The 130561-nt window shown below is 42.2% G+C and overlaps 9 protein-coding genes across 16 annotated transcripts; 3 read left to right on the top strand and 6 right to left on the bottom strand.

Moving 5' to 3' along the window:
• The first annotated feature begins 31270 nt into the window (after nucleotides 1-31270).
• On the top strand, nucleotides 31271-44025 carry supt20 (SPT20 homolog, SAGA complex component). 4 transcript variants are annotated; one of them, XM_030100473.1, is made up of 24 exons: nucleotides 31271-31393; nucleotides 31867-31944; nucleotides 32090-32125; nucleotides 32309-32434; nucleotides 32641-32767; nucleotides 32875-32978; nucleotides 33159-33275; nucleotides 33386-33439; nucleotides 33618-33757; nucleotides 33837-33993; nucleotides 34875-34931; nucleotides 35058-35135; nucleotides 36115-36284; nucleotides 36375-36407; nucleotides 36498-36609; nucleotides 36754-36832; nucleotides 37426-37581; nucleotides 38001-38313; nucleotides 38388-38503; nucleotides 38630-38685; nucleotides 40112-40222; nucleotides 41081-41171; nucleotides 41870-41958; nucleotides 43078-44025. In XM_030100473.1, exons 2-24 carry the CDS (start codon nucleotides 31942-31944, stop codon nucleotides 43222-43224), a joined length of 2472 nt encoding a protein of 823 aa, XP_029956333.1. In that variant the 5' UTR covers nucleotides 31271-31393; nucleotides 31867-31941; the 3' UTR covers nucleotides 43225-44025. The 4 variants fall into 4 exon arrangements, with proteins under 4 accessions (XP_029956333.1, XP_029956332.1, XP_029956331.1 ...); XM_030100472.1 differs by having other exon boundaries at nucleotides 36727-36832; nucleotides 38391-38503; XM_030100471.1 differs by having other exon boundaries at nucleotides 36727-36832.
• exosc8 (exosome component 8) lies at nucleotides 44013-46531 on the bottom strand. The gene is made up of 11 exons (XM_030100478.1): nucleotides 46478-46531; nucleotides 46227-46263; nucleotides 46085-46148; nucleotides 45529-45602; nucleotides 45393-45438; nucleotides 45022-45127; nucleotides 44881-44926; nucleotides 44716-44812; nucleotides 44510-44630; nucleotides 44321-44427; nucleotides 44013-44240 (listed from the first exon to the last, which is right to left on the bottom strand). The coding sequence occupies exons 1-11, from the start codon at nucleotides 46492-46494 to the stop codon at nucleotides 44122-44124; spliced, it is 834 nt and encodes a 277-aa protein (XP_029956338.1). The 5' UTR covers nucleotides 46495-46531; the 3' UTR covers nucleotides 44013-44121.
• Nucleotides 46532-47482: 951 nt separating this feature from the next.
• On the top strand, nucleotides 47483-53718 carry alg5 (ALG5 dolichyl-phosphate beta-glucosyltransferase). The gene is made up of 10 exons (XM_030100477.1): nucleotides 47483-47777; nucleotides 48605-48773; nucleotides 48972-49018; nucleotides 50035-50103; nucleotides 50224-50316; nucleotides 50426-50539; nucleotides 50628-50687; nucleotides 50783-50934; nucleotides 51760-51845; nucleotides 52065-53718. Exons 1-10 carry the CDS (start codon nucleotides 47715-47717, stop codon nucleotides 52178-52180), a joined length of 969 nt encoding a protein of 322 aa, XP_029956337.1. The 5' UTR covers nucleotides 47483-47714; the 3' UTR covers nucleotides 52181-53718.
• A 1261-nt stretch (nucleotides 53719-54979) lies between these two features.
• On the top strand, nucleotides 54980-61663 carry smad9 (SMAD family member 9). 2 transcript variants are annotated; one of them, XM_030100476.1, is made up of 9 exons: nucleotides 54980-55115; nucleotides 56822-57377; nucleotides 57983-58198; nucleotides 58384-58641; nucleotides 58726-58836; nucleotides 59313-59534; nucleotides 60083-60339; nucleotides 60580-60737; nucleotides 60791-61663. In XM_030100476.1, the coding sequence occupies exons 2-8, from the start codon at nucleotides 57182-57184 to the stop codon at nucleotides 60721-60723; spliced, it is 1404 nt and encodes a 467-aa protein (XP_029956336.1). In that variant the 5' UTR covers nucleotides 54980-55115; nucleotides 56822-57181; the 3' UTR covers nucleotides 60724-60737; nucleotides 60791-61663. The 2 variants fall into 2 exon arrangements, with proteins under 2 accessions (XP_029956336.1, XP_029956335.1); XM_030100475.1 differs by having other exon boundaries at nucleotides 54981-55115; nucleotides 60580-61663.
• A 74-nt stretch (nucleotides 61664-61737) lies between these two features.
• rfxap (regulatory factor X-associated protein) lies at nucleotides 61738-64481 on the bottom strand. Its single transcript, XM_030100479.1, has 3 exons — nucleotides 63890-64481; nucleotides 63182-63292; nucleotides 61738-62660 (listed from the first exon to the last, which is right to left on the bottom strand). The coding sequence occupies exons 1-3, from the start codon at nucleotides 64316-64318 to the stop codon at nucleotides 62556-62558; spliced, it is 645 nt and encodes a 214-aa protein (XP_029956339.1). The 5' UTR covers nucleotides 64319-64481; the 3' UTR covers nucleotides 61738-62555.
• A 3799-nt stretch (nucleotides 64482-68280) lies between these two features.
• On the bottom strand, nucleotides 68281-108546 carry dclk1a (doublecortin-like kinase 1a). Of its 4 annotated transcripts, XM_030100509.1 has the most exons (17): nucleotides 108459-108546; nucleotides 107467-107862; nucleotides 106093-106442; nucleotides 93002-93101; nucleotides 89996-90103; nucleotides 81619-81713; nucleotides 73728-73809; nucleotides 73049-73221; nucleotides 72836-72955; nucleotides 71163-71309; nucleotides 70863-70996; nucleotides 70691-70768; nucleotides 70453-70549; nucleotides 70267-70347; nucleotides 70073-70186; nucleotides 69824-69897; nucleotides 68281-68589 (listed from the first exon to the last, which is right to left on the bottom strand). In XM_030100509.1, the coding sequence occupies exons 2-17, from the start codon at nucleotides 107825-107827 to the stop codon at nucleotides 68532-68534; spliced, it is 2172 nt and encodes a 723-aa protein (XP_029956369.1). In that variant the 5' UTR covers nucleotides 107828-107862; nucleotides 108459-108546; the 3' UTR covers nucleotides 68281-68531. The 4 variants fall into 4 exon arrangements, with proteins under 4 accessions (XP_029956369.1, XP_029956370.1, XP_029956372.1 ...); XM_030100510.1 differs by lacking the exons at nucleotides 89996-90103; nucleotides 93002-93101; nucleotides 106093-106442; nucleotides 107467-107862; nucleotides 108459-108546 and adding an exon at nucleotides 83142-83305; XM_030100512.1 differs by lacking the exons at nucleotides 69824-69897; nucleotides 89996-90103; nucleotides 93002-93101; ... (1 more) ...; nucleotides 107467-107862; nucleotides 108459-108546 and adding an exon at nucleotides 83142-83308.
• Nucleotides 108547-112295: 3749 nt separating this feature from the next.
• ccdc169 (coiled-coil domain containing 169) lies at nucleotides 112296-117041 on the bottom strand. Its single transcript, XM_030101266.1, has 8 exons — nucleotides 116965-117041; nucleotides 116794-116876; nucleotides 116521-116631; nucleotides 115738-115778; nucleotides 114402-114500; nucleotides 113809-113862; nucleotides 113163-113239; nucleotides 112296-112573 (listed from the first exon to the last, which is right to left on the bottom strand). The coding sequence occupies exons 1-8, from the start codon at nucleotides 117039-117041 to the stop codon at nucleotides 112369-112371; spliced, it is 747 nt and encodes a 248-aa protein (XP_029957126.1). The 3' UTR covers nucleotides 112296-112368.
• Nucleotides 117042-117192: 151 nt separating this feature from the next.
• sparta (spartin a) lies at nucleotides 117193-122973 on the bottom strand. Its single transcript, XM_030100939.1, has 8 exons — nucleotides 122880-122973; nucleotides 121788-122568; nucleotides 120498-120692; nucleotides 119679-119835; nucleotides 119345-119539; nucleotides 119022-119183; nucleotides 118796-118886; nucleotides 117193-117901 (listed from the first exon to the last, which is right to left on the bottom strand). The coding sequence occupies exons 2-8, from the start codon at nucleotides 122565-122567 to the stop codon at nucleotides 117598-117600; spliced, it is 1884 nt and encodes a 627-aa protein (XP_029956799.1). The 5' UTR covers nucleotide 122568; nucleotides 122880-122973; the 3' UTR covers nucleotides 117193-117597.
• A 1252-nt stretch (nucleotides 122974-124225) lies between these two features.
• ccna1 (cyclin A1) lies at nucleotides 124226-126156 on the bottom strand. Its single transcript, XM_030101363.1, has 8 exons — nucleotides 125998-126156; nucleotides 125691-125877; nucleotides 125488-125600; nucleotides 125143-125366; nucleotides 124822-125026; nucleotides 124605-124718; nucleotides 124380-124513; nucleotides 124226-124277 (listed from the first exon to the last, which is right to left on the bottom strand). The coding sequence occupies exons 1-8, from the start codon at nucleotides 126154-126156 to the stop codon at nucleotides 124226-124228; spliced, it is 1188 nt and encodes a 395-aa protein (XP_029957223.1).
• Between the last annotated feature and the right edge of the window lie 4405 nt (nucleotides 126157-130561).

The following is a 130561-nucleotide window of genomic DNA, read 5'->3' as shown; positions in this document are numbered from 1 at the left end:
TTTGGGATTTGAGGCCAGTTGTATGGCACAAGGCCAATGCACTTGCGCCACACAAACCTGTGACCTCTTTCCTAATATAATTAGAGCAGCCTTTCAAACTGGGTAAGGAGTGAAAAATAGTGATGTCTGTTTTCTGCAGGTTTTTTTTTTTTAATTAACTTGAAAGTTTGTTTATCACCACTTTGGAATTCAAGGCAAAAATTGCAAATGGAATTTGACTGGAGAGAATTCAATTGAGGCGAGTGGTTTTGTATCACTTTTGAATCAAGTAAAGAAAGTGTTCTAAATTATCTCAGAAAAATGTAGTTTTTATCAAATATAAACACCTCTATGAATGTTTGCACAGTGTAATATATTACATCAATAACCAGAGTTGGGGTCCGTTACTCAAAAAAGTAAAGAGTTACCCGTTGCTAGTTACTTTTGAAAAAAGTTGTGCCTTACACTACTTGATTACTCCATGGAAATAGTAACGAATTTACACTACTCGTTACTGCATAGTGCTCCGCGGAGCTGTGCTCCCTTATATCCTTCCGCGGAGCACTGCGCATGCGCAGATCTGTGTGTATCAAAACGTTTTTTGTTTTTTTTTAACGGATTGAAAAGAAAACACGTCTTTTAAATGTTTTATAACCATTCGGATTTACTTCACGTGCTAATACGCCATCCCCTGGACCACTGGAAGGAGTATTTTGTCCATTTGCGTAGTCCGGCTCTGATTGACTTCCAGCTAAGCTTCGAGCTAAGCTACTACGATGCTAACAGCTGGGAACCAGCCGGACCAGAGACACAGGTATTTATGAGCTTGTCTAACTTTGTCAATGATGGAGAAAGGGCGTGGGTCCCTAATCTTCGGAGTATTCATTTAAAAGGGGCATTTACAGTAGGAGGGAGTGCAGTGTTGTCAGTGGGGCATAAATTTATATAAGGCAACCAATTTTACCTTGACGGTTCCATCAGCCCTGACCCGGAAGAGATAGCGAGCAGTTGCTCGTATGGCCACCGTTCCATCTACTGGTGGTAATTTAAAAAAAAAAAAACTCCGCTTAAATAATAATATTTTGGTTGCTCTATTTGCAGTCATTGTAAAAGTAACGATCGTAGCGTTTCATTTGTAACGCTAGTTTAACTAACAATCTAGAAGGAGTAGTGCCGTTACACTACTCGTTCCCATCAAAAGTAATTTAACTACTTGTAACGCTCGTTACTTGTCGTTACATACCCAACTCTGTCAATAACATATTAACATATTTTCAGTCCCTTTTTTTATTTGTGTATATTTCACTCAATAATTTCATCAGTAAATTCCTGCTGCTTTTCTTAAAATCTGAACAAATCAGAGATGGAACATTGACTACAAATTTGATTAATATGCTTCTAAACTCATTCAAAGAAAAACAAAGCCTGAAGAAAAATAAACTTTCGAGACTTAGCGATATGAAAACACTGCAACTTTTGTGTAGCCTTTGCTGGGTCCAGTTGCCTCTCTGCTTTAATAAAGCCTTGCCCAATGCTGCATGGGCATTTGCACTGTCACCGTGATCAGTCCTTATAGCCAAAAATAATCTTCAAAATCTTTCATCTACAGATGAAACAAAGTTCTGCTCATAAACAGTCATTAAAATCTAAAACCATAAAATGTGAACAATAAAACAATAAAACAATAAAATGCCATCAATAAGAACTGCAGCAAAGTCTCAAACTGGGTCAAAAGTCAAGGAATAAAAATGAGTTTTTACTTTAGATTGCTGTTAAACATGGACAGTAAAATAACTTGTCTCATGTGTAGTTCGTTCCATAACTTCAGATCAGCAACTGAAGAAGTCCATGTGGAATTTGGAATCTGCTAACTCCGCTCCTGGACACAACAAAAATTTTTTGAAGACTCCACAGCAAATCAGTTTCACAACAGCTCACTTCAAACAGGCTTTCCCCATGTAGGATTTAAAAAGCCCCTGCAAGTGAGCTGGACGAGTGTAGAAGCTTTTGACAGTTCCCTTCATCGCTGATGGACATAACACTGTCTCAAAAAGTTTTTAAATTCTCCACTACAGGAAGGATTTCAATCGGCAACGATGCATCCATCAATTTCTACTCTTCTATCAAACACACAGATCAGGTGACATGACAGTTGAGGCCAAATGAAGTTCAAATGAAGCATTAAAAATAACATTTTAACTGGAATCGTTATAATCGTTCATATGACTGTTCTTGATTTATGACATTTGTTTGCAGAAAGTATAAAAAAGGAACTCTTTGATTGGATATTGGACTACTTTACATCATTTAAGGTCTGATCACCTTCACCTGGAGGAAGCTATTGGTCAGAGCAGTTTTTTTGAACAACAAAGTTCAGAGCATTTAACTAAAATGTATGTATTTAAGTAATTACAAGCACTGTGTTTAATCAGGTTTCACACACTAAACATTAAAGTTGAAGTGAGGGATATTTGCAGCTTCCTTTTCTTCGACTCGCCTCAAATATTCCCTCAAACATGTCCTCCAAAGGTTTGGATTGAGGTGGCAACACGGCCACTTAGGGTCACAAATTCACATAAAAATGGACTATCCAGAGAAATCCCATGCATGTCTGAGGAGAACTTGCAAATCTTGCACAAAAAGGCAACTAAGTCTGCACTCAAATGAAGGTGAGGTGAGAGCACAACTCCCACAGTGTGGCTCAGGCACAACTTCAAAGGCTAAGTAGCATTTTTTTTTATATTCACGGACTCTTCTGCACAGAATCTTTAAACTTACAGTGGCTTTACAAACAGCCTCAAAATTTGGCCATTAAAAAATGCACTCAACATTCTTTCAGAGTCACTTTGCCCACACTGATGTTTAACTTACCTCATTTGAGCAATGATCAGACATTACAGGAAATGTGTCTTATTTTTCCAGGTGTTTCCCGCAGTTTGGTGGTTGAGTCTCTCAAACATTGATGCAGAAAAGCAAACACCATTATCTATTAGCAGGTCCTCAACCATCAAATAATTCCCATCAAATAACCTGGTAAAATGTATTAATGGCTCAATATAAATGGAATAAATCTCTTTAAAGCAACAGCCATGCAAGCACAAAGGGCCATTTGTCTTATGTAACAGTTTGATTGGGAATAAATGAAATTTGCCATTATAGTATCAGAAAAGCTATTTTTGTTCCCTTTTCTTTCTACAGTCTGCAGAAGCTATTTTCATTTTTCAGAAGGCCTCTGGAGTAATTACCATGTGGAAACTGAGGAATGACTCATGCATCACTGAGGGGGTCTCAACAGTGCTGCACGTAATGAATGTGAAAATCCAGAGACCATGCAGGCTCAGATTTTGAGAGCAGATGGACAAATGAATGAGACGTTTCTCACCTGCAGTTTTGTTTTTTCAGTTGCTCATTCTCCTTCTTTCACTTAACGTTTGTTTTCCCATCTACCGTCAGAGATTTTGAGTACAGCTCTGCTGTGACACAAAATTAGAATGAATTAAGTTGTATTAATCAGTAAAAGTAATGAATATATAATTTCTTGTGAAGGGACTGCAGAAGACAATTGACCTTTGTGAAAAATGTCTATCGATAAGTAAATGGACCATAGATATGGTAAACAAGATTCAAAAAGAAGAAGGCAGAGGTGTGCGCTCTTAATAAGGGGCCCCGGACTGGATACTCCCACAGCACCCCACACAAGGTACCACGAGGGACGCAGTTGAAAGCCTTCTCCAAATCCACAAAACACATGTGGACTGGTTAGTTTACTGGCGGTACCATTGCACGTCGCAGTATTCATCCATGCTTCATTCTTTGCTTAATGACTGTGTCCACCTGTCAAAAGAAAACATTTGGTACAGCAATTGGGCACCCCTCCCAGACGCCTCGGTCGCCTATGCCCAGGGCCAGCCCTGGCTGGCTGCCGAACGATGTTGCAGAGACGTGTCAACCAAGATAGTTCCTGCACATCTAGAGACTTAAGGTACTCAGAGTGTATCCCATCCACCCCCAGTGCCTTGCCACACCAAGGAGCTTACTAACCACCTCGGTGACTTCAGCTTGAGTGATGGATGAGTCCCTTTCTTTGTCGGTTGCTTTGGGTGTCCCATGAGCCAGCAAGCCTCAATAGGACTCCTTCTTCAGCTTGACGGCAGCCCTTACTTCCGGTGTCCACCACCAGAATTAGGGGTTTCCGTCACATCTGGCACCGGAAACCTTGCATCCACAGCTCTGAGCAGCTGCTTCAACAATGGCGGTGGAGAACACGGTCCTCTCTGACTCAATGCCCCCAGCCTCTCTTGGAATCTGAGAGCAGCTCTCCCGGAGGTGGGAGTTGAAAACCATGCTGACAGAGGGTTCCATCATGTTCCCAACAGGCCCTCGCAGCACATTTGGGCCTGCCAAGTCTGTTTGGTTTGGTTCCGATGGTGACCGGTCAACAACAATCACTCCCGTCCAAGTCGCACTGTCACTGCCCACTTGGGCATTGAAGTCCCCCCGTAGAACAATGGAGTCCCCAGCAAATCCATGAATTTGCACTATCCAGACTTTGATCGTCAGTGGGTTGTCAGTTTCAGAAATGCATAGAAGTTCCATAAAGTGGCCAATAAGGACACATCAGTTGAGTCAGGCAAGGAAACCTCAGTCGATGTCAAAAAGACCACATTCCTCTTTTCATTTTTCCGTTTTCTGCCAGGGATGGAGCCGGTATGCACTTGTCAATTGCCTTCCTCTCTATAGTGGCACTCATGTGTTTCTGTCTGTTTGCAATGGAGCTATTGAACTTTCTTTGGGGTGGAGGGGATGACGATGATCTCAGAGTGTTGTAGCAGGATCCTGCAGCTGACAGATGAAGACCTTTAAAACAAACACAGCTAAGCTACACCCTGATGAAGCTTCGCTCTCATGTACCAACCTGCTCCAGGAAGAAACACACTGCACAAAGAATCACATATTTTCCTTTAATGATGGATAGCTTCTCGCGAAAAATGAGCGAGTTGTGTTTACTGGGTGAACAAAAGCGCTTGTCAGAAGTAGAAACCAGATTTGATGGACTTCGGTTTGCTTACTCACACAAGATGCTTTATTACATGTGCTGAAGCCAATACATGTAAACAAGTGACCTTTAATTTTTTCGGACTTCCTCAAATCAAAGTAAATTAAAGGAGAGGTATGTTGTCAAAGACAAAACACAATACTGATGACAGGCCCGGTCTAAGCTCACTGCTTTTGATATAGGAAGTTTGTTTTCTCGTAGTTGCTCATTTTAATTAAACCTTTCGGATCAACTTCAAGTACATCTGAAGAGCCTGTTCTTTTGAGGGATAAGATGGGATCAGGCCAGCTCACCACAATAACAACACGGCATCCGTCAGTGCAGACATGAGCAAACTATTTATGCTCTGTCATTTTTATATTGCTGTGTTCAGCATAATATAAATATTGTCACTCTAATGTCAAATTCAAATGAGACATTTCTCCAGTTTATTGCATGTTTTGTGTTTTCCTTTCTCATGTGAACCCCTTTCAAAGTGACCATCTTAACATTTTGTGACTGGACATTTAATTTATTGCACAATGGGCACATTTTTTGAATATTATGGTTGGGTATGTTACACTTATGTTTTCACAGTTTTGACATTTGAAGCTCTTATGTCAGCTCTTGTTTTTATGAGGTGAGCAAGCAATGAAAGTCCACTGCCAAAAAACATTTTCCAATAGGAATGCTATGTTCCATATCAACCAGAAAGACAAACAAAGAGGAGACAGAGATCCTGTGAAAAGGATAAAGTTGATTTCTTTGTCGTTTGTTTATTTTAAAGATTTTAGATGTCTTGGCTTCCTGAAAGCATCCACGCCAACATTTAAAACTTGCCACAAGAATTCCTGCTTACTACAAAAAAAAAACTATAACAGAAAACTCTGATTTTTTTTTTGATAACAAGTACACTGAAATCCTGTAGCACAATTTAAAATATGGATAAGTGCAACAGAGGTCTCTGTGATTTGTATATGTTTTCAGAAAGCTAATAATTCGCGTTTTGCAATAATGAAACATTTTTTCATCATATTTTCATCAAATGTGCCTTTAGTAGAGAGGATAAATGAGACAACTCTAAGTTTGGAATTAGTTTTACAATTTCAGCTATAGTGCAGATATATCAAGCATGTCGGGCTCAAACTGCCTTGTCAGATTTGTTTCATTTTTAATGAAGATGAGTGTGAAAAAACATTTCTGGTACAATCCATTATCAGAGCTTTTGAACCAACATAAATCACATGAAACAATTTATGCAAACTCCACAGATTAATGCAGCCATCGGCATAATTTCTAGTCCAAGTGTGAAAACAACCAACACAGAAACAGTGTTGTGTTGTTTTTGGTTCCTAAGTCTTGTTTTTGGTTCCTCAATGTCTCAGGTGAACATTTTATTTGGCAAATGATGTCTGACGGTATACACTCAAAACCACATTAGTTCAAATGAAAAACACGCTCATCAAATCCTGGAGATTTTACCAGTGTTTACCAACGTCAGCCGCATCTTCATTTTCGCACTTCAGTCACTTAAATCATCTGAAAAAACATGAATGCATCACACTCTTAGAGTATAATTTCATTCTATTTCACCATCCTCATCCCAAAACATGATTCAGCACAACATTACAGTGATCCTTACACATGTGCACATGTGTAGGTACACATGTGAATGGAATGCTCTGTTTTTTCCATCCAAAGCACTCACCGTGCCTGGCAGCAGAGACGAGGTGGACGTCACTGTAACGCTGACAGCTTCCTGGACAGGATCGTCCAGCGCTCTCATGGAACTCATTAAATGAAATGATACTAACGCTATTAGGGCCAAATGATCTATTACTGCTTCTAGCCTATAATTGTCTTTTAAGTAAATTTCAAGACAGCAAATTCTTTAATTTAAACATCCACATAGAAATTCCCGGGTCCAGACAGCAATACAGTAAAATAATACTTTTTAATTATTATTATTTTTACAGTAATACAGTGACAAATGCAAAAAAAAAATTAATTTGTGAAGCAACAAAGACTTGAAGCTTTATCAAGCATAACTCACACCTCCATTTAAAAACAACACTGGACAGTCCATCAGGACTGTTCTTTCACTGCAGTCTTCAAGGACAACAGTGAAGACTTCTGGCCAGTGTTCACTGATTTACAAAGAACATACACAGGAAGAGGAAAGGCCATGCTCACTGTATGCCACCCCTCAAGGGAACTTCTTTTCCTCTCTTTGGTAAAAATTCACTTTGTGAAAACCCTTTACTGACCTAGCTGGATCCTTGTTTAGAAAATACTCAAAGCTGAATTTGAAGCTTTGCAGTGCTTCAGCCGTCGACTCTGATCAACCAATGAAGGGTGTAATATGTACACTGCTGAAAAGTAAATTGTGTGGGTTATAATTCTCTACCTCTGCTGAATGCCCGGTAATCAGCAGAGGTTGTTATTTTCTTGCACATCATTTGAAGATGACGACTTGAGAGAGCTATTCATATCTCTAACATCAACAACGTGGGTTTTGGAATTATGTTTGTGAGTTTCAAATGTGCAAAATAAAACTCCTGAATGCTTTTCCCATGATATGAGACACTGATCGGTCAAGAGTTCACTGAAGAGAGTGAGAGGTGACGCAGTCTCATTAAAATTTTAACCTGTTATCCATTTCCTCTGCTTTTGGTCAAACAATGACAGTTGATTTGCCCTAAAAGCACAACATGTAAGCATAGAGATTTATAGAGCTATAAACGTCTCGATACAAACCGAACAAGCATGGCAGTCATGAAAATGTATAGAACCAATGGACCCTGTACGGACAAAAAAAAAAAAAACAAGCATGTTGTCATGAGTTTACATTTCAAGCCGTGAAGCTCAGTTCTGTGAGCTTCATGAAAAGTCTGAGTGAGAAATGTTTTGAATGAGCGCGGCCTGTGTTTGGCCTTGAGGACCTCATGCAGAACACAGAATAGTTCAGTCACACCTTAAAAAAAAAAAAAAAAAAAAAAGACGCTGTAAGCTTGGAGTAACACTGGCGGAGCCTTACGTAAATATCTATAAACAGCGAGAAGGTCAAGGCCACAGCCTGATGTAAGATGTGGAGAAATCAATTCGTAGTGCCTAAAGTTGGATGAGTGGACAACCATATGTAAGTTCCATGTAACCCGATCCTAAAACGTATTGATTTAAATGTACTCTCATGATTTTTGTGGAGGTACTCTCATGAAATTCAGATGAACTGCTGAGTAGTTTAACAGAGTGTAAGAAGCACAAACTACGCCGCTCACCCACCTTGAAATCCCACTCAGGATCATTTTAGGCTGTAATTACATCCGCAGGCCCCGAAGGCCCAGACTCTGACCCGTTCCTCCCACCCCCAGTGTCGTCTGCTCTGGATCATGAACTGGACGCACGTCAAACACCTTTTAATGTTGCAAGTCGGAGCCAAGAAGCTGTCTCTTGTTCCAAAGGAGTCTCGGCTCCTTCCTCGGATTTTTGCAACGCCTCTGTAATCGCAGATGGCGTGTGCCACATGGGATATGCAAAAAGATATCATATGTATGGGCTCACGCTCAAATTATTTCTCAGACAGTTCATACAGCCTCCCACACTGTAGACGTACTGACTGACCAGACAGTGGCACAGCTTTAATCGTGGTTTGCATGCTTTTAGCTACACTCGGGTTACACAACTCAAACATTGTGCTTTTTCTGAACTGGGGAAAACAGCTGGATATGCTGGAGTCATCATTATTCGGTTACATGTAAACACAGAAAGAGCTCACAGAGTGGTGAGACAATCATTTCTCTTTCTATCTCGTCCTTCAAGTAAAATGAAAGGTATCTTAATAATAAACTGAATTACAGTCTGTCTTCTGGTGATTGACACGGTGTAATTCTTCCCTGACACGGACGGAAGAGGTGCCGTTATTATCTAAAGCACAGTAACTTCAGCATGTCTTACTCATCATGAAACAACTTACAACTTGCATCAACATGACAAATGCATCATTTGCAGAAAAGTATTCTGTCTTGTCAGTAAAGAAGGTTTTAGTTTAAAACAAATTGAGCCTCCAAGTCTAAATCTTCACTGTTAAACTTCTTCTCCACCAGAACATTTGTCAATAAGACCACCAATCTCCTCAAAGGAGCCACTTGATAGGAGATCTTTTATTAGGGTCCTATCAAACACCAGTTTGATAAGACTGACCTTATACACTAGACTAAATCAATAATACACTAGACTACACCCTTTGAGGTTTCTGTGGTCACTGAGGACAAATGTGCAGCCACTAAACTGAAAAAAGCATGAAATCCCCTGAGTTCACTGTTTATGGATTTTTTTTTTTTTTTTTTGTCCGCAAACCAAACAGTCATTGACATTCAAATAGGCATCATCGCGAGTGACACACACACACACACACGCACACACACATACACACACACACACACACAGATGCTGTTTTCATGTCTTCTAGTCATCACCATTACTCAATTTAACCTTTAGCTTAACTTTAAAACCTGTCTACACACAAAAAAAAAAGATTGATTTCTCTCCTGGGGAGTTGAATTTTTGCGCCCACGGCTCAGCATTCAATTTGCCTTCCATTCATCTTTTATTATTTTATTCTATTTACGGTAGAAAAGGAAGCAAATCCCAGCTGGTGACAGGAAGGCAAGTCACCACACACACACACACACACACACACACATTTCCTGGCATCACATTGACTTACATTAATTTCCTGCAGATTTACTCAACTTGCTGAACCTAGACTCTAATTTGAAGTTACACCTGAAAAAGAATATACATACTGTATTTATTTTTCTTTTGGACAAGGCTTCACTTCAATGATACACACACACACATACATGCACACACACATGCACGCACATACACAAATCACCACCTCCTCCACCCACAGCACACACACAATGGCGAACAACCCTCACACTGTTGTATCTTTTGTGACTTATGAGCCTCTCAGTTTTTCCAGCGTCCCATTTACTTGACAGTTCCGTTGAGTGGTTCTAAGTTAAGGAATTTAGAATTAATCCTTCTCGAACGCGGCAGCATTTGCATTAAAAGCAGGAGATTGACGGCTCTTGAGGTCTCACCTGAGGGCTCGTTTGACAAATGTTTGACACACAATGTACGTCTCAGCCTGGCACTTGGTCTGGAAAGTACAGGTAGCATACACTCATTCATAGCAGGTTCCTCGTGATCACACTTGATCTAGCAACAGAAACAAGTCTCAGTGTTGTTTTCCACTCATAGATCCTGCACGGAAAGTTGTGACTTCAAAAGCACGTAATTATCAGTGGTCACCCACAGTGCCTTGCTTTCATCCTCCGGCCAGAAATGCAATTATACTAGTAAGATCACTTTTCACCAGTCAAACATGCTTCAACTAAAAGAAAAATTAACAGCAATCCAGATTATTGTGTCACTGCCAGAGTTTTTAGCTTTTGCCTCTTGGATATTCACTTGTATATTTACCTTAACCATCACCTTATAATAGCAGATAAACGATGTGCTGGCTGGTTTTCGCTGTTAACACAGCACCGTCACCTTTTTCATCACCACCCCTCGTAGCTGTCAACCTTTCTGGCAGATATCCAGCATTCTGCACACCCCACCTCTGCTGCAGTGACAGACATGCTGTGTTTCCACAACTGTGCTTTGAGAAGCTCTGACAAATTTGGGCAAACGTATTTTTCCTGTGGAAGCAAATGGCTGTGATGCAGCGTGAATCAAAACACTGGGTGCAGACATCCTGTCGATCACATAACAGACGACCACTATGGGTGGAGTTTTTTTTTTTTTTTTTTTTGTTATTTGAATCGCTCACATTTTCCTACCGTTCTGTGTTTTACTGGCACAGAAAGTGAGAAATTAACTGTTTGATTCCTTCTTTGCAGTTTCATTCCAGCACAGCGAGCCTGATCTTATTTGAAGCACCACAGCACCACACTCAGACACATCCTGTACACAGCTTTTCATCAGCCGACAAATATCCACATGCAGTTTGTTTGGCACTTTCATCAAAAAGACACAGCTCAGTCAATACTGAATGTGAGTGCAGAAGATTTAAACAGAAGAAATGCTTAGTTGAAATTGAGAACATAAATAGAAATGTGCCTGACTTTGTATTTCCCTGTCAGTGATTCTTAAGCGGCCATTCACCTCAAAAGTGATGTTTAATAACTAGTTGTAGCGACTGTGTTCAAAGATCGACAGACTAGACCTTCATAGCACACTGAGATCATGATATGTCGTATGTGGCGCCTGTGAAGATATGAAACACCTGTGAAGATGAAAGGATTGCGTTGCTCACACCAAAATGCTGCACAAATTCATTTTAAGCCAGAAAAGTTCTACAGATGTATTCCCATTTGGAGATATAACACAAGAAGTGTTTCACTTCTCAAAACACGAGGAAAGATGTTTAGCTTTTCTGGTAGATTACACAAATTTTTAGCATTGGTCACAGATACAGATATTTGGTATTTAGCAGTTCTGTAAATATGTGTGTCAGATTGCCTGCATGACAGTGTTTTCGATAGTTGACATGCACTTTTGTCAGGCTGAGCATTTTGAACTTTGCATGACTGCTGTAATAGCTCTAAACTTGAAGTGTCGACATTGCACACTTTTATTTGCTTTTTCTTGAAAGCAGTCACACATATGCAGGCACACGCAAGCATGCGCTCACACACACAGTTCAGATGTGTTTGCATTGTAAGCTGTGCTTTTGGCCTCATGTCATCATCCAGATACAGTCTCAGTGATTCTCATTTATTTAAGAAGGGATGGATGGATGGATGGATACTGGTAAGAATACTGGTAACCTGTACAGACTAGTAGATAATTATTATTAAATACCAGATGTTCACAGGAATTGCTCCAAGCAATCATTTGTGCTACAACAACATATAACTGGTCCAATAAGTGTTATTCTGTCGTTCTCCCATTCCACTCCTTTTCATAAAAACTACACTTTTCGATGTTGGAACAGATCTCTATAAAAGTACTGCTCACTGTCGGCTTGGTAACAGCACCAAAGATTTTGTTTTTGTCAATAAAAAGTGAAGTTTTCGAATATGAAGATGATGCTTGAAAACTGATGGGCTGAGCTTATTAAATGAATCTTCTTGGTTGTCTTGAGGAAAATGTGTGTAGCATTAGAGTCTGTATGCATGAATCATTGCCTTTTCTTTGTGTAAATCATCTGTCGCACATGCAGCTTCTTCAAGGTGCAGTTTTTCCTTTATTATAAACTGCGAGGCTCCAACTCCATAAACTTTTTATTACAACAGAAACTCACCAATCACATCTGGCTTAAAGTCCTGACTTTATTTCACATGGATACTCTATTTTCCTCTAATAATACTCGTTATGGTCTGTTTTATTATAACGTTTGCTTCAGCTAGTTATAGTGTGTTTTTGAGCATTAAAGGGATTATTGTTCCCTATAGGTAGCTACTGCGCTTCCAAATATGTGTCCACGATCAATTCCAGATGTTCGTATACATATATTAAGTATGCTGTAACGTGGTTGCTGTGAAACTACCTTTTAGAATATAAAATTACAGCAACTTCATTAATTGTTTGAATCACAAGTATTTTGCTCCTGTCTAAAACTGTAACTGAATGAAGATCCACTCCAGGTGTACGAGAGCTTTAGATCGGATTTTTTAAGCACGTCTGAACCAGACTGGCTGTGATTTCTACGAAGTTTGCTTCAGTCACTTTTTAACAAGGTGAGAACCAAGAAAAATTCCCATTTCAGTAGATGAATGTGGAAAACACTTTCCAGAGCCAAACTCTGCACACAATACATTATTTTTCCTGTGAAATGAAACTCAGTCATTCTATTCCCATAAATTTAAAGCATTGTGTTTTTTTTAATAGGGAATCAGTTCATTCTGAATTCTCCTAATTTGGAAAAAGGATTTAAGTTTTCACATTTACCATCACTAGTATGCCAGATTATTTATTTTTCCAAACTTGCTGGAAATTTTTTTTAATATCCCAATAATCTACGACTCTCAGCCTGCAGCAAGCTGCCGTCTGCTTGAAGGTAAACTCTCGCTGAATATAGCTGTGAATGGTTATGTAAGGCGAGTTGTGGGGGGAATACCACACTGGGCCAGAAGAGACTGGCCCAGACCGGATCGGGTTGCTGGTCCTGCTTACCATCATTACTCAGTTATTCTGAACAATGAGTCAGAGAGTGAACCGTACGGCTGCATCTGGACGACTGCTCCTTACCCCGTTTTCACTATTGTTGGCCTGAATGATTTCTTTAATATTCAAAAGAGCATACAGATATTATACAGAGCTGTCACCACTTACCATGGTAGGAGCGTAGATGAGAAATGTGACAAATGCCTTTTAAATCAGATATCTTGCGGTTTGTCTGATTTGGTGAAATAATACTTGCTACATGACGCAAATGCTAGATGGTTTAGTTAGATGAAGATGAAGAGAAAGAAAGCGACAGGCATATGCAAAACAACACTGAAAGACAAAAAAATGGAAGAGTCCAGTTCAGGGTTACATCAGAGCTTTCATATGTTTGAGGAAGAAGCTGTTTTTCAGTCTTCCTGTCGTCTCCTCTTAACAATGACTCTGGCGCAGGGAGGTCGGCAAAAAGACAATGTTTAGACCTGATCTTAACCATGGCAAAGGGATGCCAGTGATCTGTTTTGTCGGTCTGCTCCTGGTCTTTCCTCTGCTCTCAAGTGGACGCGTTCTGTGGCGCAGGAATAGACACACATGAGAAAATTAATGAGATATAAATGACGATTTTTGGGTGAAAAAATTAAACAAGAAATCAATCAAAATGTGTAAAATTAAACAGGGATAATGAGTGTTTGTGGAAGAAGTTACTCGATCGGAACAAAAATAAGATTACTTTCTAATACAGCCTTGTGAAATGAGACAAGTTCTTTTCTTTATTATTATTTCTTCAGGGAGCCTGATCACTGAGGATATTGTGGTTTCTCTGATTATTGATCAATTTTGATATAACTGTGGACAGGATTCACTAAAAATTTCTTCATACTGTTGTCGGCGGGGAGGATTTTAAACAATGATACAGTGTTTTTATGAGACAGATTCCCAAACCTGCTGCTTGGCTCAGTGTTGACTAGTCATTCCAGGTGCTTCATGTATTCTTACAACCTGCTTTTTTTTCTTGATTTGTTTGTGAAGGTATGAAACCTTTTTTGAGATAAGACAGCCGCATTACGCGCTTATGGCTGAACTGTTGCTAACGATTAGCAGACTTTGGGACGAGTGCTTCTTCTCCTGTGCTGCTGTTCATTATCTGCATACAGGTTGAATGAAGCATTTGTGGTCGGTTGCACAGTCATTTTTTCCATCGTCAGGTGAAGTCCTGCTCAAAAGTGCTTTTTTCTTTCTTTCTTTTTTTCTTTCTTTTTTTGAGGAACGACTGACCGGCTTAGCAGTTGGAAGCAGATTCCACCCACAACCCTTCTTAATAACATTTCAAGGCATTACTGTTCACAAAGAGGGTCAACTAATGTGATTTGAACTCCAGCAGAATGTGTCTCGCACACCTCGCCCACATTGCAGCAGGCAGCTTTCGCTGAAAGAGGATACTGCTGAGCCGGTAAATCTACACGCCCTCCAGAGTCGATACACTGCAAATTACTACAGTCATGAGGAGTGAAATCATGAGCGTTAGACACTGGATCTTGAAGCCCAATGAGTGATGTTTAAGTCTTGAGCCTGAAATAAAGTTCTTTGTTTACTCATATCAACATTCTTAGCTCATATTTCATATATGTTGAGGAAAGAGGTAATTTTTCATGCATCATGTTACCCAGACTGAACCCGTGCTCTATGCTATCCCATGATGCAACTTATTGTTTTGTGCAAGATACAATCATTAGTGTGTAGTTCTGAGGTTGATGTCGGTGGTCTCAGGTTTATTATCATTCTCGGCAGTTTTCTCACCAGTCTCAGCTATTAAATTTATGGGGTTTTAGCAAACTGTTTTATGTGGAAACATCAAAAGTGTCTATAAATGAATAATAACAACTTGCAAACCAATTCCTAGGAGACAAACTACTATGTTTTAGTCTGAGAAATAAAGCGGCCCGCAGTTTACCATGAACGTTGTATTGTTGTTAATTTGTCTGCTGCTTTTAAAGCGTGTGAAAGTTCCACATGCTCTGCTCTTGCTGCAAATGTTAAATCAGTATAAGTCTGACCTGAAAGCATCTTTGTGAACAAAAAAAATTAAGGCAAACCAATGATTTTGTTGTTTTCCTCTATCATGCATGCTGTGTAATTCATCACTTTTCCAGCAAAAACTTATTTTTCTGTGCTGTCTGTCAACTTCAAGCATTTGCTAACCACATAATCACCTGAACCAGCACAAAGCAACACTATGTAATCTCTGTTTGAACTATTAAATCATACTAGTGATAAAACACTGAAGGCGACTATTTATGAACTCTCCGAGCAAACACTCAGGTGATGGAAATCCTTCCGTCCGTGACCAACAGTTGTTGCTGCTGATGTGTGACAACAGGCACCGAGGGATTTTTGCCCTCTGAGGTTATGGGACGGCTGAGGTGAAGTGTGTGTGAAGGGTTCAGGGTTTGTTGACTGTGCAAACACAGCTTCATTACAACACCATTGTTATGGTTTGATGTAGGGAGCGCTGCGCCACACACACACACACACACACACACACACAAACATATGAAACACAGAAACGTTTCTTCTGTTGAATATTGATGGTTGTACCACCTTGACTGCGTTACAGAGACATTCAGTTACTTTCTATGTGGATGAAAGTTTTCTACTTTCTTTCTGTGCCTCAGATTTTTTTTCCCTCCTTTTCTCTTGTAAAGATGCCATCACTGTTATGAAACTTATTCATACTAATATGTACCAGTTCCTTGAATATTCTGTGTGACATAAACTGAAGTCATCACGCTGGCTATAATCAAATCCAAGTGCAGCATCAGAGCAGAGCGATCGAGGCTTGTATCCCGGACTGAAATGTGAGCGCAGGTACCTGCAGGTTCAAACTTCATGCCTGAGCCAGTCCTGTCTTAAAACCCGGGGAACTGCGAAGTTGTGTTTGGCAGCGGTACGGCGGCGCGAGCTGAACGATAATCCAGTGTCACAGAGTTCAAAAAGACTCTCGGTGAGTGAAAGAAGTGAAATACGGAGACGGGAACCTGAAGATTTTGAATGGGGCTTTCCAGATTTGTGTTTTGTGACCTGTCAAATTCAGCTTGTATCTTTTTCGAACAGCACTCAATGTTACCATCATCATAATCGTAATCATAATCGTCTCCTCCAAAAGCGACATAAAAGCTATCTTAATGACTACGCTTTGCATCGAGCCGATTTCTTCTGCTGCAAACTGCAAAGCATTAAAAAACAGATGAGCGTAAATTACATGTCAAACTTAAACGAAGGTGTTGAGAACGGCGACCCGAAAAGCCCCGACCGAAGCGCACTGCAATCTGCCTAAGTGACACCAGATTTCTGGAGACAATAAACAAAGGAAAGGACACAGCAAAGCCTTCCTCTGCCACGATGTGACGTTTCTGTGCTTCTCGCAAGAATGATTCATCGCATAAAATTTGGCCGATCGCTGCGGCTCTTGACTTTGCAAGATCCGAGTCATCCATTTATACAACAAGGACTTATTCAGTCCAGCAGTTTGGCTTTGTAAAATCTAATTGTGACAGACGTTGCTCACGCTGCCAACTGTCTTTAAAGGAAGATCGGGAGTTTCTCCAACAAACAAGACAGATTCCTCCTTTGGGGGAATTAGCAGAGAACCGCAAGATTTAATTTATAGGATCAATAGAGCCAACGCATCCTGCTTTTCAATCCCAATTAGATTTGGGGAGTGGGTTCTTCTTTTTTATACACTGGCCTTTTGTATACCATCCGTCTCCCAGTGGACCTGGTCTCAATGGTTTCAACATAGCCGGTTATATAAGAAGAAGGAGGATCTTGAAGACTGCTGTGTTAAAAAACCAACTCGAGAGCAGAGTAAGCCAAATGGGACTCTCTCAAGGCCCTGAATACTATTACTCACAAGCTTTATAGAATTAAATAGAAAGAAGAGATCTGTTAGTCCGTGCTCTGGTTCGTATTGACTCATTTCATGCAAATCTTGCTTTTATGAGTTGCTAAAGTTTAACATATTGTGTGGCCAGTTCAACTTCTTTGCCAGCTTCAGCCAGAATTCGTCCTGTCAGCATTTTTACATTTCCTTCGTCGTGAGAGTGTAAAGAGCTGATTGACTTTATTATGTAAAATTCAGATTCAGTTCAGTTTTCACAACTCAGAAGGATACTTTTAACTTTTAAGTAATCTTTCTTTTTTACCTTTAAGTATTTAACATGACTTAACAGTTATTACTACAAATATAATTCTAACATTCGGATGACAACACTCTTCTTCTTCATTGTCTTCTTTTTTTATATTGGCGCAAATAGATGGTTGGATGGTAAACAGGCCTTTAATACTTAATTGATTTCATCCATTCCAGCACATGTTCAGTGTCTTGTTTGAAGGCACTTTCATACACGGACAAAACACAGGAGGAAATGGGAAGAGCGCCCGCTCAGAACGCTGGAAACAAGCTCCATGGCCATCTGGACTGAAGAACATAATCATATTTTCACCAATAGATTTTCTTTTCTCTATTTTCTTTCCTGCTTCATTCAACCAGCAGCTGGACGCTCCAGTCATTAACCGTCTTTGATGAAGCTTTTATAAATTGAAGAGATATACTGCTAATACTTAAAAATGTTGTAGTATTTCAAGTGTTCTGAAGGATACGTTTGTTTTTTTATCTCAAGAGAGCATCAGTGCTTGACAAAGTGCATGTTGAGAAAGCAGACTGGAGGCCATTCAAATGTGAATCTTATCAGACTGTGTTCAGCCGCTGGCTGCAGCCAAATGAAGTTGTTTTCCAGGAGATCAGTCAGTAAGCTGTTTCCATTCTCCAGTTACTGGGTTTGTTTCTCTCAAGTGATTACAGGTAATTCACTGTTTACTCCAACAGAATCCCTACGTTACCAAATAATAAAAGTTTTTTTTTTTCCTTTTTCCATTTATCTTCCAGGCAATCAATGACTTTGGCAGCATGATGAACTTGTGAACTAATGTGTTAATATGTGTGGTTTGTTTGGAACTGAATGAGCATGTTTGAACAGGCCGCCTGGATGCACTCATGCATGAGTGTCATCTCATCATTTTAACACTTTCCTCCGGGGCGCTCTTTACTCTGGCGATTAAAGGAGCTGGGAAGTAACACAACACCAAAGCCGAGCTGATCCAAATCCTACAATGATATTTGGCCTTCAGGTCCCTCAACCATGGAAGAACAGAGCAGCACGAAAGCAATCAAAGGAATTCTGAAAAAAAAATATGAATCAAACAAGAAAGTAATGGTCTTTAAATTATTATATTTACATATAGGAGGATACAATCTTACATTTCAAAGCTGAAAATGATAACCGTGATGGAGTCTGTGTGGCCTAAACCTTATTTATTCCTTATCACAAAACTATAAATCATCTATCAGTGTTGTGGTCAAAACATAAAAGTTAGAACCAGTGATAAAACTTCACAGAGCAGAGAGTTATTAGGTCTGGGTGTGAGAATCAGCTGGCTTTCCAGCGACCTCAGGCAGCTGCGTCTCAGTCTCCTAACAAGACCTGACCCACATGTCTTCTGCAGACAGACAGAGGAAGCCCTCAGACCTCCACCTCCGCCTCCACCAAGACCTCTCCTTACATAACCTCAGACCTTGAACTGGTTTTCAAGCACTTGGCCAAAAAAACCTCAGCTAGCAGTGATAGATGGAGTTTCATTGGTTTGGTGTTTTCTCCAACGTTACCTCTGTGTTGCCTGACTGATACTAAAACTTCAGACTGTTACAGTGAACTTACACAACCCTCATAAAGCAAGAGTCGAGCCATTAGGTGTGTGTGGTTTTTTTTCCCCCGTTTAGCCAGATGGTTACTGCCACAGTTTGATTAATATGCAACCCCTTTTTCCTCTGCAATATGTTAAAATATTTATGTTTGATTGATGATTTCGTGCCATTCTTTGATTTGCCTGTTTGACCTGCGATGCACTTTGAGCTGCGGTATTTTCATTCAAATGTGCTTTTTAGCTCAAGTTATTATACTAGTAAACATTTATGTAGAATGTTGTGGACAGACTTGCTTTGTTCCAATGTGTCTGGAGGCCCCCGAAGCCCTCTTTTAAGTCAGATATGACTTTCATTAGTCACTTTTTTTTTTTGGTCTCCACCAACTTCTCAAGAAAAATGCTGGGATTTGCTGCTTGTATCTGTCATTCATTACACTATATGTGCCAGTTTAACAAAAACAGCTGTCTGCTGAGAGCAGGAATAGTGTTGTGATGGTGAATCTTTGCAGTGAAACTGCAGCGCAGACAGCTATTGACTGTGAGCGTGCGTAAAACTGATGGGAGGTGCAGATGTGTAATAATTCTCGGTAGGGTCGTGATGTGTCTTTTTGACATCCTCACGTTGTGACTTTAAAAGTGATCGTGGTACAACTTCAGTTTTATGTCACACATTTGCAAGCCATTTTTCTCTATAAGCTCCAGCTTCCTTCACTTTAACGTCACTGCAGTAAAAGGTGCATAAAAGAGCAGGTAGTGTCATTTAGCGCTCTGCTACAAGAGCATAATTTAATGCTGCACAGTCAGCGCAATGAGTCCAGCAGATGTTTTGTTTTCTCCCATCATACTTTCCTTCTAACCTTCAGAATATTTTTTGGAAAAGACAGACAATAGACCAAAGTGAATTACAGCTCAACGTGCTGAAGCAGGATATTAAAAAATTAGATGTGAGTGTGAGTCACTTACTGTGCGGCTGTGTGGACTGACTCAGTCAGAGCGGGGCATTAAAGGGAGAAGATCAACAAAAGTAATTGCAAACGCTAAATTTGTCTCTCTTCTGATTTAAGATTTCTGGATTTCGTTCTGTGGCACAGTTTGAATTATGTAACACTTGAGGTAATTTTTATGGGCTGTGAATTCAGCGGGCATTTCCATGAAGCCTGTAGGCAGCTAAATCAGGGAAAGCTAAACATTTCTCGCCTGCCAACGGCTGAAACATAAACTAAAATAAGTCTAATGGGCACCTGAAGTCAGTGGCCTGAACCCTTGTCGGTTGTTTGAACTTTATAGATCCTTTCAGTCTATGTGCCTTGGCTCGCCTTGGAACATTTTTTGCAAAGGAGGATCCAGGAAAACACAATTCTGCCATGACATAAGTGAAGAGAAATCTGAGTTCTGAAGTGAGCATTGTTTGACAATCTGCTATTCCCCTGAAATATTTGTACGATGAGTGAAACTTTCTCTCCTCTGAGCCAAAACACAATTTAAAACTAAGTAAATAGCATCTGAATCTCTAAAACTAAACCTTTAAAATGCGCTAATTGTGATTTGACAATTTCAGAACTGCACCATGCGAAAAACCGAAGCGGCTCGGCCAATTTATCTACACGACGATGCTTTCCTGCGTTGAGTTTGCGCCGGTTGTTCTCCCGGCGTTTGCCCTGACTGTCCACTCAAACCTCACAGACAATTGCAGCAGGAAAGCGGGCAGAGAGGTCATGGAGTAAACTTGTCACTGCTTTGGAAAACAGAGGACGTGTGTTCACGTACTGGCTCTCGGTGTGTTTGCTTTGGCCAACACCCCATGCTGCGCTGTCCCATCAGGCAAATCCTGTCCGAAATTATTCCTGGCTTGCCTTTCCCGCTTTCTTTCTCTCTTTCTTTTTTTCTCACTTTCTCACACACAGCCACTGTTGCGTACTTGGCTGCGTTTCTGGTGAAACACTGGGTTGATACAGAGCCGAACGTTTGCCCACACAGAGATGCAATCAGAAGCAGAGAACAAAGAATAAATCTGAGTCATTTCTGGAGAAACGGTCGACGGCGGGGGTCTGCTCGCACTCTAATGACTCACTGAACACTTGCAGTTTGGCGTTTCTACATGTGAACCTCAGAGGACTCAGACCACGCACCGATTGGGCTGCAATTCATCACAATTCAAGGTCCGTGCCTGAAACCTTTAAGACACGTTTCAAACAGTTCATTCTACCATGAATAAACCGCCATTTCCCGGTCTGAATACGAGATTGGTTTTCCTCTCCCGAGGTTAAACTGATTTGCTTGGACTTGTATTTCCAGCTCTTTTTGAGTCATACCTTGCCATGTCAATTGATGTCATTTGCTGAATAAATAACCTCAGGGTACATATAATAAAGAGGAATTTTTATCACAGTTACTTTCTTTCCCTGCCATGACTGTGTAGCTTCGTTCGTCACCATAAAGACTATTTTTCTCTTCGTAATACAAGCCAAATTGTGTTCCCGTTGGTTTGTGACGGAAAGAATTACATGCATGCCACCATGCAAGACCAACTCTTCTTTTCTTATCTTTCTGATTTGCGTGACTCCTTATTTCCTGTCAGCCTTTGACAGCGCAGACTAAAAATAACCAATAAAGCACATGCCAGGGACAACTTATTGTCATTTGTCCCTAGACTGTGTGACACTGAAGTAACACAGAGTCGGTCTCTGGGTTGAAAGATTACTGGGAGGAATTAATCGTGCAAACCAGATGTTTTTTTCTTTGTCTTCCTCACTGTGGGTGAACAAATAGTTGTGTTTAATGTCCATGTTTACTTTCAAAAGGAAACTTTCAATGAAGAGCACTGCATTTTGGACTGTTATAATTAGGCTAGTGCTGGTCTACACCAGTGTAATGATATGGTGCATTCCTTCAATAAGTGAGGGCGACCATGCCCTAGTGAAATAAAGCACTGCGTGAGAAAACTACTCCTTTCTCATGAATTAAAAAAGAAGTGCGCAAGAGTATTTTCAGGACTTGTTCAAAACCGTAACTGGGTTCATGATGAGTCGTCTGTCAGTCTGTTCAGCCTCCCTTTAGGTTTTTCTTGACTGTCATCTGCCTTTGTTTTGCTTCTCTATCTCTCTGTTTATGAGTTTGTTTGTGCAAGAGCCCTCACCACGGCCGCATGTTTGTGAATATGTGCCGAAGTTGGCCCAGCCATTGTTTTTTTATGAGAAATCCCTGCTCCAGATATCACACACAGACAGCTGCTTATCACGGAGACAAAACAGGAGATCCGCATGTGTGTGAGAAAGTGTTTCCATTTGAAACTGAGAAAAGCGGCACGGAAACTTAATGACTCTCTGTTGCCTTTAAAGCCGATGACTGAACTGTCTTCCTGTGATAACAGAGCCTGCAGTGGATGTAAAAGAATACTCCCGTCGGTTCTCCACACGCATAATTAGCACCTTTATAATGCTTGTGAATCCGAAAGAAAAGTGAGGATAAACTGTCTCTGGTCACCAACAGGTCACTGGTCCATCAACAGGTCAGCTGGTCACACACACACACACACACACACACACACACACACACACACACACACTGACATTCACGTTTATCAGTTTCAAAGAGACTCCTTTTGGACTATATCAGAGCAACTGCAGAAATCTCACACAGCACATGGAGTACGTGGAACCTGGACTCAAACCAGAGACTTTCTTGTGATGAGACACTGTGCTAACTGCTCCACTATTGTTCAGCATCTTGATTTGTTAACTGAAGCCATACAAACATTCACATCTCAGTTGAGTCATTTGCACCAGGTTTGACACTGAGAAGTAGATTTAGAAAATAATACTTTTCTCTGTTGGAATCGACTTATGCCTTATCCTATTTGCAGTGTTTTAATAACCTCCAACATTTTTAACTCAGTGGGATTTCTCTGTAATTGCTGCTTTTGATGTCCCTAAAACCTAAACTAAATCTAAACCAACTTGAAGATAAATGCTGTGGTAAGATTTGTGTGTCTTTTTCTTGGAAATAAAAATCTCTGCGAGTGAAAAAAGCAAAGAGCAACACTCTCTCTGAGCCAGTGAAGACCTCATTAAATAGTAAATCAATCAAGGCTGTTGTTTATCGTGCCTTCACAGAGGAAACACGTCCAAGATTAATAAGCACACTACACTAACCCACTAAAAACTGAGCAGTCTTTGTTGGTTTGGATGATATCCACCTCTCCTCCTACCCCCCCTCGACACAGAGGCCTTGATCCCTCCTGCTGTTTCAGGATGGCGTCCAATATTGACGTTCACCCTCAGTTATTCAAGAGCTCTTTTGTTGCTTCTCTGGAAGCGCATCCTCCATTTTTGGAATCCAACGACGTCACTGACCTCAGAGAGCGACTGAGAGTCGTTCAAGGTCAGGTTACTGAAATGTAGACAACAGATAGACTTTTACTATCACAAGTAAGGAGGAACAGCGGCCGACGCATGATTAATATTCTTCCTCTTTAGTGTTTTTTATTAGTCATTAGCGGGTTGGTGCGTTCTTTCCAAAAACATCACAGACGGGGATTCCCCATAACTTCTGATCTTCTACCACTCCAGACACCAAAAACTACCACACAGCCAAGGCATGCAAAGGGCAAATTGATTTTCCCTCCAACTTTTTTTTCTCTCACAGTTAATGTTTTGTTTCTCTTGATGTTACATAGTTACACTCCCAGAGACCATTTTCACCATGAAGCTTTATAATCGCGAACAAGCACACTGTTAAAAAAAAAAAATGTTCTGATACGAGCAGAGTTTTCTGATCTAGCTGTGGATAAGGCCTGTGACCACATGCATCAACAGGCTGTTTTTCATGTGTCAGACAGAAACAGTGTGATGAGAACAACTCATCCTTTTTTTGACAATGTTCATGTGTGACTGCATTGTTGAAATACTTCTCCTGTTTTGTTTGTTTGAAAAGAAACATTAATTTTTGTCATGTTTTACACTGGCCTTTATATATTTGATCAAGTTCATCCCATTCGTCTTATCTTTATACTGAAATAAAAGAAAACGCCAAGGCCATTTTCAAGGACAGTGTTGAGTCAGGAGTCAGGAAGGTGGCTGAGCCCGGCTGCAGGGGAGAGTTGTAGTGGACCGCTCACTCTGCAGCCGATCAGTTAATTGCCTCTCCTCACATGTGTGCAGTAGCTGGCTGGGAGCATGAGAAGAAATGCCCGAGACAGCGAGGGAGCAGGAGCTGCCAGAGCCGGAGAGCTGTGGGATTCAGCGGGGGAGCTGGCTCAAAGCTGAGGCGCCCTTGCATTGCGGAGCTGCTGAAAGCTGCAAATAAAGCCTGCAAGCTTGGACCAGCTCGTGGTGGTCGACCCACCTGTATGGAAATCAGGCTTTCACAGAGTTTCCTTCTCATGACTTCAGAGAAAAGACATACAAGGCTCACAGGTTACCGTCCAACTGTTACATCAGCGCTAATGATCTTAGCATCACTTTCTGAAGAAAGAAATTTATTTCAGAGAATTCTGAATTCTTGTGAACCTTTTCAAGACTGAAGCTCAGAGTGTTACAGAGAAATGTGGTCTGTTTCTGTCTATTATTCTGTCTCCCGATCAGCCCTGCCGCTGGCTTCCTACGACAGATGAGGTCAGTTTAGACCTCACAGAGCGACAGGCGGCTGAGAAAAACATATAAAAGGAAATTAATTTTTGCCTGTGCTTAGTTCACTACACAGAAACAGGAGTCTTTGAACCAAATGTCTCTTGCATAATTAAAAACAGCTTTTGAAATAAACACTTTTTTAATTCCTTCTGTGTTACCAAAAACTGAAAAAGGATAACTTCTTAAACACTATGGTGTCTGAGTTCATGTTTAAACACACCATTAAAAGCACATTCTCGAGTCTAGTTTTATGTTAAGTTTAAAATGCTGAATGTCATCACAATTTGAAACAAAAAAAGCTCTATTTTCTTCTTTTAAATGCATAAAGAAGTGGTTTCTTATAATCCAACCAGAGAAACATAGAGAAAAACATGTCTGTTGCACTGTCACAAGCTCCCCAATGTATGTGTGTTCTTGCTGCTGTCCCATCCAAACTTGTGATTTTCTTTCTTCTGCAGCATAATCCTGAGTAACTCCACAATAGCTCATTGTTTTGGAGCAGAAGCTGAGTCCTGCGATCAGAGCGTGCAGGGGCCAAATATACAGCTATAATTCTCTCCGGACTGCAGCTGAGCCCAAGTAAAGAAGTGGCTGGTGGCCCAGAAGCCACAGAGTCCTCAGCTTCCTACATTCATAATTTAATAGCATGCAGTCTATGCTCCCTCTTTCACACCCCTGAATGATTTATGCTTCTCTGAGAAAAATATGAGAAGTAGATTTCACAGCAGAAAGTTAATGAATGGAAGAGACACTAACTCGTGTACAAAGGTGTAAAATAACAAGATATTGTCTCCTTTGAGTATGTAAATAGTTTGTGATTTCTGGGATGTACTTTTTCCTGCTGAGAAAAGCCACATTACTAAATCAGTTGTGACACTTTAGAACAGTGAATGAGCTGCGCGACTGACTGTTTATTCGCAATGTGTAAGCTCTCATTTGCTCAGGGAACGTAATATAAATGCCTCATTTACTTAATGCATTTTTTTTTCCTTCAATAAATGTTTCCTATTTGTCCTCAAATTCTTTATGAAAACAGGTCGTTGCGTAAAAGTAGCACCCTGTAAATCTTTACTTTTTATCGTTCTGCACCATATAGTTTTAAATGCGGCGTCCACAGAGACATTTTGGCGCAGGGAAATCATGACATGGCTTCACTTGGACTGAGATTGATGCTGTAAACAGGCACACAGCTGCAGTCCTCGTCGCTTCGCTCAGGAGAAACAAACAGACTCAGCTGGAAAAGTCTTCTCTCGCTCAGCTTCCAGGTCCCACATCTGTCAAGGTGAAACAGGCAGGAAGGAGGCGGGAAGGAGGGGGGACGTGGACGTAGATGTTACAAGTTTTGTCAAGCATTCAAGTCAAAATATGTTGAAAAGTTGTTTGTATTGTCTCTGCTGGACGTGTGCTCATATGTAAATCCTGACAGATTTCATTATCTGCTATCCTTTATTTATCATTCCCGTTATCGCCTGTTTCCTTACTTCTTCATATTTTTTTTTCACTCAAAGTTTATTCCAAAGCGGATTGAGTTTTACTGTGAAGGCATTTTTTTGGTGCGTGATCAGTCACACCTCAGTACAGTTTGGATTTTTGACTCTCTAATTGTTTAGATTTAAAAAAAAAAAAAAAAAAAAAAAAATCTTCCAAATATTGACAATTTTTGAAGTCATTTGTTTTCCTCGTGCAAGTTTCAAAAATATTTATTCCAGAACCATATTTTGGCCTTTATGCAAACCGTTCCACCAGTACAGTAAAATTACTGTTCTTGTGCCAGTGCACCAGTTTATCTTTGTATTTCCGGTCGTGTTGAAATAATGGTTTGTATTACCAAGACAACTGCACTGGTGGTAAAACAAGTCACAAGTACAGAAAAATGAATGTTTAAGAGAAAGCAGAACTGCAACTGGCCCCAACCGACAAACCAAAGCCCAATTATGAGAGTTTGAAATGAGAAGAAAATAGTGCACAAGACTTTTGCTATGTTCCAATGATTTTATTTTCTGCAGTGGATCAACAAAGTGGCTGCAACTAGATAACTTGTTTCAAAATGTTGAAAGTACAATCTATTTTGTCAAAAGTAGTTTCCCAGAGGTTAAACAGTCACAAAATGTATTCTTGCAGCAAACATTCATTTCAAATTGCTTGTAATAGCTGTGTAAGGACATATAAAGGAACCGTTTTAATGGACATTTAAAGAAAAATAGAAAGTAAGGTTGTGAAAAGCTACTCAAAGTGTTGGTTAATTTTTAACTGCATTGTCAGTGCCAGATGTTTGTTTGATTTTGTTGCATAAAGTATATGTACATCTACCTGCAATCCATCTTATAAAGAAAAACATTATAGACAAATGTAAAATATGAAACGGTACTGCAAATTCACACGTAGAGAAAAGGCAATGCATAAGAGGAAGAGTTCATCCAAACTCTATCTGGCTACTTCATTGTTTTTGTTTGTTTTTATATGGTGCCAAATACAACGCAGACATCTCACAGCACTTTAACAGAGAAAAACCCAATGATCCTAATTTTACACCAGGACAATCTGTAAACGTGTGAATTAGACAGATGTAAAGAAATTTTCGTAAATGTTAAAATCTTAAACTTGTTAAACGTAAAAATGCACAAACAACAGTTTGAATGAGTTCAGTTTGAGGGTGTTTTCAGTAGTGACTCATACAAATTCACACGTGGTGGAACCTGTACTTGAATAGGACTGAAATTACATAATTAGATATCCTTAAAAATGGAAACACCTACTAATACTACTAAATCACTGCACTTTCAGTATTTGTAATTTGTTACTTCCACCCCAGCAATGAACACAGAAATCTGCGTGAATGAACATGATGCACATCATTCGGTGCACTTTCTGTGTTTCTGCTCATATAAACCCAAATGGAGAATCTCAGCTCCCCTGAGGTCTTGGATCCTCGTGTTCTCGTGAAAGCCAATGTTTACTTCACAATCAAAATACTGTTTATAGATGTCTCAGTCAGTAAGTCATCAACCCTGGCCATCTACCACCTCTGTGTTACCGCAATGCATCCTGGGTACGATATATAATTGATACCAGGTTCTACTTTGGAGGATGAGTTCATTCAAAATCCCACAGCTTCCTCTAAATGGCTGCACTGCAAGAAGTGAACTTAGAGTTCACGAGTACTGAAATGTACCATTTTCCAAAACAATGTTGTTGTTTTTTTAAGATTGTAACATTGAGGTATTGATCGATGTGTTGCTGTCAGAGCTAATTCCAAAATCAAAAGAGAAAAGACCTGAAGTGAGATACATTCCACCATTGAACCCCCCACGAAACATTTCTCTGAGATGGAGTTTCACAGTTTGCATGGAGCCATTATCGTCATTATTATCAAACTGGACTCCTTCTTGTCACTTTGTGTTTATAAAAAAACATGTCTGCAGTATGTAAGGCATATTAATGTGTTTTTGGAACAAATTTTAAAGTGAGAACACTTCCATTCTAAGAATCCCAAAGCCCAGGTTTTGCTGCATTTCTTGAAACAGACTTCTCTCAGGAGGGCCGGCTTTGCTCTGCACTCACACAGTGTCGAATACATTCAGTACATTTCGTTGCTTTTCTGTTTTTTTCTATGAAAATCCCGACTCTCCAGCTGCTCAGTGTTATATGATTATTCACGCCCCGTCCAACCAACCTCAGTCTTCACTGGTGGGGACATATATATGAATTATTGGGAGGATCTGTGTTTGTTCAACAGTCGAGGTCTTTTGTAATAACATAGACCAATGGAAATATGAGTAAAATGTACAGAGGTGGTGTTCTTTGCCTATAATATAAAACTGATTTTTTTTTTCTTCACGATATGTAAAAATTCAGAAGAAGCTGGCATGTGTTGGTTTAGATGATGAGACAATATTTTTTTTCCTTAGTAAATGTCCAGCGAGTGGCGTTGCTGGAGTACTGTCCAGTCAGTGACTTATTAAAGCTTGCTCCAAGATTTGAGTCACAGGGGAAACATTTATTGTTGAGTCACTCCAAACCATTTCAGTTTGACGAATTCTCTTCAGAAACATGCTGGCAGCACTGGTGACACGTGCATTCGCATGAACAAGATGTGTTTGTGTGTGAGTGAGCAGCAGGTGAGGACTGGTCCCAACCCGAACCACACCCAGACCCTTTCTACCTTCACAAAAGACTGACTTGTGCTGCTGTTGAGACATGGATGATGAAAGAAAACCCTTTAACACAGCTAGACCCAAAAAATATGTTCATTGATATTACACAAATTTAGTTTAAAACACACACACACACACACACACACACACACACACACACACACACACACACACACACATATTTTTATATATATATATATATATATATATATATATATATATATATATATATATATATATATATATATATATATATATAAACACACATATATACATATATAAACTGTTTTTCACAGAAACCCACACTCACTTCAAGATTAAAACTATGTATTTTTCCTGATTCATATCAAAAAGATCTGTATTTAGGGACAAATTATTTAACACATTGATTGATTTTCATAATGCTTTGAGATGTAAGTTATGAGGCACAATTGTTCTTTGTTTAAAGTGAAGGGTTTGTGTTTTTGAAAGCTTATAGTCAAACTGGAACTGGTGAAACTGTATAAAACTGTCAACGTTGTATATACATATGCTGACTGGATCAGTAAATTGTTGCTATTTAAATGGTTGTTTATTTGGGTTGTGAATGTTTTGTTTTTTTTTTAATTCTGAATTTTTCGTGCTTTCTGCATTTGCACCTGCCCTGGGATTCACAAAGAGACTAAAACCTGTTGAACTGTGGCAGTCAGCCTAATGGATCTGCTATCCTGCTCTTCCCCCTGCTGTGCAATGGTGGCACTTCAGGCTAACCACATTGTCGCCGAGATTGTAGCTTGAAAAAAAACACTTCCCTTTGACCTTGTTCAACAAACTCAATTAAATGCATTGGCTACTGTTTTAATTATGTATTCTTTTTATTATATTATTTTGAACAGGAAGTTGCATAATTTAACAAAGCTTTGGTGGGTCATTTGTCACTCATTTGTCTTATTTAGATTGCTTAATTGCTTCATTCTTATAGCAACCTGTGAAAAGAGAATCCTGTAAAATAGTGTACGTATAGCTGCATAGTGGTCAGCTCTCTCGCCTCAAAACAAAATCTCTGGTGTGCATCCATGCAGGCTTTGGAGCTTTTCCATGCGGGAATTACACTTCTCCCTGTGTGTGTGTGATACAAAAAAAAATCGATGGGTAATAGTGGCCTAAAGATTAATCAAAATACTAGACGGGTGATTAGACGATATTTCATTGGTGTCTGACCTTTAGGCTTAAGTGCTGATTTAATTAAGTCAATTTACATTCAGAAATCCAATCAGCATCAGTCTATAACCTTGGCAAGGTTCTTGTTTGACAGTGATGAATATTTCAACAAAGGATCTTTCAAACTTAGCTGATTATTTGAGAAAAGAGCATGAAATTAAAATCTCTACATGTCCTTCTTATACCTGAGGAGTTTTCGTCAATATGTCTGCTCATGGAAGGCTTCATTACCAGGTGAAATAACAAATAACAACTCACCAGATACTGAATGAAGTTAAAGAGTAAAGGCTCGACTCATACTGTTAATTTTAGACCTCAGTTTTGAAGAAGTCAGGTCTTTATTGACATATTTTAGATCCCAATTTATAACCCAGTGGGGGTGGCCATCTCCTCAACCATCTGCAGACGATCTTGTCATTATGTGACCCCTCTCGCCTCGATAACAGCTGCTCTGAGTCTGCTCAAAATATGGAGAGCAATATGGCATCAAGTTCAATGCCAAAAAGAGTGTGGTTATGATTGTGAGGACAAAGGTGGACCAGACTGTTTCCTGCTTTCTGCTTAGAGAATAAACTCCGTACTGTTAGTGAAATACCGAGGTAATGTGATCATGAATAATCTTTGTGATGAAGTCGCCTTTAAATGGCTGTATTGTAAATTTTATGCACGAGCTCACATGCTTGCAGCATATGTACTGATGAGGTAAAAATAACATCATTTAATGCCAACTGTCTGTTTGCCACTGTTCACTGCCCGCTTGGGTTTAATTACTACAGAGACACATTTCAGAAGCTGCAGGTTACATGACCTGGCCTGTGCCAGTCAGCTGTTTCTGCTGACTAATGCTCTCATCAGACATTTTGTGTCTAATTTTATGAACAGAATGGATTTATCTAAATGTTAAATGATAAAATCTCTCAAAAGATTAAAGAAAGCAGTGTTAGGTACTTTCTTTTGTCTTTCATTTGAAAGATATTACGATATGTAATAACTGATCTCTGCACATTAAATAAAACATTAGGTTCGACAGTTAAAGAATAATCTTAAATGCTACATTAGACAAACAAATGTGCTTTAAGTGAAAATATAAAGCATTGATAACAGAGGTGTAAATAAACACATGCAGCAGTCCTTCCCTGTTGTTGTTGAGATAATGACACAGTATTTCTCTGTCTCAATAGTGTCTCCATATCAGTCTGCAGGAGAAAGTATATCTGAGTGTGTCTGCACCACAATCTGCACAACACATCTGTCTCCACTGATCACACATCAGCCGTGGAGAGGGCGCTCACTGAGGCCCCGCCCACTCCCGCCCAAACCGGAAGTCGGGCTGTTGTTGTCACACTGGAAGAAAATGGCTGCAGCCTCGACTTTTTTTCAATGAAGACCACTGATATTTCAATTTCATTTCGTTTTCTTGCATCGGAACTACAATCGACCGCTATGCAATCCCGAAGGCAAGTCGACCCCACTCGCTCGGGCCGCCGTCGCCCCGCCGGGCGTCGTTTCGGGCGACGTGCGAGCCGTTCGCGTCGCTCTGAACTTACAGCTCAGCCCACTCGGAGCGGGCTAGCATGCTAACGGTAGCCGTGCTGCTAGCCTCCACCACGGTCAGGCATCACCGAGCTTGTTGCTGTCCAGCTGCTCCCGGTGGCTGTGTTTGGCTCCCCGGGCTCGTGGCCCCCAGAGCTGACTCGCCTCGGTCTTCAGCTCTTACATAACGTGAGCAGCGCGCTCACTCGCGCGCGACGTTTCAAGTGTTGAATCAAGTTTAGAGGATGCTGTTTTCGCTCGTCACTCAGTTTGTGTGTGCCATTTGATGAGGTGCCAGCCAGACTGTTTGGCATCACCTTCAGTCTCAGCAGCTTGCCAGCTACCTGGTCTGCATCTCTGTTAATTCTCTGGTCGCGTGTTTGTTTTGCTGTCGCAGGGCGTGAATGGTCGCTTCAGGAAGGGGACAGTGTTGGGCAGAAAGGTCAGCATCGTCTACTGGCTGTGGACCACAATGGTAAGTTTCACCTCCTGTCGGATCGTTTGCTTCTACTCATCCTCTGATTATTTGGCAGAAAATAGCTCCACCATGTTGGTCCATTTCAAAAGTGTGAGTTCCAGTTATGACTAATCTATTCCCCTTTGCTCATTCCCCCCCAAAGCAACAAGTTTTGGAATATGCATTGGATCGAGCCGAGGTAAAAAAAAAAAAAAAATTAATAAAAAATAACAAATACAAAATGTACTTATGACTTCATTGCTTGTTTTTGTGGAAAAAACAAGCTAATTCATTTGTCACAGATATTTAAAACCGCTTTTTACATGCACCATTACTGTGAAACTTTAGTCAGCAGTCATTAAAGCGCTGTCTGTTCTTCCAGTATATTGTTGAAAGTGCTCGACAGAGACCTGCCAAGAGAAGAATTTCATCTGGCGGGAGGAAGAGTTTGTATCAGAAGCTCTATGAGCTCTATATGGAAGAATGTGAGAAAGAGCCAGAGTTAAAGGTTTGTGGTGTACAACTCTTGTCTTGTAATAATAGTGCAAAAGTTTTCTGTGGAATAACCGCTGTTGTTTATTTATGAACAATGTTTGTGATTCTAATTCTTTGAACAGTGTAAGTGGACATTTGATTCATTTTCTGACAAAACAGCTGTGATATATTCATTATAATTTGCAGGTTTCATGCATTTTCTTTCTTGTCTTAATGTAGAATCTGAGAAGAAATGTGAATCTACTGGAAAAGCTGGTGTCTCAGGAGTCTGTATCATGTCTGGTGGTGAATCTGTACCCTGGGAATGAAGGCTATTCGTTAATGCTCAGGGGGAAAAATGGATCTGGTGAGCGATTTTTGTCCAAGCAGCTCCTTGAGTCGAGCCTTTGCACCGTGTTAATCTCTGTGTTCTCATGACGTTCTGGTAACAGTTACATCTGTGTTGCTTTCCAGATTCTGAAACCATCCGTCTGCCATACGAAGAAAGGGAACTGCTGGAGTACCTGGATGCTGAGGAGTTGCCGCCCATTCTGGTGGATCTGTTAGAGAAATCACAAGTGAGATTTAATTACATCAATACAAAACTAAAAACATAATTTGAAACAGGAAAACTTAATTGAAGAATACTCTTCTGTTCCTAAAATGCACAAGTTTCAGTTATTGGTGTACTTAAATGAACGCTGTTTTTACCCTTTGTACATTTTTGTCTGAATTGTACTTTGTGTGTTGTATTTCAGGTGAATATTTTCCACTGTGGATGCGTCATAGTTGAAGTGAGAGACTACAGACAATCTGGTAATATGAAGATTCCGACCTATCAGACCAGGCACATCTTGCTGCGCCCAACCATGCAGGTTATATTACTAATAACTACTAATTAAATTAGAATTTTATTAGTGGAAATGTGTTACCCTATTTGTACTCTACTCTTTTTTTAATTATGTCCACATGTTTTGTCTGTCAGACGCTGATCTGTGACGTACATGCCATGACCAGTGACCACCACAAATGGACACAGGTAAAGTATTGTCTGATCCGTTAATATTGAAGAAATTGTGGGATATAACTTCTAATTTCTGGATCACATGATATTCGACTCTTATACTCACTGAGTGTGCAGTTGACTCAGCAACCATCTCTTGTATTTCTTCCGTCTGTTTTTTTTTTTTGTTAATTTCTTCTCTTTTTGTCTCCAGGATGACAAACTGCAGCTGGAGAGTCAGTTGATTTTGGCCACAGCTGAGCCTCTGTGCCTGGATCCTTCCATTTCTGTTACTTGCACAGCCAACCGTTTGCTTTACAACAAACAAAAAATGAACACTCGCTCGATGAAACGGTAATGAATGCCGACATTGAACTGTGCCAGAAAACACCGAGTACTAGGCCGTCGCTGACAGGGTTTGTTTATATCGTAGGTGTTTCAAAAGGCACTCCCGGGCTGCGCTGAACAGGCAGCAGGAGCTCTCCCATCTGCCCCTTCCACCACAGCTCCGGCTCTACGACTACCTGCAGAGGAGAAAGGAGAAGAAGCCAGCGCCAGTCATAGACCTGAAGATCTCCAAGATTGGAAACGTGAGCGGTCACTTCTTTTTCACATTCTGTCAAGCACGCAATGGCGTTTGGGAATCCGGTGTATTTACGGCGTTGCTTTATCTGGGAAGTGTGATGAATTGATCTTCTGACAGTACGTCCGGTTTTGGCGATAATGTTTTTGTCTTTAGTCGAGGCGTTTCTGATTTCACTGTTGGTTGCTTGTCAGCAGGGTGTGTACTGCCAGCACCGCTTGACTTGACTTTCTGCCTCACTGAGTTCTCTTTCTGGAGAAAATGAGTGCGGAACATTGAGAGCACTTTATTTTAATTTTTTCATTTTCAAACTGGCAGCTGCTTAACTTGGATTGAGCTGCACAGACATCATGCTGGTGTTGTCAGGAGCTTGCTGTTGATGTTTATGGCAGACTGTAAAATAAAAATTCAGATCTTGCTGTTTTTCTTGCCCCCAGCTGCTCAAAAAATGAGCTCTGGTTTGGTTTCGGTGAAGTTTCTTCTGCAGGTTGCAATTGACGTTCATAAAAAAGTGATATATGCAGCTGTATAGGAGTCTTTATACCTTGTATTAGCTGTCGTTTCCCTAATGCCACAAAAAGTAGATGGTCAGACATTTTGTTTGGATATGTTAAAGAGGACAGATCCTTTGTGGTGACTGAGACAGGACATCAAGAAAGGTTGGAGCAACATTCTTAAAACATTCAGTAGTCTTTTCATTTAAACCCACTAAGAGCTGCACAGTTTTCCAAACCACTGTCTCCCGTTCTGTGTTAAATTCCCTCAGCAAATAGAATGATGGGTTGAGAACAAGTTCATGGCTCTTTCTTCCGGAGTATCCCAACACGTCTCTGCTCTGATTACCGTTTTTCTGGTGTTGCCATTCTGACTTCTTCCCTTCGCCCGCAGTGCGTCGACATGTGGAAGCAGAGCAACTGCCAGCTAACCGTACCGAAGGAAATCGATGTAAGTGGTTCAGTCATCTTTTGGTGAAACTGTCGCTTTGAATTTAAACTGCTTGAATGTTACTTAGTTTAGAGTCCTTTATATTGCCTGTCCTATTAAAGCTGTGTGGTTTGTGTCTTGCTCCAGGTGGAAAAGTATGCAGTGGTTGAGAAGTCGTTGCAGCTGGAGGACTCTCAGCCCACGACGGTGATTTGGCCTGCTGAGGTAAGCTGGACTGCAGAGTGAACATTGATGGCTGTCGTTATAAAGAGTGTTTATTTAAATTGTCTCCTGGAAACAGAGTAAACTAATCTCTCTCCTGCTGAACTCCCCATATTGTCATTATCTGGTTTATCACTTTAATTGTCAATAAAAGGTTAGATTTAAGGAACCTGACACAACTTGCCTTTTGATGAAAAACCAACTTAACTGTCGTCAGTGTTAAACTTTAAAGCAGTTTTAAATTTCACACTCATTTAGATATACTTGATTTAGTCACTTGTGTGAGTTATGTCACTTCTATCCCTAAATAGTCTTGAATTATCAGCCTATTTCCAGCTAAATTAATCCTTTAGGAAAATCCTTGAGTTGATGGATTAGGGATTTTTCTTACTCCTTTCCTTTTTAACTTCTGCAGTTGCTACATTTTTTTTTCACTCATTATAAATCAAGAGGCATTTTTGTGGCCAAATAGTGGAATCCATCAGTGTGTTTTCCAACAGCTTCATTTAGATCTGGTGTGACTTAATACCAAAGTAATTTAACTCTTTCCCATTCACTCAAGCATTTTTATGATACACATCCGTCGCCGGTGTTTTGGGTTTTCTGTTGAGTTGAGGAGTGCTGAGACATAGCGAGCTGAACCATCCGTCTAACTTCATTTGATTCGTGGCTGCTGGAGTCAGTCCCGGCTCACTACGGAACAGAGAAGGTTACACCCTGCACCAGTTCATCACAGGACGAACGGAGACAGAACGATAAATGGTTACACTTGTGTTTGACACCACAATTTAGAATCACCACTCTGCTTAGAAATAGCCTGGAATATGCTGTTGAACTCTGGGAGGGGACTTGCTAAATCCTGCTCATGCGTGGGAAGAATGTGTAAACCTAGTAAGACTCCCAGCCACAGTCTGACTGCGAGTGTTCTCACTTGTTTTAGATTTTCATAAAGCATGTGCTTCTTCATCTCTTCTTTCCCCAGGAAGTCATAGATGACTACACATTCGAGTGTGAGGTAGGAGGCCAAGCTCAGAGAACCAAGGTGTCCATCTTCCAGTCCATGGGCGATCCGCTGGTGTACGGCAAGATCTACTGCGCTAAAGAACCAAAAGCAGAAGAGGACAGCACGGACTTAAAACTCATACATCCTCCGTAAGAACAATTAATATGGAAAAACTCGGCAGAACATGAATTACCGCTGTAAAAACACCCTGGTTATTATTTATTTTGTGTGTTTTTCAGTTTCCTCATAGGATCAAAGATAGATGCCGACCGGTGAGTGACTTTTTTGAATTTTCTTTGGAAACTGATTGAATTTTGGACGATAAGACTTTTACTGAAAGTGAGACCTTTGTGTTTTGAAAGGTTTCTTACTCAGTATAAAGGAGTGTATGAAAGAGACGTGAAATGCCAGGTGAAGATGTCCCATAACTCAGGCAGCGTGGGACAGGGGCCTCCTTCCCCCAGCAAAGATGAGGTGAGCGCCGATCGATTTCTACCGGAGGCTCGTTGAGCGTGGTTTTGTGACTTGCAGTTAACATCGAGGAGAAAATGAACGCCGCAGTTAACAAATCCGTCCGAACCTCATTCGCAGGGCGATGGCATTTCTCCACTGGTTCAGACGTCTGTGCTGGGGAAAGGGGTGAAGCACCGGCCCCCTCCCATCAAACTGCCTTCAGGATCAGGCAGCAGCTCCTCAGGTCTGTTTTTCACAGAGAGGTGTGATGGAGTGGTTCCCCCGACGTGACCTTTTAGTATGAGGTTCAGATATAAAAGAGGCTCCGCTGGTGGCTTCCTATGGATTTCTCCATCCCAGCAAATGCTTTAATAAGAAAAACAAAACTCACACCCTTTTATTACTGGAGGAGTTTTGTGGAGAAAAAAAAAAAAGTGCAGCCAAGCCCGAAGGCAACAGAGATGCCAACGTGCAGCCTCAGAGTTGGATGTGTGAAAGTGTCAGACTTGGATCTTTTCTTTTCATAACTTGCATTTAGACCACATTGGGATTTTGATTTGAAGTTAAAGTGGAGGCATTAGCTCTGCCAAACACATGGTTTAAGTCTAAAAGGCAAACCATTAAGTGTAATTTTTTTTTACGTTTGCGTTGGATCATAAAACCCACAAAAAAAAAGAAAGAACAGCTCAGGGGAGATAATTATTTTTCTTGAATATAAAGTCATCAAGAAGTGTTCGTACATTTGCAAACTTTTCACTTAAAACGGATGGAAATAGAAAATGCTATGAAATTCACACCAAAGCATTCCTAAATATCTTCACCCTCTCTTCTCTCTAGGTAACCCTTATAGTTCACAAGCCACCAGTGGTCTACTCAAGTGTCCTACGCCCCCTCCAGCCAAAAGCCAGTCTCTGAGCAGGAAGCACTCCATGGAGCTGGGCCAGGTGGGCCTGCTGTCGCCCGCCTCCCTGTCTCCCATGGGCTCCACACAGAGTGAGTACGACCCTTCAGCTGGTCAGCGGTGAATGTCGGTCCAGATTAATGTCGGCAAAACGTCACTGCCAAGGAGTAAAAATGTGAACTTCTGTGAAGAAGCCGGTGACGATGCAGAGGTGGGGGGCGAGGGGCCTCCTGCTGGGTGGTGTGGGGCCAGTGGAGAATTGGTCAAGATCCAGAATCTAGGTCTGGGTTTTTTCAAGAGATAACGACTTTGACAAGAGTCCAGGTCTTGCAAAATGTTTACAGGCGGCGGCCTGCAGGGACATATCTGGAGTTTGACAAACATGCGATATTGCATCATCCAATCACTTCTCTAACTAGTAATGTGAGCAGAAGCAGCTGTCGCTCATCTCCCTCAGCATCACAAAATGGAACATCTAGTCAAGCTCTGACAAAGCTTTTCACCCCTCCAGGATCGGGCACCCCCAAGCCATCCACCCCCACCCCCACCAACACGCCGTGCTCGACGCCGCACCCCGCCGACTCCCTCTCCGCCCCGCTCTCGTTGACCCCGACTCCCTCAGACCCTCCCTTGGTCCAGAGCCAGTCCCAGCCCGCCCTCCTCACGCCTTTCACCCAGCAGCAGCTGGCCCTCAGCCAGCCGCTGCCCGTCATGACCATTCCCCTCCCCACCATGGGGACGTCCATCACCACGGGAACCACTTCGTCGCAGGTCATGGCCAATCCGGCCGGCCTCAATTTCATCAACGTGGTCAGCTCTGTCTGGTAAGCGTCCGAACAGTGATGCTGCCGCTCGTGAGTCAGTCTCTTGTCCTGATGGTGGTTTAACGTTTCCGTAGCAGTCCCCAGACCCTGATGAGCGGCTCAAACCCCATGCTGGGTCCAGGCCTGAACCTGAGCGGGATCCTGCCTCCTGGCGGCCTGATGCCCACGATGCAGTCTGCAGCCCAGGCTGGTAGGAGATCCCACTGCTCTGGCTCCTCGTGTATTACACTAATAATTTAATCAGACCACATGACATGGATAAATGAGCTTTTGAAATGTTTTCTGTTGTTAATTGAACTGTGGTTGTGTATTTCAGGGAGTCCTTTCGGCCTGAATAGCAGCGCTGGATTGAGACCGCTGAACCTGCTGCAGGTACGACTGCGTTTCCGTCGGTGTGTAACACCATCAGGAGCGTCCTCTGACGTTTGGTTTGGCCTCAGTATCAAACCTAACGGAGTGATTTGCTAACAGTGCAGCGCACATTTTTTTTCAGACTTCCTTCAACACCATGTCATTACATAAACTCCCCTTCAGAAGTGTCGGAACAGTGAGGTCAATCTATTTATATTGGCTGTAGGTGCAAAACATTTGGATTTCACATCAAAATCATAAAAAAAACACAACATCTCAACTTTTGTTTCCAAGTAATTCGCTGTGGTTTTAGCCGACACAGACTCCGCATTTATATTTAGAGGTGTAGGCAACATGAAGATCAGAGCTGTCTCTGGCTGAACACAAGCCTCTGTGAAGCAGAGAGAAGATGGAAAATCGTTGGACTAACAGTGGTAGTAGCAATACGTCTGTTCTGAATGACCAGAAGAAAAAATGTCAGGTTTCTGCAGAGTAACAGATGTGAACCACGGAAAAACCAGTGTCGACACTGTAAAGGAAGACCCCCGAAAACAAGCATTTCTGGAATGGACAAAACTCAGGAGCAAGAGGTGACAGGTCCACAGAGCTCAACCCGATCCTGAAGGGACTGAATCTCTCTCTGAAACATGGAGCAACTGAGAGGCTGCAGTGACAACCTGGAAAAGCCTTGGGAAAATAAAGGAAAGTTTCATGATGTCAGTGGGTCACAATGGGCCGGTCATGGCGAGCAATGGGTTTGCTTGATCTGTTTTATATTTATCTTTTCCAATACACAAAGAAAACGTGCTGGTTCAGCCAACAGATGCTATGTGCTGAACTGTGTTTCCGTTCCAAATGCAAAAATCTTGAACTAAAAGCAGAGATGTTGATCTTTGGTCCAATATTGATTATTTTGTGACAAACCCAAATGTTTTCAGTTTAAAGCAAAAGTAAAGAGATGTTCCTCGCTGTTCCAACACTCCTGGGATGGAGTGTATGCAATGTAGTGAGAGCTCCTTTATGAAGGTGTTCTAGTATCTGGAGGACATGCATGTTCTGATGTGATGCCTTGGCTAGAACCGACGCGCTGGTAGTGACAGCATTATTATCACCCTCTACCTCTTGAGCTGCTAAGAGTCTCACAGCAAAGGTCTTTTGCTGGAGGATTAGTGACAGAGGAAGTAAAGGGGATAATCTGAAGGCAGCCATGGTGGAAGATCAATGCTTGTGCATTTTCCTTTTTAGTTCTTAGTCGTGCTGATAATCTGATAGCGGTAATGGTCTGTGCCGTTTGCTCTGTTAACTCTCCCGTTTCCCTCTTCCTCCATGTGCATCACTTCTGCCTTTCCTCTTTTTGTCCGATCCCTCTTCGTCCTTATCTCCCCGTTTTTCCCCGTTTACCTTCCCGCTCCTTGCTTGTTGGCGTGTCTGTGTTTTGCATCTCCAGATCCCCACTGGTCCTCTCATCTTTAACTCTCTGCAGCAGCAGCAGCTGTCTCAGTTCTCCCCACAGCAGAGTCAGTCGGCCACTTCCAGTCCTCAACAGCAGGGGGAGACGGTGAGACGCAGCACTCGCAGTCATATGCACTGTCAACAACACATTGATAAGACGAACAGAGAGATGCAGTTTACATTGTTTATGCACCAGCTTAAACAATGTGGCGAAAATGATGTGCACAGAAAAAGAACCTCGGAAAGACTTTAATCGTACCTCATAAGCACAGAATGTTGCTTTATACAGAGCATCAACAGATGTGTGTCTGTTTGTTATATGATCTGAAAAAGCCAAGTTCTTTAAAGTAGTGATAAATGATTTACAAGCTAAAGCAAAAGGAGTGGGCAGTTAACTTCAGATTTTACTAAACTGGGCTGTACGTCAGAATGTGAAGAAAGCCGTTAGCAGGTCGGAGAGAGCTGCTCCAAAAAAGATTTCAGTGACCAAAGTGTATTGACAAATATGGCAACGTCACAAGATTCTGAAAGTACTTAGGGAACATGAATGAATCCAGGACTTGAGTCACAATGGAAAGTCTGAAACCTGATCAGCTCTCTGGACATTTTTCATCATATAAGAGCACAGAAGGGAGAGGAATTATGGGAGAATAGCCCAGAATTTGACAGTAGATATGTGCAAGAAGCTGTACACACTGCCAAATCAAGACCATGGTTAATTTCTTTTTTTTTTTTAAACATTTGGATCTTTAGTTTAATTTTTACTTCTATACTTAAAAATGTTCTGTTTTTTATTTGAAGAACTCATTCGTTCCTTGTGGTTCTGCTAGATCTTTGCAGATTTAACAGGATTCTAAACATCCAGTTCGTTGTAAGCATTGAGTTTCAGCTGAAACCTTGTCGTTCCGCTGACTTGTACTCGGTGGCCTTGCTGCCATGCGTCATCTTCGACTGTCCTTTTCAGAACGACCAGGGCTCCGATCAGAGTTTAGGGAACCAGCAGACGGCTGTCATCAACCTGGGAGTCGGAGGCTTCATGTCTCCACAGGCAGCAGGTATGAGACACACAAACACACACACTGACAGGAAAACACACTTTGAAGCCACACCAGTGTTTCTCTTCAGTCAGTCCTTTAACCAGTTCCCGGATGAAGAGACACGACGCCACTAACTAGTACTTACAAGACGAGTCTTACTAATGTACTGATTGTATTTACTGTTCCTCTTGCCTCATAGTGTGTAAATAAACGTGATCGTTTGTGCTGAAGTTAGTAATTGTTCCTCTAAATGGAGCATTTAACAGATGACAGGAGAGACTCAACTTCCCCTTCTTCTCTGCTACATTTTCTCTTTTCTTTTTCTTCTTTTGTTTTCTTTTTTGCCCCCCCTACCTTGTATCTTCTCCTCCTGCACCGTCCTCGCATTCCTTTTTCAACCTGATCACTCACTCCTCTCCTGCTTACCCCTTTTCACCATTTAACCCCCTCAAAAACTGCACATGGTGATTTCCTTCCCCCTGTGCCCACCTTGTCCCCTCTTTTTGCCTTTTTTTTTTTGTTTTTTCATTCCCTTTAACGAATGCCCGGATGCACCACTGAACCCTCCGTCCCTCTTGTCTCGTTCCCTTTATCCCTGTACGAGCTCCTCCTCTCTTCACTCTCCATTCCTCCTTCTGCTTCTCTCCCTCCTGCCATCCCATCCTTCCCTCTGGGGCTCCCTCTCTCCCCCCTCCCCTCCCCTCCCCTCCCCTTAGTGCTGTCCCAGTTGGGCTGTGGGCTGGACGGTACTGGGCCCCCGCTGCCTTCTCCAAGGCTTCAGCAGCAGCACCAGCCACAGATCCAAGTAATTCAGCAACATTTGCATCCATATACACACATATGTATTTATACACTGATATACTGGATTGTAGGAGCCAAACTCAGAGATCAGATGCATCATTCCCATCCAAGTTTCGAGAATAAACAGCAGATTTTTTTAAGCAGCATATAATTTCCCAGCTATATCTTCCAAAATGAGATACATTTTTTGTTTCAGTAATTAACTTTTTAAGGGATTTTATTGATTTAGATTAAGGAATTTATAGATAATTGTGTAAATCCTCATTTATTTTTGCACTGTATAATTACGAGTAGCCCCAGACAATATTTGAGACATCCCTCTGATGAGTGCAGTTTTCTACCGTTCAGGTTTGGTTTTCGTTGAAGTCCTTCACCACCACTTTCTTTGTCGTGTATCTGCACATTCGTCCCGTTCTGTGTTTTATGTTCGGTTAAAAAGTTTTACAAACAGTAGCTTCCAGTCCCCACAACAACTCCCACACACACACACACACACACACACACACCAGAGCTTCCTGCACTTCCAGTGGCAGCAGACTAATGTGTGGACCTGAGAGGCATGTTGTCCTGAGCCACAGGACGATACTGAAAGGTTGCTGGTTGCATCGTGGCAGACGTGATCGGCTGTTAAGCATGAAGCAGAGTTTGATTTCTGGTCCCGAGCGGAGAGCACGGTGGCTGAGCTGCATGTGTGTTGTTTTTTTGTTTTTTGTTTTTTTTTGCCAGCGTCGCAGCCAGGCGGGTCTCGTCGTGTCTTATTCTGCCACTGGTGCTGCTTGACTGTATCCTGCCTCACTCCCCAACACACTCCGACCTGCCCCTCTGTCCCTCCTCCTCCCCTCTGCAACCCATTAACCACTCTCCTGCGCTCCTCCTCACACTCTTCCTGTACGTCGTCCGGACCGAGCTTTCAGTACAGCTTCACTAACCTGTGGCACTTAGAGATCCGGCTAGCGTTAAGACATCCGAGGGAGGCTGCTCAGCACCGGCGCCAGTAAATGTGTAACAGTGCTGGCTGATGCTTACATAAACCAGAGAGTCACTGTCGGCTTTGTAAGTTGCTTGTTGTAACAGTTTGAAGACTCCTCTCACTGTGTTTTGTCTTTCTGTCTTCACCTGACAGTTGCAATTCTTGCAGCACCAAATGCAGCAGCAGCAAATGGCTATGGGGGCAGCGGCTCCTCCGGGGGGAACGCCACGGCTACATACCGCCAGCCAACCAAGAAGTAAGAGGAAGAGGAGCACGCCACAGCCCCTCGCCAAGTCGTGACAGACTGAAACCCACACTAAACCCCCTTCACCAGGACGCGAACGATCCGCACTGTGCTCTTTGTCTGGCTCACTGTGGAGACTGCAGATAGGAGAGACTGGGGTTTTTGTTTTTTTTTTTTTTGCGTCCTTTTTCATCGTCCTTTTCTAGCTGATGAATTTTTAATGTACTGGTTGTCAGAGGAAGTGGAGAACCAAAAGCTGTGTCCGCCACACAGAGCGGAACTTTTATTTTCCAAGTCAAATCAGCCCCTAAACTTAAAAGAACCTTATGGATATTTTAAATATGAAATAGAAGGAAAAAAAAGGTTCCTGTTGGAGGATTGCTCCCACAGGGACATACTTACTCTCTTCAGGAAGACTTTTCTTTTTGTGGAAGCCCCCCCCCGCGGACTGAAGAGGACTGTGAATGCACATTCTGAGGACTCCTCCCGCCTCTGCCGGACTGATAGAAACTGCCCTTTACGCACAGATCCCAGCTGAGCAAATTGACACCAAATCCTCCGTGTTACCACCACATGTGAAAATGCAAATCTGATCTTGGAGCAGTGCCTGGGGGCCACTCTCTACCTCTGTGTGTTGAAAGTCCTTCCTGTCAGCAGTCCCAGCACAGGGCTCAAAGCGAGGACTCGAGATCAACATGCAAGACGGTGTACCTGCTTTTTGTACAGCACATTTGTAAAAGGCATTTTCTTTTATTTAGTTCAGGAGCCATGAGCCTACTATTATGAGACTGAGTGTGTGTGTGAGTGTGTGTGTATGCGTGAGAGAGAAATTTCTGGACTCTAAGAAATAATTTTTTAAGCGGTCTTTGTCAGCAGTTTTATTGTTGTTAAAAAAAAAAGATTATATATTGACAGTGGAAAATACAGCTTTTAGATAAATTGTCGAAGTGTCTTTATTTTTCCGTCTTTACGCTGCAAATAACTTTGTCGATGAGTTTCTGGATCTCTCGCTGCCGGGTCGTCGCCCGGCTGATGCACTCCTGCAGCTTCTCCCCCGAAAGCGGCGTGCCGCCTGAATCGCAAGGGAACATCGTTGAGCGCAAACTGCGTGGTCTGATCGCGAGAGACGGACGGTCGCGGGCCGGTTCTGACCTGGTTTGTGCAGAGAGCAGAGCCGATCGGCCTCGTCCGTCACCACTGTGAGCTGAGCGGTGGACAGACTCTCCTCCTCGGCGGTGGGATCTACGATGAGTATGGAGCTGCAGAGAGAGAAGGTCACCATTACAAGAGAGACATGCATGAAACATAGCTCGACGAAATAGAATTTTAGACTAAACTCACTCATCAAAAACACAAAAAGACGCTCCAACTGGATGTTTGTGAATGGTGAGCCCCCGCCTCTTCTCTGAATTCACCTCTGGAGCGCACGTCTCTTTGTTAATGGTGACCTCTGGGAGCTGAGCTGTGAGGAGGGGGAAATACGCTATTCAAACCCCATCTTTGTAGAAAACATTAGAAACAAATAGTTCGGAGTCTGAAGCACGTACTGTTCTTTAAGGCAGCCAGCAGTGCAATGATGCAAGCATCCAAAATGTTCCCGTCGTAGTCGAGACACATAATGTCACAGTACAGCACCCAGCAGAGCTGAAGCCACAGTCAGAGTTGGTACAAATATTCACAGCAAGCAGTCAATGTGCAGAAATCTGGTTTACCTTTCCTCTCTCGATGCACAAGTCTTCTGCTTTTATCAACTCGGAGCTGAAAATGTCCATCAACAAAAATAAGTGATGCTAAAGGTCAGCAGAAAGACAAACGTTGCATGTCTTAGAAAAACTAAACTCAGTGTGTCGCACCTCTCGATCACGTCCGCGATGAACTGGCTGGCGGCCTGGGCCTGCTCTCCGGGCGGGCCCGGCCTGAACCGAGACGAGCACAGGGGCGGCAGGTCCACGTTGGGGACTGACGGGGACGGAGAGAACACAGCACGCTTTGTTTGAAACCACGTTTTCTGATTTGGGATTATCAGGAATTAAGATGACCAGATCTAATTCTGCAAGCAAAAGTAATAAGTAACATTAAGTAGATGAGTTTCTAATTAATTTCTATACTGCTTTGTTTGGATAGATGTATTCATTTTATGTTGAAGCTCAGGTCAACATTGAAGCACTATAAGGCTCAATTCCTTCACTGTTTAGATACTTGAGCCCAACAGACCAGTACTTACCGATATAACCTTTACCAGGTGCCTCCACTGTAGGGTTGGCCAGCTCCTGTAGAAAAACAAATGATTTCACACCACCTTTCCTTGAAATGGTCCGCAATGACTAACGTAAGCCTTCTGAAGGCTGTACTCGTCTTACCGCTTTGATCCCACAGATGATTGTGGTGTTCCCAAGCTTCACCAGAGCCGAGCCGTTTGCTGTGGAAATGGACCCTAAACAGGGACACCAGAAGAAAACTACATGTAAATTCCGTGTATTATATACCCTGATCTGACATGGCATTGGCTTTCCTGGTAAAAATATTACTCAAAATGTATGTATCCAGCTTTTTAGAGTATTCAAAAACCCAGATGATGTAAGATTAAGTGTCATCAAGTTGAAATGATAATCAAAAACCCACTGCTGACATTTTCCATAATACTCTGTTCTTGTCTGAAGCGATTAACTATGATTTTGACATATGTTTGATATGAAGTTAAACTTTTAGGCACATTGTTTTCTGTTGGACTGAAGCTTTTTGTGAAATCCTCCTGAACAGTTGATCACAGGATGAAAATACCATCTAGAACACTGAATATGACAGTGGGCCGTTAGAGTTATTGTATTATTAACCAGTTTTCTGAGCTGGCTGTACTGGGGCTTATGGTTTTCAGCTTTTCTTTTCATAATATTTTTGGGAGTAAAGCCTCCTCACCTATGTTCAGTGTTGTGGTTCTGAATTCAGACAGCTCCCGTCCATCAGGTCGACAGTTTTCTTTCTGAAAATGAAACATTTATTATACTGACAACGTGTTTAAACAATAATCGATGAGTATTTCTTGAACTGAATTACCCACCAGAAAGCTCCTGTGATACTCCAGAGGCTCGGCAGTCCTAGAAAGACAACAATGTGAGTAAATAACACCTTGTGCATCAGGGTAGAGACGGAACACGAACTGGAAGAGTTTATAACAAACACCGTGTGGCTTTCAAAGCTCCCGGTATCTACAGCGGATGTGGAGTGACTGTTATATTAGGTTCATAATGGAAAATACGAAAAATCGTGCAGTTATTGTTGATTATTCAGAGAAAGTTTACACGGTCTTACTTGAAACCAGCCGCCATGATGTTTTGGTTAACCACGTGGTTTGGAGCGGGGTCGTACGGTGGCCGGCAGGGAGGAAAAACGCGATTCAATCCCAATCTGACCCACACGTCATGCAAAACTTTTTCTCATGCTTGTTACTAATTTCAGTGACGATATAAGTTCCCTAGAAATAAGTACAGTACAGTACAGCTTCATCGTGAAAATGCATACAATGTTGTTTTTTTTTTTTTTTTTTTGTATTTTTTGTTTTTCGTTTTGTTTTGTCAGAAAGCTCCAAAATTATGCTTCTCATTTATTTATTTCTATGAAATTGGGCCTGAATACATGTCAGAATCACTCATAGAATATACAGTATCCATCACCCCCAATGCCCCATGAAGAGGTGATCTTGAAGTATTTTCAGTTCATATCTGACACTCCTCACCTGTTGAACAAATGTCTGAAACACCAGAGGGAAATCTACTGCTCCTCTCTCCTCACAGTGAGAGGCTCAGATTCAAATACCAAACACAGGCTTTTCTGTGTGGAGTTTGCATGTTCTCCCCATATATGTGCAAGTTTACTCTGGGTTCTCCGGCTTCCTCCCACAGTCCAAAATCATGCATGTCAGGTTAATTGGTGACTCTAAATTGCCAGTGCATGTGAATGTGAGGCTATGTGTCTCTCTGTGTTTGCACTGTGATGACATGTCCACCTCGTGCCCTGCTCTTGCCCATAGTCAGATGGAATTTGGCTCTGGTACCCCTTGACCTTGCACAGGATGAAGCAGTGTAGAAGATGGAAAGATGAAAAGTGCTATATAAATACATTATGAGTTGTAAACTTCAATATATCCACGTTTAGCTTCTTAAAAAAAATGCTTCGAGTTGCACCTAAACCTGTTGTTCACTGTGTTGGCTTCTTCCCTCCTCCAGGCCAGCAGGGGGCGCTGGAGGCCGCTGCGGGCCTCGCGGTGTCTCGCGCTGCTCTCTTGTTCCGCTCTGGTGACGTGTCTAGAAAGACGCGGCTACTTCCGCGTCTCAGCTGGAAGTGAAGTTCAATGAACTCGTCACAGAGAAATGGGAAAATAACGATTCTTATTTAGCGCCTCCAGTCCTCAGACCGCTTCACCAGCCTCACTTTGTTCCGAGTGTCTCCGGAGGTCAGAGCATTCTGTTAAACAGGAAAAAGGAAGTGAAACTAGCTGCTCAGCTAGCCGCCTGTGGCGCTCTGTCAGGCTGCAGGCTCTCTGGAGAAAATGGATTTATTCTGTGAAATAGTTCAAGCTTTGGTCGCTTTGGCAGCGCTGGCCTTCATTGTGGTGAGTATGGCTTGTATGTGATTGAAAAGGTGTTGACACATAGGCGTTGAAACTTGTTTTTCATACTTGTGTGTCCTATATGTGACTGGAAAAGCTGTGCAGATAAATGTCCTGATTTGACTTCAACACTAACAGGACACTGATTTTCTTTGTTTGTTTGTTTTTTTTAACTTATTTGCGCTTTTTCTACAGACTCCATTAAGGGGTTATTTTCAGAGTTATCGGAAATATACATAAATGCATTTATTTCTGGTATTCCAAAACTCACACTTTAAAACAAGAAAATAATATAGACTTAGATCTATACATATGTATGTATATATATATATATGTAAGTGTTGTGATATGATACTGAACACCACCTTACAGTTAGGATAATGTTTTGCCAATGCTGTGTGGTTTTTGATTAAACTATTGAATTAAAAAAAGACAACTTCATTTTGAAAAGTTGCATGCTTTCCATTTTCCATCATTCAGTCTTGATATTCGAATTACATTTTTCACCAAAATGCCAACATTTGGATCTACTTTGTGAAAATGGTTTTGCAGTATCGTCATGATATCAAAGTAGCTGATTTTGAAAAGTCATCCAAACTGTGGTATACTATTCACTGCGCAAATTAAGTTGCAAAAAGCAGATTGTTTGTCATGTTCATGTCAAGCAACGTTCGAAACTGCTGTATGCTTTCATCAGTTTTTACTCAGGAGTGTACCGGAACTGAAACTTGAAGATAAATGTGGTTTCAAATCAGCCCATGACGTGGACGTTTCACTCACTTGACAGCATTACAACACAAAAGGGCCATCTCTTGTTTCATCCCTTTCAGGTGATCGTGGTTGCACATGTAACTGCTGGGATGGCGAACTTGACACGCCACGAAAAGGAAAAATACTTTCCCACAGCCACTGGAGGGAAGGAGCTCTTCCCCAGTCTCCATGATCCTCACTCCAGGGAACTGTCTGTCGTGATCCCGGCCTACAACGAGGAGCTTCGAAGTGAGCGATGCCAGATTTTCTGTCTGATTACGCATTCAGACACAGCAAGTCTTGAATTGTTATTTTCTGATCCACTTGTCATCCTCATCACCTGAGGAGGTTTTTATTCATTTACAATCTGAGCAGCTGCAGTTTGAGGTTGCATGGTGTCCCTGCCGCAGGTTGTCGACACTAATGGGTGTCACCGTGTCGTTTCAGTGCCCGTGATGCTGGATGAGGCTATGGATTACCTCGAAAACAGACAGGTCAGTGCTGAGCCTGAAATCGTAATCAAGTTTATTGTCTGTTCATGAGCGAATACTTGCGAAGTCACTCTGTGATAAACCAAGAGTTCATTTGCGTTGGGAATATCGTCTGAAATATGTGATTATTGTAGGCTTGCACATTCGAACTTGTCAGATTTGGTCCAGTTAAAGCAAACCCTGCTACACTGCTGCATTAATGCTCTCTACTTGTGAAGTAGGACTGCTTGCATTTAATGTCAAACACGCTAAAATGGTGGAGATCAAAGAGTATGATTTAGAAGCAGACCAAGGCTAGAGTTTCCAGTTCCATCAAAGTTCAATATCAGAATACTCCATGCAGCAAAGACCTCTAAACAGTCCAAGCACTGGGCTTGACACATTTCTTGACATTGGTTTGTTGTTGTGCCTTATAAACATTGTTCAGTTGGTAAAACTCTGTCCACAGTTAAGTGTTTTGCTTTTAACCCAGCTCACAGCATTGTTGGCCAAACCTTGGCAAAGATGCTGCGTCAGACATCGGCACCGTGACAAATGTCGAACCCGGCTGCTTTCTCCGGAACCTTGAGATCATTTCCAGTCATGGATATGCAAGGAAGAATCAAATATTCACTTGAACACATAAATCAATATTAATATCAGTTAATTCAACACTGAATTCACTTCAAGTTAGATAGAATTCAGGATTCATTAGAATTAATTTACAGTTATTAAATAAATGAACAACCCTATTTTAGACAGGACATTTATGTGGCCATCATGGTCGAAGTAGCTCAACCCTGTTCTACATTTGAACAGCTGTACAACATGTTTTGTTTGCATTCTTTAATCTGATCTTAAAAATTCAGTTAAACTTGACTGGAGTATAAACCTTTTCCCACCCACTTTAAATCAATACCACAAGTGTGAAGACTGCTGTTGCTCAGTATGTTATTAACAGATCCGTCAGTAGGTGGCAGCATTGCACTTATAAAAGGCCTGTTCTGAAAGAAGCCTCTCATATTGTGTCTTTAATCCAGAAACAAGATCCTTCCTTCACTTATGAAGTCATTGTGGTCGATGATGGCAGCAAAGACAAAACTACAGAGGTAATAACCTTTACGTTCCCAGCAGTCCTTGTTTTTGCGTCAATAAAATTTGCTCGACTGAACAATGAATGCCAGCAAAGCTTTGCTTTGTGAGTGATCATTGTGTTGATGTCCTGCTAGGTTGCTTTGCAGTACACCAGGAAGTACAGTGCGGATAAAGTGCGGGTCCTGACGCTGGTGAAGAACCGGGGCAAAGGAGGAGCGGTGCGCATGGTGAGCACGCAGATGTCGCAACACAGTGTGTCTGAATCCAGCACAGCTGCAGCAGGGTGGATGTCCTTTGTTTTGATTGCTCACATGTTTCTCTGTGTGTCTTTTAAAGGGAACCATGAGCTCCCGAGGGAAATTAATCCTGATGGCGGATGCTGACGGAGCCACAAAGTTTTCAGATATTGTGAAAGTGGAGGCTGGACTTAATGACCTCAACCCTAAACCGGTACGACTTTCTGTTGAATACATTTTAACAGAAAGGTGCTGGAAAAGTGGCCCGCACGAAAAAAAAACAATGCTTCTCTTGCTTTTAGGAGAACATGGCAATTTCCTGTGGTTCCCGAGCTCATCTCGAGGAAGAGTCTGTCGCTCAGGTATTGGCTTTGTGTTTTTGTGTTTTTAGAGTACAAATTATCGGAGACTGTTGTAGAATGATAAATAACCACACCTTTTTTTTCCGTCTACCCAGCGGTCTCTGTTCCGGACCTTCCTCATGAAGGGTTTCCACTTCTTGGTGTGGTTTTTCTGTGTGAGGGGGATCAGGGACACGCAGTGCGGCTTCAAGCTGTTCACACGTGAGGCCGCTCTCAGGACCTTCTCCTCCCTCCACGTGGAGCGATGGTGAGGAAGCAGTCCACTGGAGATTACTGCCGTACAATCCATAACCTGCAGCTACTAGAATGAATCTGCCAAGCCAAACATTGCTCTATGTGAAGTGTGTTTACAAAGTATTTTGTTCAGTTGTAGAATATTAGCATTCAGGCTGCAATTGAACCAGACCTTATATTGCAGATTACTTATTTTTAAAATGTATGTATGTAAACATTATTTCTTTATGATTAGATGTGATGGTGGCTTTGGTTTTTCACAAACTGTTTCTAAACTTGGCGCCGCCTCACTTCAGCCATGTGGCAATAGTGCTGTCCACATCGATTAACTGCTGTCACAATGTGAGCGATGTAGAATTCTCTTTGAAATCCACTCTCAGCCGCCAGCAGCTGGACAAAATAATATATTCATTGAAGCTGAATTGGAATCACATTTCAAACCTTCCTCAAATGTGGCTTTGATCTTTTGATCAAAAATCTGAAATCACGTGATGTTTTTGCCACCCAGTGCATTTGAGCCCTTTAAACCAGACTGAAGTGTTACCAGCAGCCTCTCGTGGATGTTTTAGATTAACGTGCCGTGTGGAGTCACAGTGAACAGAGTTGGAGCTTTCCTTGGAATGTGTCGATGTCTCTCATCTTTGATCTTTGGATTTGATGCCATGTTTTTTCAGAAGCTGCCAGGTTTCACCGGCTCTCATTGACGCTAATACCAAAACAATGAGGACCGTCCACGCCCCGCATTATCCTTTAGGCTGCTGCATTGTCATCTGCATTAAAACACGGTTTAATGCAACTTTTGAACATCTGTCGTGCACTTTCATCTTCCTCCTCGCAGGGCTTTTGACGTGGAGCTCCTCTACATCGCCCAGTGTTTTAAAATCCCCATAGCAGAGGTGGCGGTCAACTGGACTGAAATAGAAGGTGGGTTTTTCGTGGAATATGTGGACATGTGTCCTCCCCCTGGACCACCTATGTGCCGCTCTATAAATAGCTGTGTCGCTTATGTTTGCAGGTCTGTTACCGACTGGTTTTATTGGAACATGATTTTAATTTATTTATTTTTTAAGTTCTCCTCTCAGTCCAATCTTTTAAGTGCTTTAAATCATTTAAAATGTTTTTTTGTCTGATCTGCTCTGCCAGGGTCTAAGCTGGTCCCGTTCTGGAGCTGGCTGCAGATGGGCCGGGACCTGGTCTTCATCCGCCTGCGCTACATCACCGGAGCCTGGAAACTGCAGTCGCCGCGCAAGACTGATTAGCCAATCAGACGAAAGCCACGAGTCACGGAGAGAGAGTACGCCGGGGCCACCGGGCCCCCGGATGAGATGGCATCACAACTGTGTCCGTCATGCGCTGCGACCATCAGCGAAGTACAATTTCAGGCTTCTCCTTCTCCTGCCACGGCTTGAATGTGAAGCAATGACACAGTTGCCGGTTCCTCACGATCCTGCCTTTCCTGTGTGGACTCTGGCCGCTCGTAGCTGCCGTTACACATACGTTTCTGTTGCCACAGCTTACAGGGCGCCTCCTGTACGGCTCAACCATGTCATAAAGTTACTGTTTTGTTTTGTTTCTAATCAGCTGGAAATGGGGGAAACAGCGAGATGTGAATAATCTGGTCATCTGTGTCGTCATTCCCACACACAGCATGAATGTTTTATCATCTTTTTACAAAGGAAGGGGTTTGTTTTGGGGGACGTGTGGACAGGAGTTGACAAATTTGACAGTTGGAGCCAAAAAATAAAAAGAAAAAAGATTGATATTATGACTGTGAATTATTGTTTACTAGTTTAACCCACAATTACTTGACACACGTCATGTTGCTAGTTATTTCAATAGTTTAATCATGTTCAGGAAAAAATTGCAAACATTTGATATTTTGAGGTTTATATAGTCGATAAATATTACTCATTACAAGTATCAAAGCATCTGTCATCTGAATTAATTACACAGTTCTTAATTACTCTAAATCGCTGTCATCCAGCCTCAGAAGATGTAATGAGAAATGTGGTCAAATATAAGCGAATGGATTTCATGACATATGATTGAAAAGCAAGATGCGGTACCTTTGTGGTCAGTCATAGTCTGAGATCTAGCAAAGACCCGAGGCTCCGATAAACAACTAGAGGAGGAAACAGCTTCATTATCCAAGTGGTGTGTATTGTCTGCTTTCTGGGTTTAACTTGATTCACTGTGTTATCAAACCGTGTGATGAGCATCTTGGTGCATATCGGATACTTACTGATTTAAACCTCTTGATTCTCAAACTGAAGACCTGCCTGACATCTGAAGGGTCAGGGAGTCTCTGCAAGACAAACACGAGGAAGTATCTGCATGACTTGTTTCACTGAATTTGCAATAATAATATCAAGTTATCCAGGATCACTAGTAGGACATCTTGCAGATCTCTGGAGGAAATATTATCATGCGATTGACCTTTCCTCCACATCAAAGGAACCAAGAGGTAGTTGTTTATTATCATATTTCTCCTTTTGTTTCCTCCACATCATGTGGATGTCTTGGGGATGATCTGGGCTCGGTGTTTTTTTTTTTCTGTTTTTTTTTTTTTTTGGTTCTGAGTGAACTGACTTTAATGGAGTTGTTTTCCTATCCGAGCCTGGGGTGTGTGTGCCGATGCGGATGTCTCTGGGGCCCCGCGGAGCCCCCGGGGAGCGCATCCGGTTTGTGTGTCCCTGTCTCAGTGTCTGCACTCTGAGACCAGACAAGACAAGAGATGGGGAATCATAATATGCACATTTCCAGCTTCCTGTCTCTGGAGCCGGCTGCCCTGTAAAAACCTTTTTTTTTTTCTTTTTTCTTTTTTTTTTTTTTCTTTGCAGTCTCTTGGAGAAGGCATGTCATTGATCCAGGTCTATACCGGCTCTGCCTATAATAAACGACAAATAAGTGGATTAAAAGTTTGATATGGGAAAATCTACACTGTGCTTTTTTTGCAGTAAAACTAAACTTGACTTGTAATGAGACAGACAGGTTGCTGCAGGGATTTGACCATCGGTGCGTGTCTTTGTGCTGCTTTTTTTTTCTACCTGGTGGCTTGAAATGAGGAAAAAAAAAATGGACATTTTTTTGACAGGATGCCCAGAGCGGTCCCACTTCGTGTTGGGAGTATTGTTACATCCCGCAGCAGTTGCTGTAAACTGTGAAAATGTCAAACTTGTAGACTGACTGTCGCCGACCGGGCTTGCGTCATTAACTGGACCGGTCACGGCACTCCCAATAAAGGAGCGTATCCATCCGCAATACGAGAGACCTCTTCCCTCTGCCACTCTGCAAACGCAAAGGTGTGCTTTTATTCTTATTATTTTTATTTTTACATGGTGGAAGAATTGCATGAATCCACGGGGGGAAACACGCGCATTTGTAGAGGAAGACAACAGACGCGCCTCCAGTCAAATACGCTTATCAATACAGGTGCAGTGCGCGTGTGTTGGGAGAGTGAGGGGGGTGGATCAGGGAGGGAGGGGGCAGGTGGGACTGTTTTCCTCCTCGTTCTCCACGAGTCGGTGTGGAGATGCGAGGCTCAGGTGACACACACACACACACACACACACACACACACACACACACACACACACAGTCTGAAATCCCTGAAATCCTGGGAAAGTTCCAGCGGGGGGGAAGGCGGAGGGATCTCGCATGCAGGCGCTGCGGTTCCAGCCAGGCTGACGCCGCCGAGGCTGTGTTGAGGCAGTGTGGCGCTCGGACTGGGGCTGCTGGAGGAGTGGAGCCTCCGAGCGGCTCCAACCTGCGTCAAGAGCGCGCACGCGAGGCGCGCAGGAAGCGGGCGCGTCCGCGCCGCCGCAATAAAGACCCGGAGTCAGATAAAAACTGTTCGTCCGAGGAATGCAGCGGGAAATATCACAAACATGACACATGGAATAAAAACAGCAAATTAATATACAAGACGCTAAATTCAATAAACAGCTGAACTGTTCTTTATTTGACTGTTTATTTTTGGACTTGACTTTTGTTTTGAAAGGTACATCTATCTGAAATGTATTATGTTGTCTTGACTCTTGAGCACGCGCGCGCGCGCACACAGACACACACACACACACACACACCTCCAGCCTCAGTGTGTTTTCCTGACCCAGTGACTGCCACAGACGGCGGAGCCTGCACGCTGACACGGCTGTCTGCACTGCGCTTTTTTATCACAGCAGAGGAGCGAAAGTAAGTAAACAGCCGTTTTTTTTACGGAAAGTTTTCACAAAACGGGAACTTGTTATCAATTCCACGTGTTGTTGTTACAGGTTTGTGGTTCTAATTAATTTTAAATCGTGTTGTTTTTAGTATTCCTTCTCGCACGGTGTCCTTAAACTTTTAAGTTTCATCCGATATTTCATTGTTTGATATATTTATCTGTTTTATTGGAGAATAATTGAGTAAGTGATTGATTGATTCTTAATTGGACAGTAAAATATTTAAATTAGTAACGTCATCATTTTATTATTCAAGCAAGTTATAAATGTTTCTTTATGCTTGATTGGCTGAAGGTTTTTGTGGCATGCCACTAAAATGAATGAATGTGGATTTTGTTTACCTTATTTTTTTTCATCAAGGTGTGTGTGTGTGTGTGTGTGTGTGTGTGTGTGTGTGTGTGTGTGTGTGTGTGTGTGTGTGTGTGTGTGTGTACAGGTTAAAGAGCCGGATTTTGCCGCAGCGTTGGGACTAGTAGTAGAAGTAGTAAAAGGAAGCGGGCGTGTTTACTTTTTTGGGAAGGGGTGTCCTGGTGATAAAGCATTAGGTAATTAGCCTATCTGAGCCCTAGACTGGGCGACGCCAGGCTCCATAAAGCAGCAGAGGCAGACTGATGCCGCACTGAGCTTGTGCGCTTTCTGCTGTCATTGTAAACCTCCAGCTGTCTGTTTGTCTGCAGGGAAACTCAGTGCTGGTCACATTTTTACACCAACGAGCTGAGGTGTACAATACCTGGGGCCATGTTTTAGCACTGGAGGAGCCTCAAAGTCTAAGATTAGGAAGGAAAACAAAGACAAAAAAAAAACAAAAACTTGAATCTGCTCTTTCCATGCATGTGCAGGAGGATGTTTCAATCCACCTTCACGGATTTTATATTTTCTAACATTTGTTTTATTCTTTATAATTTGTGCATTTTAAAAAAATGCAGAAAATTGCAGAGAAGGCAAAGAAATGCTGTCATCTTTCGTCATGGAATGATTTGCAATGACAGTACAAAAATATGAAACCACAGCTAAAAACAGACATGAGTTCTAGAAATAGAACCCAAAAAGCAAACAAAACAACCTGTTCACTGCGTTGCCTGAAAACAGTAGAGCTCACTTCTATGCTTCATTGTTGGAATTGGTGTAATTTAGTGTGTAGATGGTCAAAAAGACACAAACACAGACAGAGCACTCTCTCTCCACTCTCTCTCTCTCTCTCTCTCTGTGTCTCTTGTCTACCTCCCTCCCTCCTTCTCCCCCTCCTGTCCTGTGATGTGTTCTGGCCAGACAGTATGGCTCCTGGGCGTCAGTGGCATGATCATAGAAACAGAGGCCAGAAAGGACATTCCTCATTGTTGGTGAATCCAGAAATGAGCCGGGCCATCTCAGCCTGCTTTTTTCTGAGCCACTCGTTTCGTTTTCTCCACAAAGAATAATAACATTGTTGTCCGGCACGTCTGGAGATCAGTTTAGTTTTCAATAGAAAGCAGTGGTGATGCAGCCTCCTTATCATGGAAGTCCTCCTCTAATTCCCTCTTCATTACACAGGGATAGATTTTGGTTATGCGGTGCTCAGTTTTTGATTTCCCTCTGTTTCCATCACTTCAGACCAGCTTATCACCTCAGGTCTTCTCTGGCTATGCGTCTGTCTTGGCTGAATTATCGCATAAAGCATTCTCTCACTTCTTTTGCCAGATGATTGAAACCCGACCTGGTTCTCTGGCTGTTTGAGGAATAACCTTCCCCGCAGGAAGCTTCCAATCCAGAGTTGCCGGATCCTTTCTGTGCCAAGCTCAGAGAAGAGGATTTAGAGTTTGCACTGCGCTGGCGCCGGCCCAACTTTTCCACCAGAGCTGCTCGGAAGTCACAGCGGAATACAAAAAGAAGCCGCCTGTGTTTACTCGGACTCATCACACTACCTCTTTCATCCGCACCGCTGTTTCTTCTGTGTCCTGGCTACTCATTATTTGCCTCCCCGCTCCCCTCCCCAAGGGAACTTTTATCCCTTTAACAGCACCCATCAGCTCATCTTGCCACCCACTTAGCCGTCTTATAATGAACTCCTCTGCGTCCATTACGTCCCTATTCTCCTTCACCAGCCCGGCAGTGAAGCGCCTGCTCGGCTGGAAACAAGGAGATGAGGAGGAGAAGTGGGCGGAAAAGGCCGTGGACTCTCTGGTGAAGAAACTGAAGAAGAAGAAGGGGGCAATGGAGGAGCTGGAGAGGGCGCTCAGCTGTCCGGGGCAGCCCAGTGAGTATCCAGACAGTGAAATTTAGTCTCCCGGTTTGCAGTAAGGAGGTCAGACCTCACACAAAGGAGCAAAACATGATCCTGGCAAAGAGAAAATATAGGAAAGAAACTGTAGAAAGGTGTCATTTTGCTCTCATTTTTAGCTGTTCTTTGCCTCAATGTAAATAATTTAAGAAGAAAAACAAGGTGCAGGTAGTCAGTTTATTAATCAAGTGTAAAGGTGAAAACCAGACCATGTCAAGTTAAAGCTCTTTCTCACCCGTGAAGACGCAGGAGTGTGGAAACAGTGTGTTCTTGTAAAAGTTATTAAAAACAAAAAAAAACAAAAAAACCCAACCAACACAATGTATCCTCTGAAAAGTCCTTCTCATTTGCAGTTTCCAATATAAAATCTGACAGCCTATTGGATAATATTAATCGAGAGTGACTTCAGCGATTATCAGCATGGCAAGATTTTCCACAATGAGATAATTTCTTGATCAGCACAGGCTGTACTGCATCACATGAACATGACTTTGTGGATCAGCGGTTTTGAATACACAGCTCAGTTTGTGCTTGTGAAGTTCCAGTGCTGAGCGCCGCTCTGCTTACTGTGAATCCTCCAGGTAAGTGCGTGACGATTCCCCGCTCGCTGGACGGCAGGCTGCAGGTGTCTCACAGGAAGGGCCTGCCTCACGTCATCTACTGCCGGGTGTGGCGCTGGCCCGACCTGCAGTCCCACCACGAGCTAAAGGCCCTCGAGTGCTGCGAGTTCCCCTTCGGGTCCAAGCAGAAGGACATCTGCGTCAATCCATACCATTACCGGCGCGTGGAGACTCCAGGTATACGCCGCAGAGCTTTGATTCTTTGATTGAATTCCTGATAAAGACATCTGAGCTCACAGTGATCCAAACTGAAAACCATTTGCGGTAATATGATCTTTTTACCAGGATCTGGCTTCTGCTCAGAGACTGTCTCTCTATCGGTTTGCTCTATTTGTTTTTTTTTTTTCCTCCGTTACTTTCAGTGCTGCCGCCCGTTCTGGTCCCTCGGCACAGCGAGTTTAACCCTCAGCACAGCTTGCTGGCGAAGTTCAGGAACGCCTCGCTGCACAACGAGCCTCTGATGCCCCAGAATGCCACCTACCCCGACTCCTTCCCCCCGCTGCCCTGCTCCTCCTTCTCCTCCTCATCCTCCTCATCTCTCGCCCAGTCTCCCACCTCGCAGAGTTACCCAAACTCCCCCAACAGCTCGGCAGACCCTGGCAGTCCATATCACATCACAGGTGGGAGACGCCGCATGCAGTTTCTCTTCATCAGTTAGCTTTTCCCATCCACTCTCATGTCTGATATGCGCCATGGTTTTCCAGCTGAGACTCCCCCGCCTCCGTACAGCGTGATGGAGACCAACCCTCCAGAGGATGTGAAGCCAAGCAACTCCACAGAAACCACAAAACTCACATTCTCTGTTCCAAACAGAGGTAACAGCCCCCGACTCTCGTTAATCCTTATCGTATTTGACAAGAAGGTCAAAATCTTTTTTTAAGGCGGTCTGTATGTCAGGATCTTCTGCCGCATATCAACACGAGCTTTTCACATTAAAAATAGACAAAACTGTCAAACAGGGAGGTCAACCGCATGCTTAGGTAATAACTTTGAGGAAAAAGCTCAAGTTTCAGACTGTGCAGAAAACTCGTTTCGAAACAGACTTTCTGCTTCAGACAGTTTACAAGATGTTGAGGTTAGTGTCAAATTACCAGCACTTGATGCTACGTGTTTAAAAACTGACCACTTTTGAGAAAGGGGCCTTCTTGAGGCTTACTAAAAAGCATATTATGCGTGTAGATTAAAATAAGGGGTTATTCCAACTTTTTTAATACAGTATTATAGATGTATAGTATTTTTATAATTTAGCATCGACGGCAGTCTTACCTGTGATTCAACCCTCTGTGTTCAGACCTGAGGCCCGTGTGTTACGAGGAGCCCGAGTACTGGTGCTCCATAGCTTACTACGAGCTCAACAACCGTGTGGGGGAGACGTTTCACGCCTCCTCCCGAAGCGTCTTGGTGGACGGCTTCACAGACCCGTCCAACAACAAGAACCGCTTCTGCCTCGGCCTGCTCTCCAACGTCAACCGCAACTCCACCATCGAGCACACGCGCCGGCACATCGGCAAAGGTAGGCTGGACAACTTCCACAGGCAGATATAGTTTAGAGGCAACAGTAAAAAAAAGAAAACCATAAAATACTAAAACCCAATTTAGTTCCTTCTTTTAGTATCCAACACTGTGAATCCCAATCATGTTTGTTGTTGTGGTAAAAGAGTCTACAAAGCCTGGCTTTGTTGGATGGATACAAGCATCTCTGTGGGTTACAATAAACTGTACGCAGGATTTGTGTGGTTTTGAGTGATTGGAGTGACACAAAGAATTGAGGGTAGTCAGTCCCCAGTTCACACACACAACTGACATCACTCAGGCATTCGGCATTTACAGGCATTGAAGCCTCGGTGGTTTTCCTCTGGCAGAGTATGAGAAACTGCAATTTCAGTGTGTTTACAAAAAAGTGATTGACTGAGTTGGCCGTGTCTGTGATTATGTCTTAGCTGTACATTTTATGTTCCTCTTTTTGCTGTGTTTTTATGCTATTTTGATATCTGGAAACCTCTGAAGTCTTGTCGAGCCATCACAGAAACAGCCCCACATCTCCTTCCCCTCCGTTCTCAGGGCTACACCTGTACTACGTCGGCGGCGAGGTGTACGCCGAGTGCCTGAGCGACAGCAGCATCTTCGTCCAGAGCCGTAACTGTAACTTCCAGCACGGCTTCCACGCCACCACCGTCTGCAAGATCCCGAGCGGCTGCAGCCTCAAGATCTTCAACAACCAGCTGTTTGCGCAGCTCCTCGCCCAGTCTGTTAACCACGGCTTCGAGGTCGTGTACGAGCTCACAAAGATGTGTACCATCCGCATGAGCTTCGTCAAGGTACCGAGCTTCCTTATAAAACCCAATATCTGGTGTCACACATCCGCTTTGCTTCTCTTTTTAAAGCGTCTTAGTGTAATTTAATATGCCGCGATGCCAGTGTTACAAATGCCATCAAGCATGTCAAATCCTACTGTATACAAAGTGGGATTACACCCGCTCGCTTAGCAGCTATTAATTTTAATAGTTCACCGAACCACCAACAAGCTGTTGAGATTTATGGCCGTGTCCGTTCCTCAGGGCTGGGGCGCCGAATACCACCGGCAGGACGTGACCAGCACCCCCTGCTGGATCGAGGTGCATCTGCACGGGCCCCTGCAGTGGCTGGACAAGGTGTTAACGCAGATGGGCTCCCCGCACAACCCCATCTCCTCGGTGTCCTAACGGGAGCGCACGCGCACACACACACTTTGCACTGTGTGTGTGTGTGTGTGCGCGCTGGCTCCCCCCACACAGGTAGTCGTAGATCCTGTACGTTTTTGATATATGCACTACTTCTGTCCCTCCCAGAGGCAATCACAGGTCCATCTTAAAAGATTGAATATCATTGAAAACTTCATCAAATAAAGACAGTTTTAAAGTTTTAGCTCGGTTCAAGAAAATCTTTTGAATGTATAATGTATACATGTATTTAAAAATAAGCTTAAAATACTTCATGCAAAATAAGTCTGAAATATATGTAAGTGTCGTGGTTAGCGCTCTCAAACTTTCCATCTCTAGTTTGAGGCGAGCTTGGGGCATTTCTTACTGGAGCTTGTACTTATTGTGTGTGTGTGTATGTGTGGGTTTGTTTCCTGGTACTAGTTTCCTTGAACAGTCTAAAAACATGCATTTGAGGTCAGCTGTTGTAAAATGTCCTGTGTGTGTGTGAGCGCTTGTGATTGTGCCTCTCTCTGTGTTTGGCCTGCGATGGACTGATGATCTGCCCCAGCAACTCCAAACTGGATGAAGCGGTGCAGAAGATGAAGTGATTTAGGTTTCATTTTGATTAAATGATGGGAAAATCAAAACTTTTATATGTTAATTTTTTTTTAGATGCGCCTGGAGAAGACAGAAGTAGGATTGCATTTCATTTATCTTCATTTACAAGCTCATGTAGTTCAACAGTCAAGTGTAACAAAGCATTTATCCTACTCCATTTCCATTGGACACATTAAATGCACAATACAAGAAAAAAATGGGATATATTTGTAGGTACTCAAAGAATTGTGTTTAAATGTTATCATCGTAGTATGTATTGTATTTCCATGTGTTGACCAATGTTTGAATTCTTGTATTGGTTGATTTTTACCGGTTGCATTAAAGTTTTTCTTTATCAATCTGATCCTTCAGGATTTGAATGTCTAAAAATGTTAGCCGTGTACTGTCCTAAAAAAATGCACCATAAAAAGTTTGAGAAATGCGAGTACCTTTATTTTAAATCTCGGTCACAGCAGTACACCTCAAACACAGGGACACCGTTCAATGACTTCTCTCCTCTGAACTATTTAACCAGCTGCTTTGAATAAACAGACATACAGTAGATATAAAAAGTCTTCTGTACTTGCTGAAATGCGAGGTTCTCATGATGTAAAAAAAGTAACAGCGAGACAAATAATTTCACAAACTTTTCCCCCCTTTAATGATTTACATCACGAAAACCTGGCATTTCAACAGCGGTGTGCAGACTCTTTATATCCACTGTATAAAATAATGTGTTAAAGACAAACTTTAAAAGCTCAGTTCGACTGCAAAGACAAAGTACACAAATGATTGTCACATGTAACCACACTTCCAGAAAAAAGTAAAAAAACCCAGTGGGGGGTATTCAATTCATAATGAAGAGAAAACAGGCTTAAATAACAATAAAACACAAAACTGACTAGAGGTAAATGAAGTATCTTTCTGAAGCAATAAAAATCCAATGGAGGTTATTTTGGGGATGAAACACATAAAATACATCATGACACACAATCTTAGAACAATCGAAAATCCAAAAAATTGATATTAAAAACTACAATTTAGTGCAATTATGATGTAAAATTTCATTATGTGAAAAAAAAACAAACACTTTAAAAAAATCTATCTCCAAACAGCACCAGGCATGACTTGACATGCTACTTTGAAAAATCCCAGCTTTAGTTCATTCCCACATCTTTAAAAACGGGTACAGCGTGCGCTCCATGCATCAGATGCTTCTTTCCTGTTTCTCAACACACACAACCGTGCGAAAAGCGTCAGCAGCCCTGAAACTGCTGCTGTGATTGGCTGCGGCTCTGCGCGGCCAGGAGCTGCTGCTGCTGCTGCAGGAAGCTGATCACCTCCGGACTCCGGAGCAACGACTGGAGGACGCAGACGTTCACGTCAGAGCAAATCACAAAAAAAAAAAACAGATCTGTCATGAGAAATTCTAAGATAATTATATGCTTGGTTAAAATTTCTTCATCCTAACCCTGTCTAGTTTGACAGTTTACAACTTTCTACTGATCGTGTGCCACGCATAATTGGGGGAGTTAAAAATAATTAGATATGCTGCTGTGCAGTGATTTACAAAGTGTATGGCAAAAAAAAAAGCCTTCGAAAAAAAAGATTTTTTTTACTTTTTCATTAGATAAGCAACTGCTTAGATCCTGACGCTTTGAAAGCAAAGAGTGGTCACACCAAACATTGCTTTGTCTACATCCAATTCAATGATCAATTTGTATTACTGGTTGAAATGTAACCATTCTTGAAAACTTTTACACAATGCTGTATACTCTGCTCTTGGAAAATGATATCCTGAGAATACACTGAAAGAAAATTAAGTGCAAATTTGAAGCAAATATCTAGAACACAGCTAGGTTTATCCTATCTTCAGACTTACCAGTCTTTTTTGGTTGAGGACCTGCTCTATCAAGGACGGTCTGGCTGGACGGTCGCCCATGGCCCCCAGGCGCTGTTTGTTCACCGACACAGGTCGCTCCTCTGAGTTTTCCTGGTTTAAGCAATGAGAAAAGAGATTACAACCAAGCCATTAAATTAATGATTGTGATTTACATAGTGGATCAGGCAGCAAGGGGAAAAGAGGAGGTGATGTTTGAAGCAGGTCATGTGACCATGTTGGATTGACATTAACCTCTGATAAAGTATTCACTGTAATGTTTGTGAATAGAAATTTTAACAAGGTTTTCAAAATCAGATTACACCAACTATAAAATCAAATCTCTTGTAAAACCTCACAAAAATCACACATTTCCCCAATCTAAATCATGAAGTTGTTTTAAAATGGACTTAGCCCTTACAAATACTGACTTTAGTGTAGGACTGTCCAACATAACAATGTGTCATTTACAACACAAAATATTACTGGACAATTCACAGCATAACTTTAAAATACTTTCTTGTGTGCAATATTTATATTGAAAAACATTTTTTTAACATTGTTGTTTTATTTCTAAGGTAAAAACTTCAATCAGGTGGATGAATGGATATGTTATAGAGAAAAAATACCACAAAATAACACACATATTTATCAGCACTACTGATTCTCAGATATTTCAGCATGTCTTTCAGTTGCCCAGCTTTCTCTTACGTCTACTTTTCCGCTGGACATGGCCTGGTCGCTCTTCTTCTTCTTGTACTTGTCCTTGTACATCTTGTTGCGGTGCTTCTTGCACATCCAGGGCTTCCTCTGCTTGGCCACCTGCGTGGTGGTCTGCGTGCAGCCCTCGTAGATGCACTGCTTGGGGGCGTTGTCGCCCTCCGACGCCTCCTCGTCGTTGGGCTCCTCCGGGCTGGCGGCGCCGTCCCTCGGGTCGGAGGCGTCCACCACGTCGCTCTCCTCGTCCGCGTCGTCCATGTCGTAGGAGGACGCGTTGTTGTCCGGCTCGTGCGGCGTGGTCACGTTCCTGCTGTCCACCACGCCGCTTTTACTCACGTAGTAGCGCTGCCCGTCCTTGGTGAGCAGCAGAGTGGAGTCTTTGTCCTTACTGGCCGAGGCCGGAGCGTCCTCCTCGCTCATGACTGCGCCGGCACCTTCCGTAAGTGCGATTTACCGCTGCGGTTTAATGTGTACAGCGTCCATCTACTTTATGGAGGCGACTCCTCGTCAGTAAATCATAATTTTAGAAGCGAAACAGGCAGTTTCTTGTCAGAGTCTTACACTTACTTGCATCAGCCTCCATTGACGAGCAGGTTCTTCTTCGCCGCTCCAAAACACGTTCCTGCTTCGCTCATTCGCGCACCAGAGCGACTCCTGGTGGCGAAAAGGAAGAACTGTACGACTCAGAGATTTCCAGCCCTTTGGCTAAAAACAAACTTATTAGTCTTCATATTTCATCCATCTGTGTTCTATACCACTTTTTCCCGTGAGAATGAAATCCCAAACTTGAGGTTAAAACACACACACACACAAAGAAAACATTCATAAATTGTCAAACTTATATTGATGTGAGTATTTGTAAGTATTTTTTTTTCAATATTTTCCTTGAGCATGACAAATATAGTCCCTGAAATACTCACAAGAAAACATGGAGTGACAGGGTAGCTGTGCCTCGACCTTTTTTAAGAATTTTGTAAGACTCATATTAGAACATACTAATTCTCAGTTTATGCATTTAATATAGTGAGTTTGTTAGATATGTATTGTTGCATTTTGTTCTTCTTTACAAAAGGAAAAGAGCTGGCCATCTTTGCGGTCGTGGGAGGATACACACTGCTAGCAGCAGCTTCTGTCAGAAGACTAAAATAACTGAACCCCTTTTCAAGAATATTTGACATTCACAGAATTTTAAACAGCAGAAAGTTTAGAGAGACAGGCACTTTAACAGAGAAAGGGCTATACTTTAGAGCAACTGTACTTAGCATATTCCCATCCCAGCAGGTAAAAATAGAAAAAATCCAGGAGTGCAGCTGGCAAAATGAGCCAGAGTAAGCTTTCAGAGAACCAGGTGACATGGATCCATCAAGGTCCAACACTCAGGGACGAGTTTCCCATCTGTCATTAAACCGTTTAGTTTTCCAACAGAAACATAAGTATATTGTCTTCTTCTTTTTTTAGCTGTGAATTTTTAATGTGAGTTTAAACAGTCACCATTATATGTTGTAAAGTATGTTTGAAAAAGAAGAGTGTAAAACAGACAACAATCGTACAATTAAACTATTTAGACAAAAACAATGTTCAAAATCTTGTCATCCCTTTTGATACATCATTTACATCACTGAGTCATGAAAATACAGAAAACCACTCTTAATCTGACATACTAAATATATTGAGTGTATGTGGAAGCATGATATCATGATTTTTCATATTTTCAAAAGAAATAGATGAAAAAAAAAATAAATAAAATAGAGATATTGCTATTTGTTTATGGCTTGATGATCCATTCATTATCAAAATCCTTCCACCATTCCCCGGATAAATTATGTTCCTGTCTTTCATTTCTTATTGGTAGCTTTAAAGAAACAGGGATTCTGGTGGAAGTTACCAAATATGGTGGGGTGCCCGATAAAAGGTTAAAGCTATACAGATAATAAAGTCATTTCTCTCTATTTTCATATTTTCATTCTATCATCCCACGCATGCATTGCACTTCTCCTGCCGAGTGGGGAAAAAAAAAAAAACCCAACAAATTCCATCCCACGACCTGGAATTTATAACAACTTACTGAGCACCCCTTTAGTCAAGTGTCAGTCAGCAGTGAACAATAGTAAAATAAAGTCTTGATAGTTATGTGAATATATTCAATGGGGAAAATTGCAAAATGACCATAAAAGACCGAATATGTAGGTTGATCACCTTAAGATATTTAAACAGTTAAAAGACAAGAAAAGACAACAACAGTTTTTTGGAACATATTTTAATTATTACTATTGTTATTGAGAGACAATTGTTGAACAGAGGTACAGGAATCGGTATTGCGACGGACTGTAATACGGCGGTGCAGCTGTGAGAGCACTTTGGTAAACCACATGTGCGCGTGTGCTGGAGACAGCTGGATTTCAACAGCACACCAAGTTCATACTGATCCGGTCAATATGACGGCACACTACTGGATGCGGCGTTGACAAGAAATACAAAAACTGAGACAAGTAATGATGACTGCAGGGGAGATCATCTGCAAAAAATAAAACAAAACAAAAAAAGAATAACCTGGACACTGCACTGCTTTTCTTTCACTCTTGTCTCACAGCAGCTACTGGAAGTCACATTTATACACACACTTTTGCAGAAAAAGTGACATCGCTCTGCATTTAACAATAAGCAAAGATAATGACCGCCTCTAGTTCTTTTTTTTTTTAATACTTAATCCTTGAAACATCAGGTCAAATAAGCTGTTGTATTTCATTACCGCTCTGTATTTTTATTTTTTACTGATCCACTTGACTGATGTTTACTTTTTCTCCTTTTTTTAAACAATTCTCCTCAGTGTATCACTAGTAAAGAAATATACTGTATTGTGAACTATCAAAATAAATAAAATTGTTATTTACATAACATATAAACAATACTTCATCACTATCAACTGTTTTTTTCTCCTTTTTTTTGTTATAAGAATAGGCTACTGTATGTGTGTCATGCTTTCATCTGAAGGAATGAAGCCATGAATGAGGTTGTACAGAGCTGAAATAAGTCCTCCTCCATCTTTATTTATCTGTACCGCTTTGCACGAGTGCTGCTGGTTCTCTGGCATCAGTAGAGGTTCTCCATCCTGTTCGACTGCACACACGCTGCAGTACCTTTTGTGCAAATAGGCAGCCCTCAGAAAACTGTTAAACCGTATATAAGCTGATCACTGAAAAAACACCGCATCTCCACGTCCGTATCTGTTAGACACTTTGGCTGCAACTGTAAAAACTTTCCTTTTCTGCTGGAATACGTCGATGAAATATGTTATTTCTGTTGATAAGAATGTAAACAAGGCTTCCTATGTGTTACATGAGAGTCATATTATCCAGGATTATCATGTGAAGTCATTGTGGGATGATTATGAATTTGAGGTTCAGATGCTAATTTTGCTACACAAGCACCCGAATTGCTGCTGAAGTTTGTGTATCGAGATGTCATCGTGAACCAAACAGTTGACACAATTACAAGGAGCAATCGAAACGCACCATTGTTGTCGTAATAGCAGTCTGTGTAAAATGTAAACTGGAATACCGCGATCCAACGTCACGCAAAGGCAATGCCGATACTGTGTGGAGCACAGAAATATAGCACACAAGTTCTTGATCCTTTTCAGTGAACACTGCTTTTAAAACACAATTTGCAAGAAAAAATTTCTTTGACTACACCCTTTAGCTGTCACTTTCCAACATTACACTGTCATTAATTCTACCATGGCCTACCTAACCGTCCCTGAAGTCTACTTAAACACACATTTTCCTTTCTTCAAGCTTCTAGGACAAAGTCAACAAAAACCTATCCTTCTTGAAAAAGAGAAATACATATCTTCTTTTTTTAAAAAAATGTAGTGAATAAAGAATGAGTAAATAAGGTTCAATAAAACATGAACGTTGGTCCATATTCTCATATTGCCTTGTGGAGCCGTCCCACCATTAGGAAGTTTCCCCGCTGAGCCCGGATCATCACTGAAAGGCGAACAGAACGGCCGCCTCTTCTCGCTCCTTGAGCTCCGGAACATGTGCTCCGATGAGAGAACGTCAAAGCAAATAAAGTCTTTCCCCTCACTCCTCCTTTTCTCTCTGCTTCATGATCCCTGTTTCATGTTGCCTCATCAGTCCTTCTCCCAACCTCTCTCTCTTTGTTTGTTCTTTTTCTTTTTTCTTTTTTTTTTAACCCCTTGATTGATCTCTTCTCATAATTTAAAAAGATGGATTCAGGAAAGAAAATGTCTCTTTTTTTTTTTTTGTTTCTTTGTTTTCCTCCCTCGGTTTTTCACGGTTGTCTCCTCCTCCTCCTCTTCCTCCTCCTCCTCCTCCTCCTCCAGACAGAGGGAGGGGTTGGAGGATGAAGATGCACCCTCTCTGCACGCCTCCGTCTCCTCTCTAGAAGGGCGAGTTGGGGGAGCAGACGGTGCTGGCGGAGCTGATGGAGACATCGTCAGAGTCAGATGGGGGGCTGGGGTCAGAGAAAGAGTCGGGGGGAAGAGAGGAAGGGGCAGTGGGCAGGCCGGGGAGGCAACTGGGAGGCTCCGCCCCAAGTCTGTTTGTTGTTGTTGTTGTTGTTGTTGTTGTTGTTGCTGAATTCACAGTCGGCATCGTTTGCAAAGGCCTCACATCCGGGTGGCGTCCTCGTCTGAGAACCTGCCCCGCCTTATCAAGAGAGGTGGCCTGGAAGCACAAGAGAAGGCCGAAGGTCACATCTACGGACACTAAAACCAAGATGACAAACTATGGAGGGGCGAAAGAGCTCGTTCAGGAAGTGAACAATCGCATGCGGAATCAACAGACACCAAGCAAAACAAGCTGTTGTGTCTCATTCAGTCTGGAGGGGATCCAGCTCAGCTGGCAGGACCACTGCTTCTTTAAACTGTCTAAAACATTTCAAGATAAGGAAAATATTAGATTTAAAATACTAGAAAACCTCAGATAAAATTCTGTAAAGCAGTTTTCAGAATTCCTATCTGAATCTATAAATCTATTGATATTAACGATCAGAATAGATGATGGGGGTTAATGCATTATCTCTTATTATTGCTAAATTGGCACCACTGTCTGAAGGACTTACTGGCATTAACAATGTGGAATACATTTTAATAAAGTTGCTCTGTTTCTTCCATTCTTACTGAGCATTTCTGGACATTTGAAGAAGTTGCTACTTTACTCAGTTTCAAAGTCAGATTTTTTTTTTTTTCTTACCCTTTCAAATTTAGCAGAGTGGTTTCAGTGGCCGTAACAGAGATTTATTACTGATATAAGCTGGCTTCCCTCACTGTTGCAAGCATAAAAGCCAGTATCCCTCATAAAGCAGTGAGTGATGTTACACAACAGGATGAATAGGAAGGGCCGGTATGAGAGGAGGCAGCCAAGAGGGGAACGTTACATCACACACAGCAAACAAATAAAACAAAGTAACACAGATATTTAATGCAACAGGCGGGACAAAAGGATTAGTTCGTTTTCCAGGCAGCATTCACAACAAAACTGCAGACAAAAAAAAAATGTGAGTTACTCAGCGGGCACGGCAAACGCAATTTGATCGCATTTGTAAGGGAATTTTGCACAACGTCCAAATGAAATTTGGGAGAATTAGTGGCAACGAATTGCACATAATTACTTCCACGCAGATGAAACAACACTGAAGACAAACATTTCGCCATAAACAACAATAAAGCAGGTGGAAAATCTGTTGTTTGCGATGAGTGAGGGATAAAAGGGAAGGAGCCGAAAAGCCAAGCGGGGACAGCATGGAGCCGTCAAAGCAGCGCAGCGGCAGCCAGTCAGCGGGGCGGCACGCACACAGGGGCGAGAACATCAATTTCAGAGCGCCTATTTTTGTTTGTTTTGATTTCTCGCCGGTTTGTGTACGTCTACCCGATCGCGTCTCCATGGTAACCGGGCGTACCTTATCCAGTACATGGCCGGGTGCTGGTAGAAATCCAACGACCCAGATCGCTGCATAGAAAAGCTGTCATCCAGCTGAACACAAAGAGAAACCGGCACAATCAATCTAAACAGCAGTTCATTCGAGAACAGGAGCAGCACAACACGCAAAACTTCTCTGAGAGAGTCTGTGAGACCCCCGAACACAGCTGCTGGCCTCAGAATAAACCATTAGATCATCCTGTCGGCGGCGTACTGAAGGATAACTTACAGAGATGACTGACACTCCTGCGTCGGTGTCGTTGGCCTTCGAACTGGTGTTGAAGTGCTTCTTTATCTTTCCTGCTACTGACAGCTGGTGGTCGTTCTCACATAGACCTTCATCCTGCGTCACGAGAAAGAGGAAGTGAATGAGCCCTGTGCATGCTGGGAGTGCAACATTAGGTTCAAAGACAGCAGACTTACAGTGACCCAGGGGTGTTCCAGCACCTGGAGAGCCGTGTATCTCTGATCCACCTCTACCTCCAGCATGGATCGGATCAGCTCCTGCAGCCACAAATACACAATCATGAGTTTTTAAAGTAACTCCTAACAATAACTGCTCACGATACACACAAACTGGCGATCAATGCAGAAGGATCAGATATCAACCTTGGCTGTCTCTGAGACGTTGTCCCAGTAGGGGAGAGGAAACTCTAGCTGTCCCATGAGGATCTGATCAAACAGCACTTCTTGATCGTCACTGCTCCTGAAAACAAAAGCATGTTTTCACTGAAACACAGTTCACAAAAACCAGCATGCAATACAGCTACAAAACATCGGAGGGACCCAAACACAACTCCTAGATGGATCAAGAGAAACAAGGATTTCACTTTGGAGAAAGGCTTACCCTCGGAAGGGTGGGAAACCGCACAGCAGGATGTAAGTGATGACTCCCGCTGCCCAGATGTCCACCTTAAGGCCATACCTGCACCGAACGGCAAACGGAGAGGAAAAGACTTAGATGAAAGCAGCGCTGGAAAATCCGAGGCAGCGCAACGCCGTGTGAGTGCGGCTCTTACCCTGTCTCTGCGATGATTTCAGGTGCTACATATGTTGGGGTACCACAGACAGTGTAGAGGGGTCCGTCCACCACCGTCGCCAAGCCAAAGTCTCCCAGTTTCAAGCTCTTGCTTCCATCTGCATGTTCATACACCTGAACACACAGGGAAAGAAACAAACTAAACTTAGACAAATGATTTCAAAATAATTTAAGACATTACTATCACCAATTTGCTTAGACTGGAGCCACTGGAAGGGTTAGATTTTCTTTAAAATTGAACAAGAAAAGAGAGAGAGGAGGTAACACTGTGTGAACTCACCAGCAGGTTTTCTGGTTTGATGTCTCTGTGCACAATGTTGAGGCTGTGGAGGTATTTGATGGCGTTTGCCAGATTGTAGAGCATGCCGCTGGCGTCTCTCTCCGTGTATCTGTTGGCCGACGTGATGGCATCGAACAGATCTCCCCCCTGTGGACAAGTCACGGTAGACGGGCGGGCTGTCAGCGCGAGGGAACAATGTCGCGGGAGATGGTCCGCCGTGTTCACACAAACAGATCCCGACACGTTCGCTTCACAGTCGCTCGTCTTTTGTGCTGAAGATCTTTCTGGCTGAAAAAGTTCATTTGGCAGCTGAGGCTTTTTGTTTTGTCAGCTCAGCTGCTGGAGGGATAAACTGTGTCCTCGTTCCTTACGTTGGCTAAAAAAAAAAATAAAAAAATCACCTGCCCTCTTGTCTTTAATATTTCCCTTTCATTTAAAAATGTTCACTTAATTCAGCCTCGTGTATATTCTCTCAGGCCTTTTTTCAGTTTTGCATATTTTTCAATCCGCCTGAGTCTCACCCTCCTCTCACCTCTCCCCCATCCTTTCTCTGTCTCTCTCTCTCCCTGAGAGGACTAAGTGGAACAGTGGCTGAAAATAGGACTAAATCCGACTCCTGCAGCACAGACTCAGACACGGTGTCAGGGTTCGACCTGCGCGGCGACAGGTTAAATATGAGAGCTGTCAGAAGCCACGGCCCAGCTGATACATCCGGACCGGTTCATCTCCAAGCTCTGAAGTCCAACGGGAAACGTGGATGTAATTGTTGGACATTTATTCTCAAAAGCATTCGCATTGCGCTGCTACAAACTGTGAGACTTTAGACAAAGACGTGGCTCCTGGCTGCAGCGACTCTCATTAGCATTCATGAGGTCAGTCGGTGGGACGTGATGAACGGCCCGCGGGTCACGTCCCAAAACATGATGGATGAGGCTCGAGTCAGGATTCAGCACAAGCCACATAAATTCTTCACTTCAGCATCAAACAACATCCAATTTATGGGCGTCACTTGGTGATATTGAAACGGGGAAAGTGTCCTCCCAAAACAGTCACAAAGTGCTGCACTAAAACATCATCATGCCGCACTTTGTGCCCCGCTCTCTCTCCCTTCCTCGACGCTTTTATCATTTCCCTCCTCCTTCTGAACACTTTCCTCCCTTTTCCCGGTGCCCGTCATTCTGGCACTGACTGCGGCCACCTCATTCATCCACAGCCTCCTCCTGTTCCTCCTCCTTTGGAAACTGCTCACATGTACACACATTTCCCTCACAGATTGTCTCTCATCTATATTCTGTAGTACTCCACACCGCGGCACGAACAGATGGATCACATTCCTGGCTCCTAAATTATGCAAAAACATTTCCTGACTCAGAGAGCAAGAGAGAATGAAGAATGTGAACACACAGGCGCTCCGGGCCACAGACCGATTCTACCCCCCCCCCCCGTCCGGTACTGCGCGACTGGCTGCTACTCATCATGTGCTTCACTGTTTCATTGTGGCTGTGCTCGTGTGTGTGTGTGTCGCCACTTCAGCCTCCCTGCTTCTATCTGTTGCTTCTAAATTTGAGAAAACGATCACCAACTCCTCGTTCCCTCTGTTTGTTATAGCATCCTGGCCTGTTCCAAACTGAAGCAGATGGTGAAAATCAACACGAGCAAACATGGACACATACCTTGACTAACTCCATCACAAGATAAAGTTCGCTGTAGGTGTCCACCTCCTCAATGAGTAAGACGATATTTGGATGTTTGACCCTGCGGAGAATCGCCACTTCGTTCTGGATCATGTGCTCCTGGTGAAATCAACACAGACATGATGAATCAATCTAAAAACGAATCATGAACTTTTCCGGTCTAGGCTGAACCTCCTCCTGGGGTTCGCATACCTTGCCTCTGCATTTGCCCTTGTTGATGATCTTCAGGGCGTACTCCCGTCCGGTGGAGTGCTCCACACATTCCCGTACCACCGCGAAGTTGCCATCTCCTAACATCCGCCCCACCTTGTAGCGGTCTGATATGTAGGACGGCACAGCTGGAACCTCATCGACCAGGACCTCGGCTGTCGGGAAGAAAGAGGAGCAGCAGAGGAATGAAAAATCTAGGCTGATGGGAAACGACAAAGAGACCTTTTGAGCACTGATGTGAAGTAACGTGCATGATTGCTGGCACAGGCTGAGTTTTCCTCATGCAAATAAATACTTTTCAGGTGCAAAATTTTGCTCTGCTACAGGCCTGGTAATGATGAGGATTCGATGTTTTAAACATTTTATTTAAAATAAATGCTGTTTCTATTTCAATAGAAGCTTTGTGATGTTTCCAGCTCGGAATACGCTATGCTTCAAAATTGACCATGGAATCCCTGTAGGGTTCCAGAGAGGTGGAGAAAAAGTGAGAAAACGAGGTGCCGAGAATAAGATTTTTCCATTAGAGGCACCGATCAACAGGGGAGAGTGAGAAAGACACATCAAAGGTCACGACCATGATTCATACAGTACATGCATGATATTTGCAAGTACAGGGCCTTTAGTGCAAATGGGAGCTGTCTCAGACCGTAATCCTTCTCACCTTCGGTGACGAGCTCGTCCCCATCTTCCACTGGACTGGAACCTTTAGTGGAAGACAGAGAGGTGGAAGAACCCTGCGACCCCTGCAACATAAGAGAAGGCAGACACTGAGCAGTTTGTGTGGAGGACGTGGGAAAAGACACTTTTAATTATCTCCAATATTCCACAAAATAGTGTGTAAAGTAGCTCACAGAGACATGACCAGAGCTCCTTTTGATGCAAAATTTGCAAATATGTATCTCCATAAATAGACAACAGCTCTAATCATCCCCTGATTATCCTCCAGGCTGTCTTTTCTGTGGGCAGATCTGTCTGCTGGAATGTTTTGCACTGTATAGCAAACATACTTGTGTACATGTGAACAAAGTAAAATATGTACTTTGTGTTAAACCAACTGCAAAATACTTTAACGAGCATCATGTGAATCAAAGTGTCCAAATCATTGCGGTCTGCTGTCATGGACTGTTACTGCTGTCCTAATGTTTTTCTCACTTCTATGGTGTCTGCTGTTTTTTGTTCTTTGAGTTTGTGAAGTTTCTAATTAATCACCTGCATCTCCTGAATTGGATTTCTTTATTGTTGTTTTTTTTTAAGCCAGTCTTTGTAATTAACTTTATTTTTTTTTTTCCTGCATTTGAAATTCATCCTTTGCTAAATGAAAAAAAGCTACGTTAGTTATTGCTTACCTGCTTTCCCTTTTCTGAGTCTGGCCATAACAAACAGAATACAGTTCCTTGAGACAGCAAGTGCTGTGTGTGTGTGTGTGTGTGTGTGTGTGTGTGCGTGTGTCCACTTCCCATCAGTGATCGTATCCGAAAGAGCTCATCTCTATTCAATTCACAGCGCAGACTAATTTCTATGTAATGGCTTCCTTCTTTTACTCCTCACTACTAGTTTTTAATAAAACACAGGTTTGGGTGACACTAATAAATGCAGATGAATTACCGCCTTTCATCCGGTTGGTATGTAGGAGGTCATTAAAGTGAGGAAGACCATTCGAGATGCGGCGTCCGCATCGAGCTAAAGACAAAAACTCATTACGCCCTCAACCTTGTAACCTCCTGTCTGGTTGTCATGGAAGCAACAGGGATGGGGAACAAAGATGTAGTCGGGACTGTAAATGAGAATCTCATATTTCCCTCTCTTCTCTGCACCTATCCGTCTTTCTGTTACCTCTTCTTTGGCTTTAACCCCTTTTGAACAATTTGATTATTTTTCAATATATTTTTCTGTTCATTTTCTCTTCTCCCGCCGCTAATTTCTTTCATTTTCTGGCTCACGATGAATCTCCAGGTTTTGAGACATTTCCAGAGCTTGAATAAACCCCACAGGTGTAGCTGGAGGATGCGACCGGGCCAGCAGTGGGAGAGGACGCCACAAAAACACAAGCAGATTAGACACTGCGGGTATGAAACTATTCTGGAATGTCAAACTCGAGGATGGGGCCAAGCGAGTGTCTGATCGAAGTCAGCAAACGGAAACCACATTCTTCCTTCATCTCAGTTCAGCTCAGGTGTAGCCAGACATATTCTTGATGTTCTCCCATGAATTGAAAGCACATTGCGTAATTCACACATCAATCCGCCCCGTCTTCTTGGAGGACATAAAATCTAAAAAAGTGTTGCTGATCTGATGGATGAGTGTCCTTGTGAGAAAAATCCAGCCAGTGTTAAGAACGGTTCAGGAGGAAAGAAAGAAGACTCTGGCTTCAAATGTGATGACACTTCCTCATCATCCATCTATTTAGTATAAAAATGTTTTTTAGATACTAATAATTCTCACAATATTAAGAAAAATATTATACCAGACAGGCTGCTGCAGGCATAAAGGCAAGAAAAACTATCTAAATGATAATTAATAGAGTCAATATGCTTAAATTAAAGTAAAAGCAATAACAAATCAGGGTATGATGGGCTTTTAGGATTGATCGGTGAGCGGGGCTGCTTTAGGAGAACATTGTGCATGATTTATGAATCTGTTGTGCTGTATTTTGTTGCTGCATTTCATTGCACTGTACGTTATTACATTATTGGATGCAAGCTCGCTCCTCTCAGGAGGTTATCTGTTCAGAAAAAATTTGTCTATTTCCAGGACGGGTGTGCCCTATATCTTGCCAACGTAGCTGTCAGCTTGATTTTACTCATCTCTGCTTCCGTGACCCGAAAATCACTAGGTGAATGTAGCTGTGAGTCAGGCTGAGTTTGGTTTATGTAATGTTGTTTTTACTTGGGCACTCTTCCCGGAACAAGAAAACCCACTTAATACCCATAAAGCCGATGGTCCTCCTGAGCTGTAACTGAAAAAAAAAAAAAAAAAAACCTTATTCTGCTCTTTTAATTCCTCCTCCCGACACATATTTACCACTCTTGTGGCCTTATCGCACATCCAGCCGCTGTCCTCTACTCGCTTTCTCATTTCGAACCGTATCTCTCTCTTCCTGCCACGGAGGGAAACAAAATACTGTTGCTATGGAAACAGCTCGCGGAGAGGAGAGGAGAGGAGAGCGGCGGCTTATGAGACTTCCAGTGTGGAGACAGAAGCCTATATATGGCTGCTTCCTGTCTGCGGGCTGGGAGCTCGGTTCAGCCTTCTATGAAAGCCGCGTCTCTCCTTCCTGTGTGAAAAATCTATGAGACAGATGGAGTGACAGACAAGGTGGGAAACAAAGGAAGAAAGAGAGGACAGAGAGACAGACAGAAACGATCTATGGGGTCTGGTCTGGTGGATATTGATCGTGAGATTTGGCAGGAGCTGTTTTTGTTATTGTTAGACCATCCAGCTCCGTCCCTGTTGCACAATAGAACATACACTATTCCTAGCTGTGTGTCTCTACACTATGACTCACAGCGCTGACAAACACACCGACAAACCTTTTACAGCGCGGCTGGAACCGCTGCTCTTCAAAACCTGCGAGGGCAACACTCAGCGGCTGAATACTGATCAGCGCATAAATAGGATATAAACAGGATGTCCATGGGTGACCTTAAATGGCGAACGCCACCTCCAAACTGAATGTTTACAGGCAGAAATAATGATTCTGTCCTGTTGTTGAAAAGGCGGCGTGCCGACCGCAGGAGCGAGCGTTAAAAAAATGCTCCACACATTTACATAACCAACTCCAGTGTGGCGCTGGCGTGTCCTCCATTGCTCCGTCTGAATCTGATTACAGCACACGTCCTGAAACCTTCTCGCAGCTTTTCCCCTCAGGCGGGAGCCAAACCTTTTTTTCCTCCAGCAGCTCTTCTTGACACTTTTACTGTCATGCAATATCGAGCAAGAGCAGGATTTATTAGTGTTTGCTTTGGCGGAAGAATTTTATATCATTTGATGGAAATAGCGTTTTGTTTGGTCCTGACGTCCCTCTTTGTCTCATATGGGAACACAAGGTGCGGAAGATAATATTTCTTTCACACTTATTTCGATGTCTAGACACACAGAAAACATAATCTACTTCTATCTCATCTGAAGAGATCAACGCTGTTTGGGGAAATCTGTCTTTCTTCTCTGCCAGTTGGACACGTTGAAGGTTTTTAATCAAAATCCTAATGGGCTGCAATCCTGGGGAATCACAGGAGCGTGATTAAATGCTTTAGGGAGAATTAAAAACAAAACAAGCAGGGACATTTAAGCTGCCCCACCCAAAGGAACACAAATTCAGATCATAAGTAGCAGGACAGGGGAATAAATGCACCACTGGGGCCGGGTTTGTGATTTTATAGCTGCGCCGCTCCGCTGCCTGCATAAAGAAGTTTAACAAAAGAGAATGGCAGAGGAGGAAGAAAATCATCATCTTCATAAATATTACAATGATGATGTAACAATATGGAGCAGCTGTTAATCTGAGGCGTCGGGTTAAAATGAGGAGAACAAAGGACACGGAATGGAAATGAAAATTAATTTAATGACAACTTCAACAAATGGGTTGATAAAATGAATACATTTAGCAACGCAAACACAAAACAAACCAGCCAAAAAGAGCTGGAAGCCTCACATGATGAAATGTATATGTTAGTCCGTGTTAATAATGAGTTTTGCAACACTAAGTTAAAAAAAAAACCAACAACAATATATATATTCTTTGTTTGGAAATTATAGTGAAAAAATTGCAAAAGACGTGTTATGGGATTTTTAGATTGACATTATAAATGAGAATGTCAACAGATTTCAAAATAATCGACTATTAGCTTGAAAATTGCATTTCTCACCATTTCCTCATGTGATGCAACCAAGTCTTTCCAGCAATCATAAAAACAAAATAAGGACAATCTGTCTAATGATATCAACACAACATAAAATGACAAATATTCCATCCCGGAAAACACAAATACAGAGTTTTTGCATCAATACACTCATGTGGATGAATGAAACAATGTGAACAAACGCTTTCTTCTCTCTCCCAAACACTCACTCACACACATGCACAAATAATTAAATAATGAATCACCCAACACAAAATATGGACGGTAAGAATGAGAGATGGAGCATGCAACTCAATGGATCATGGACATGGATGACTAAACGGTGAGAGGAGGGTGCAGGTGACACACTACAGATAACATACCGCTTCCTTCTCTCTCATTCACTCAAACCAGCAGCTACCTGACTGTCGCAGCTGCTACAGCAACAAACCTTCTGTCTGTCTCGCCTTCAATCTGTCATCCAGCTCCCTATGTATTGTCTTTTTTTTTTTTTAATGATTGATCTCTGCTTATGTTTTTCCAATCTGACGGGGCCAACAGACCGGGATGAAGGTGACCTCGCCAGTTCAGTCAATTCATCTGTATGTGGCGTGGAGATGATATTGACAGGAAAGAGATTTATGTTTGATATAAAATGGGTGGGGAAGTTCGGCAGCATGTGCTTTTTGAGGTAATGGCCTTTACTCCCCCAGCACGACTGCAAAGAGGAGGAGGTGGAAGGACTGTGAATGTGGACCAGTCTTTCACACGGCTGATAATTCCTACAAATGGGTCACAAATGTCCACTAAACGTATAAAACACGCAACATGAGCTCGTGTCAAGATATCGTCCTGCCAGTTTTCTGTACGAAGGAGCGTTTTCTCTGGACAAGGCATCGACGTGTAAATGATTCTATGTGCAGCTCCTTCGAAGAATTGCTCACGCCTGCGTGCTCACAGCTTTGTGTGCACGAGCAGGACTGGAGGCAAGTGCCGCGGCGCAACGCCACGTCTATGTATTCTGCTTGGGGAGAGAGGATGTAATGGTCTGAGCTGGGCGAACAAGCTACTTCAGGCAGCAAAGTGCCTCTAAGTGTTTAAATGCAGGATCCAGTGAGGTGAACCGTTGTAAAGCAACATGACTTCCCGGCGTAGTCACCGTGACTGCAGTGGCCACGGAGAAAGAAAGGTATATCTGCTGCTTTATTTATTGACACGACTTCAAACATATGCTATAATTAAAGTTAGCAGTCAGAATTGAGGTAAAAGACTTTAAATGACAGGAAGGTGCTCACTTTCCTCACTGGATTCTTTCTTTTTTTTTTTTTTTTTTGTGAGTGTGTCGTGCATTTATTACCCAGGTGTGTGTACACAGAGGTAATAGGGGTAAAAATATATATATGTGCAAATACAGTCTTGAATTTGGTTCCAACTTTCAGAGAAGCTTAGACTTCATCTGCAAGGGAAATGATGGAATATAATTTCTCTCTTGTGAAGTTAATACTCTTTCACAAGGGGGAACTGGGGGGGGGGGGGCAGAGTGGAGAGGGTGGGGTGAAATGAGAACTGCTGAGAGAAGGAGTGAAAGAGGAATTAGGAACTGTCAGGGAGGGAATCGCTAACAGGGTGGATAGAAATAAGTCACAGGCGGTGGAGAGAATTACATGGTAATATGGCTGAAGAATGTGACGCTTCGGAGTGGAGAGCAGAGATAATGGGATGTGAGGCTTCCTCCCGTCTCTCCAGTCAAGCCATTGCAGGCTTAGTGTAGTGTCAGCGAGTACAAAGCTAGAAATAATCTCCCTTTGAGAAACACATGCTCAACTTTACTCCAAACAGTAATTCGAACGCTGCATTGGCGAGATCAGGATGGCGAAACAAAGGGAAACGTCTAAAAGGTAATGTCTGATTAAAGAAAAGACACCCAGCTGTTGATTTTAGTGGTTAGCCTTTTTCTTTCACTTGGAGACACTGATGGAGAATATCTGTGTAACTTTCAAGAATAACTGACCCGTGTGTTTTCTATCCAGAGACAGGGGAAAGGAGAGTTTATAAATGTATGCAAATGACAAGGCATTACTCACTATAATCTATGGCGACCCAGATCCGATATAGACGAGGACTCTCTACTTCACCCGGTTCTCAGTAGCTGTAACCTAAATCTGGACTGTTCCTGCTGCCCCAGCTGACCTCCATATCATTTCACTACAACCACATCGCATCGCTGATGGATTCCGAAGCCTAAGGGGCAAACTCTCCACCGCCCATTAAATCATCAAATGTAGTACGAGGATGGATAAACTAAGCTCCAGAGATAATTGGTTTCTGCTGCGCTGATTTTATTGTATACAGCTACTTACAGATGCAGCCATGCACACTTGAATATAAAGAAAGACTGTAACATTAACTGGCTATATAATTACGGAATAAATCATTCTTGTGCGCTTGCTGTCAGCCAGCAAGTTTCAATCAGTATGTGTGAGAAAAAGAAAAAAAAAAAAAAAAAAAAAAGGACAGGTTAAATGCAAATAGAAAGCCCTCATAACACATGGCTGCTTCATACGTCCTGCTGAGGTGAAGCGGTGGTGCTTGGGTTTGTTTACGAGAGAGAAGGAACTGAATCAGCAGCAGGCTTAACGGCTGCTGCAAATTAAAGAGCTGCTGTGGGATAACAGTGTCTGATTAGAACTGAGTTTGATATTTAAAGCTCGCCATCATCGCCGTCGAGGCCTGGATTAACAGACACTTTGATCTCAAAATGGGCACGCATGCGCACACGCGCGCACGTAAACCTATATATGAACTCAGGATATCAAATGTGAAACAGAATGTTTTCCTTTTGAGTTGCATGCTCCTGCTCTGCACAGTAGTCTTTTGTCGCATTGCATTTTAGATGTTCTTTTCTTCCCGATAGCTACAGAAAACATATCTTGATCCTTGGTGTGTGTGTGTGTGTGTGTGTGTGTGTTTAAAACCCAGGCTGCTGAGGGAAAGAATTCATGAAATGCACTAGTATAAAATTAGATCCTACATCATTTACACAGTTGAACATGTACAAAATGACATAACTTGATTAAAAAAGAAACGGTGACTCTAGATCAGTGGGTGGTACTCAACTCGTCTTTTCACAAAGACGTTAAACTGCAATGCAACACACTGCTTAATGAAGTATGCAAACAATTGTAAAACGCAAACGACAATAAAGAAAGGAGCAGGCTGCTCACACAGAGAATCAGTCAGCTTTCTCTGCAGATTAGATATTGCACTAATTTAATGACAGATCTGCTGCTCTCTGTATGCTGATGATAGCTTTATTTATTGTTGAGCTGCCAGAGGCAGAGAGGGACTTCTGATGAGGAACAGAGAGCGTTGGGCGAGCAGATAAAAGACCGGAGTATCAGCCTGAGAGGAGAGGTTGCCTTTGGAAACTATAAAGTTGTGTGTTAAACATGAGCCTGCCATTCTTGGACACCCAGAGAGGTCAAAAGTCAACGCCTCGCCCCTCCTGAGACAATAAAGACGCTGTGGTTTCTTCATATGCTAGTGACTCTAAGATGTGGTCGGTCTATGCTCAGTCAGGGCTTTGTCCTTTTCCTGAGAACATAGAAGGTTTGTGTTACAGATTGACTGATTCAATGTCACTAAACGCTACCGGGTGATTGGTTGTGCTTGTGTGTGTGTGCATGTGCGTGTGTGTGTGTGTTTTTGTCATACCCGGCGTCGGCTGAGGCTGCCCGGGCTGGTTGGGGAGGGGCTGGGAGATTTTCCCGAGTAAGGAGTGGACAGCTGACTGGCCGGCGTCCCATTCACTGGACGGAGAGAAAAGCAGGGAGAAAACAGAGCAGAGGATGAGAAAAGGGCGTAAAGAAACACTGAAACACAATGCTTCCTTTAACGGTGGACACGTTATCTAGAACAGTTATATCGGTTTCTCGCTGCTGCCCACACTTCCGCCCTCAACATCCATCCATTCATATCAATGAGGCGGGGGTGGAGGAGGAGAGGAAGACGGAGGAGTGTGGGAGAAAGGAAAACAGCCACTGAAATCCACACTAGTCTCTCTATTTTTTTAAACACTTCATTTTTACTACAGCCAAATTACAATCGCTCTAAGTCTCTGAGGAACCACCCAATTATTCCCGAGCACATACACATACGTGCAGCGAGACATCAGAGCGCGTTCCAGACTTTAATGGCCCGAAGTCAACATCCGACATCAGGCTGTCCTCATTTTCAACCTCTCATTAAACAAGAGCATAAAATTAGTTAAAAAAAAATGCACCTGGCTCGTGTGTGTGTTTGGTCAGGCATGAACGAGATTTATTCATTTATTTATTCATCTCGCTGGCATCAACATGCCAGTTCTAGATCTGGGACTGTGTGTCATCATGAAACAAACATGAGTTATTGTTTCATGGCAATATACACAAGACGCCTTAGGAAAGACAGAAAACGGAGACTAAAGCAGCAGCAGTGAGCCACACTGGGGGTAAATGTTACAATGCAAAATGAAACTGTCATAGAGATGCTTTATGTCGAGATAAAACACACCCAGCCTTGATCAGCCTGTTTCTGTGGCTGGCATCTCTCGGCCTTTTTTTTTTTTTTTTTTGCATTCACCACACCATCTGAAGGATAACCGCATGTAAACAATATTTCATTCCTGTCGTCCACCGAGCTGTATTTTTGGAATCCATCCCTCTTGGAGCAGCAGATAAGTGAAACCTCAGTGTACAATACAATCCTCCTCGAGATCAAACAACTTTCTGAATAATTCAAGACAAAGAAGATGATAAAAAAAAATCTCTCTCTCTCTCTCTCTCTCTCTCACACACACACACACTGGATGAAAATAGCGCTGGCTGACGATGCATACCGGTATTTTCTGTTTACCAAGGGCGCTGTGAAAAATTGATAAGAACGCGCGGTTGTTGAAGCCATCTCATGTTCATTGATGAAAACCATGTAGCGGCGTTTACGCGCGCGGAGGAGACACTCCTACCGGTTACACAACAATAAAACATAAATAACACATCTCGCTGTCTTCTTGCGACAGAAATCATCACAAAATGATCGAACAGAAATAACGATACTGAAGGTTCCGCCACTGATGCCCCGGTGTTTCGGAAACAAATGCGCGTAAAATGATCCGAGTGGTGGAAAATTCAAGTTTAAAATTAAAAAAAAAAAAAAAAAAAAAAAAAAACATGGCACGAAAAGCCGATTGAGCTTCCTACCTTCCACTTCCAGCATGCTGAAAAAAAAACACAGTGATAATCCAAAGCCGGGGCAACGAGAAGAGGAAGAACAGCACCTTCGTGTTACGCTCTCCGTCCGTCCGGTAGTAAACTGTGGTGAATGGGAGAGACGGAGCGGAGCTGTACTACACAGAGGCGGAGAGACGCGCTGCTTGCGCACACGGTGACGCGCGCGCGCCAGAGAGAGAGAGTGAGAGACAGAGAGAGAGAGGAGAGAGAGAAGAGAGAGAGAGAGGGAGATCTGAAATATATGTTTTGGCTGAGTCCTTATTACAACTGCGCCAAATACATTGAGATCCTAACTGTTTGCCAGACACAGAGGACAGAGAGGACAGGCGGCAGGAAGAAGATTCTGGATAAAAGGTTACTTGAAACAAGGCCACAACAACAATAACTGAGTTTGAGAATTCAAGGAGACCTCCCTCTGACTCTGCATATTCCAGAAGATAACCAGGGAAGATGGAAGAAGCAGATGTCAAGTTGTAGTATTTTGACAACAGCTTGGAAATACTTTAAAATTTCAATCGTCATTTAATCAACCACTGGTTAAATATCTGGACCTGCGGTCTAAAAAAAGCCACCAAAGCAAGAAGGTCTGCACGTTGAAAACAGAGAAATTTAATGTAATGGTTTCTTCCTCTGTGGTTTTTCTGATTAAAGACTTGAAGAGGTCCACTGAGAATCCAGTTTGCCCAGAATGCAGCACAGCATCCTTCACACCTACTCCGATGAACACAGTCAGTGTTATTATTGCATAAACCTTCTTAAGAAAGCCTTGTGAGCCATAAATATGGTGAAGCACCAGAAGTGTGCACTCCTGCCTTCAGCTGTGTGATGTGTTTGGATGATTTATTGACAGAATTATGTCACAAAAATGGGAAAAATGACTGAAAAACAAGGTCTTACAGTAACTGTGATATATACGCGGGAGGACTGCTGCTAAAATTAGGTGACAAATGGCCAGACGAGCATTCTGATATTTTTCCTTGACATTCAGCTGAGGTCAAATCTATGACTCAGTTTATGTATACTGTGTGTATTATTTTTTATTGAAGTGAAAGTCTAGGAGCACTGTGTGGCCCACACAGCCTCTGGCTGTTCTTAGCCGTCCTAACAAATCAAACAAAAGCATGCAACACTAGTGCTCTGCTTTTATTTGGAATTTGGAAGCTTGGGGATAGTTTCACACATCCCTGCTGTGTTAGAGACGACAATTTGTATGATCATTATCAGATAAAACACTAAAAATACAAGAGGAATCCAAACACCAGCCTTGGAAAAACATGTAACACATTGTTTTTTAACTCTTTATCCTTTACTACATTTGGTAACTGCCTTATTTCAATATATTTCTTTGAAATCAATAATGTCAAGTTAGTTATTATGAATGTCTACATTATATTATGAATAAATAGCTGAGCTAAAATGGATCTTGCCACTGTGTAGTGTTTTGCAAAAATGAAGTGGGTATTCTGTCCCAGACACTTTGAAGATGAATGAAGTTATTTACAAATGTAGGGTCTAAAGTATATTCTGGATGAAAAGGGTTAATAATTAATATATTAATAATGTCAGAAATCAGAGATCAGGACATTATACTTAGAAACATGAATGCATGTGCAGACTGCTGAACAATTTCTAGTCAATTAATTGATGAACTATAGTTTCAGCCAAAAATCAAATCGTTTAAAAAACAAAATTCCAAATTAGTTGTCACACTACTGCAAGACAAAAGGAACCTTGAACATTTTCTGATAAATAACTTTCTTGTTCTTGTGTAAACTAGCTATATTCCAGTCCTCAGCTGCTTCAACACTCATATTGTGAAACAAGGACAAACCTACAGCATGTGTTTTTTTTTTTTTTTTTTTTAATCAAAACACAATAAACACAATAACATAGCGGTTCATGCATTCTCTGGTACTTTTTCCTAGGAAGTAGCCTATACTTGTGAATTTCCAAAAAGTTTCAAAAACCTCAAGGCAGCAGCAGACTTTTCCTGCCAGTTTTAGGATTAATTGGCATCCTGTGCTTTATGCCATTAGTGCAAGCTTTGGCCATGGGCTTCTTTTCGCTCTGCACTTCCTGTTGTTTATTCTTGTCTTTGTTGTGACTTTCCTGAAGTTTCTGGAGACAGAATCGGTTCCCTCCACGAGTCTGGGATGTTTCAGAGTGGCTGCATGTGGCTACGGACGTCTTAGTTCAATAAACGCCACGTCGACCTGCACTTCTCGGAGACACACTGGCGACACACGCTCCACCTTTTCTTATTAATTCTCTCTCTTCATGCGGAGTCGTTCTCGCACGGAGAGAAAGGTAAGACCCTGAAGTATGAGAGCGATGCTTTCTGACACCATCTGTACTTCTGTTAATTTTAGCTGACAAGAGGCATCAGAGGAGAGCGGGGAGACAGATGGTGGGACGGGGGGAGAAACTGTGTCTGAGCACAAATTGTTTTCTCACATTATTCTGGATTTATGTGTGTGTTGTGTGTGTATACAGTATATATAAATACACACTCGGATAGGGTTGTGACATCCTCCCAGAATAAAACTGGAGTGATGACAATGTCAGGCAGAGAAGCAACAACATGCCCACACTCCGACTAATGCCAAATCAAACCCTCCTCAGCATGAGAGGGAATACCTGTCACTTCTCTCAGAAAGCATAAAAATTCAATAAAGTATGCACATCCCATCGCATTTTCTAACACACTGATGCACCTTGGTAATATCAGGTCGTTTTATTTTTGCGGCGCTATGATTCATCAGGCAAACCTGCTGCATGATTCATCTAATAAGTCTTTATGCTTTAAAGTTCATCACTGGGAATAAGAGGAAATAATTCAATCTTGTGCTGCTAGGAAGAAGAGAAAGTCCTGTAATTATCATGCAACTGTAAATGTCTTCAGCATGTGTCACGGAAGACCAGATATTATTTACAAGAAACACATTCAATCAGGGCTGTTCTCTGAATCAGTTTTTTATATAATGTCCTAGTGTTCACATGTTTTGGTTTTCCATTTTTTTTTGTGATACAATAAATGTGCATCAACAAAAAAAAAGGAACTTCTGCAAACGACTTTTTGTGAAAAATGCTTTCCATCCATCCATTTTTTTTTTAGATGTGCATCATCTTGTCTTGATTATTCTATGTTGGAAAAAGGAAATATTTTGAAGCTGCACTATTTTGATTTAGTTTAGAGATCAGGTGGATAAAGGCGGAGAAGCAGTTTAAACGTGTGTAATTCAGTCAAACAGTAAATCCGTATGAAAACCAGCACTTCATTGTAGGATTTCATTCTGAGATCATGTCGTTTGTGTTAATAATCAGGGTCAAAAATACAACAAAAGAATGATGAATCCTTTATTATTAGTTGACTACTGAATTTTGTTTTTTACTGTTATGATATAACACCTTCTGTCTCCTCATCTGTCTCACCTGTCTCCTCATCTGTCCCTCACACAGACCTCTGCTCTTCAGTGTCGAGGTCTCAGCTGTAAACACACACACACACACACACACACACACACACAAAACGCGGAGCAGGCCAACACACAGAAGGACACCAGGTGGTGTTTGACGGCACACGTGTTTTCGCTCCACGCTCTCGCTCTCCCGGCCTCTCTCGCAGAGATAATTCACACTTCACATCTGTTCTGTGAAGCTTCTCTGGACCAGTTCATTAGATGTGATGAAGAATTATTTTTTTGTCTGAGCTGCTCGAATGGAAAAAAAAAAAAAAAAAAAAATTATTAGGAAACTTCAAGGCTGCAGTCCAAACTCCTGAATACCTGCAGCGAAGTTAAAAACCAACAGAGATGTGAGAATCAATAGTTTCTGCTCCAACGGTTGGAAATAATACAATCCTACAAGGCTGTCTTATAATATCTGGAATCAGACAGCGCCGCTTGTCCTTGTGTCTCTCCTTTTAATTTTACTGAAAGGACTCTCAATAAAACAGGGTTTGACTCTGAGTGTAAGTGAACAAAGACAAGAAGAAGCAGTAATATTGGATTTTTTTTTTTTTCCGCAAACCAGGTATTTGCCTTGTTCTGCAGCGTTATTGAACTTAAAATCTTAATTTAATCATTTCCATCAATATGATTGATGAAAACTGCACTACACTGCAGAATTTCTTTGGATTAGATTACCTGCAATGCCAGCCCTGAAAGTTTCAAACCCAAACAGAAAAAAGAAAAAAGCCAGCGATACAAGGTTAAACTCTCCCTGACTGTGATAAAAAGCAGATTATAGATACACCAGGTGACGCTGCAAACAGCGGCAATGCATTTTCCCAGAAATGTGATGCCGATGGGAGCAGTTATCTTTTCGTTGTTTTTTTTAATTTTCGTGTAATTAGCAAAGAAATGTCCAACCTTTAATTATTTTTCATCTACCCAAAGCTAAAATCTTGATTTTTTTTTATTATTATTTTAATCAAAAAGGGCCCAAAAGGCAAATCATGTTCAATTAAGAATAACTGAGACACACGTTCTCATAAAATTGTCTCAATAAACTCTATATCACCAATCATAACAGTTTTCCCTTCAGCATCAGTTTGACTGTGAAAAAAAAAACATGCTTAGACAGTTTTAACAAAACAAATGAGTTAATCTGACCCAGAACCTTAAACTACACAATTTCAATCTGACACAAGCATTTCAAATTATATAAAATCACAGCACCTAAACTGAAAGCTTCACTTTGAAATTGAATAAAATGGAGATTTCACAGAAACCAGCAGGGTCAGTGGAGGCTGGAGGGCAGATCTCTGCTCCAGGCTGACGGCGGTTCAGGGACTCAACGCAGCGCAAGGGGCGCGTTTGATGATTGTCAGTAGCGGAAGTGGCACCAGAAGGGGAACATTTCTCAGAGCAGAAGACGCCCGGACGGTCTGACTCAGGGACGGAGCGTCAGTCGCCTCTGATTTTCACCGCAGGCCATTTCACAGGAAGTCGCTGCCATATATGGCCGTCACAAGCTATTGTGTCTGTATCTAAATGCTCAACTGTGCTATGTTTCCATGGGAACCAAGACGAGTCACCCCCCCCCCCCTTGTTTTCTCTCACTTGCTCTCTCTTTCTCACACACACGCACACACACGCGCGCGCGCGCGGTCTCGTATTTCTATCCTTGTGGGGACCTTCCATTGACTCCCATTCATGTCTAGCCCCTAACCCTGACCCTTACCCTAACCCTAACCCACACCACAACAAAGCCTAACCCTAAAGAAATGTTTTTGCACTTTTACTTTTTTCAGTAACAACAACATGGTCAAGAAAACACTGTTTCTCCTACTTAGGACCGGAAAAAGGTCCCCACAAGGCACGTCGTTCCACGTTTTGCTATCCTTGTGGGGACATTTGGCCCCAACAAGGATAGAAATACGAGAACGCGCACACACACACACACACACACACACACACACACACACACACACACACACAACCCTTCATCCGAGACTTGCTGCAGCCAGCAGGATCAGATAGTGTATGACTCACTCCCGTAACCTTTTCCCCCAAAGTTTTCAAACCATCAGCTTCCAGAACTTTCTCCTCTCACCCGAAGCTGCGTCTGTCTTCCAATTCAACTCCTCCTAGGTTTGTCCTCCGAATCATAACATAAAACATATTAACAGGTGCTGATTTACATCCTGCAATGCTTCCCAGCTGGTTTGAGGTAAAATATGCAGCGCCAGTCTAAAAATACCCACATCTGTGCATGTAGACTAACAGTAAGTGAGACTCATTGGTTTTCAGGAGTTTCTGTGAGTTGCATCAGCCACCCAGTCATCCCCACTCAATATGTCTCTGTACACTTGAATGATAAAAATAAATAAATAAATAATTACAATGAGGATGGAAACACAAGAGCACTGTTACACAACCGAGCATTTGACACATTTACAGGCAGCCGAAGCTCAAGCTGTGCAATCAGAGCAACAATACCTGCCATTTTTTCCAGAGCTCTAATCCGATCACCAGGCGCTCGCCAGCTTAAAGCCAGACTGGCGGTTTGGCAGACACACACACGGAATACAAACACACACGCACACACACACACTCGCAGATATTTCAGGAGCCATCTCAATGACATAATTTATATTCAAGCTCGCTTCAACAGCTCAGCTGACGGCTCAACATGACCCAAATCTGAGCCCAAAAACACAGCGAAGCCTCCAGATGCATCAAACTTTTCAGTCCCCTCGAGCTAATAATCACCACGAGTGTAGAACGCTCTCAGAGGGAAGTGGGGAAACAAGCCTTTGGGGTGTATTATTAAAACAAAGCTGCGCTCAGGTGCATGGATTCAATCTCTCTTTGTCCACAAATGAGTTTCTGACTGATTATCAGGCACAGACGATGTAGCAGGTGCCAGCGCGAGCTCTCCACGTTGTATGACATTTCATTAGTCAGGTGAGGGAAAGGCTGGTGGGGAGCTGCAGGATTGACTCACCAGTCCAATCTCTCTTCTTTACTTCTCATCTTCCCTTTTACCTCCCTCATCCTCCATGTTTGCATTCACCCCCCCCCCCCCCCCCCCACTCCCCTGTGAAAGCAGTCTCATTTGAATTCTGTTCTGAATGCATCGAGACGCAGCTCGCATTAGTGTGGATGCTGCCAGACTCCCCGCACAAGTCCGACTTCATTGCAGTGTTTATTCATAATGAGCGAGAAAAGCAATTACATGAAGCAGCGTTAGGATGAAAACAACTCCCCGCTATGTCCACTCACTCACACTCCTCACAGGGCATTGATAAGAGACGGCCCTTCATTAACAAGATAAAGAGGGAACAAGAAGAAAGGAGGAGATGTTTATTATTGTCTTACCAGATGCTGGGGACTTGCTGCGCCGCGATTGGACGATGGCCCTGGGGGAGCATCGGGTCAGGGAGCCAGACATCTTTCCATAGGTTACTGACTTCATCATACGGCATTCTGCGCGCACACACACACACACACACACACACACACACACACACACACACACACACACACACACACACACACACACACACACACACACACACACAACACAGAGATGCATTCAGCTTCTGTTTGGTAATCACATATTTTTTGGCTTTTCACTGTCTCTCAGCTCAACGAATCAGATCAATCTGGGGATCAGGTAACATCACAGCTGAACTGCTGCACATGAAATAGAGCAAATTTCCTCACTCTGTCTGGAGTTTTATTGTGTGACACTGTGACAAAGTTCTATTGGATTGAAATTAATATTTTATGGATTTTAACCAATCTAGTATTTTTTGTAATCACTTTTTTGATTGATTCTGACCTTTGGTCATGCAACAGAACAGCAGACCATCAGCTCAGCTGTAACTGGTTTTACCTGTGTGTAAACCCTCAGGTCACCTAAATGAGCCCTGACCTTCATCGGGCTGAACGCAATTACTGTGGCGTTGCAGGAACGGCAGGTATGACTCAGAGATGGTCTGACACCACACTGGCACACCGTCCGGACAAATGAGCCATGTGATGGTACATAACACACACACACACACACACACGCAGTGCTCCAGCCTCCTTTCCCCCGAAAACTTTGCTCCTATCCTGTTCATTAACCCAACCCCATTATAGCTCATTACCATTCTAGACCACTGGGAAGAGGAAATTATACAGCCTGCCATGGCTGCCTGTGTTTATCTGAACGTGTGTGTGTGTGTGTGTGCATATGAAAGGACGAGTTTCTCCATTTTCTTGTGTGGCAGTCGTTGTGACCCAGTGATTAATGTACAATGCAGAGTGTTAAGATGATGACAGTGTGCCAGCGCTGAGGCAGAGGCGATAATTATAGTGATGCCAAGAGGAGGCGAAGTCGTCTGTAGCTCTGACTCTGCCTGTCTGTCCGTCTCGTGCATTATTTATTATATTATTTCCCATCAAGGAGCAATAAACAAGCAGTCACGGGGTCAGACCTGAACCTCAGGACATGGTGCTGATCACGGTTTACAGCTGGACTCCTGCATTTAGGAGCAAAATAACTTCAATAATGAATTTTATATGTTAAAGGAAGAGTGTGCACAGAAGTTCAGACCATTCAGAAATGTTCAGGCATCAAATCGTACCATCAAAACTCGGGTTAATTACGTTTCATGACAACATACATGGAGTCATGAAGGACTATCTTCAGCACCGAGAAGTACAAGGAGTCCTGCAACAGATGGTCTGGCCCCGACAGGGCCCTGAGCTCAATGTCACTGAGTCAGTCCGGAGTTGCATGAAGGAACAGAAGCAAGCCAGACAGCCTACATGCACATGCTGACTCTGAAAGGTTCTCAAAGATGACTCCGAACGACCAAAATGCCAAGCATCTTGAAGTGAGAGTAAGCTGAAGAGCTTGAATGTGATCTTGCAGCGAGAAGTGAGAACGAGTTCTGAGAGAGTGTGAAAATAGGGTGGTGCAAATCGATACTTTATCCATTATAATATGTTTGTTTATTGATTTGACACTTAAAAGATCAACCCCCAACACACCACCCTCAATACAGATTTCATGCTGTGACACTAAAAGACATTCTCTTACCTAACTGAGAAACAATATTGGCTATTTAGAGAAGCTATATCAGATTAATTCAGTTTGGTTTTATAATTATAAAGCCAAATACAACATTCAACAGATGAAGAAAACATAAAGCCAGATCTGTCTGAGCCGCATTCAGGAGGGGTGGTTTTCTTTTTGCACCGGTTGGGCTGAGAGTAAAGAATGGTGCATAAAAAGAGAAAGATAATTCAGAGAAGGTAGGACGGACCTCTGGTTATGTGAGAAAAATATCCCTCATGAAGCAAAAAGGAAGCCTAACAGCAGGGAAAACCGAGGACAGTTTTCCTGCGAAGCAGCCGGGTTTGCGCACGTGTAGCAGCTGCAGACAGAACCAGATAATGAAATTCTCATCGCAGAGAGAAGACGCACTTCTTCTCTTGATTACAATGACAAACTGCCTATGGAGACAATCATTAGCAATTAATGAAAATCCAGTTAGCCTTGCTCAGCGTAGGAGGCTGTTCTGTGATCTCTCTTGAAGAGAAAGGTAGGTTACCAGAGAGAGTCTGGCTAATGGAGGCAGATCAGCGTTACACTTTACAAATGGAAGAAAAGAAATGGGTTAGAGAGGGAGGGGGAAAAAAAAAAAAGAGGCAGAGATACAAAAGGGGGAAGGAGGTGGAGGTTAGTGACCCAGGTGGGATGAATGCTATTTAATGGATGAAGGGATACTACGGGAAACAAATGAATCAAATAAACCTTTGAACAAAAGCAAGCACACATTCGCTCGTGTAGGCGAGAGGGAGAGGGATGAGAGGGCTGGAATACAGATGAGCACTAAATGGCAGGAGTCTACAGGAGGCGGAGAGAGACAGGCAGCGCTACACAGATGGGTGAAGTGAGGACAGACCACATCCCCCTGTGGGCTGCAGCGGCGTGGGGGAGGGGGGAGGGGGGAGGCAGGAAGAGGGAGGGGAGGGAGCAAAACAATGGCTGGAGTGCAGTGGACCAGGGCATGATGGGAGAGCAGGAGAGGGGAACAGCGAGGGACAACAGAGCTGAACCAGACAGCGGACGACAAAGTACATGTACAGAGGACACACACACACACATGCACACACACAACATGTGGCTGCTGGGACACTGTTGGTCACTACATTGAAACTAAAATGAAATAACCACAAATATTTGGATTTGTTTTAACTAAATGGCAATAATTACACAGGTGAATCAGCACAGCAACAGAAGAGGACCAGTGGAGGAGCTTGAAAGGACATGGAATCAAATGTGAAATGTCAGCGCAGAAATGTCAGAAAGACTGCCGGCCGTCTCACCACTTTCATCCAGCATCAAGTCGTCCTGGTAGCGAAACTTCTCGGGTCCGCAAGCCACAAAAATATCCTCATCGCCGAAGAAATCCTGCAGGCAGGACACCTGGAAACAGCGGCACACACAGAAGAGTTCAGTTATTATTAATCAGTATTTATTTTGTGACATCTTTTCTTTTTCAGCTATTTAATTTTTAATTTCCAAAAACAAACTGAAACAGGGGGTTGGAAGGTCTGTTTCTACCAGCTCCCTTTCAGTTAACATAACCTGGAAGCCACCTGTCATCCTGAAAATAATCAAGCATGTAGTCTAACACGTACTTTTCAAGCTGTTTGATTTCAAACCTAAAAACTAACGAGTTCAAATCGCACATTTCTCAAAAACGTGACTTTCTCTTCCTGTCCATTCGCCCCGTGGGGCTGGTGAGACGCAGAACCAGGGGGGTCTGGACATGCTTGTTTTTATTTGCTTGCCGTCTCGCCTGTGCACGCCCAGCCCGAGTCCCCGAGCTGCAGCTCTGTGCTGCTTCTGCATTCAGTCAGTCTATGAGAGACTATAAAGAGACCTTGCTGACTCACTCGTTCGCTGATGCACAGCGGCACAGACTCTTGATGTCTGAAGACGGAGGTAGGGGGTCTGTTTTCTGAGCCTCTTATGAAAAGTAAAGAGAGAAAGCCCCGCAAGAAAAAAAGACCCACACATTCTGATGCAGCACAAAGTTTTTAAAATTTGAGGATATGGAAAATATACAATGCCAAAAAAATTCCTTCAAGCTCTTTGGAATTTAACACATTATGGACAAATGGTAAGGTATACATCAACTGTATCTGAAAACTCGCCAGCAGTGATGTGTTTATCATCACAAGTGAGACTGAGAATCATGAACTGTTTATTATTTTCTATTAATTTAGACAGATAGTTAATTCCATACCTTATCTCAACTCTGTGGGATTAACACAAGTAATTCTAATTACACCCCACGTGGCAAGTCTTACATTTCAATCGAAAAGCAATCAATATTCCAAACAACATCTCAAGATAGTCGAAGGTACACTCGATAAGTAATTTATGAAAACACAACAGATCATTTATCCACGATGGCAAAATCTCCAACCGAAACCCATTAGAGCTATTATATCTGAGGCTGCATGCATGTGGAGCATCGCCTGGAGTTAACGCAGAAACAGAGAAGCACCGTTATTGCATTTTCGTGCCAATTAACATCCGAGGATCCATTTAGATTCCTATTAGCCACCGATCAGCACCCCGAACGAAAGTCACAGCTCATGTAATAGCATTATCTACAAAATGCAAAATAAACAACACAGAGACAATGTGTGTGTGTGTGTGTGTGTGTGTGTGTGTGTGTGTGTGTGTGTGTGTGTGTGTGTGTGTGTGTGTGTGTGTGTGTGTCCCTCTTCACCCCCCACAGGGTCTAAATGAGCCAGAGGGGGGGAGACCAAAAACACAAGTTTAATCTAACACGCAGACTCTCTGCGGGGTACGGATCGTTTTCGTTTAACTTTTCAAATTAAGGCCTCCTGTCGGAGTGTGTTGGTGTGGCTGGCTGTATGCAGACCCACAAACAGGTAGAGACTGCGTGGGGGTGGGGGGTCCGAGAGTCCGTTTATACAACCCCAAAATACAGGGTCCCAAATTGGCTGACGTGGATCTGATGAACGAGATCAGGTTGAAATGTGGTTAGCATTAACGTTAGAGCATTTGGGACTCAGCTGTAATGGATGATGTTGGAGTAAAATGCCAGTAAATGCACTGTGTCAATCAGAAGGACTGTGTGTGTGTGTGAGGGAGGGAGAATGGTATTATTCTGGTTTTATAACAGAGTGCATATTGCTTTGTTCCCTGATATCCCCTGATGGAGCTGGTGATTATTTTAGGGGCGAGCGGCTCAACTTCCTAACAAGAAGGCAGCGCTACAGACGGTGGTGCTGTTAACATTTCCCCGGAGTGTGGATCAGCAGCCCAGGCCACTTCAACCTCTAAATGGATTTTATTTAATATGTTTTCATATCTTTTTATTTCAATAGCGACTGGCATGCGGACAGTACAAAAAGGGAACTTTTAAAGTGCAGCAAGACGTTTTTATTGAACTGATTAGTTCATGAGTAGCGGTTTCATAGATTGGTGGTGAGAATGACTTTTTAAACCAAAAAATAAGCCTTTGATTTTCTCTGCTAAGTTCAGTTGTTTGATTTTCTTTATTCTTTTTAACTAAATAAGATATAATGGCTGACAACTATTTGGATAAAACCCCAACTCTTACAGGTTACTTAACATTTAAAATGAGTTGAATGAGTTTATCTGGAAAAAGGCTGATTGGTCACTGTCCTGGTTTTGAAGTTTAACAGATGGGAGAGAGTATTTACATTTATTATATTAAGTTACTATTGAGGTGAAATGGGGGAGGGGTTAAATTGTTTCCAAATGATGGAAAACTACTTTTTTTCTCATCACATTGATGACAAAATATAAGCGATTTCATAAATAAATCAAACATCAATTCCATCAATGAAATGACATACCAGAAAGTAATTTCACTGTTCAGTTTTAGTAAAATTTCTTCCGACGGTGTCAAAAGATTTATTCCTGAAGGGGAGGATTGTGGCTGAATGTGAGCAAATGGCAGAATATCTGTGGCTTTGACACAGTCTGACAGCGTCAGGTCTGGATTGCTGCTGCTGATCAAAACAACTGAGAGCTGCTCATCAGGAGAGAGAAAGTTCAGCACAGCAGAGATATTAGGAGAGAAGGAGCAAAGGAAAGATGCAGAGAATGAAACGAGGCTGATGAGGAAACAGGCATCAGGAGACGAGGACAATCCTGCTGTAGGCCAGATCCTGAGGGCATCTTTAAGCCGATGAGCGACACACAAACACGAAATATGTAGTGAGAAGGGTGTGAAAAAGTATGGTTTCCATGGTGATAATGCCTTCTAGGCGCTGGTGCATGGCTGTTGCGTGCCACGAACAACAGGATGTGCTCACTGCGATAAGAGAGCAGCATCATTCATATTTTATCTACTATGAGCACGATACTCCACAGAACTGTGCCATTCATGCAAATTCACGCACAAACACACACCAGTGGCACATGGCCCGGTTGATGCTAACGCATTCACGCTTCGTGCCCTCAAAGAAGATGGAGTTTGCAGGGAGATGAGAGAAACGCTGGTGAAACTGCAACGTGATGAAACTTGTCTGGCAAAAAAAATTAAATAAAAAATACATAGATTTAATCAAATCTTCAAATCCCCCGAGTTAGTCAGAAAGCAAACAGGCAGAGGGACAAGAGCAGCAGACGAGGCAATCTATTCCTGACTGCTGCTCGGAGCTCTTCTCTGAGCCCAATGACAAAACAAGCCACTTTGATGTCTCTGGTGCTCCCTTCTTGTGGAGAAAGCAGCAGCACTGTTACACAACATCCACAGCTACCGCTGGAATAAGGGCAGAGAGAGATGAACAGTAACAAAATAGGGGCGAAAATAAAGATGAAATGAAAGAGTGTGGAGACTGGCGATTTCATAACCCGGACATAAGCAGTCATACATCTTTAATATTTTAATTCCCAGTTTCCATTTCCATATTCAATACTTTAAAATAAGCAAGGTAGTCCGAATGAAGAGAGACGGTAAACAAATTTAGTCATCACACAAATTTCTTTCTGTGCAGATGTACTCCGACCATGACTGACAGGATAATTAACTATTCATCACGGTGCTTTAAATAAGAGAGAGCTCAAGAGATCTGATGAAAAACTGATCGTATCCAGTTGCTCAAGACACAACAACGAAGCATGTTTGGTTTGTTTTTCTCGAGCGGCTCCCTAATTTGGCCCAAGAGAGTTGTGACCCCTTTATAAATGCAGCCATCATCTCTTCCTGAAAATATCTTATGCAACAAATTACTTTTCATTATGACTGCCTTTCAGCACTCTCTTTTCATGTTCTCACTACGCCACCTAGTGTGCATTCACCAAACAACTACTACAGGGAATGTGAATCACTGTCTCTCCTGGGTTTTTTTTTTTCTTTCTTTTTTTCGCTTTTTCATCACATTAAGCTGTATATAAACCAGTTGGGGAAAACTGCCTGCTTTACTTGGGGATGTAGAGAATATAACTTACATGCCACTGTTGCACGAGGATCCTAAAATGCAGAAATCTGACACCACATGGTGGCACTGTTGAACAACTGCTAGATGCGGAATGAACCTAAGGTCCACAGCTAAAGTGATTCTACATCACAATCAGGAAAATTAAATAACAGACAAGCCGAGTGACTCTTTCAGGCAGGCAGAGCTGACACTACAAGTCAAACTTATTTCATGTTCTTTATAAATGACTGAATTTGATGATTTAAAAGGAAGATGAAGATCACAGAGAAAGCAGCCACCCTGAGATAAAGATGTTTATTGTCGGACAAAATTATGGAATTCTTTTTCCTACAAACCGAAAGCTCGAATGCCAAATAGCTTGAAACCTCATGTAGATTTAAAAGACTTAACACAACACAGCAACTATGAGATGATAATATATTCAATCTCTGCAGAGTAAGCGAGCATTATAGTCTGTAACCCAGCTTTCCAGGAAAACACAGAAAGATCTTGATCCCTGACTTTCAAATGCATGTCAAAATGGCCAAAATACATGAACATTGACTCATGTTTACCAAAATATTATATGCAGATTTTCCACTGAAAGACTCTGGCTTTAACCTGCAGCTGCTGTGATACAGCCACAGGGAACAAATGATTGATGACATTTCTCACTCTGCTCAGTCAAAATGCTATTTCAGTCTCCCTTTTAGAGTTCGGGTTTACGTGAGGACTCCTCTGTCTGCTTCTCGCTTTTTAGTGGAAATCTTTGACAGTAGCTCTGTAGGAGCTGACATTTGAGTGTTTGAGGGCATATATATGCAAGTTGGCTCATTTCTACAAAATAAACAGTGAGGATTAGTGAATGACTGAATTCATTTAAAAGTAATCCTCAAAAAAGATTAATTTATTTCAAAAGAATGATAACCTGTATAAGTTCTGACTGATGTTTCAGAAATATGATGAATGGCTTTATTCTCTGTATATCATTGTCGTACTTTGTGGTTTGAATTGCCAGAATGTCAATTTGGATGCAACTTTTTAACAGTTTTATATCTGTACTAAAATATTATGAGTTAGATTGCTGCTGAATTGCTACTCAGTTCAACAATTTTTCAATAGTTTTGATGCATTATTTTTCAAGTCGAACAGACAGCTAACAATGACACTCGAATGTAAAACAGAAGGGGGGGTGGGGGGGGGGGGGGGGGGGGGGGGGGGGTGGGGGGGGGGGGGGGTGAAGGCTCGACCGCTAATCTTCTGCACCACAATGGTTACACAGAGAAGACGGTGAGGTCAACATAATCCAGCCCTCAGAAAGACCACATTCTGGGAGGATGAGCTGTCGCAGCACTCTGCCAGAGGAGCTTAGCTCGGTGGAGCTGTCCGTGGTGCTGAATCAACTGCAGAGAGCCAGCAGGGCCTGTCGCGCTTTCTCTGAAACACGAACCTCGACAGAAACCCAAGAGGCCCACAGAGAGATGGGCGGACAGACAGAAGAGGCCTGAACGACAGAAGGATGTACTCATACCAACACAGAGAGAGAGACACTGCTAGAAAATATTCCAGAGGCACAGAGAAACACCAAACTGACTGGACAGTCTCATTGTGTTGATGCAGAGACAGATCAATCAGTACAATCAGTGTGTTAGATGATGGGTTTTCAAAGTGTGAGTGAGATTTTCTCCTCACACATCTTTAATCACATTATAAGACATCAGTACTGAACAGCATTTGGGATCTAACAGCAATAAAAAGCTAAACTTTCTATGACAGATGAGTTTACCTTACTGAGAAAGTCTGTCAGAAAGTTCTCAATTTATTTTGTCTCCGTTTCAATCAAAGATCAAAAGTAGATAATTTTGGTGTGAATAGGAATTGTACGTACTTCCATATTTCTCCTGTGGCAGTATTTATTGTGCGGGTGTGTGTGTGTGCGTGTGTGTGTGTGATTACAAACATCTATATCTGCATACACTAACAATTAGTGCTAAAGATTGGATTTAATATCAGGCATTCAATCTGCTGTCTCAAATTTCAACAGCCAACACACTTTTCTCAGATTTTCAGGAGAATTCCCCAAATCGCCATCTGGACTTTAAAGAGTTGCACTACCTGACAACGAAAATGACAGAGACCCAGTGATCAAAGAGTCAAGACGGCAGGCGTAAATCATCTGCTCACTGAGGGAGAGCTCACACAAAACCTGACCTCCTGTTGCTTCAGTCATCATACTGTGAACAGCCTTGTTTTCATCAGACAAGCGACAGGAGAAAAGACATGACAGGGAGGGTAAAGGGAATGAGAGAAGAGGAGGGGGGAAAAAAACGAAGAAACAGATAAGAGGGCAGCATTGATGTGAGGCCAATTAGCTGTTTGGCGGGCTGACTTGGCATTGGGTTTGCTGAGTTCACCTCAAACCGGCGCAGCAGACTGCTTTCCTGGCTGGCTGGCTGCGTCGTTACATAACACCTTATGTAACAGCTACAGCTCTCTGCAGGGGAAGAGCAAACTTTTCTTGTGAAGTTGTATATATGTTTCTTTCTCAATGTGAAGGCACGTTCCCGTCCTTCCCGCCCAACTTTCAGCAGGCATAAAGCAAAATATAAATAGGAAATTATGCAAGGCTGTTTCCCAATAGAGAGAAGGATGTAGCAAGACTTCATCTTCAACTCTGACGGCTGCTTTCAACCCTCTGCCTCCTCGAGTGTTTTTCAGCCTCGTTCGTCTTGCCTCACGAGATGATTTGTGTTATACTGCTTTGCTTTAATTCAGGTTTAAGAGCAGATCAGCTACCCCGCATCCGGGTCTTAGACTGAATGTGATGCACCACCAGAAAGCATTTTCTACATAATCTAAACTGTGTTGTCGGGTGTTTAAAATAATTTTATAATAAACATTAAATTTTTCTATTTATATTGTTATAAAAAAACGTATCTCAAAATATTAGAATATTTCTTAAGAAGAAGGCACATTTGCTATTTACTGTAGCAAGGGGCTTTAACTATCACGACCAAAATTTAAAAATATGTTTGTTTATACAAGTGAGTGCAAAAAAATAACTTTTAATTGATGATGCATCTTCACATGTTGTTTGGATGGTTGATTAATCTGCCCTCAGTTCAATAAAGTTATAATTTGAAAAAAATAAGTAAATAAAAAAATCAGATCATCAGAATTTTACTCATATTTATCATTAAAAAAGTAGCAGGTACTCACATTGAAAATCATTTTATTAGAATCAGTCAACAATTATATACAAATCCTCTGACAATTGATGAATGGATCCTTGGAGTAATTCTGTCTTCAAAGTTCCCTTCAAGTTCTAGCTGATGATGAGCATGTCCCTGCACCGTATGTGAAATGGAATAAATCAGTAAATTAATTGCAATTCATGCCTAATTGTTAAGAAATGAAATGCAAACACAGACTACTTTTTTCCAGGTTGGTCTAGAATATGGTTATTTTGATAATGCTGTGTCTTATCAAGGGGAAAACTAAAAAAATGAGAAAGATGCTCTTCAAAAAAAAACAGGACATGATTGGTACTGACAGAAAAGAAACATTTGAGCTATTTGAGGCAGAAAGACAATTAAAAAATAATGTGGACAGTGATCCGTTGGTTCAGAAGTTGCATTTCTACAGAGGCAGGCAGAGGCTTGGATCTTGGTAAGATAAATTAAATTTAATATTAAGATGGTGGAAAGTTCCCACACACTTTTTCTTTCTTTCTTTGGGTGGGTCAGTGAGTAGGGCGTGTGTGTGTGTGTGTGTGTGTGTGTGTGTGTGTGTGTGTGTGTGTGTGTGTGTGTGTGTGTGTGTGTGGTGGGGGGGGGGCATGTTTCCTTTTCATACTGAAAGCGATTTCTCAGATAAGAATAGGTCAAATCTAGCAGCTGAGATGTCAATCCATCTCCTTAAGCAACCTAAATCATGAAACCAGGACACAATGTTTTAGACGTGGATTTATCTGATACAGATTAAAGAAAAAAATGAGTCAGGAAGGGAATGAGTCAAGTTTGCCTCTGTGTGTGTGTGTGTGTGTGTGTGTGTGTGTGTGTGTGTGTGTGTGTGTGTGTGTGTGTGTGTGTGTGTGTGTGTCTGTCTGTCTGCGTGTGGTGACCAAGTTTGCAACAGTCTGTGAGTGGTGGAAACGTCTGCCATCGATACTAATTTGGCAGCAGATTCTCTGAGTGAAATCAGTCTCCAATCTGCTGCGATCGCTCTTCGCTGGTAGACCGAGACAGACACAAGTCGGCTGACTGATTCACAAGGACACAGACAGACTGAAAAGCAGGCTTAAATGACCTCTTGACTCAGTAAAGCAACTCTATAATGTTATGATTTCTGCTTAGAAATGCTTACGCCGTTTGTCATCAGTGTCCTTTACAGCACAGTAGCAAGCCCACTCCATATAACAGCTGATTAGGTGGTTTGCTGAGTCACACTAGCTGTGACTCAGCAAACCAGCAGGAGCAGATGGAATTTGTTTCTCAAAAATCCTCCCATGCAGCAGAAAAGTGACATCACGGACACACAAGGCGTCTCGTGCGGATTAAAAACAACCAAATGCTTTTCTTCTGAGTATATAACCTAATCCCTCCTCATGATATGCAGTCCTTTAGACTGGAGCTCCTTCCTCACAGCCCCGCAGAGCTGGATTCACTCCAATGAGAAGAAAACAGACAGGAAAGTAGCAGAATGACAAAAAGTAAGAAGGAGGGAATGATGGGAAACCGATGTAAACAAAACTGAAGGCAAGATGTTGTGGAGCTGGACACAGAGCCCGAAGAAGGGGGGAGGAGAGAAAGAGAGTGGGGGAGAGGGAGCAGTGCCATATGCTGCAGCTTTTGGATTTGTGGGTGCATGCCGAGTGTGCTAATTAAAGACGGCTAAAGAGCTGTAAAAACAATGGAAGGCTGCCTGCAAAAGACAGACGAAATAAAGAAAGGAGATGGCCGGAGGATTGGCTGATGCGCATAAAAAAAAGAAAACTTCTAAAAAAGAAGAGGAGAAACATTGAAACACTTTAAAGGCAGACACGGAATGACTCAGATAAGGTTACAAAAATGGGAGACAGAGAGGAGAAGACGGCTGTAAAGAAAACAGAAGAGGACAAAAAAGGACATTGAAAGGTCTCCAGCCTTGTCAAGGAGACGAACAAGCCGGCAGTGCAGTTTAAGAAGTGAGAGCTGCACTGCAGCGAGTGAGCAAGAGGTTCATTCTCACCGTAACCTCTATTTAACCTGTGTGACTCAACGGGAGTGAACACAACTCACACCGTGACGGAAACCCGCTAACATGCCACAGACGCTTCCATGAAAGCTTTTGATAAGAAAAAAAAAATGGATTTCATTATTTGCTTTGTCTCCGTTAAACTTAAGATGTACTAAAAAGTGTCTTTGGATGTAAGAATTAATGGAAAAAAATTATGAAATAAAAATGATGTTGAAAAAAGGCATCTCTCTGACTCCCACACTTTCTTTCTGCTGCCCCACACTCTGAAAACCACTCTAAAATAACAATGAATCTGATATATCAACCAGCAATAATGAAGGAATTACCCATAAATGAAAACTGGTACAACATCACTGCATGTGTAAGCGGTGCTTAAACCCAAACTACATTCATATTATGCTGTGTGATTTTAGTAGAATTCTCTACAGCTAAAGAGCAAGATAACAAAACACGGAAATACAAATAAGAATATATTTAATTGGGGACTTTTCAGGAGGTTTTGAGTTGTCCCCTGAAACCCATTTTCTCCCTGTTTACATTCTTTCATAAAGGCTGTATCTTTTCCTTCTTGTCACGTCTCCGCGGGGAACCCACAGTGCAAACTAAAGAGTCTTATTTATGAGACTCTGAATAATAGAACGCAGCCAACCTCAGAGACGACTAAATGGCATCAGTCCACGCACTGCTTGGTAATTGCCTGAAGTAAATGACTATTGATGCAGATGAGCAGAGATCCGGATGAGTCCATTAAAAAGGAATGCGTGTGTCACTGTCCGTGCCTAAGCACGCGTGCGTCTCGCCGGGCTCGCGGCGGGCAGCCGGGGGACGCGCAGCGTCCGTGTGTGCGTGTCTGCGTCTGTGTGTGTGTGTGTGTGTGTGTGTGTAAATAGAGCTTACGTGTATTAATAGGCGGGCCGTGCCCCTGTCCTAATCCACTTACGGGCTGTCTATCTTCTGATCGGTCCAGCTCCTCTACACCATGACACAGTGCAACAGTATGACATCAACGCAGGTTGGCCGGTTCCTAGGCAACTGGATCACCCCATCACAGAAACTGTCAAAGTTAGGAGTCCGCCGAGATGCACGAGGTTGTGTTAACCCCAGAGGATATTGGAGGAGGGGGGCTAAAAATAACACCTATCAGTGGTGGTGAGACCGGCAACAGTGAGAGAATCAATATAACAGCGAGAGGGTGAAACTTTATCTGGCCCGCTTCAGTCTGTTTCTCCTGTTACAGACAGAAATATGATCTCCAGAACAATCATAGTAAAGTACGCTCTCAGCGGACGGAGTGTGTGGCGGATTCAGTGAGTATCAAGTGATCACAGCAGCGTGTTCACAACCTGTTATATCTTATTGTTGCCTTTTTATTCCCAATTCTAAAAGATGGTCAAACAGCTGAGGTAAAGAACAACAAAAATCCACTTTGTGAGCAAACATGCACATTTAGTATATGCTTAAGTCAAGCATAATTAACTCATTCATTTAATAATGTGTATATGCAACATGAAACACCAGTATATGCCAGATGTCCACCTCCTATCTTAATCTTGCTGCTAGATTTTTAGGTTTCTAACTTCAAAGAATCTTCTCACTAGAAAAAACTAAAAATGAAAATACTTATAAACCTATCAGTGGCCTCATTACCAGGGTTAATGATGGTAAGAAGCCTGAGCTCTGGTTGTCAGATGCCCCCTCTCTGGGCTCCGCGGCTCTGCTGGGACTCGGCGTTACTGGCAGTCAGGCCCAGAAACCTACTTCTGCTGTCGGCTCAATGACTGACGCAGCTCAGCTGACAGCAGCAACCCACACACAGAAAACCACACGAAAACACGCACCTGCAGTGCACACACAAAGACGCACTTACTGAACCCTTGAAGTAACCTTATCCTTATGGATACTGAGGTAATTACCTTTAGCACTCTGCTCATATTCAATAATGTATATTCAAGTGTCATGAATACATAGTTTCTTCACGGGTCATCTCATTCACTGTGTACGTCACTTGTTCTATACTTTGAGGGTTTTTAATACAACTACTATTATCATTCAAACACAGTTTTAGTGTTACTTCTTCAGTATTTCAGAAAATATGCTTGACATCATTAGGAAACACAGATTAACGGCATGAAAATAGGAGGTTTGAATTCCAGAAAGCTTATCTACACTGTAATGGACCTTTCACCCATTCAAAAGCTGGAATCATCAAGACTTGAGCTGAAATTCACCATGAACCGCATATGAATTCAGTCCCATATGAATATACCTTGTAGAACAGTTTCCAGAGCAGCAGTGAATCTGTGTCTCCATGAATTCTGATCTTGAATTCGGAGCCCAGATTCTGTTGTCTTCTCCTCTCTTTAACACATAATCATAAACACAAATGCTCCTACGCTCGAGAAGCCCACGCTGCATAGAAATTCAGCAAATAAATAAATAAATAAGTGAAAAATGTGAAGAAGTTGCTTCTGCACAGAGCCCAGCCCTGCCAGTTTGGCAGCGAGCGTGTTACCATGCCTACAGGCCCAATCAATACAATGTCTAAAAATAACCTGACCATAATAGTCTTACTTCTGATCAGCGAGGGGGGGGGGGGGTGTGGGCATGGCGAGCTTTTAATTTTGTGATCTCCGAGATAATTATAACTAATGGAAAGCACGGTGTCCATTGTGCAAAGGCGTGAGTTTAATCCCCAACAGGAGGTTTCTCAAGAAAACCTGATCCCGGGATTTTATTGGCTGGGACGTAATACCGGGTCACTTCCTGCTCGCAGTGGATCATTAAATGGCCAGAGTGGCCTCAGAAGAGGGGCGACATGGCTGTGTGCTGTACGCACATGAAGATTGATCCTCAGAACTGAGACAAATAGTACTAAAATCGTCATTAAGGGATCAAAAGCCCATCGAGAGAGAGGATCCCACTCATGAGCATGAGTAACAAATTGGCAGTTTACAGGACGATTACGCGAATATGACTAAAATGGCAGGATGCCCCTGACGTCCAACGCAATCTGTTAAAAAAAAAAAAAAAAAAAATAGCGGTGACACTCTGAGGCTGCTGCCAGCGTGAGAGTGTCTGTGTGACACTACACTCAGAACAACACGACAACACAGCCCGAGAAGAAAGGCAGAGGCCACGGAGCAGGTAGATATGATCAGAGGTGATGGGGTGACGGAGAGGAACAGGCAGGGGAGTTACAGCGTGTCATGTAGAAGCTGAAAGGGCCGACACACTAACACGGACGTGTCTCTTTCTTCCTGATGCTTCCCATTGAAGACAGACATACACACATTGTCCCTGAGAGAAAGCATGTCTGTCCTCATTTAGCAGCAGTAAAGGCCAGGTCCAGTGTCATTTACACACACACACCTTATTTTAGTAGGTTTTAGAGAAAATCCAGTCGTCCGTGCACACATTCGGCTTACTGTATGCCCGCACACACAACAGTTTCTTTTTATAGCGTCGTCCTCCGCAGCTGAAACAGGGAGCTGAAGAGGTGGGCGGACTACGTGGGGGACCTGACTCAGGTTTATTCTGGTGCTCGGAGGCAAACCTTAAGCACACGCCGCTGCAGCGTGGGAAGGTGCCTCGACTCCATTCACAGATTTCTTCCATCTCTACCTCGTCCTGACCCCGTTTAGGCTCTGTGTCACACTTTCTCTCAACAGCTCTGGTTATTAAAGGGGACACACATGTTCCTCATTCACAAAAAAAAAAGGCAAACAAAAGATTCTACGTTGTCCTACCAGTTTGCCCTCCAGCGTGTAGATCTTCTTCACCACTCCAGAGTCGAGCTTGATGGCGTCAGTAATGTCAGTCAGGACCTGCTCGTAGGAGTGGGCTGTCTTTTTGTTCAGCAGGATCCTCACAGCTTTGCGGGGCTTCACCCCACTTCGCACCACCGTGACCAGCTTCGGACGGATGAACTCCTTGTTCTCGCGGCCATCTGGACCGCCGGCCTTCGCGCTGCCCAGGGAGGGAGGCCCGCGGGACGACGCCGCTGGGGCCTTGACGTTCACCGACCAGTTTGGGTTGACGTTCTTTGTGTAATCCAACTTCTTGTATGCTTCGATGGAGCTGCACACATAACTGTCGCCTGTTGGAGTTGGAAAAGATTACAACATGAAAAGTGGAGACAGAGAAATGGAAATAAATTAAACTAAACAAAGCAAAAATTTACAGAAGAGTTTAAAAAAGGTATGACAGAATACATGAAAGTGTGTAAAATTATTGCAGTATGGTCTGCATTCCCCATTAGAAGGATTTCAGAAGTCCTGCAGTTTGTTGACTTTGTTGTTTTTAGTTATTTTTCTTCATTTTTTTCTGCTTCGGGTCTGTTTCCACCAGTAATGATGTAATGTTGAAGTAATTGTGTGAAAGAACATGCACAGCATGAATAATAGGGTGTCAAATCTTTATTTATTACAGCTCAGTCCGCTCTATGTAATATATATATAGCCCTGTTATATATATTTTGGAATTTAAAAAAGGATTGTATAGCTCATTCTATATCACAAAAACTAATGATAATTATATTTCCCAAATCTGACTCTGAGGGATTCCTGCTCCAACGCTTCTTGAATGAACTGTTATTGGTCTTCTGTAGCAGCTGATTAGGTCTGGTATTGATCCATTGATTGGAATCAGGTGGGCTGCAGCAGGACCCCACATTAACATGCAGGAGGGGGTCACTGGGAAACACTGTAAGTTACAGAGTTGAACAGATCAAGAGGGAGTTAATCTGAGCACAGGCATCCATGTTACCATATGGCAATCAAATAAGTGACATAATCCCCATAATAATGATCTAATTTGTGGTTAATTGGATTAGGCATTTTTATGGCGCCCTGCCCATAAAAATATCTTGCTCAGCCTAATTTTAAACCAGCCTGTTAATGTAATGAATGGGTTCAGATGTTGGGACTGCTCACATTTTCCCTGTCGGTTATCCTACTCTGTGCAACAGGAAGAAGATCAGGGGAAGATCATGTAACAGGCAGCTCACAGGACAGGCGCTTCAGCAGAAACCTATGGCCTGTAGTAAGTGGTAATAAAGGCCCCGAGTATGAACAGATGAAAACTAAACTGTACGTCTCCATCAAGGACTGCATGACTCTCACCTTCAACCAGATGGTCGATGCTGGTGATCTTCTTGGTGCCATCCAGGGTGTAGATGGTCCTGACGCCCTGCGGCAGGTTGACATTGTCGGACAGGGAGCGGGTCAGGTCAGCCAGCAGGGCGTCAAAGGTCCGGAATCTGTCAGCGGAGATGGCGTACACGATCCCGTTGAAGTAGCGGTCCCCGTTGCGGTAGAAGCGGACCTTCTTGGCCCTCTTCCCTTCGCTCAGGGTCTTCAGGGTCCGGGTCCGGTACAGGCTGCAGTGGGCGCTGTGCGTGGGGCTCGGCACGCCGTTCATCTTCGCACTGGAGCGGCCGTGCCTCTGACCTTTGTCCCGCTCGTCGAAGTGCTCCATCTCCATTTCGCTACCGAGGCTCACGAGAACGGCGGTGCTGTCTGGGAGACAAAGAGGAAGAGGAAGAGGAGGAGGAGGAGGGTAAGGCTGCGGCGAAAAGTTTTCACTACTTAATGAGTCAACAACAACAAAACGGGGAGAAAACCAACTCCGGCACAGAGAGAGGGAGAGAGAGAGAGAGAGAGAGATGGGGGGTTGGATAAAGTAGCCAGCCGGTGTCTCAGAATAACCCCCTAATGACAGATTAAGTGCTCTTAAGCCGCGCGGTGGACAGCGCCACGCGCGCCTCGCGACGAGCCTCGCGGCGCGGGGCGCAGCGCGTACCTCCGAGGCGCAGGTGGACGGAGAGGGAGAGGCAGTCACGAATCGATAACAGCCTATTAATTTCACCCTATAAATATTCAGAAGACCCGCAACAGCAGGGGAGTCGCCCAACGTGAAACTGAGAAGCTTTACTGTTAAACGCAGATTAGACGGACTGCGTGGCTTTACTTTTTTTTTTTTTTTTTTTTTTTTTTGGCGTTGATATTTCACAGGCATGACTACTTAGTGAGCGCGTAGAAGTAGATTTTTAAGAGTAACAAACGACAGATGAGGCTTTTGCACGAGCTGATAGAGATCTTGTAAACAGGCTTACCCACGCGAGCAATTAATGCCTCAGTGACGGTCACCTCCAGCGTGCTGGATGCGGTTTGTCCCGGGAGATGAAGAAAGCGGAGTTCCGTGAAGCTGATCCCGGGTGGTGGGAGCGTGTGATCCTGTCCGGGATCCTGCAGTCAGCCTCCCCCTCCGGTGCGTCCCTTTGTTGTCCGGTTGATGTCCTGCGCCACCAAACACCAGCGAGCAGTGCGTGTGTTTGAGTGTGCGTAATGAGCGTGGAGCAGGAATGGACCAGGCAGCAGCTGCCTCCCCTCCTCTCATTCTCTCTTTCTCTCGCCCACCCCCTCGCTCTCCTCCTCCACGTCACTCTGTCGTGATTCAGCACCCCCACCCCTCATTGGGATGCCAGACCACGCTTCGCTCCCGTGCCGGGGATGCTGCCGGCCGGGACCTGCGCCCTCCCGGCCCCGGAGACACGCGCTGTAGGGGGTCGATCAACCCATTTTTTTATGTCAATTCAAAGAGCTTCTGGTTTAAAGGCACATCGCTCTGGTGCTTCACTGAAGGAAAACAAACCAAATAGACTTGTTTTTTTCTTTTCTTACATTTCAAGAAAGAGAATCTATCATTCAAAATACAACATATTTTATTTGACACACACCTTATATATTCTTTTCTTCATATACTTTAATTGTGTAGAATTTTAGGACTAATGATATCTGATTTAAATCTTGAGAATAGTATTATGCCTTACCCAAAGCCAGATCTACTCAGAGTTACCTGGCAGCACCGCCTTGATATTTACATTAATACTCCCTTTAATTTCATAAATAGCTTGAGTGCTGTATGGTTGAGAAAATGAATAGATACTCCTGTGAAATAGTTGGGATGGTTTTCTCTCTATAAGCTCTGTATTTGGTTTGCATGGCAGCAGGAATTGTTCTTTGCAATGAGAAGTACGGCAGACCATTGACCTACATCGTGACCCCCAGAGAGCACCCGATTTCACTCAATTCCATCCCTGATGAACCATTGAGTGCTCGCTTCCCGTCAGTTATCTGTGTCAGCTCCATCAATTTCTCCCTTTCCAGCAGGGCTATAACCATGCCACAGTTTCAGCAGGTGGAATTCAGTTACTTTATTAGAAACCATTTCATAGAAATTATTTGTTGGCATGTCAGGTACATCTATGACCTGAAAGTTATAATTTTCACACGATGCTCGAATACAGTTTGATTCTGCACCCGAGGCCGCTTCCCTAAACAAACCAACACATGAAGGTTTGTGACAGTCTCAGAATTTCTGTTCTATTTTAGGAGAAACCCACATGTGCTGCATCACAAACTACATGATGTTAAAATGAATCTCAGGAAAATAGGTCAAAAGTGGAACAACATATTTTCAGGCAGAAAATAAATAACATATTGAAATGACAGGAGGAAAAATTAAGGTAAGTAATATACTTTAATAGTGTTGTGGATAAAAAAAAAGTTGTCATTTCAGAAGTCAGCAAAGTTCTGGAAGACATAATTCAGCAACTACTGCAATTTTTACAGAAGCCAATCAATATCACATTCATATTTGTACCTTTATTTTAACAGAATTGCTGAATGATAGCTGTGAAAAATAAAACAGAAGGGCATAGGCTTGAAAATATTGAATTTAACACCAGTGGAAAGTTTGCAATTATTCAAACTCATCAAGTCTGCATCTCAGGGATGACACAGTTATTTCCAGTCATTCATTTCCCTTGTAAATAAAGCATTAAGAATATTTTCATCTGGGGCAAAGGATTTTGGAGTGTTTTTAGATATGTGTTTTTTCCTGTTTATAAATTTAACTGTGCAGCACACATTTATGCCAATAAGGCAGTTCTACAATCTAGCTTCCCGCATAGATGCGTTTCTATGTTAGGAACATATGAACAAGTATGTTTAGTTTGTACAGTATGTGGTCATGTGTGGCTGTCCTGTGAATGGTAGTGAATATATCATCTCAGTTAATCAGATGAAATAATGATGAATTGTAATGTAGATCCAATTTGCAAACTAAAATGTAATTTCTGTCTCTATTTAAAAAACCAAAAGGGAATTTGGGAAAACAGCACACTCAGAATTCTGACAGATAGTCGACTTTCCCTGTCATTAATAATGACATCTTTATGCTTCAGAGATTTCGCGCGACACAGCGTGGCGTGTTCATGTGGGAGTGGCTGTAAAAGTCTGGCACTCTGATGTTTGACAGGTTCATATAAGCGCCTGTGGGTGAATACGTGCACACTTTGCATTACGTTCCCTGAAGCACATGCAGCCGATATGTGGCGAGTTTAGACCGGGGAGCTGAGCAAACTGTCCTGGGAAGGCAGCCTCATTGTGATTCATGGTGTTGTGACAGACGCTGGAGTGATTTGTCACCGCGCTTCACCTGTCGACAGAAGACATCTTGGCTGCTCCGTGGCAGCGTGATTCATAAGCAGGCTGCAGCGAGTTGAGCTCAAATGAGTTTGGACATGAAAAAGAAGTGTGGAGAAAAAGAAGCGAGGCAATTCACTGCAAAAGCAAGTCTCCCTTACAGAGGGCAAAATTGCCTCTCTGTCTTTGAATTAAGGCATTAGTCTGAGATACAAACATGTTGCTGTAGTACATTTGCGGTTGCGCATCAAGACAGCCAACCACAACAGACAAAACAAGTTCATACTGCAAGAGGAACGCTGGTATTTGGATTTGAAATGATTCGATGACAAGTCCTTTTTTTGTGTGAGCTTCATTTATCTTCTGAGATCTTTAGAAGCTTCCAGGTAGGAAAAACCCATTAGTGCTCACAAAAAGTATTATACAGTACTTACTACAATAATGATATATGAGAGATATAAAATATTAGATTTTTTTTCCTTTTTTTAAGCATTCAGTGCCTCTCTGAAGACAGTTCAGTTGGTCTGCTGTTTCTTGTCACCAGGGCTTGATCTCTGCCCTTCGAGTTAAAGGCCAGCTCCCTTGTCTCTGAGACTCTCTGCCATGCCAGTCTTCCACAAAAGGTCACTGATTAAGTTATGAAGAAACCACCCTTCACGAATTGCTCTTTAACTGTGAAATCAGAGCGTTGGACACAGTCTGTGAGCTGATTATTATGACTTCCACCTACTTTTAACCAGCTGAAGGGAGGCTGGAATGAAGCTAAAGGAAAATGACAGACTAACGCTCTCATGCTGGGCTTTACCAGTGAACCCAGCTGTGTCGCTATGAGGTATTTTTATCATTTACTGTATCGAGGCCGACAAGAACTGGATTATCACACACACTTCACAAACGCTGCTTCTGGCAGTGTTCTCTGGCTCGCTACTTTATTTCGTATGGATGCAGTTGTCTCACTCCCACATGTGAGAAGGCGGTCAGTGGGTGGGATGGAGGTGACTGCTTGCACCATGGATGAACTACACACAGGGAGAGAGTGGTGTGGTGGATGTGGTGTTGCTTGCGTAACAAGTCGTAGGAGGTGCTTTTAAGAGAGATTTTTTTTTTTTTTTGCAGTGACACAAGAAATGTCAAACTCAGCAGGCTGCCGGCACATTAAGAGATGGCCTCATTACACTGAACACTGCTCAAATCCCCGAAAACATTTCAGCTCAAAGCCATGCTTGTTGTTGGAACAGAAGAAACAGTCCAGTTTTCATAAATTTGGCAGTTTATAACATCAGTGAAATACTGGATTGGTCATCAGCTATTATATAAAAAGAACTGTCAGTGATACTTGGATTAAAAAAAAAAACTACATAGAAACTAGATTATTTCCAGAACAATATCGCCTGCTATTGAAAGATGCGAACAAAAGCAAGAAAAAGAAATACTGAATGCGTGGTGAACATAATCCTTCCAGCATGCCCAACAGCAGCAGTGGGAAACATTACAACATTACCTCTTTTAAAAAGGGGCAATAACACCCAGTTTCGGCTAAGGACCATGTTTCACGTAGTGCTTCAGGGAGGGTAACCTTCTCTCTCTTTGGGATTTCTTGTCTTCTCTTCTCTCTGCTGTCGCTCCTCCTCCTCCTCCTCCTCCACCTCCTCCTCCTCCTTTCACACGCACTCCTCCATCTTCTTGTCCCTCTTTGCCTTTCTTGCAATCTGCCTCTGCCTTCCTGCTGGACTGTTTCCCTCTGCATGCAGAGAGAGAGAAAACAACTAGACGTGTGCCACCGAGTGAAGTCACGATCACACAAGAGATGAAAACATTTTTTAAGAAGTGTTCCAGGAGAGATTTATGAGTCTCAAACTGATCTGCTACATGAAGTTAAAACAACTATTAACTTTTAATTTTCTGCAACAGTACTCCAAGATGACCTTTGATTCGTTAACCATGTTCTGTGTGAGTTTGAAATAAATTCATTGAGACTGAAATCATTTAGTCACACTGACGTGAACAGAGTTTAGAGGGTCGTTGAACTAATTTCAGGAATTTCGTCACTTCTATTTGGATTTTTTTTTTTTTAGGTTTTTTTTTTTTTTTCCATTGATTGTTTTTCAGTGTAGAGCAGCACTGGGGTTTCTGTGTGGAGTTTGCACCCTCTGGTTTCATCCCACAGTCCAATAACGTGTTGACAACATGAGGTTGATTGGTGACTGAGAGTGAATGTGTGTTTTACTGTCCTGACTTCCTCTCAAAGCCACGTGGAACCCGCTCAAACCCTGAAATGGATGAAACAATAATGAAGATCGATGAATTTTGGGTCGTTGTGGCTCACTGACTTAGTGTGTTTGGTCTGTGGCGCCCTCTGTGGCCGAGTCAAGTACTGTCTTCTTTGGGCTTCGTGGGTAGAAGATAGCTGTGGTGGAGAACAAATGAAGCATGTTTATTCTTCTGTGACCTCATTTTAATTTCCAAAAAATAAAACATTAAAACTAACCTCAATTTAAATGAATTATACCCAAAAACGTTCAAAAGATACTTTTTCTCAGAAGAACCAGCTTCCTCAAGCACCAAGTCCAGTTGACCTGATTCGACTTGTCGAGAACAATTTCAGAAAAACCTTTGGAATGTAATAATGTTAAAATACAACGGCAAACTAACAAATCAACTTGTGTGAGCCATACTGTCACGTGACAATAAATGTAACGATTTATTTCCAAAATGTTGCTTTCAGCTGCAGCTCAGTAGAAATGTGTTTTGCTGCAACAAACAGGAAGACCTTGACTTACTTTTCAGCCTGAAACTACTTGTCTATTACATAACAGGAGTATGGATGAGAAATAACCAGACCACCAGCAGTGGTGAAGTAGTGCATCAGTGTGCTCTTTATAAAATATACAGTTTATATCACTGAGAGCATCACATGCCCATTTGGAGCACTTAATTGTAGTTTAGCATGAAAATGAACACTCAACACTTACTCACCTTGCCGATTTCTGACAGGTATGCACGTCTCTCATCATTGGTTTTGTGAAATGCCTGAAATTTGACAGAAATAGAAATTATCCAGTGACATTTTCCATTCATTCATTCATTCATACAGATTAAAGAAAAAAATGAGTCAGGAAGGGAATGAGTCAAGTTTGCCTCTGTGTGTGTGTGTGTGTGTGTGTGTGTGTGTGTGTGTGTGTGTGTGTGTGTGTGTGTGTGCATTTCAGAAGTCTTTAATGTTAACTAGCAACAGATTAGAGCAGGGATTAGTGGCTGCACATGCTGCCTGCTAAACCTTTATTCAACTAATATCTCACTGCAGAACAATAAACAAAGAGCCACTAAGAGCACATTTAAAGGACAAAGGTTAGGGGCAGATTTTTGCATAAATGGCTGTTAAAAATAAGAATGCAAAAAAAAAAAAGAAAAAACTGAGGCTAATGATGGATATTTGTGACTGAAATATTTACTGGCTGGAAATCTGCAAAGCAGCTTTTCTAGGAAATAATAAAACCAGACAAGCAGAAATGGCTGCTCTTATAATTGACACATCCCTCTTGTGGTTCGCTGTCAGCTGAGACTCACACCTTTCCCTCTTGTTCAATCTGCAGATGACAGTCCATCAGCTGTCTCTGGAGGTCGGACTTCTCCTCAGTCAGCAGCTCCAGGCTCCGTCTCAGGGTTTCCTGTGGCAAAGCGTTGTCTTTAATTAGAAAATGTGTCACACTGTTCAAGCCTAACTGCAAATCAATTTGTACTTGAATTACGCAGCTCAGATCAAACAATAACAGGGTAGTTAACGCAGGAAACATGAGTACAAAAATGGATTAGGCTCATACATTATTCAATAACCAGGCAAACACATTAGTGCTGAGACAGAAGGCTGCATGTGAGATTTATGGCACAGAGGAGGGAAATTATCTGCTCTTTTTTCTGTGTTTGGAGCAGCCTCCTTTGTTTTATAAAATATGAACCTCTAATCAGTATAAATGAATATACAGACACAGTAAAGCAAGTTTTTTTTTGTTTAATTTTAAAATTATTGTACAGCTTTGGATCATCCAACTGAATAACAAGGCTACAACTACTCACATGATTACATTTGTGTTAAGAGTGTTACTCTCAATAAAACTAAGAAACAAATGTAAAAAAAAAAAAAAAAATGAATGTAGATAATATACCGGTAAAAATGTAAAAGTTTGTTCTCAGGACGTGAAGACACTGTAGACTGGCTTTGAATTCCCTACTCTGACAAAACATGGTGGTCCTGGTGCCCGAATGAAGTGATAATATATATTCTTTCCACATAATCTGTTTATCATACTGTCGCACTCACAGCATGTTCTGATCTTCAGTTCACAATCTTGCAGTCACTTCTTGGATACGCTAATGAGCATCTGTTAGTTCTGCCCTGCAGCACACGGTCACACACACACACACACATATTTAGACGGCATTGTGCGACCTTCCAGTGTGTGGTATTTGTGTGTATGTGTGCTGAAGCTTTGTAATTAATGTGCATTACTCTCCCATGGTTTGTAATCCTGTGATTACAGTGCTGTGATTAAACCCTGGTTTGTTCAGCGTGCATCAATGAGGAGGACGGGGAGCAGCTGGCATCGCAATCTCCTCTGTCCCGTCGGCTCTTTCTGCCTTTTCTTTGTCTCGGGCTCTCTCTGCTGGTGTGTCCGTGTTTCTTTTTGTTTGCTTGCTTGTTACTCTGTCTCTGTTCCATCCTTTTTTTCCTCTCTCTATTCCCTATAAGCAGAGAGCCGCCACCTCTGAATCCCCTCTGCTTTCTTGGTCAAAATGCCTTGAGGTATGTTTTAACTGAACCTGTATATTTCCAATACATTCCTCTGCCTTAAAAAAAAATCCCATGAATCACATGTCTTGTGAAGAATTTTAATTTTTTGAACTTACGATTGACATGTCGTCATAAGATCTGATAGAAGCCAATCGATCTGCAAGAAAAACAAGAACCGGTGAGCATTTGGATTTAATAAAACAGAAAAAACTCTGAAGAAAATTACTTATTCTCTACAAAGACACTTAGAGGGTTGGCTGCAGCCATGCATGTAATGTTAGAAACTCCAAAATGATATTGCTATTTAAACTAGGGTCATGCAGCCGATTTATTTAGGATGCAGGGGCTCAACGTAAGACGAAAAGATGGAAAAAAAAGGAGGGTAATTCTCAATATTACTGAAATAAAGAAAACCAACACACAAGTATAAACGCATTTACCATTTGCTACTTTTAAAGGTCATAACAAAAAAATAAAACTATTACAAATCAGCTTTTTTTTAATTAAAATGTTTGGGTTGGTTTTTTGTTTGTTTGGTTTTTTTTTTTAAACATATCCTTTAAAAGAAATGTAAAGAAATGTAGTCCATTAGAAGGTCATGATTTTTCAAGATGAGTCAGCATCAACCAACTGATAAAGTCTGTAATTACAGGGGTTTTCTTTACAGATGTTCTGCAGTCAGTGTGTGCTTGGTGTGGAGAAAGTAAACCAGAAAATAATCTTTCAAAGGCCTGGATATATAGGATAGAAAATTTCCAGAAAGCCTGATAAATCTGTTCTGTTCGTCGTTTAACATTTACACATTATTCCAATTAAATGTATTTACATATCACTATTCTCCAACTAGTTTTGTGAATGAATGAATAAGTCTGTTATGAGTCTTCTGAGTGTAAACTCACCCACTGGGTTTCCTCTTATGTCCTCCAGTCTCTCATGAATGAGTGAGATCTGTCTCTCCAGTTGTCCATTTAGCTCTATTTGTGTCTCATATCTTGTCTTCCACTCATTTTCTAATATATCACAAAATAAAAACAAAAAAAAAACATGCAAATGCACACAAAACTTTACAATCATACCTAATTCAGGAAGTTCAAGCAATTGTTGGCTTCAGCGAATGAAAACAACTTTAGTCAAAGTGCATAAATCTATATTGGGATATAATTTTGACTCACCCTCTCCATCCACACTGTGCAGTCTGTCCTGCAGCTCACTCATCGTGCTCCGGAGATCAGACACCGACTCCTTCAGCATCTCTCTGCAACACGGAGCATATTCTTCATTCACAAATAAACTCAGAGACAGTTTAGAAAATAAAAACTTCAGGTTGCTTTAAATAAACTTACTTCATCTCTCTTTCTTGCTCCAGTTCTGCCTGCAGCCGTGCTAAATCGTATTTACTGTAGTCGCTGTCTTTAGTCATGTTCCTGGTTGAAGTCACATTGAATGGAGGAGGTTTGTTGTGGAAGGTTACCGTGGAGACAGTTTCCTGCTGGCTTTTCAACTTAAAGGCTTTTCCGTATTTGGAGGCGTTTCTTAATAAAATTCCCAAGCACCCAACATTAATAGGACATAAAGCTGATTTATTGTTAATCAAAAAGTTTAAAATTGCAAAATAAAAGGAAGATTTTTACCCTTCACTCAGACTTCACAATTATTCCTAATAAGTTAATCATTTGCATGTAAGTTGAAAATGACACTTACAGCACATATTTCCATACATTATGGTAAGGATTGTATTACTTGAGTCACACTCTGGTGTTACACTGAAGCAAACAATACATAAAAATAGTTTAGAAAAGCTTTCAATATGGCTTTAAAGCAGATACGTGTGACAGTCCCTGCAATTTTAACATAATATAATAAAAGGTCAACCTTGACTTGTAGGAGACATGAATAGCGCACTCTAACCAGGGGAATTAAAGTTTTTAACACAAGAAATAAAACATAAATATCACACAAGTTGTGAAAATCCCGTCTTATTTCTTCTTCTCTTCGTCTGGTTTCTTCTGAGCGTCCTCTCCATCAGTCTTTGCTGGAGGCTCTTTTCTGTCCGCATCCATCTGAGCTGCTTGGACGGGAGGCTCTTGTTTTTGCCCGTCCTCCCCCTCTGCTTTCGCCGGCTGACCGCTTGAGCTTTTGAACATGGCCTTGGCCGTCTTCTTGCCTGCAGTCTTCAGGAAGGCTTTGATGCCCAGATTGTCAATGTTGTACGCAGTCAGGCCAACGTTGGCCACCGAGTGCAGCGCAGTGTCAGTGGCTCGGCCCGCTTCATCGCCATACCTTCACCGTGAACAATACACCGTTAGACAGAGATTATGTGTTGAAAGAAAACAACCGAAAAATAAAATAAAGCTTTTTTTTTTGGTGTTGTCATTCACATTAAAAAAAAAAAAAGAAAAACAAAGTCAGATCTCACTTTGGAGTAGTTTATTGGTCACAAACCAATGGGAATAATGTCAAGAGCAAGAGCTTCACCACACAACACAAGCCGACATTTAAAGACTCGCACCCGAAGCCGTCATGCAAGCCGCACGGCAGCAGAGCAGCAGCGACCCAGAGCGTACGACTCGTGTTTTCAAAGCACTTAGAGATGAATGACGAGGATGTAAAGGATGGGTGTCAGACATGTGTGAAACAGGAACTTGAACATAGGCCATACAGACAAGGCTTCAACAAAGCAAAGTCAAAAAATAACTCAAAGCATAATTTATGTTTTCAACATCAAATAATAACTGATATGAGATTAATAAAGGCAATCTGTTTTGGTGATCTAAAGAAAGACCTTATTTTACTGAATGTCATTTTCTGACTTTGTTTGGGTTAGTGAAAACTTTGCATGAAAGATTTCAGCAGAATCGACTGTTAGTTGAAAAGTCTTTGCCTTCAATCCCCCGTGTGGTCATATCTTTCTGGTCAAATTGAAAAGATTCGCTAAGCCCCTAAATCTGAAAAGAAACAGGCGTGAAAGAAGATCAGTGCACCAACATACCAAGAAGGAAGAAACACCATTAGTAAATAAAATGCAGGTTTATGATTGAACCCAGTGCTGCCATTTGAAAAGAGCAAATAGATTCAGAAAAACAGTAGAAGCTAAAAATATAATAATGTATTAAGATGCTGAAAATGTAAATGAATTCAAGAGAGATGAATAAAAGAGAGAAATATCGAACTTACTTGTAAGTCACTGTTGTGACCGTCTCTGTCGCAACACTTTTGACAACAAGCTTCGCTCCAGTCTCCATGCTCGACCAAACTGTAGTGAAGCCTGGTTTTGGAATAAATAAACAGCTGTTGAGTGTTAAGTCCAAAAACAAAGGAATTAATTACCATAAATGTTAAAGTTTAAGTTGGACCAACGTGACGATACGTCAGGTGTCAGTCTTGAAAAGTTGTAACGCACCTAGCACACTGCTGGCCGCAACATACTTGGCTCCATCCATCTTAGAGGGACGGCCATCTTCTTTCTTCTTCAGAGACTCTGGGATGAGCTTGGCACCATGTTTCTTCACATGTGGCGCGACCTTATCGGCTACTCGTTCAGCCACGTTGCTCACGCCATTCACTATGACACAACAGCAGACGTAGAAAAAAGGGCCGATCTGTTTACTGAATCACCAAAAAGAAAACAAGAAGCAGGGCCACATGCAGAAGAGGTGGTTTTAAGGAGATGGAGTCAAAGCAGAAATGTGATGAATATTCTCACGCGTTGCAGCAAACGCTCACCCAAGTACTTGCTGACTCGAACGGCTCCATCGGTGGCCTGTTTGGCCACCTGCAGACTGCGGTTGACATGCGGACTGACTTCTGAGGGCGTCTCCTCAGGCGTCATGTGGTCCCGGATCTTGGTCGCTCCTTTCTGAATGACCCTCCCAGTAGCCTCTGCTCCTTTCAATAAGGACTCCCCCAGCTTTGTGGCCCCTACAGAGATACGATTTTAGGCAAGAGTCACACTTTTTGAGATGCAAAAGTCAGAAATTACTTTAAGACTGAAGTCTGTTCAGGAGAGACTGATAGTTTATTTCTCCTTTTCTGTTGTAGAATCTCACTCACAACCTACCTGAGATGATTCCTTGGCCCATCTTCTCGCTCCATCCAGGAAGTAGTGGTCTTTCCTGGTCATCTGCTGGAGCTGCCAATACTGTTTGTTTTGCTTGAGGACCAAGGGGAACTTTACTGCTCAAGTTGATAACCTCTGACCCCGTCTCTTCTGGATCCTGTCAGGGAATCCATGACAGTCAGAAATGATATTATGAGAGAGACGCAAAAGAGGCACAAAGCCTGTTTTCCACCTCATGATGAGCTTATTTTACTATTGTGATGTACAGTGTTTAAAGACATTTCCTCATACTGTCAAAACAAAAGTGATGCACAGATAACATGAATAAGAAAAACCTTTCTTTAGCCACATGAAGAAAGACAGACGACAAGTAAACAACATGTACAACACAAACTATATCCAGTCTGGTACATGTGGAACCCTCAAAAGTGAAGCAAACACATCTTGATCGCCCTCTGCTGGCCAGTTCTAGTATAGACCAGAAACTTCCTCCACTACCAGATGGACATGAGAGACATTCACCAAGCTAAAATAAACTAAAGGGTTACATCTAACAGAACATATCATTTCATAGAAGTGTTCTGATATTTGGGATTGATATTTGTTTTTTAAAAACTTGTGTGAACATTTGCAAAGATTCCTTTGCATATAAATAAAAAGGAACTAATATTTTCCTGGCACGTAAAATAAAATAAAAAAATGGAATCCATAATCAATAAAATTAAGGAAAAAAAGGTTTTGTATAAAGTATAGTCATCAGTTTAATTTCACCGCATGTCGTTCCTCAGATGTGCTTCAGGAGATGGAGGAGATGCTGACCTGGATCCTGAGCTCAGCCAGCTGCGACAGGAGGTCCTGAAACATCTGACGGTCAGCAGCAGGCAGTTCAGAGGACAGCACTATCCCCAGATAGGAGCCCGGCACGCCCATCGTGGTGTCAGGGAACATGTAGATCCCAGAATTAGCCAGCAGCACTGGAGTATCCACGGTGAGCGGGTACAGCCAATCGCACACCTTGAAAACACAAAGACAACAGAAATAAAGTGTGGGTTAGTGAAATCTTTCAGATAAGAAATTATTATTCGTTTTACCGTTATTGACAACAAAAAGGTTATATATTCTGAAAATAAAAGGTTTTGCTGAGTCCTTTTTAATTGTATTGACAGAATAAATAGTATAACAAGCTATTGTTAGATGAATCTTTATGAATGATAATTTCACAGGCAACACAGTGTGCAAAATTCTACTGATAAAGTTTTAAAAAAAATGTTCTAACATTCTAATTATTTTTGGATATGAATGATATCTTGATAGTTTGCGAACACTTGACTTGTGACGGTTAAGGTGGGATGAATGAAGCTTATCTTGTCTAACACTCTAACCAGTGCTGTAGATTTTTTGTGTGGTGAGCTTCTTTGTTTTTTCAGGCAAATTTAAGTGCTGTCACATCTGCAGTCTTCTCCGTTTCTTTTGACCTGCTCTCAATGGATTTCAGCCCCATCAAAAGCCGCGTCGGTTGTTCAAAACAGACATAGTGCAGGTCTGCTGCACGCTGGTGCGCTGTGTGACAGAATAGCCGGCTGGATACTGACCAGCAGCATAACAGAAGCGCAGAGTCATCTGTTAATGGGACCTTTGTCTTGTTGGGGAACAAAGCAAGGCCAGAATACCGGGGAGCAGCCCACCAGCCTCGCCTGGTGGGAAACAAGTGTCATGGGATGCCGTGAAGAATGCAGCCCAGCATAATACGCACTTTGTAAATGGGCAGAAATGTTTTGTATTTTGTATTGATGAAATAAAATTAATCATTGCACAGAAGCACCAAAAGGCTTAAAATGAACAAAACTGGTTAAAGGTAGATGTAGAAATACTTTTAGACAGGCAGTTGTGCCTATGAAGTCAGTTTTGAAAGCCAGGTGAGAGATCCAAGAAGTCAAGACATAGTTTTGTGGTTAGTAAAGCGCCCAGTCTAAACACTGTGACTCATAGTTAGAAAACTCAACAATAGTCAAGTGGCTTTCCTGAAAGACACACCTTCACAGCTCTCTGACGCACACCTAAAGAAGACACTAACATAACCACATGTTTGACGTGACAACAAGTGCTTACATGTAAAAATCCGGTGGGTCGTTCACCAGCGGAGTCATTCTGCTGACCGTCGAACACAAAGACGCGAAGGTAGCCTGGATGAGACAGCGAGCTGACCTGCCCATTCTGTGCCACAAAAAACAGCTGGACCCCAGCGGGGATGAAGAGCAGCTCGTTTCCGTCTCCTCCGGCCTGTTTCTGTGACCCAGGCCCTGCTTCGGCGGGACCGTGGCCGAGGCTGAGGTGTCCATCGGTGGGCTTCCTTGTGTACGCTGGAGGCTGGTCCCCGGGATCAGACATCGCTGGAGCTTCTGATGCAGCTGCTGGGACTGATTCTGTGTGAGCAGCAGCAGCAGCAGCAGCAGCAGCAGCAGCAGGGGGAGGAGGACGTTCAGGGGGTGTATGGGGGGCCGGGGTTGAGTCCTGAGCCAGAGCAGGTACAGTAGGATACAGATGGTGAATGGATGAACTGTCTGGAGGAAGACCCTTCAGCAGTGAGGCCCTCTGCTCTGCTGTTGTCACTGAAGACGTTTTCAGGATGGAGATGTGGGAGTCGACAGTCCTCAAAGTGTTTCTCATCCTCTGCTGAAGCTCCCTGGCCGTGTCCCAGACCGGGCCCTGCTGCCTCTTCCCCTCGGTGGGAACCTCCACTCCCTGAGCGAGGTGCACTCGGCTCTTCTCATAGCACACCAGGGCCTCGTCTCTTTTATCGGCCTCTTCAGCTGCCAACCCACGAGTCAGAGCCTGACGGGCCAGCTCATACTGGTCCTTGATGACCAGCAGCTCAGCAGGTTCGGCCATACTGAGAAGCACAGGACAATATTCTGAGACACAATGGCAGAACTTGAAAATATAGGCAACAAAAATATCAGTATCAGTATCAATTCAGTTTACAGAAGTAGTTGTGCTCTGTAATGGAATCAAAATAACAGTATGGAATAGCATTCACAACACTTCTTTATTGAAATGAAAATTAAAAGTCTTCATGTAATCAGTCATTATTACTCGAGTACTTTTCATGCAGAAATAATGCAGTAGAAAGTAGCGATAACGGACATCAGCATAGTTCATTGAAATTAAAAAAAGTAAGAGTAGAGGGAAGTTTTACTTTACCTGTTACCAGGATGAGCGAGGTGTGAGCAGAACAGTCGTCGTCTGCATTATTTAAACAGCAGCTTCATCAGTTCATGTTCCCTCCTGTGAGGCGTCAGAGGATTGAAGAAAAATCTCAGTCATGCCCGAGTCCTTGGCAGCTGTGACGCTTTGAGACACATCCGGTTTTACAGGAACAACGAGGTCTGTGTGTAAAGCCGCCAGAGTCCTCACTGACAATACGGAGCCACTCTGTTGACTTTTAAAAAAAAAACATTCACCATGTCCTGCAAATAGTCAGTGCATGTTGAAACCCCCACAGATCACTGACCATTGTAACTGACATATTTCAGCCTACAGACAAACGTTTTTGTATCGTCGTTGGAGATAAACAATTAAGTCCGTGAATAAACAAATATCCTGTTTCAGTTTTCTAAGAATTCCTCTGTATGTTAAAATGAAACATGATATATCCCCATGCTTCAGACAGTTCTACCACGCCTTAAACAAACTGTAAATACAAAAAAATAAACATGTTAAGCTACTCGATCAGCTACAGCAACGGTCATTTTCAACGGTCAAATGTTACATTTCAAGAGAATAAAATTCAAGTGAATATTTTAAAAATATTACATGCAAAGACACACACTCACAATGAAAGCATAAATTCATACTAGATTTTAAATGTTTTAATTTTCGAAAAGAACGCTGTACTGATCAACAAGCAGCATCATTTTGAAAGCGTACAGTCAGCTGATGGTGAGTTCATTTTTACATTTCAAGCAACAACTAAAACACTCAAAAATCCCCCTCCATCTAAAAGAAAAGAAGAATCAATGTTGCTTTTATGATGTTTTAACATGTCTTAACATTAAAGGGCTGCTGAGAGTGGAAGTTTCTCAGTGCTCACTCCAAATGTAAATGAGTGTAGGCATAATTACTGTCAAAACCTGCTTTACACATGTGATGGGAAGAGTGTTTCTATGATGGAGGAACCCACTGATATCTGGGTGAGAGACTCTTTAAACCTGCAGTTTATATGACTGCGATTTTTCCAGTGTAATTTCTAGATCGATCATTGACCTTTATCTTTTAGCAGAATAAACTTGCCAGACACCTAATGTTCAAAGCAATATTCTTTCAGTGTGTGGAGGGGGTCTTAGTACAATTAAATCCATTTGTTTCTGTAAGTCTTTCACAAGCTGTAGTGTTTTTCACAAGATAAGACATTTAAAAAAAAGTCTCTCAGGGTAATAAAAGTCCTGGATGGGTGTGGTATGGATGGGACTGAGGGAGGAATCTGCCATTTGTTTAGCTCTCGGAGTAGTTATGCCTTGGCAGGTGCACCAGAGGGGCGGGACAGTGAGTCACTGGAAAGGTAGTGCGGCAGGTGGAGTTATCAGTGAAACTCGACACCACCTGTAATTAAAGCGATGAAAGGCTCTTATGATGATATCCATTTCGGGAGTTTATAAAACAGTGCTAACGTACATTTTAAAAAATACAAATGTCATTCCTTACTTGGAACTTTTGTATTTATTCGCAATGGCCTGTTGCGGTCTGTCGTCTGCAGTCATGTAAAGGTTGTGAAGGTCCTTCAGGCACGGTATGATTTCAGCCATGGTATAGCCCGTAAAATCCTTCAGAGAGTCAGGCTCAAACATGCAATAAGGATTCATACTTGGTCAGGTGAAACCCACATGATAAGGAAAAAAAGTGCAAAATTATCAGTCTGAGCAAACTTACCCAGAGCGATTGGTTCACAGTGTAAGCAGCCAGGCAGTAGGCGCTCGCTGCAACCATGGACGGGGTGTACCGTTGGAATGGATCAATTTCCAACAGGCTTAACTCTGCTACATACTAGAAAGAAGAAAAGAAATAAAACATGGTCGGAGAAAATAGAACATTGTATTTCCTAAGGTGGTTCATGCTTAAAAAATAGCTGCATGTGCATTTTACTCACTTGGGCAAGGTTCTCTGTTTTGACACAGACTGAACTGATGCTCATGTAAAGGCGAAGGAACTGGTTGGATGTGGGCGCTGCCATCATGAAGGACAGAATCTTCAGGAAAGCATACTCCATTTGGACCAACTGCTTCTTAGTGTAGGTGTTATCCGTGACGTACACAAACTCATTCAGGTCTGGGGGGTCGATCTCCTCATATTTTCTACAAGAAAAAAGAAAATCTGATTAAATCTGCTTTAAACTGCCGAGTGACTTTCTCAAGTCAGTCTAAATCTATCTAAGAAAACTGAAGCAGTACTAAAACAAACATATACTTACGCAGCGATCAATAAAGCGGCTGTGCCAACCAGTTGCAGCTTTCCTCGTTTCATGAATGCCGTACAGGACAGAAAGCGATCCAGGTAGTTGACAGCGAGGTGCAGAGTCTCAGAATGAAGCCTGTATTCCTGAGCAACCTCAACAAGCCAGTCCACCAGAATGACCCGCATGTCGCTGGTGATCTCTGGGTGTCTCTGTAAATAGGGCTTGGCCCTAAACTTCACCTGGCATTATAAAAAAATCAAAATATTTTAAATTAGAAATTGAGAAACAAAAAGTTTGCTGGTTTAAAACTATCACCAGTTAAAAAAGAATCCAGATTTTATAGTTTTGAAAAACGCATACCTCATTTTCTCTTAAGTGCTGGTAAATACTTTTAGCATACTCCATAGAAAACATTCCCTCTGACAGCAGGGAGCTTTCTGGTTCAGAATGCCCAGAAGCATCCTGATATGAACCTGCTGTAAACAGCATTTGGGTTTAAACATTAAGGCATAGTCAGAATGAAATTTTGCAAGGTAGATACATTTTTAATGAGTCGAACTCACTCGAACTCAGTTCCAGCAGGAGTCTCATATCTTCGATTTGCAGAGCATCGCTCTGAGCCACTTCTTGACCCGAAGCTGCAAGAACAACCTCACAAGCCTCTTCGACATACACGTCGAAGCTGGAACTGGAGGGACAGCTGACCAAGTTGAGCTGAGAGCTGTCTGAGCGAACAGAAAAGTGGCTACCCTAAAGAAAAAAACAAAACAGTAAAATAAAAAATAAAAAACTTTGTAGCCATGATAAGCTGAAGGATGAATTCTTAAATGGAACTATGATCAGTGAACTTTGATGCTTTATGTTGCTTGCCTCACTGCGGGATCGACTGTGCTGCTCATTTTCAGACAAGACACCGAGAACCGTCCGCTGCCTGGTCCTCCTGGCATGTGGTGCGTCTGTTTTACTTGAAGGTGGCACATTTTCTTTGTGAGAGTAATCACCATGATGGGCGCTGGCTTCGAAGTTCATCTTCAAATGAGAAGACGGGAAATGACAGTATGAATAAATATGTGCACAGAAAAAACATATCAAAGATGAAATGTGACCTAATGATACAGTTATAAATAATATAAAAAATACCTCAGGAGAAAGATATAGTTTTTTCTGTGGTAATCAAATAAAGCATTAACAACACCATCCAGTGAATTAAACATTTGAAAATGGTTGAAAAAGATAATAATAACAGCAACCTCAAATAAAATATTGAAACAGCTTGTTTTCTTTTCAAAACACAAAACAAATTGCATATATGTCTTAGAAGATGTAGAAGGTTGACAGCAAACTCATTTGAAGGGCTGGGACCATTAAACAGTTGGAATATGGGGTTGAAATTATTCATGTTCAGGAAAAATAACAGTTGATTGATAAGTGACCTTTATCTGCCTTCTCTCAGAAAATATCAACTAATAGCAAATGATGATTTGTGTAAAAAAAAAAAAAAAAAAAAAAAAAAGAGTTGAGCAGCACTGTTTATGGCAGTGAAATTCTGACCTTTTCTTCTCAATAAATGTTACATCTTTAATCTGCACCATGCAAAAATCAGAGTTTGGGTATGTATACAAGATTTATCAGAGTTTTACTCATCTGACAACAGCTGTGATATGAAACCAAGCAACACAGCAGAGCATTATATCAGATATTGAACTGAAGCTGTCAATAGGATGTTGCCATGGTAACTAGAAGCCATCTTCCGGGCCAGATCGCGAACAAAACTCACATAAATTAGGCAAATTAAAAAAAAAAATCATTCGGTCAAATTGCACCACGTCAATTTATCACTCAGCTTTCCTATGTTTAGGACCTGTCTCTTGACTTACCTTTATGGGAACAGGTGTTGGCAGGGTGCGAGCTGACAGCACGTGCACCAGGTCATACGAAACACATAAACTATGAAACAGTTTGTTTCCTCTTTTAACTGCTGGAAGAGATTTCTTGAACGCGTCTCTGTGTCTCTGTTTTTGTTTACCTCAAAAGGCAAAGTAATCAGCTGTCGACTTCGGCGTCCCTGTCCAATCACGTGGCTGAACGCAATGGTGACGTATGACGTCACGCGTCAGGCGCGTCGAGTAATCTACCCGCGCCTCAAAACTACTTTACATGTAATAATACAAAAAAAAACTATGTTGAGAGAGAGAGGAAGTTTTTTCGAAAACGTATCTTTTCATGAAATAATGAATAGTCAAACTGTCTTTTTTTTTTTTTTTTTAAATCATGACTACCTCTTTTAAGATCAACAAAACCAGGAAAAGGCATCCTCTTGAAATGTTGCTTCTTTTTGGAAAGGCATCATAAAGTTTTCTGATACCCCTTAGGGAAGATATGGAAAAGTTTTTGGAACACCCAAGTTTTGTAGGATTTATGTGAATCCCTGCAAGCTGGCATTCAAAAGAGAGCTTAACACAAAATGTTCTTTCTGTGATACACGCCCTTCACATGCACCAGCAAAATGCCTGCATATCTCTCTGAAATCTTAATATTTTAGCAGGACCTTTAGACATTCCTACTGAACTCACCTGTTTTCCCTTATCAACCAATTTTGCCTTTTCACAACTCACCAATTGCAGTTCTTAATATCTGTAATCTGTTTGTCCTACCTAAATATTCACAATGTTACTGATGTCTGCTTGTGTTTCTAAGAAAACATTATCTTTGCCTGTACTTTTGAGCTCCATGTCAAGGTCGTGCAACATTAACGGCATCAATACCCGAACTAGTGTGTCTTGGGTGGGGAGAGATGTGCTGCTTCAATGACGGTGAACCAAACAACACAGAGACAGACGGTTAGAAGTGTACACTGTATAAATATTTACTTTAGTATGTGTGAAATTATTGCAAAAATGCTTAATTGCAGTTTAAGCAATCAGAGTACATAATCCCAGTAATGTGAGTATTTGAAATCTGTCACTTTCATCTCTTAACTATGAAAAAATACAGTGTGTCGTCTTTGTAATGTGATGTGCTCAGCATACCTCCACAATCACTCATCATTAAATAAGCCTAGTGAAACATCTGCTACATGATGGTATTTGGGTTTTATCTGTTCCTCACATCAAGAGCACTGTCAGTGTTCATATTCCTGCTTCTGCCTCTATCAGAAGATTAAAGATCTGTATCTGAGACGGAGCGTTAACTTTTACTTTTCGTGCATTTTTCTGAAATGTATTCAAGCTGTCATGTAGGATGCACTTGACTGCAGCTGCTGCTCTTCCTGTTTTTCTCTCCTCACACAAAGGATTTGGGGTAAATAAGGATTCTGCTGATTTTCTATAAATGTTTTGACTGCATTTCTGTCCTCAGCTTGGGTTCAAACTTGAGCTGCATGTTTTCCTGTATTTGTCTCCATTGTTGGCTTTGTTCTCCCTGAACTGTTTTAGTTGCATGGTTATGCATTAGAAGATCAAAAAAAGATTTTTTGACTTTAAGACAGACACCATGCAGGACATGCATTTATCTGTCTGGAGAACAATAAAGGAAAGTTATGAAATAACAATAAATAGGAGCATAACACTGTCTGTTGAAAGTGAAGGACTAGAGCCTGCAAGTTCAACAACGTCCATCAGATGGCAGACTTCATCTTCAGTAATACTGACTTGTGATCCAGAAAAGGCACAGATTTGGTCAAAATATAGTTGACCAAATGACATTCTGATGCCTTTACTTTTCCTAATTACCTCCCAAGTTAGAAAAAAAAAAAACAGCAATTGAAAGAGAACATTAATTTTTACCCTCTCTGGCAGATGTGAATGTCAATATTCCAGCAGATACTTTTAATTATTGTGATTCTTTTCATTAATGTTATGGTAAGAACTACAGTAAGAAGAGTTTGGACTTTAGAGGACAGGGAAGGACCAAGACCATAAAGTGTTGTCGTGTTATGCTGTTGTTGGAGGATTGGGGATTAAAGATTTCAATCCATAACTTTAGTTGCTTCTTGAACTTTCAACCAACCATGAAGCTGACGATGCTCCTGACAGTTGCATTTGATGGAGAACTCATATATATATTTTTTTAACACACACAGCGTCAAAGAAAACACATAAAATATGAGGCTTTCTACAAAACCTGAATTGTAACATATATGACCATATTCTATTCATATATTATCAACCAGTTACTAACATACATTTGTACTTTGGTCAGAACAGAGACACCAATACAGTGAACAAGCATCTCTTTGCATTGTGAGCCACCATAGAAAACACACAAACACAGGAAAATCATGACATCTCCTGACAGAAAGGCCCTCAGGTGAGGAGGCGACACCGCCTTGTCTTCCAAATGTGGCACTTTATAATAAAGATGAGTAATATATTCGCTGAACCAATAAACTCATGAAAAGTCTTGATATAGAACCTTATTCACTTAAAGTTGTCAGAGGCAGGCTGAGCAATTTTCAGCATGACAATCTAGTTCTAAATATACAAACGTATAAATTACAACAAATTCCTCCTGCTCCATCCTCGGCATGTAGCAGCAAATCATTTTCATATTTGTTACTGTGGCACATCGGGTTAAGTCGAGACATCGAGCGTTGGATACCTTGATTCTTCTTATTATTTTTGCTTTGTTCTGTGTTTCTTTGTACAATATGACTAGAGAAAAACATAATATATCTTGGAAAACTTGCAGACTTTAGTAGGGATAACAGCAGCACATTACAAAGCTGTTTTCAATATGACCGTTTTGTCTCATTCAACATAAATTATTTTAAGATCCATCCATCTTTAAAAAGACAACATTATAGAGAGTTGAAGAAGACATCAGCAGCAGTTGCCAAGGCTGAGACAAATACATATAAAAAAAAAAAATAAAATAAAAGGATGGAAAAAAAAGGTGAGCTACAGGAAAAAGCAGAAGTGATTTTCTTTCTCACAAGTTAGATGTGTCGGAACTTTGTTGTCGCAGAAACCTGATAAAATACCCTCGTCTGTTTGGCCGAGCGGAGACGGTGATAAGGTGGCCTGCTGTGACCATTTTCTGCTGTCAAAGTAAAAATCAATATATGCTCACATTGCACTGAGATGACGGATTGCACAAACACACACACACACACACACACACACACACACACACACACACAAATAAAATAAAAAATACACCTGCTCAGGGGGAACAACGTGCTTCTGTCCTCCTCCGTCTTTTCGTGCCTCTTTCTCATTTCCGCTCAGGCTCAAAGCAGATGCAGATTGAGCCTGACAGATAGCACTGGACCGGTGACATTTCATTAGCGTGATGTATTGCAGGTGACAAGCTCGGGCCAGGCGGACCGGGGGCATCGAGCGTCACCTGTAAAATACTGTGCCGTCCAGGAGACTCCGGGCCCGGACGGACACATCTCATCAGGAGCGCTCGCCTCCCGGGGTGTTGGGACTGT

The sequence above is a fragment of the Salarias fasciatus genome, chromosome 10 (genome assembly GCF_902148845.1).
Source record: "Salarias fasciatus chromosome 10, fSalaFa1.1, whole genome shotgun sequence".
Lineage (NCBI taxonomy): Eukaryota > Metazoa > Chordata > Actinopteri > Blenniiformes > Blenniidae > Salarias > Salarias fasciatus.
This window is presented reverse-complemented; position numbering and strand designations above follow the sequence as displayed.

Coding starts and splice junctions, on each gene's coding strand:
- smad9 (XM_030100476.1), top strand. CDS start 57,182: ATGAACTCCTCTGCGTCCATTACGTCCCTATTCTCCTTCACCAGCCCG. Junction 57,378..57,982: donor CAGCTGTCCGGGGCAGCCCA/GTGAGTATCCAG, acceptor TGAATCCTCCAG/GTAAGTGCGTGACGATTCCC. Junction 59,535..60,082: donor GCGCCGGCACATCGGCAAAG/GTAGGCTGGACA, acceptor CTCCGTTCTCAG/GGCTACACCTGTACTACGTC.
- alg5 (XM_030100477.1), top strand. CDS start 47,715: ATGGATTTATTCTGTGAAATAGTTCAAGCTTTGGTCGCTTTGGCAGCG. Junction 48,774..48,971: donor CTACAACGAGGAGCTTCGAA/GTGAGCGATGCC, acceptor GTGTCGTTTCAG/TGCCCGTGATGCTGGATGAG. Junction 51,846..52,064: donor CAACTGGACTGAAATAGAAG/GTGGGTTTTTCG, acceptor CTGCTCTGCCAG/GGTCTAAGCTGGTCCCGTTC.
- sparta (XM_030100939.1), bottom strand. CDS start 122,567: ATGGCCGAACCTGCTGAGCTGCTGGTCATCAAGGACCAGTATGAGCTG. Junction 119,836..120,497: donor TGGCTGAGCTCAGGATCCAG/GTCAGCATCTCC, acceptor ATTCCCTGACAG/GATCCAGAAGAGACGGGGTC. Junction 117,902..118,795: donor GTCACAACAGTGACTTACAA/GTAAGTTCGATA, acceptor TTCACGGTGAAG/GTATGGCGATGAAGCGGGCC.
- ccdc169 (XM_030101266.1), bottom strand. CDS start 117,041: ATGACTAAAGACAGCGACTACAGTAAATACGATTTAGCACGGCTGCAG. Junction 116,877..116,964: donor GAGCAAGAAAGAGAGATGAA/GTAAGTTTATTT, acceptor TCCGTGTTGCAG/AGAGATGCTGAAGGAGTCGG. Junction 114,501..115,737: donor CTTATGACGACATGTCAATC/GTAAGTTCAAAA, acceptor GCTTTGCCACAG/GAAACCCTGAGACGGAGCCT.
- exosc8 (XM_030100478.1), bottom strand. Junction 44,428..44,509: donor TCTTTTTGTGTTTTTGATGA/GTGAGTTTAGTC, acceptor CTCTCTCTGCAG/CTCCATACTCATCGTAGATC. Junction 44,241..44,320: donor CTGCTCTCTGCACAAACCAG/GTCAGAACCGGC, acceptor CTTGCGATTCAG/GCGGCACGCCGCTTTCGGGG.
- supt20 (XM_030100471.1), top strand. Junction 37,582..38,000: donor TCCCATGGGCTCCACACAGA/GTGAGTACGACC, acceptor TCACCCCTCCAG/GATCGGGCACCCCCAAGCCA. Junction 38,314..38,387: donor AACGTGGTCAGCTCTGTCTG/GTAAGCGTCCGA, acceptor ACGTTTCCGTAG/CAGTCCCCAGACCCTGATGA.
- ccna1 (XM_030101363.1), bottom strand. CDS start 126,156: ATGAACTTCGAAGCCAGCGCCCATCATGGTGATTACTCTCACAAAGAA. Junction 124,514..124,604: donor CTGTGAACCAATCGCTCTGG/GTAAGTTTGCTC, acceptor TGCATGTTTGAG/CCTGACTCTCTGAAGGATTT. Junction 124,278..124,379: donor AATAAATACAAAAGTTCCAA/GTAAGGAATGAC, acceptor CTTTAATTACAG/GTGGTGTCGAGTTTCACTGA.
- rfxap (XM_030100479.1), bottom strand. CDS start 64,318: ATGAGCGAGGAGGACGCTCCGGCCTCGGCCAGTAAGGACAAAGACTCC. Junction 63,293..63,889: donor TGTCCAGCGGAAAAGTAGAC/GTAAGAGAAAGC, acceptor TGCTTAAACCAG/GAAAACTCAGAGGAGCGACC. Junction 62,661..63,181: donor TCCTCAACCAAAAAAGACTG/GTAAGTCTGAAG, acceptor TGCGTCCTCCAG/TCGTTGCTCCGGAGTCCGGA.
- dclk1a (XM_030100509.1), bottom strand. CDS start 107,827: ATGGAGATGGAGCACTTCGACGAGCGGGACAAAGGTCAGAGGCACGGC. Junction 81,714..89,995: donor CAGCAAGTCCCCAGCATCTG/GTAAGACAATAA, acceptor CTCTCCGTCCAG/TGAATGGGACGCCGGCCAGT. Junction 70,997..71,162: donor TCAAACCAGAAAACCTGCTG/GTGAGTTCACAC, acceptor CTGTGTGTTCAG/GTGTATGAACATGCAGATGG.